The following is a 121,896-nucleotide window of genomic DNA, read 5'->3' on the forward strand; positions in this document are numbered from 1 at the left end:
AACATTAGTTATGATGTTCACAAACATTTCAGAAATGGTAATGCTCCAAATGTAGCACATCATGCAATTAAATTTACTTCCTACAAATATTCATTATATATTTTAGTGAACAAGTAAATCTATCTTTTTTTAAAAACACATGGGAAGAAGAGAATTAATCATTTATCAAATTTATCAAATTAGTCCCAAATGTTCAAAATTTATGAGCAGGCGTATCTATATCAAAGCCAGCGTGTACAGTATATTCTGTCAGATTAAATACATCACAGGGTTGGAGACACATCATACGGTACATACACCCTACAGTTTCCTCTAATACTGTCTAGGAGTGATGAATTGGATATTCTCTTATCTGTTATGCTTGGTCCTCTATTTCATCATGGGTATCATGTCGCTTCTTGTCAAGGATGAAAGGTGTCTTTGAAATAGAAGATACTTGAGGAAAAAACAGGGGTTGATGAGGATAATCGTGATGTTGATGTAACTGTTGGTGAGAATAAAGAAGGAAGGGGTGATGTTGGTGAGAATAGTGAAGGTGAATAAAGAAGGAAGGGGTGATGTTGGTGAGAATGGTGATGTTGATGTAACTGTTGGTGAGAATAAAGAAGGAAGGGGTGATGTTTGTGAGAATAGTGATGTTGATGTAACTGTTGGTGAGAATAAAGAAGGAAGGGGTGATGTTGGTGAGAATAGTGATGTTGATGTAACTGTTGGTGAGAATAAAGAAGGAAGGGGTGATGTTGGTGAGAATAGTGATGTTGATGTAACTGTTGGTTAGAATGGTGAAGAAAGTCATGATGTAAAATTGATGAGATTAGAATGAAGAATTGATGTGAGAATGATGAAGTATGTCATGATGTATGAATGATGAAATATGTCATGATGTGAGAATGATGAAGTATGTCATGATGTGAGAATGATGAAGTATGTCATGGTGTGAGAATGATGAAACATGTCATGATGTGAGAATGATGAAATATGTCATGATGTACGAATGATGAAGTATGTCATGATGTGAGAATGATGAAACATGTCATGATGTGAGAATGATGAAGTATGTCATGATGTGAGAATGATGAAGTATGTCATGATGTGAGAATGATGAAGTATGTCATGATTTTAGAATGATGAAAAATGTCATGAGGTGAGAATGATGAAGAAAGTCATGATGTGAGAATGATGAAGTATGTCATGATGTGAGAACGATGAAGTATGTCATGATGTGAGAATGATGAAGTATGTCATGATGTGAGAATGAAGAAATATGTCATGATGTGAGAATGATGAAATATGTCATGGTGTGAGAATGATGAAGTAAGTCATGGTGTGAGAATGATGAAGTAAGTCATGATGTGAGAATAATGAAGTATGTCATGATGTGAGAATGATGAAGTATGTCATGATGTGAGAATGATGAAGTATGTCATGATTTGAGAATGAAGAAATATGTCATGATGTGAGAATGATGAAATATGTCATGGTGTGAGAATGATGAAGTAAGTCATGGTGTGAGAATGATGAAGTAAGTCATGATGTGAGAATGATGAAATATGTCATGATGTGAGAATGATGAAATATGTCATGATTTGAGAATGATGAAGTAAGTCATGGTGTGAGAATGATGAAGTATATCATGATGTGAGAGTGATGAAATATGTCATGATGTGAGAATGATGAAAAATGTCATGATTTGAGAATGATGAAGTAAGTCATGGTGTAAGAATATTGAAGTAAATCATGGTGTGAGATTGATGAAGTAAGTCATGGAATGAAAATGATGAAGTAAATCATGATGAGAGAATGATGAAGAAAGTCATGATGTGAGAATGTTGAAGTTATAGTAGACGTACAATCTGTTATTTATAAGCATTAAACATTCACTAGTCAATTTATTGGTTCCACGTCATAAATTGACAAATACGACACCATGTGACCATTATACTTGTTTACAAGCTTAGGAATACTCTGTCATGATCATATAATTACATAACAGGACTCATCTAACGAGGGGGTTGGTTCTGCTCCATTCAAATCCGCAGTGAACCATGCAGGCAATACAAAATACATTTCAAAGCATGTTCTAAGTCAACCTATCTCAAGAGGTTCACTGCGGTTTCTTGTTACATCATCAATATCATATCTAAACATATATACTTATCTAAGCATTAATATCTATTGTACCAAATGACCCACAGTAAGTACTTCCTCTATGAAATAAACAAGTTATCCCGCGCCACTCCATAACCATGTTGATTGCATAAATGACTCAAAAACCTTCCCTTTACATCCAGTGTCAAATGATGACTGTTTATGATATTAAAATGACTTGTCTCTTGCTAATAGCAAGGTGTGAGGACTGCCATGTGCCTGTGTTGTAACAGTGAGTCACAGACTGCCATCAATAGTCAAACAATAACATCTGTATTTGTCCAACATTATACACCCACGGGTGACACTGACTTTACTACCCGAGCAGAGATAATTGGCATTTGTCATGGGCTGTAGACAATATGCTGGCTACCTAAAGTACGAAAACGTCAATGACTATGTTTACATTATGGATACGTACTCACTGACATAGTACTGAATGGTTTCATATGAAATATTATACACTGGTGCTGCAGTAATCTTACATTGTACAAGGAACTGTGTGCAGCACCATCCTTTCCCTTTAGTTTGGTGCTAATCACTGAAGAGCTTGTGTGGTCAATTAAGTACATGTTCGGCTCAACACATCTTGATTTCCACCAATTTTTTTGTTAACCGAGTGAGTGAGTGAGTGAGTGAGTGAGTGAGTGAGCGAGCGAATGGGCTTCACACATTGTACCCACAAAAGCATGTGGTGGGTGGGTGTTTGGGTTTGAGTTTGAGTGGGTGTTTGGGTTTGAATGAGTGAGTGAGTGAGTGAGTGAGTGTAGTTTTATGCCACTTTTAGCAATAATCCAGCAATATCATGGCAGGCGGACACCAGAAATGGACTTCACACATTGTACCCACAAAAGTTTGTAAATAACATTGCACATGACAACTCAAGTTAAAAAATTACTGAGTTTCACACCTTGTACACTTGGTTTGTTCTATTTGTTATCACAGAAAATTCATAGGATAGCATGAAGCTCATAAAGACCACCAGATTTACACTAGGATTAAGATTTTGACAGGCAGTCTGTGAATAATGTAGCAGGTGCATCTCACCAGGAAAGTCACAATGACCAAGCTAACATAAAATGTCTTTCAAATTTATAGTGACATCAGTGATACAATTCAACCATTGTCATTTGACTGAAATAGTTTAGCAAGTGAACATATTCTCAAAGAATGGATTGTACTAGATCTTTTTTATATCGCTTTCAGATGTATTGCAAATACATGTATACCAGAAACTGAACAGTCAATTAATTTACTGCAAGTAGAAATTATACCGAGGGCATTGTGGTAAGAAACAAGGCTGTGTCTACTGGGCTAAATATTGACTCAGGTGAGGTGAAATTGGGTTTAACGTCGTACTTGAGAATATTTCGCTGTATGTGTATGTGCGGCTGCTTGTACTAGCCCAGACTGAAGCTGGTTTTTTTTTAGTGCTAGCCCACTGAGATACCATGCTGCAGTGAAGCATGAATACCCCGCTCAGACACATTATGCTGACTCCGAGCCGACCAGTCCCTGATGTACCCATTAATGCCGAGTGCCAGGCAGGGACCAACAAGTACCATATTTAAACGTCTTTTGGTATGACGCGGTCAGGGATCGAACCCGCGACCTTCTACTCTCCGTGCGGACACTCTAATCACTACACCATGCAGGCGGTCGTAATTTAATATTGAAAATATGTCAGCATGTGTTCATAATAGTAGTTTATCACAAATTTGATGATAACTGTACCTACAAGATGTTGCTCTGGCAGAATGCTGGTAAAATCCTTATATGTAGCAATGTTTTTTCAGCTAAAATTCATTAACATTTATTAAATTAATTGAAACAGCAGACGCTCTAACCACTACACCACGGAGGCGGTCAAATATTGAATCAAAAGAATGGGAGTGAATGAGTATAGTTTTACGTTGCTTTTAGCAATATTCCAGAAATATCACGACTGGGGACACCAGAAATGGGCTTCACACATTGTACCCATGAAAGAATGAAACACCCGCCAATGACTAAAAGGACATCTTTCAGGGCTGAACACTTCTGTGAGTATGGTTTACCGCTTTTCACAATATTACAGCAATATCACAGCAAAGGACACTAGAAACAGGCTTCATACATCACATCCATGTGGGGAATCGAACCCAGGTCTTCAGCATGACAAGCTAACACACTGTCTGAATTATTCTGGAAGTATGCGAATATGTTATTGCTGGCACTGAAAACAGTCTGGTGAATGCTAATGTGTACTGGTTTGATATAATATTATGTATTCTGAGTTGTTGGGTTTAGCAGTGATTTTAACAGTACTCCATGTATACATATTGCGTATTTGCTTAAAGTCATCGAAAAGCCTGAAGTAATGGTGGTCTCAGATGTGTATCACTTTGGTGAAACCCACGATCACTGTCTGGTACACACACACCATGTAACATAATCTGGGTGACGCAGGATTCAAACCTTCAGTCAAATAATTCTGGCATGCTCAAAGGACTGACTGACTGAATTTGGTTTTACGCTGCTTTTAGCAATATTCCAGCAACATCACGGTGGGGGACACCAGAAATGGGCTTCACACATTCTGCCCATGTGGGGATTCGAACCCGGGTCTTCGGCGTGACGAGCCAACGCTTTAACCACTAAGCTACCCCACCGCCCCCATGCTCAAAGGAAGTAACACTGCATGATAAACTGTGGTGCTGTAGCCAGTTGGGCCATCTGGGCCACAAATAGGCATCGGGAAAATAACTATTATAAAACATCCTATTCTTCAGTTATTTACTTTGTTTATACTGTAATTTATTAATTTCACTTTCATCGTTCTATGACCTTTTTTCCTACAACCACCTGAAATACACATATTATGAGTTGCTGCTTAGACAAACACATATTCATGATTTATACAACTTTCTGTTAGAAACAGTAAAACATAAAATACATGTATGACTGATGAGTCATAGGTTTATTCATTTAGAGAATAAAACATGTAACTAATACAAACAAATGAGTCAAATAATTTATGCAAAGAAATCATATTGCAATAGTTGAATCATTAATGATTCAGATTCCACTAACCCCATTCTTGCAATGATTCATGCACAGAATGACAAAAGATTTGACTATCATGTAAATATACCTATTGGCAAGCTGAGAGATGCATAGAATATTCAACTCAGAATTCCATGATGCAAGAAATCAATCATTACTTTGACAAAATGTGCATGACATATTGTTGCAACTGATTAGTTATTGATCAGGAATGGAAAAAAAAATTAACAAAAGTAAATACTTGATGTAATATTCATCGTTCCTTTCTATATTCTTAAGCTTTCACGAAATGAACGTTTCTTCCAGTTATTACCACAGCCCGTCCTACGTCATGTTTGTCAATTTGGAAAAAATCTTTTCAGTTCGGCGTTCTTTGTAAGGCGAATCTATTTCATTTTTAATGAAATGGATTACTTGACACACGACATAAACATGAGTCCAACCTACTCCGTATTCTGTAATCAATGATGCATATCAAATACGCCTACCCTTCCAAGGTGAAATACCCAATGAAATAAGCGTGTGACATTGTTAGAAACAAATTATATGGACTGTAAGTAGCAAGGGGGTCACGTTTGTCCTACATTCAACACTCAATTACAGGGCTGGTTCAACCAAAATGCGCACTTAATGAACTTCATTTGAGACAGCGAAGACGTATCAAGTCTTATAATTATGACCACCCCGCACATAGGGAATGAAATGGTACAGTGTACATACATATTTCCTATTGTTGAAATTACATAGATATTTCGTCTGTTTGAAAAGCAATGCTTGTAATTGCCGTGTTGAAATACTGTTCCCCTGTAGGGAGACGTGCGCTGGCACTGATCTGTTGAATATATCTTGACATTTTTGCACGTTTAAGTGAGAACGTTGTCTAGACTAACAGCAATGAATGACTATGAAATGTGTCACTTTGACAAGTATACATTTTAATGGTCAGACGATATCAGTCATTGCAGTGTTAATTTAAGATCATGTCAAATCTCAAAAATGCACGCATGAACTTCAGACAGCGCTGTGAGCGATGTTATAACGCTGAGAGCATCAGTGTGTGGACTCATTATGAATGCCCATCATTATCATCATTAGTGGTAGTGATAGTAGTAGTGGGTGAGTGAGCGAGTTTAGTTTTACGCCACTTTTAGCAATATTCCAGCAATATCATGACTAGGGACACCAGAAACGGGCTTCACACATTGTAGGGAATTGAACAGGATTACCCATGTAGGGAATCGAACCCGGGTTTTTGGCGTGACGAGCAAACTCTTTAACCACTACGCTACCCCATCACCCCAGTAGTAGTGGTAGTAGTAGTAGTAGTGGTAGTGGTAGCAGTGGTAGTGGTGGTAGTAGTAGTAGTAGTGGCAGTAGCAGTAGCAGTAGTAGTAGTAGTAGTGGCAGTAGCAGTAGTGGTAGTAGTAGTGGTAGTGGCAGCAGCAGTAGTAGCAGTAGTAGTAGTAGTAGCAGTAGTAGTAGTGGTAGTAGTGGTACCAGTGGCAGTAGCAGCAGCAGCAGTAGCAGTAGTAGCAGCAGTAGCAGCAGCAGTAGCAGTGGCAGTAGTAGTAGCAGGTAGTAGTAGTAGCAGTAGTAGTAGCAGTGGCAGTAGCAGCAGTAGTAGTAGTAGTAGTGGTGGTAGTAGTAGTAGTAGTAGTAGTAGTAGCAGTAGCAGTAGTAGTAGTAGTAGTGGCAGTAGCAGTAGTAGTAGTAGTAGTGGTGGTAGTGTTAGTAGTAGTAGTAGTGGTAGTAGTAGTAGTGGTAGTAGTAGTAGTAGTAGTAGTAGTGGTAGTAGCAGTAGTAGTAGTAGTAGTAGTAGTAGTAGTAGTAGTAGTAGTAGTAGTGGTAGTAGTAGTAGTAGTAGTAGTAGTAGCAGTAGTAGTAGTAGCAGTAGTAGTAGTGGTAGTAGTAGTACTGGTAGTGGTAGTAGTATTAGTAGTAGCAGCAGCAGCAGGGATGATGTTGTTTTGCTAAGTACAAGATGACTAAATAATATCAACTGAGTTTTATCAAAGTCTGATGAATTTGATTGATATACAAGTACTAACAGGTCTGTCATTGTTTATACCCAAGATGGAGCTCTGAACGGATTCATTCTATTGGGGTATAATGGACAGTAATCCTGACAGACTCTTTAAGATGATAGAAGAAAAATACACTCAGATAAATAATACCATTAACAATAATATCACAATTTATCACAGGTATACCATTTCACTTCATAGCATCAGAATGCAAAAAATCCTTTTCAAAGTTCAAAGTTCTCCTCTAGGAGTATTTTAGTCTCAGCCCCCTATTACACACAATCACACTATTTACAACAATATTTTTATTATGTTTTATTTGATTCCTAATGTTTACTTAGATGTCCATAAAGTCAACTTAGAAACCCCAAATGCATCAAAATCAATTTCAAGCATTAGTCATTGCAGATGAACGAAAACAGGAAATTGTCATTTATCCGTCAATAAATAGAACATGCTTCAAAAAGCAGTATGGAGAATTATCACGAGGTGCGAGTTGTACCAAAAACCCGACACACACGACACCATTCTTCCTCTCCCATGTAGGTAGATTAAAGATCTACAATAGCACAAGGAGGATTGGCTCAGCCTACTAGAGAGTAGGTACTTCAAACCCTATGATGAAACCTTAGAGGTTAATGGTCCTAGCCTTGGGTGTATTCAAAACAGCCATCTGCTGTACTGGGATAAGACATCAGACTTAGTAAGCAGTTTTCTTCTTTTGAAATACAGACAGATGGGCTTGTGTCGCTGGCATAAATTTGTGAAACTTTATGGGAGGATATTTATCTTGTTGAATGATTTTGTAATAAAAGTGCTTTATTAAATTGGATAAAGATGATAAAAAGTAGATTCTATCATCCTCATCATGAAGCTAATGTTAATTTAAGTCACATTTCTTATAGGTGAAAGAGGAAGTTAAACATGTAATATAAGATGACATTGTGATAAATTCTTTTTAGTCATGGAAATACTGTTGAGGTAGATGTGGTAGTTAGTGACTACCATGCCCTCCTAAACAGGGGCTGACAAGGTCGAGGTCACAACTCTCACCATCAGAGGGTATGTCACATCAAAGGGGACCTGATATACCTGTACAGGTGGTAAACGAGGAATGGAAGGTGCAGTGTGTTTGTATGCAGGTGTCAGTCTGCCTTCCTGTGTGTGTGACAGACAGATGACACACCCGCCTGACGTCAAGCATCCATGTCTTCTTCTTAATTATCAGGCGGTGGGGTAGCCTAGTGGTTAAAGCGTTTGCTTGTCATGCCAAAGACATGGGTCTTGTCAGGGGTTTGATTCCCCACATGGGTACAATGCGTGAAGCCCATTTCTGGTGTCCCCCATCGTGATGTTGCTGGAATATTGCTCAAAGCAACGTAAAACCCAACTCACTCACTCACTCCTAATTATCGAACTCTTCATAAATGTGCCTACTACTAAAACAAAACCATCCATTTAATACAATCCCTAACCTGTAGAGATTTCTAGGAAGAATAGAAGTACCCAACAGTTTTGTTGGATGGACTGAATAGTCCTACTAAGTGTTCATGATATGAAACACTATATACTGGTCTGGAATTACATTTTTATATTGTTGGTAGCTTACTACAACAAACAAACATGCACTAACATAAACACCATACTTTTAAACCTAAAACCGCAGCAGCAGCAAATATGATACACTTTATAGAACAAACTTTATGGATAACAACAGACTATCTGTATCGTGAGTGCAACATTTCAATACAGACTATCTGTATCGTGAGTGCGACGTTTCAATACAGACTATCTGTGTCGTGAGTGCGACGTTTCAATACAGCCTACCTGTATCGTGAGTTCTGAGTGCGACATTTCTATACAGACTATCTGTATCGTGAGTGCGACGTTTCAATACAGACTATCTGTATCGTGAGTGCGACATTTCAATACAGACTATCTGCATCGTGAGTGTGACCTTTCAATACAGACTATCTGTATCGTGAGTGCGACGTTTCTATACAGACTATCTGTATCGTGAGTGTGACCTTTCAATACAGACTATCTGTATCGTGAGTGCGACGTTTCTATACAGACTATCTGTATCGTGAGTGCGACGTTTCTATACAGACTATCTGTATCGTGAGTGTGACCTTTCAATACAGACTATCTGTATCGTGAGTGCGACGTTTCTGTACAGACTATCTGTATCGTGAGTGCGACGTTTCTATACAGACTATCTGTATCGTGAGTGTGACCTTTCAATACAGACTATCTGTATCGTGAGTGCAACGTTTCTATACAGACTATCTGTATCGTGAGTGTGACCTTTCAATACAGACTATCTGTATCGTGAGTGCGACCTTTCAATATAGACTATCTGTATCGTGAGTGCGACGTTTCTGTACAGACTATCTGTATTGTGAGTGCGATGTTTCTATACAGACTATCTGTATCGTGAGTGTGACCTTTCAATACAGACTATCTGTATCGTGAGTGCGACGTTTCAATACAGACTATCTGTATCGTGTGTGAAACCTTTCAATACAGACTATCTGTATCGTGAGTGTGACCTTTCAATACAGACTATCTGTATCGTGAGTGTGACCTTTCAATACAGACTATCTGTATCGTGAGTGTGACCTTTCAATACAGACTACCTGTATCGTGAGTGTGAGCTTTCAATACAGACTATCTGTATCATGAGTGCGACGTTTCTATACAGACTATCTGTATCATGAGTGCGACGTTTCTATACAGACTATCTGTATCATGAGTGCGACCTTTCAATACAGACTATCTGTATCGTGAGTGCGACGTTTCTATACAGACTATCTGTATCATGAGTGTGACCTTTCAATACAGACTATCTGTATCGTGAGTGCAACCTTTCAATACAGACTATCTGTATCGTGAGTACGACGTTTCAATACAGACTATCTGTATCGTGAGTGCGACGTTTCAATACAGACTATCTGTATCGTGAGTGCGACGTTTCAATACAGACTATCTGTATCGTGAGTGCGACGTTTCTATACAGACTATCTGTATCATGAGTGAGACCTTTCAATACAGACTATTTGTATAGTGAGTGTGACCTTTCAATACAGACTATCTGTATCGTGAGTGCGACGTTTCAATACAGACTATCTGTATCATGAGTGCGACATTTCAATACAGACTATCTGTATCGTGAGTGCGACGTTTCTATACAGACTATCTGTATCATGAGTGCGACCTTTCAATACAGACTATCTGTATCGTGAGTGCGACGTTTTTATACAGACTATCTGTATCGAAACGTCACACTCACGAATAAGAGAAGTTGTTATCCATAAAGTTTGTTCTATATCATACTTCTCAACTTCTAAAATGCCATTCAAAGAAGTTATGATACACTTGTGTTATCTACTGTTTTTACTAAAGAATAATCAAACCTAGATGTTATTTCTGACAGTCAGCAATCGGAGAACCAACAATATATCCTTCAAATTGATCTTTCATTCTTTCTTGGATGATTTGCAAACTAATATACTGGACAAAAGTAGTTAGGGACATATGTAAATTTTGAAGTTATGAATAATGATGTATTTATTCATTGGCACATTGATAAAATATCAATCATAAATAAACCAATATCCCTGACTTATTTTGTCCAGTATAGAGTGCCTATTTCAAGGAGTGTGAGTGTTTTTCTTGGCCCAGAGAACAAAATGTCCTTCTTTTTATGTCATTGTTTACATACTTACAATAATAAAAGCGACTATGAAAAATGTTTCCACATGAAACTACCTAAACATATGATGAAATGGTGTGGCCTGCAACAGTCCCACTTCAATAGATGATTCCTTCCCCCAGATGACACACTCAGTATCAGATTGTAGCCCTAAGAGATGTCAGACCCTATGAAAATATCCTACACAATTACCATCCCAGATCTTACAGCTACACAAACTTACAACGTCATCCTGTGATAGAAAGTCTGTCACAGAATGAGTGACACTAAAGAAGTGGCATACTCCCAACTATGAACCCAGGATTCCTGACAAATATGTACAAATCCACAGTATCCCGAACCGACTGTCACTGCCCCAGGTGTTACCTCAAAGTTAATCGGGTGCAACTGGGTGAAAAGCCTGACCTCGTATGAGACACCCACTCCTGTTACAACTGTTGTCCCTACCAGGCACAGGCTGAAATATACATGAAATAGACGTGAAATACACCTCTTGATTTTCTCCAAGATTTCGGTGATAACAGAGGGCATGTGACTCAACTGAGGACTTGATAATAGACTCACACGTAGGTGTAATTAGCGAAAGATCACCTTGCTGTGATTGCTGTAGCTGATTGTCAAGTTGCTGTCATTCAGGGGGGATTGTTTTTTTAAAAGAACAGTAGTAATCTGTGTGATTATCGTAATGGAAATCAGTGTGTCATTCTACACATGAATGGAGGCGAAAACTTTCATTCTTATCTGTGAGAATTGGTTTTTGTGACTTGATGAGAGTACATTTGATATCTTAGTTCAAACTGACAGGGAATGAGAAAAATGTTTCAAAATGAGCGTTATTTCAGATATCATCATCAAGACTGCCTGGCTCATATGCTGACATTCTTAGCTTGTTGGAAATGTTTTGACGTAAGGGCACATTCCAACCAAATTTGTCTCAGTTATTTATGCATTGCAACATTTAAAAATTGGTTGTTTTAGACAAATACAGTTATCAGAATGTAAATGATAACATGTGTGAATGAAATGTCACATTTCCTTAGGCTGTCACAAATCAAAACTTGTGAAGTAATGAAAATATATATTGCAACATTTAAAAATTAGTTCTTATTTTAGGCCAATAGAGTTTACATTACATAAATGATAACATGAGTGAATGTAATGTAGACTGTCACAATACATGTGTGAATGAAGTGTCACGTTGTGTCACAATACAAAAACCTGTGAAATAATTAAAATAAATGTCACATAAATGGTTTTAAATGTTTAACATCGTTGTAAGGTGTATTTCTTTGTTGTCATTATGGACTGAAATAATGTGGCTCCATACAAACCTGGGCTCATCATTTTTACTTCTAACAGCTGAGAACAAACACATCCCTGTTTTCATACCTCAGAAATCAGCTGTTAAAACCATCAACATAAAGTGCAGCAAATTTTAGAGATAAAATCCAGTTTGTCAAATGAGAACAATTTCAGTTAATTATTAAAATACATCTCAAACATACACTTTAGACAGTAAGTACCTCTTTGCTGAAACAGTTTGAACCTTGGAGTAATTGTATGAAGCATGTACTTTTACTATTGCAAAACAATGCATACACAAATCTATACAAAGTCAAAAGCTTGTTATAAATGACTACATGATTGATTTGATGACACCTGTCATGCTACAAAAGTTTGCTAATTTTTTAACAGTACTGGATCTCATAACTACGTTTATTACAACTAACCCTTGACAAGTGACAAGGTATGCAACAAACAATTTAGTGTCTTGTGCAGCAAATGAGATTGCACCTGGCGTGTGCAAGGCTGCACTTACTGCCTGTATACTGGCAAACTTTTCGTCTCCACTCATGTGTGGGAAAGTTTTTTCAGCTATTACAATATCGCTCTATGCACTGAAGGAACCTGTGTGATGGGGATCTGAGCTTCTGCAGCCCAAATGCGGCCAGTTTGTACTGCTGCACACTTCAACACCAGGGATCATGTGGTTTTCCATCAAGTGTTTCAATTTTTAGTTTCTTTACTATATTTTAAGTATTTTGTTATCAAGATGTTTGAGCATTACTCATCCAGAGCAAGGTCTTGGCAAAGTTTTCCTTTCTACACTGTCTATCATGAAATGTGAGATAGGATTGCAAGGCTGAGAACTGTATGGATGAAGATATTACAGTATTTACCCTTCTAAATGCCCATAATGCTTTATACTCATGAGACCGCCTCCATGGTGTAGTGGTTAGAGTGTCTGCCCGGAGAGCGCAAGGTCGTGGGTTTGATCCCCGACCGTGTCATACCAAAAGACGTTAAAATATGGTACTTGTTGGTCCCTGCCTGGCGTTCGGCATTAATGGGTACAACAAGGACTGGTCGTCTCGGAGTCAGCATAATGTGTCTGAGTGGGGTATTCATGCATCACTGCGGCATGGTGTCTCAGTGGGCTAGCACTATAAAACCAGCTTAAGTCTGGGCTAGTACAAGCAGCCGCACATACACATACACACGCATGCACATGTGAGCGAAATATTCTCAAGCACGAGGTAAAACCCAATTTCACCTCACCTCACCTCATACTCATGATGATCTGAGTTTGAAATGGTCTTCAGCAACCCATGGTTGTTGTGGTCTTCAGCAACCCATGGTTGTTGTAAGTGCTAAGGACATGGGGTTGTCAGACTTACAGATTTGGTTGCATGTCATCATATACAAATTGCATAGATGGATTCTCATGCTGTTAATCACTGGATTGTCTGGTCCAGACCAGGGCCTCGTTCCTCAGATCATAGGCCTCATTCATAAGTATGGGAGCGATTGTCTCATACAAGCTGAGGACTGTCACCCAGGGGTATGTTTCACAAAAGTATGGGAGATCTCGTTATGATTGTCTTAGGTACCTACTATACTCGTAACATAGGAGTACGAATGCTACCAGAAAAGTTACGAGAGAGGTAGTTTACAGACCACCAGGTTGTTTACAGACCACTATATAGCTGGAAATCTGCTGAGTGCAGCATTAAACAACAAACATATTAGATGGAACAGATTGATTTTCCACAGATTTCCATCATATAGCTGAAGCAACCCATATACATGTTAAAGCAACAAACACACAGAAGATAATAATTGTATGGGTATTCATTGAGTGAGTGAGTGAGTGAGTTTAGTTTTACGCTGCACTCAGCAATATTCCAGCTATATGGAGGTCTGTAAATAATCGAGTCTGGACCAGACAATCAAGTGATCAACAGCATGAGCATCGATCTGCACAATTGGGAACCGATGACATGTGTCAACCGAGCCAAGAAACCTGACCAAGTGATCCCGGAAGCCTGGCCACTGACTGACTGACTGAGTTTAGTTTTAGCGCTTTAGCAATATTCCAGCAAGCATGGGGACACCAAAATGGGCATCACACACATTGTGCCCATGTAATCGAACCCGTGTCCCAGACCTTCGCTTTAACCATTCGCTATTCATTGACGAAAATGGTTTCCAGCAAATTCACGGATGCATTGTTATGCTCGTTGTGACTGGTGACTAATGGTGTGTGACTGAGTGTGTGACACAGACCAGTGCTCCTGGTATCAACCACTAAATATATCTTGCCCTGGACTCATCATGTCCAGATTTCCGCTTCATGGATGAATTCACTGGTTGCCGCATTCAACAACACCAAACCCCAACAGGAGATATCAATACTGTTGTTATAAAGGGGCGGTGGGGTACCCGAGTGGTTCAATCATTCATAGTCACGCCAAAGACCTGGGTTTGATTCCCCACTGGGTACACTGTGTGAAGCCCATTTCTGATGATCCCTGCTGTGATATTACTGGAATAATGCTAAAAGCAGAATAAAACCATACTCGCTCACTCACACTGTTGAAATATTGTTCAAAGATAATTCAACACAACTCATTCACCATCTCAATCTACCAAGATTAACATGCAATATTAACCACCACAGACTAATCAAATTATAAAATATGTAACATGCAACTATAATTTGGGAATGCATTATTTTTTCAGGAGGGACCCTTTAAATAAGACTCACCACAAGAATGCAGTGAATTGATAGCAATGTTCCCTTTTGCTAAGTGTGAATCACCGGTTACCAGGATAGTCATGTTAACTACATACATACAGCCTTCACATGTGGAGGGGGATGGGTAAAGGGGGGAATCTGGTTCAGGACTGTGGGAACCACACCACAGTGAATCATCAACACCACAGAAATTCTTCCAGATACTGAGGAAATTTCTATATTTACTGTATTGAACAGATGCTAAGTGCTAAGGAAGGCAATGTCGGTTTCCAAATGGTTGGTGCTCGATGTTAGAGTATACTGTCAGTTTGGTAAATAATACAGGATACTGTATTAAATAGGAATATGAAATACAACTGAAATGATAAGAGTTTGTTTAATGTTCATGCTGTGAAATATATAAGTTTAATGAATTTTTAATTCATTTGGAAAAACAAAATATTCGTTCTTTCATCTTTAAATGGAAACGCTGCAAACTGGAATCAATTTGATAAAACATAAGATTAATTTAAAAAAACAAACCCAAAGTAATAAACCAACACAATATTACAATACAAATTCTTAAGATAAGATATTAATTACATAACACTCAAAAGGAAAAAAAGTGACTTTTTTAAGGTATGGAAACAATAAGTAAATTGTGGTAATGTTGTAAATTCAAGAACTTGTATATGAATTTATTGGTATGGTAACAGATATTTGAAGTTGCTTATTCCATATTGTTTCACATTACAAAGTGTACCTAATTTGTTAAAATGACAGGTTTATTTAGAAGATTTCTTTCTTGATCACAAGACAGAGGAGCTGTTATAACTCTATAGTACTGACATTGTCTAGGTGTTTACCATCCTAAGATTGTGAAAACTTTAAATGTGGAACATTATTTTTTTAATGTTCCAAGGCCAGGTCGTAATTTGATAAAGATTGCCTGTGGTGAGAGATAGACTTCTCAATGCTTCCTGGCACAAATCTACCCTTTCGTACAGGTCACATAGTACACAATTGCATCTTGTTCGGAGAAGGTTGAATAAAGTACCATACTTCATTTATTGTTTGCACTTATCACCACAAGTGACCAGCAATGTTCATGAAAACATATTTTGATAATCATTAAGATCCAGAAATAACATACAATGTCAAATATTTGGACTTGACTGAACAACAGAAGTAGCAGTGTTTTTTAAAACATGATTTGTGATTCAGGAATACATGTGTCTTGACTTCATGTATAACCATGTTATTAAAGAAACCACAAACCAAATGTCTGCAGTTGAGCGTTGAGAAATGGCTGATATTATTAAACCTTTTATTTCACCATGCTCCTATACCTATTGGGGCGGTGGGGTAGTCTAGTGGTTAAAGCGTTGGCTCGTCACACCGAAGACCCGGGTTCGATTCCCCACATGGGTACAATGTGTGAATCCTATTTCTGGTGTCCCCCGCCGCGATATTGCTGGAATATTGCTAAAAGCGGCGTAAAACTAAACTCAGTCAGTCAGCCTATACCTATCAGTGAAAGTGATAATGAAGACTTTCAATGATAGCATTGTACTGAATCGGAGTACAACTGCCCTTAAATACTGGCTAAATAAGCCACATGTGTTTTCCTAAGATTCAAAGTCACAACCTACAGTTTATACCAGACTGAGATTTAAACTCAAAAGTAGTGCTACCCAACTTTTATTGATATTAGAAGCTGAAGATTTGTTTAATGTCAGTTTGCAGACACAAATGTAGTTATTCACTACTCAAACTGTCACTATATCAGTCATTAGAGGCATATCGCAATAGAGCCATTGCAGAATACCCCTTTTACACAAGAAAATAGGCGCATGTGATTGACTTGAATGGTTTAAAGTTTTTACTTTGAATTGAAATATGAAGCTGGCTTGTGATCAACAGCATGATGGTGGCATATTCAACATTAGGTTAATGTAATGGTAATTTACACTCTAATTCACCTCATTACTGCAAATAGAACCTGTACGGGTCAGGATGATATGGTCATAATGACCTGGTAAATATGCTTTATGCATTGAAAATATCACAACTGATATCAACAGCCAATTGGATGTTTGCATTACTTTCCTCAACTCAATTCTGAAAGTGTCCATATGTATAATAGGTCTAAATTGATTTATGAAGTTCGTGTTGTGCAAACTGATCTTGTGACAATACAAACAGTTGGCTCACCAAGATGAGTATATTTTATCCATTATCATCAATATTCATGAAATGAAACTGGAGAGATTACGTGAATGTTTCTTGACAATAATTGATAAATAATTCATGCAGCTTTTCTCGAAAACTACAAGTAAATTGATTATATTTGTTCAGACAGGAAGTGGGTCTGGAACATGCCCATTTCAATTTGGCTTTTCTTTATTTCAAATCAAGAGGAATTAATGAGTTGGGTTCAAGAGTTTGTTGCCCCCATTGGACACAAATGGGTTTAAGCCAGCATGAAGATATGTCTCCGTCTGGTCTATGAGACGTTCACAATTATGAACTTGTATTTATGTAAATAGTAATGCCCAAAATAGAGGCCTGGATCAATTATGGTTCTCTAAGTAATTATCATACTGTGTTTAGAAATTGTAATCTTTAAGATATGTTACATTTGCAGTAACCTGTGACGATCCGGGTAAGAATTAATCTTCAGCAACCCATGTTTGTCATGTGAGGCAACTAACGGGATCGGGTGGTCAGGCTCGCTGACTTGATTGACACACGTCATCATATCCCAACTGTGTAGATTGATGCTCCTGCTGTTGATGACTGGATTGCCTCGTCCAGACTTGATTATTTACAGATAGCTGGAATATTGCTGAGTGCGGTGTTAAACAACAAACAAATCATTTGCAGTAATCATCAAAGGCACTTCATGCAGTATCCTTGACATAATACTGCCGTGTAGATTGCATTTTGTAATGGGTCTTGTGTACAAATGATTCAACAATGTGAGATCTGATATACATGGTTCAGTTCATCCTAGGATTAGAAAGTAAGTGAGCGAGTTGGGTTCAACACCTTCAGACACTATATCAGTTACAAGGTGTTTTGTCCACTAAGTGTGGTTGTAATGTGATGCAGTATATAAATGTTTACTAGTGAGTGAGTGAGTTTAGTTTTACGCCGCACTCAGCAATATTCCAGCTATGTGGCAGAGGTCTGTAAATAATCAAGTCTGGACCAGACAATCCAGTGATCAACAGCATGAGCATCGATCTGCACAATTGGGAACTGATGACATGTGTCAACCAAGTCAGCGAGCCTGTCCACCCGATCCCGTTAGTCGCCTCTTACGACAAGCATGGGTTACTGAAGGCTCATTCTAACCCGGACCTTCATGGGTCCTCTGTTATTCACAGAATATTGTCACATCGCTGGAATACTGCTCGGTTTGGTGTTACCAACAAACCCACAGATCACAGACAGGCAAATACTGCTGGATCATCCCAACAAGAACTAAGCGATGACAATGATGATAATAAAGACAAAATCCACATTGCTGGTGAGAGTGATAAAAATCAAGACCGAAAAAGAAAAATCACAATTTTCAAGATAATGATGATAGAGATGATGATTACAGTGATAATGTGATTCAGGAAGCCAGTAAAGTGAGAATTAGATTTGTAAAGATAACAGCGGTGACAAGATCTGTGATGAAAGTGAAGATGACTATAAGAGTGATGACTGAAAAGATACATTTGTGATAAGGGCGGTAAAACAACCCAAATGGTTTTGAACCATCCCATGACGTACCTAGTACTGACTATAATGATGAACTGATAATGACAACACCAATGCGTGTTCTTCTCATGCATGTCATCATGATGATAGGGATTATGTTGAAAACAATCACTGTCACTACTACATCAGTAACTTCACCAACTCCATCACTTCCATCTTCATCATTACTGACATTAAATTAAAGGACCTCCTTTCCCTATTTGTCATCCATAAACCTTGAAATTTCCATAAATCCTCATCTAAGGGCCTTCTCTCAAGAGACAAGAGTTATAGCACTGCTAATCCCAGTATCGATCAGTCATCACAACACACTGGTATCTGAAAGCCTGTTAATCCTTGGGGTTGCGTTCAACATGAAATGGACGTGTCTCAGGTGTGTCTGGCGTTCATTACTACAAGCCACTCAGGTGTAAATATCAAAATGAATTACTTTGCAGACGGATCAGTTTCCATTCTAATGATGTGGAACTCTGGAGCTAATGGAGAATAATGCTCTAGATTTCTGTCTATGGCTTTAAATACTCCTATTATTGCCAATTATTGTCCATATACTGACTTTTTAGGAGCAGATTACAAGAAAGACATAAAATGTTAGATGATATTGTTGTAAAGGGATGTGTTACAAAAGGTTTTGTATTGAACATCTTTGTTTCAAATTATTTGCAAAGGCAAAAAGATAACTTAAAATTAAATCCACTCTTGAAGTTTCATACAACTGCATCTCTTGGCTTGCCAATATGTTTTAATTAAGTGCCAAATTCTACTTAATTACTAATTCTTTGGTGACATGTAGACTCCACCCAAGTTCAATACAAAGAGGAAGTTATGCACTGATCTCTTGAAACGCTTGAATGAAAATACTTTGTATGCCTTTACTAAAACCTCCATTCTTTTCAGCTTATTTATTTAATTTTCCATTCACATATCCTTTCAATATTTCTATTCACCAATAACACACTACATTTACCTGATCGAAATGTTCTAATGGTCATTTCATGGTTATTCAAGCGTTGACTTTAAGTCATCTAAATTCAAATGCTTTAATGGACCTGCCAATTTATGTTTTCAGAAAGTATTCTTGGTGAGGATTAGTTACTCCAGAATGCTTGATTTGACTACACAACCAAAAACACTTGGCATGTCAATATTGTGTCAGTTACTGCCTACTGAACTGAACACACTGTGAGTGAGTGAGTGAATGAGTGTATCTGTGTTGTAAAATGTCTGAAAATGAATATGACAAGCAGTACAAACTTGAACCTGAGTTTGTTTTTAACATGTTTCTGATATTTTCCAAAAGAGTGAGTGCATACTGTTTTATCTAGAAGCCAGGGCCTAGATTTTCGAAGCTCTCTTAGTGCTAAGATAGTCATAAGTGCCATTCATTAACATTAACTTCAAAAATCTAGGCTCAGGTTATTAGCTATTTGGTGTTAAACAATATTCACTCACACACTTGGACATGTAGATATTTACATCTGGATCAGGTTAAGAGCATGACAGATGATCTTCATTATCAGGGTACAGCAGGGTATGATGACATACCATCAACCAAGTTCACACCATAACAAATGATCTTCATAACAGATGATTTTCATTATATTCAACCAAGTTCACACCATAACAAATCTTCATTATCAGGGTACGGCAACACATGATATACCACCAACAAGGTTCCACACCATAACAAATGATCTTCATTATCAGGGTATGATGACATGCCATCAACCAAGTTCCACACCATAACAAATGATCTTCATTATCAGGGTATGATGACATGCCATCAACCAGGTTCCACACCATAACAAATGATCTTCATTATCAGGGTATGATGACATGCCATCAAACAGGTTCCACACCATAACAAATGATCTTCATTATCAGGGTATGGTGACACACCATTAAACACTGGCCCTGAATGAGTGAGTGAGTGAGTGAGACGAATTATTTAAATTAAAGAATTCATTCTGTTACACTGAAACCTGAATAAACTGATACTCAACAAAATCAACGACCTGACAATTATTTGAATAAGTCGCATCTAAATGTCATATTTTCTTGTGGATTTACCTAAAATAATGAGTGAACTAAAACTGCCTTCATGGATTTCTACAATTTGCCAGAATTTGAATTTGAAAATACATAAAAATAAATGTATTACATCAATTCATATCACGTGACCTTTTGTTTTGAATAGACAAATATTTACAATTGAATTTTCCTAAATTTCTGTAAAAGCACATGAACAGATGTTATCTGCGTTATCACATAAATTTCCAAGCTGTCCAGCTGTATATAACCGTGAATGTTAAGGATGTCGTTCCATGACCTCACTCTTCTGATGGGAAGATAAGCAGCTGAGTCCATGAATCGTGCTTTTCAGGTATCAAAATCAAGTTAAACAATCACTTCAGCAATCTCATAAAAGACAATCACTCACATCTAATGATACCTAACACATTTTCTAACATCATAAACTGCCATCTACTATGGCTAACAACTACAAGTGCATACGAGGGGTTATTTACCACTCTAAGGTCTTATACCATGGTAATCGTTATGTAAGCAGACATGTATCTATTTATGGTGGTTATTAAACAATAGGACATCCTGGCAGAGAAACAGGTGTTATTCACTGGCAACAGCTGCTTAAGAAGTTTGCATATTCTAATCTTTCTGCATGACAAGATTATGGTAAAACCCATCTTCATTGCAGCTGATAGGAACAGATTGCAAACATGTGTGTCAATGAGTACATAAATGGTGTTGATGACATTGTCATTCTTCCATTACAAACAAACAGGATGTTCGCAAGAATCTGACATTCCTGTCACATTTCTTCTAAATCTGACCATAAGTGACCTGATGATGATGATGAATACACATTGCCATGACAGGTTTCCCTCACATGACTGGATATACTGACTTAATTGAGAATGTGTAGGACCATTACTAACTACTAACAATTCATAAACTGACTGACTGACTGACTGAGTTTGGTTTTATGCCGCTTTTAGCAATATTCCAGCAACATCACGGCGGGGGACACCAGAAATGGGCTTCACACATTGTACCCATGTGGGGATTCGAACCCGGGTCTTCGGCTTGACGAGCCAACGCTTTAACCATTAGGCTACCCCACCGCCCTGATACATAATACATATGTTCATGATATAGTGAGAGTCACAAAATAGACTCTTATGGTTACAGAAAGCATCATTATTTTTATTTTAAATCATAAAATCCTATCTTTTTTCATCCTTCAATTTAACAATACTTTGTACCAAACAAAAAATGTTTCCCCTTTTAAAAAATAATCTGAAAAGTGTTATTTTCAACAAGAAAACAGAAACAAATTGAAGGATCAGACCAAATTATTTTAAATCTTTCCCCAAAGACTAGAATCTAGGACTGAAACAGATTGGGAATGAACTCTGATTTCAGACATAACTGTTGATGATACAAGGTCGATGTGTAAATATTTCAGTCAGCCTTTATGATGTACAAAAGTTATAGCCTACCACCTATTCCACAGCTGTTGCTGGGTGTAGCTTTATTCAATACTGTCATTTTAGTGTGAAACAAACATCCTCAAAGCTGCTGCATATCCTTGAAGAGTGTGTATCTGCCACATTTATTTCACCTGAGAGTTATTTTACCTTACACATGTGTCTACAAAAGTATGTGACAGGTTTTCGGAAAGGCTGTTTCAATGGGCATTGATAACTTTATCTGATGGGACAGATTTTGTTTGATTTACAGTTGTGTTCTGTCAGGTATTGATTGCTGGCATTACAATGTAACATATATGGCACAGTATCGTGATTTTCCATGTAATATTCAAATAATGACATATATAATAAATGGTATATTCAGATTTCACTTAGTCTATACTTTTGATGAGGGCAGCATTCATTAACTGTCAAGGAAAACAAAGTACACACTTGAAAATTTAATTTGACGAAAGAAATTACAAATTTATCAAAATATTACCAATTTGAAAACAGTTGAAGAAACACTGCACACATAAAGTCCCCAAAACACAACGATGACACCTGTAAATCACCATCAAATAACTATCTTGTTTTTCTTTCATTTTTATCCATCATCAAAAATGGGCATATACCAATACTTTCTTCCACCTGACAATATATATTTGTGATATCATTTGTATTGTGCAGATATTGACTCAGTTAAAGAATGTTCTTCAATGTCAAATATTCCAGCAATATCTCAGTGTCTTGTATGTAATATACTCTGTATCAGCAAACGGGAGGCAGAGAGCTTGAGCACCAGCCCAGGAGGCATCATGACATGTAATGTCACCCACTGAAACCACCTGCTCCCCATTTGTTGATTCTTTCAGGCATGATGTACTGGAGCCCATTTTGCATGAGAATCCCCTCTGAATTATTCTTGGTATGAGATTACATACTGATAGTGTTTATCTGGAACAGAGGACCGCCTCAGTAGTCTAATGGATAGACCTGCCCAGAGAGTGAAGGTTGGTGGTTTGATTGGTACCTCAGTGGCAAGCTCTATAAAACCAGCATTAGGCTGGAATTGTACAAACAGCCATTTTCACAGGTGCATGCAGTGAGTTAGTCTGTCTCAGAGTCCCTGAACCGCGCTCTTTTCCTTAATGCCAAGCTCTCTCTGCAGTACTAAAGCCCTAAATAAAGCAAGTCTAGATTTCCTCAGGTTCAGAATCTCTGGTCTCCCTGGGTCTCCTTTTCAATTTAAATAGGCTTGTTTGTTACTATCAAAATTATATATATTCAGAGACTAAGCATTAGTCTAGCAGTGAGTAAGTGAGTTGGGTTTTACAATGCTTTTAGCAATATTCCAGCAATATCACGGAGGGGGACACCAGAAATGGGCTTCACGCATTGTACCAAGTGGGAATCGAAGCTGGGCCTTCGGCATGACAAGTGAACGCTTTAACCAATGGGCTACCCCACCGCCCCACAAGTCCATGTCACATTACGGCAGTAATCTTGAACACAACCCTTAACACTATTTCACCATGGTGGTCTACTGCAAATAATAATGTATTAGAAAACATGACTGGCTGATCATAAATGAAACTCCATGTGCTAAACCATATATTCCATGAGTATCCATGATGCCTTATTACTCGACCGTGGAAGATACTGCAGTGTAATATTTTTACGGCAATATTACACTAGTGTAATACCGCTAGATATATGATGTCATAATGGTTACAGTTATGACATCACAATGTTAATGCCTCTGTCGCAACGGTATTAGATCTTGCTTGACTCGCGGAAAGCTGAGAGTCATCACACTGTAGGCAGTTTCTATCAATTTATGCCGGAGAGTAATAAACAGAATACGAAACTCACTTCTGTGAGCTTTCACTCGTTTGATACCAAATCCATAACTCTTTCAATAAAATTGGTATTACACAGAAGGTCGTTTAGTATCTTCTATATATCCAACAGTGCAGGGAGCCGATCCACAAAGCGTTCGTAATGCTACGACATGTCGTAACTCTATAGTTTATCACAGGCTTACGAATGTCGTAAGGCTACGAACGCTTTGTGGATCGGGACCCTGGTGTCTTATCAGCACTTAAACAACTTAATGACACCATATGGGCAGTCTGATGAGTCGACATGCAATGTCAGCAGTCTGACAACTCACTTGTTAAACAACCATACAACCATGGAGAAGCGCTTCAATGTTTTCACAAAGTCACTATATTACCTTAAGAACAGATACCCAAAATTGACTACACAAACCGTACAAATGATGGGAACTGAACCAAAGCCTAGATTCTTAATGATCAGTTAATGAATAAAGACACCAGGTTATACCACTGAAACTACAGATATTTCACAAGTAGAGTATGATTGGTGAAACAAAGTGTTTCTTGGCTGCAAGACCATATCAGCATGTCAAGGGTTTATCATGGGCAGACTCAACATGTTGGGGAGACTAACAACTCGTCTCTGAAATGAACACATATTTTACAGAAAAAAAGCTCATAGTTAAAAAAAAATAAATTAAAAAAATAATGAAAAAGAAGCCCTGAGACTTTCTTCATTTGCTGAAGCTTGGAAATCTAGACTTGTCACATTTTTAGACCTGCGTGGGCTTTCTTGGATATATTTGCTTCAGGGTCTGTACGACAGACTACATGTTAGGGGACATCATGGACACATCTTCTTAACACATTCACGGTTGATAAAATATAATTTTTGTATTAGTAGAACTGGAGAGATGAAGATTCAGATTACATTTGCAAGAGTCTTCTGTGGCAAATATTACACGTACAATATTACGATCTATATCGATGGCATGGACAGTGGGAGAGTATAGACTGGACCATGCTGCATCTAGCAATGTCTTCAGTCACTTTTGTTGAACAGACCCCAAATGAATTTAAGAAATCGACATTTTGAAGGAAACAGTCATTAGCACAAACTTTGATCTTAAAATATGAGACACCTGAATAGATACATAATCTATATGACACAAAAACACCCATTTTCAAATTTGATTTTATGAAAACAGGAAATATTGGCCGTATAAAGTTTGGAACATACCTGCAAAGATGTATCCTGTTTGGGTAAGTTTATAGCAATGGAACAATTAGTGTGTTGATTTAAGCAAAACAGAATTTCAAAAAGGCCTGGTACACTCCCAAGAAATTAATTGGAAGCACTAAATTTTATAAAGATATAAAAAATATTAATTCAGCGTTAATTCAAATGAACACAACATCAAGTGGCCAAACACATAAAATATTTGCTATTTTTCATGTCTAGGAACGCTTTTCAAATATTTGGCCTGGTGTCTATTGTCAAGCATAAAGGGCATGCCTCATTTTCCCCTATACATGGCCACCTCCTAAAAAGTCATAAATAACATTTGTCCAACTGATCAAATTCAAACACATCTGCGGCTCTCCAGGCAACGAAATATGAACCAATATCTCACAGACAACACACCTGAACAGGTGATGGGATAAGGGAGGTAACTCTTCCAGAGCACCTGTATGCAGACATACGCGTGGGTCTGACGGGGGCAAAGCGGCACGCGCCACCTGTCTGGAAGGAATGCACAGGTGACAGGGCTTTTGAAAGACACACTGAGAACTTAAGTGTTGCATGATATTTGAATAGGATCTTAAAGTGACGCTGCCTTATCGCGTATGATTTTGTCGATAGCTAGTTCATGATTTGATACATATCAAAATTTTCAGATAGCTTTAGCATTTATGTTTTTGTTGTTTAAGTGTATGATATGATGAGTAACATGTTTAATCCGGATCATTTCACATGCATGTTAATTACAGATGACTCCATGCATCGTTTAATACAACAGTATAGAAAACTATTAGCATGGTATTCTGCATCCACAAAACGTGATGCTACATTCACTAAGGGGCAAAGGAAAGTATACAGACTTATTTTTTATGAAACTGAAAGCTCTGTTGTTATATTTGTTAACTTAACCGTCACTAATTCCAGCAATAGTTTCAATAAATGTACTCTGTAGCTGGATAGTTTATTTCACAAAATAAAACTGGTTTAGTGAATACTCATGTGCGAAATGAACGTACAACCTTACCATATGAGAAATGGTGTAAATTTGGTCGAAAAAAGAGAGATTAATTTTCAAAGATAAGATGTCTTAGGTACCTATCTGCAGTTGTGAAATATTATTTAATTTTTTTTGTATGTTTTAAATGATATTATGTTTAAAAAGGAAAACACTGTAGAAGTATGTTTGGAGTGCTAAGTGCCAGTATTATTCATATTTGGGATATGATATTGCTAACTTTAGACATTTTAAATTGACATTAAACATATAAAAGGAAATGAGTATAGTTTCTTTGCCCCTCAGTTTATTTACCTGCTTATCAAATAATTACAAAAATTAAAGGCATAGAATTATGTGCTTGGTCGATTTCAGACATGTTATTTAAGGATACCATCTGTCTTTTAATTAATTGTATTTGATATGTTGGATAAATGCTAAATGCTAATATGAAACAAATGAATATTCAGTTACAACCATGGAATATCAACACGTGAAGCCATATTTTGCATGAGATCACATTCAACAACCCAGTCTCACATGCAAATTATGAAGAAAGAGAAACTGAAATACGCTGATGCTCTTCAGCGACAAAACATGTTCTTGATCCATTTTACACTGTTACTGACCAAAACCGGATACCTTATATTGGGTAAATAATATCATCGGACTGTTAAGCTCAGCAACTGCAGTAATATCAAGACCCTGACCTTGACCAAAACATGTCCATTACAATAATGAGAGATAATTTACGATCTGATGCCTGACCAATGTTTACACTATTGATTCTTCCAGACCAATCAACAGATTGACCGTTGTATGACACCAGAGTGACCGGCACGGCCCGATACATGAATGTTAACTGAAAACAACTCACCTATTTACTAACATTTAATAACAGCCTGATTCGTTTGAGTTGAATGTAACTTATTGGCTCACGTCCTGCCTTTCAGATAACATTAGTTCATGCTCAAATTGCATATTTCAAGGTCACTGCATTTGGCGACGTGAACAATCACTAGTAATTTCATGACCTTGTATTGTATGGTTAATCTATGATAATTATTGGAATATTGACAGTCCTTGGTGAGCTTCCTGGTTCAGCTTGTCTAAAAATACTGATCACCAGAACATATAGTATTTCAGTAAACAGAAAGCAGTCATCCTTCATGAACTTTAATATACCTATTTATATAATATTATTATTATATTAGACAAAAGGGATTTCGGTAATGTGTTTTCTGATGTTTTTTTAGGTCATATTTATGTCCAAATCTCACTTGACAACTTCTTAAAGTGAAGCAGTTTTTAAATATTTTTATTCTTTTTCTTTCCTTTTTTCTTGAAAACAGCTGAATATTATACATGCTGTGAGTAGAGAACATAAATATGAAATAATTACTTTGGAATTGCAGACTAGAATCAATTAAAACAATATGAACTGATGACATTTTCCTTCCTCTACTGATGTAAACAATTGCCATTATTCAAGAGCTGGAATGATGTCATTAAACTTGATTTACATGACGTAACAAATATTTATTCTATTTAATGTTGATGACAGCATCTTACATGACTTCAGTACCAGTGTACTCATCCTCATATTTATGTAGCATGCAGTAAATTCCTCTGAGTTTCTGTTGGCATGTTTATGTAAACAGTTATTATCTGAAGCAAATTACTGATTGGCTAACCAACTGTGCAGTAATTGCTTTTACCAGTTTGTCAGTCTGTAATGATGAATACTCAATCAACTCCCTGGAGAGACTGTCCTTGATGGTCAGACAAGATGAACGTCATGGGACCAGATACCGTATATTACCGGGTACATATGTAAAGTAAACAACATTGTGTCTTGGTTTAGACTGACTGACTGAGTTTGGTTTTACGCCGCTTTTAGTAATATTCCAGCAACATCACGGCGGTCTTGGTTTAGAAACAATAACTTTCATATAGAATGAGACCTGGTGCTATCATCGATCTGTTCGTATTATTTTACACTGCTGTTTTGATATTTACTTCCAATGGAATCCCGCCATATAGCTGGAATATTGCGGAGTGCGGCGTAAAACTAAACTCACTCACTCACTCCAATGAAATCTGTTTTGTTGGATAATTGAGACTGGTTGTTTTCATTGGAGTTGGGAGTTTTAGATGATGTATTCATTGTTTAGCATGAATGAAAATAATGATTTATGATCATTTAGCTTGATGTTACAGGAAAGAGTAATGGTAAAGAACCAACAAGGTTCATATTCTGTTAATATAGTAGTTTCAGAACATCAGCACCAAACAATACCTGCCAACACATTCCTTAGGACATGAAAGGCAAAATTACCAGCATTATTATATTATTATTATAATCTATTTATATAGCGCCGCGTTCCAGCTAGTCTCACTGATGCAAAGTATACATGAATAAATCACTGAAAAGGTAGGACATTACATACAGAAGACAGATGTTAAGGCCTACATTTTATAATGTGTCATAGGGAATATTTTTCTAAAAACACATTTTCATGTAATACCTCAAAATATTGTTATTTATATGTTATGTTTTATGGCAAATTGAAGGGTAACATTGTTTCCCCATTTGAAGTTGAAGGTTATCTAATTGTTCCCTGTAGAATTCAGGGGAAAATTGTTATTTAGAATGTTAGGTGAGTGGATGTAAAGCAATTAATAAAAAAAATACACAATTTGGAAGACTGTAGACAGAGTGTGGTGGCTTAGGGAAGGGCTTGTATGTGACCCTATGACATGACTGGCTATCTAACACTGACTGATTGGCTTGCTGGAGATTTAAAGAGTGCTTCCAGCTAATGATTTTTTCACACTCCGTAACTGATGCCTGGTTGATGGTGTTGCATTGCAAATGTTGTTAAACACTTTGACAATGTAACAGCTGAACTACTGACAATGTTGTTTTTAGCAAATGACAGTGAAATTAATTGAAACTGATACAAAATTCACAGAACAGTGTTATGGGACTGGTTATCAGATAGTAATTATAGCCAGACAGTTCATAGTATAGCTGGTACGTGAATGAAATATTAGACATTTGTCTTACACCTTGCTCAGTCAGTTAGTACACATCCGGTATCATCACTGTTTTTTCATGTGCATGAGTGAGTGAGTGAGTGAATGAGTGAGTGAGTGAGTGAATGTGGTTTTACGCCACTTTTAGCAGTATTCCAGCAATATCAAGGCGGGGGACACCAGAACAGTGCTTCACACATTGTACCCATGAAGGAAATGGAACCCGGGTCTTCAGCATTACAGGCCAAAGCTTTAACCACAAGGCTACCCCACCACCCCATCATGTGTATGAGAAATAGTGTTAAGGAGTTAATTTTTCAACTATGTTGTACATGAGGCTGAGGAATGATACTACAACGTAGTGACAGGTTTGCTAAAGTAGACATAGAAATGCAGTTGCCTCCTCACTCTGTACTTGGTGCTAAATTGGTTCAGCCAGAAGCACTTGTAAAATCTTCAAACATCACCATAACAATCTGTCTTTTTTCCAATATAATGTTGATACCCTTATTGTTGACTGTCAAGCATTGGCATGTTAGGTGTGTGAAAGATGAGATGAGGTACGTGTATATGTGTGAGTCTGCTTGCACTTGTATGGATTAATTACCTCTTCCATTGAGACACAAAGGTGCACATTATCACAGATACCTCACATAGACACAGAAAATTGACTCCAAGCTGACCAGTCACTGTTTTATGATTTTATGCCAAGCATTATGCCAAGCACCAGGGACACGACAAGTACCATATTTGTATCTTGTGTCTTTTAATGTCTTTGGTATGACATTTCCAAGGATCAAACCATCAGCCTTCCCTTCTCAATCATACTGATTGACTGACTGAGTTTGGTTTTACGCTGCTTTTAGCAATATTCCAGCAATATCACGGCGGGGAACACCAGAAATGGGCTTCACACATTGTACCCATGTGGGGATTCGAACCCGGGTCTTCGGCGTGACGAGCCAACGCTTTAACCACTAGGCTACCCCACCGCCCCCCTTCTCAATCTTAACAGATGAGCCATTCACTACATTATGCAAGGTGATCTATAGTATAATTATTTTAATACCATAGCACTGTACATCTGTAATTCTTATATATCACAACAATCTACTGTTTTAGGTTCAACATACCCCCGAAAACAGTCATATAACCTCAATAGATTGACTATTCCGCTGAAATGATTAACTGGAATTTCTCTCTCCTTGCATCACTACTAAATGAGATAAAAACACATCACACCTAGCAGTTTATCACCTGATGTACATAACACCTTTCACATTACATGGATAGGGCAGAGTGAAAGAAAATTGTGTTGAAAACTTGTGATGGCTTTCTATGAAAAAGCAAAAGATTGTAGATTCCCTAAAGAAATAATGAATACAAACTCATTAATTTTCAATTTTCTTTATCTTCATAAATATGCTGTATGTGTTGTTACTGTTTAATCTGGTAATCAGACCACAGCAGTTGTCAAACCAAGCTGAAAGTGTTAACTCAGCCTCCATGACAGCTATAGGGTTAATTCTCTAAAGTTGCATCAAAACAGGTCTTTTTTTAGAATTACTGGACATGATACAGTCAACAAGCCCTAAATGTCTTGGCTATTCCACAATGACTAGTAAATGCTTATCAATTTGTCACCATTGGTTGTGTAGTGGGCATAGGGTATTGCAAATAAGGACTATGTACATTTTGGATGTCCTGGTGTTTACCCTGTGAACTGTCCAAATTGGGAGGTTCAGGCAGCTGCTGCAGGCCTTTCAACCCCATCGCATAATGGCCGTCTATTCAGGGCCAAGATAGTGCGATTTTTTGACAGTCAAATAATTTACCTTGGTGACAATTGGTGTATTTGCTCCAAGCTCTCAGTCGCGTGACTGGGTCGGTCGGCAGCACGCTTTCAATGAAAAAGTGGAAAGCATGAAGCGAGACACTGCTAACATCTGGTTAAGTTCACACAGCCAACTAGGAAAACTTCAACTCAGCTTTGGTCATATTTCAAGCAGCATGATTTCGGTATTCGTATCAATCTTGTTGCTGCTTGCTTACATGACTTTATAAAAATACCTGCTTTGAATGCAGTTGCATTTTATAATCTGTTATATTTTAAAAATGGATAACTAATGCAGTGAAATTTATTCATATGTCACCTTTTTCGAAAAACATAATCATCTTCAAACTAAAAATGAAATAATAAAACAAATTTAAAATTTGTTTTGTGCAAATGGACTATTAGTTGCAGTAGAATGCGGAAGTGGGATAGTCCATGTATGTTTACTTTGTAAAGAGGTGAGGTGAGGTGAAATGGGGTTTAATGTCATACTTAAGAATGTTTCCTACATATGACTTCATATGTATGTGTATGTGCGGCTGCTTTTACTAGCCCAGACTTAAGCTGGTTTTATTGTGATAGCTCACTGAGATACCATGCCGCAGCTAAGCACGAATACCCCACTCAGACACATCATACTGACTCTGAGCCGACCAGTCCTTGTTGTACCCATTAATGCTGAGCGCCAGGCAGGGACCAACAAGTACCATGTTTTAACATCTTTTGGTATGACGCTGCCGGGGATCGAACCCACGACCTTCTGCTCGGCGGACGCTCTAACCACTACACCAACTGTGTAAAGAAGAAAGAGGATGTTTGGCTACAACTTATTGAAGAAATACGATGCAATATGGAGGAGTGGGGTGGCTTTAACACCACTTTGAACAGTATTTCAGGTATAAGACTCCATGCCAGCTGAATCAGGAAGTAAGGAGATGACATGAAAGCTTCACACATCACAAAGCTTCAGTTTACATGAAAAATTAAATTACCTGTTCCAATGCTCAAAATGCAACCTACAAAAACACTTTATTAGTATGTTTACATCTGAATTTAAAACTTCATTTCAAACTATAGCAGATGTTTATAAGCCCTCCCGAGATACATTCAGTGGCAAGTCATCTCTCAAATGCAGGTTTCAAATTTCTATAAAGCCTTCCAACAATAAGCACTGTATCTTTCAGAAAACTGAAATTATTTTCAAATTAGCAATCCAGCTCACACAGCAAGGAAAGCCAAGCGTCATACAGAGACTAAATTTGTTAGTCGTGGAGGGCTAACAATAGAAGCGACTGAGTATTATAATAGAAAGCGTCACTTCTATAAATAGGGCCCTGCTTCAATGGTCACCATACGCATAAAGGACTATCAAAGCCCCACTTTATTTGAAATTGACATAAAAGCAAATCAATAACGCCCTTATCAATTTTGGGATGAAATTCAAAAGACTATTTTCTATAGATTATTCTTTTGTAAAGTTGCAAGGATATAATCTTCACTTTGGGAATATTTACTCATATTGATTGACAGCTTTCAGTCTTGTACGTAGCTTACAGTATGTGTTATGTCTTAATGCGAAATCTGTGGTACTTTGTATCAAGCAAGTGGTTTTGCATAACAATAGGCTAGAATGATTTATGAGATCTGTTTGGAACAAAACTGCACATAATGGCAATAAATGGTTTCATGGACAATATTTGTTTCATGACATTGATTATAAATTTTTCTTGAGTTGACAGGTTGATGTGATGATATATCTACAATTTATTTGTGTTTGTCTACCAAAAGAGGATAACGCAAAATCTATTGCATGTCACAGATAATCAATTTCATACCATTAGTGTGATTGCACAACAGATGGTGTACAAAATATTGAAAGGTACATTTGCAAATAGATTAATATTTATTGATCAGAGCAGTTAATTAAATCAATTCACTCTTATTTCTATACCAAAGAATATTTCAAAATTGTTAAATTAAAATATACCTGTATAAAGATTAGTGGATCATATCATATTTTAAGAATTAGACAGTTTGTTGTAGGTTACATAATCAATGGTTAACAACATTAAATTTTGTTTATGAAATACAGGCTTTTCATCCGAGTTCATATTTTCAGTGATCGAAATGTAGTGTTGAGCTGACATCAAACAAGAAACATGATATTCACCACTGCTAATGACATATCACTCATGATACAAAATTTACAACAGAAAATGTCATTTGTTAACATCTGTCATTCTATAAAGATAGTTTTTTCACTTTTTTTTGTTTCATACCCAAATAGGAACTGAAAGCAATATTTGTAGAAGGCATATTGATTTTAATTCCCATTTGTGCAGAAATTATTGATGTCAACCCACAATTGTATATTATTTATTGATCTTAAATTCACAGACAACCTACAAAACATAGTTTCAAGCACTCAAGTGACAAATGAGTAAGCTAACAGATGGGAGTTTTCCACTGAATGTGCCGAAATAAAAACACACTCTCATAAACGCACTGGCCTTCATGGGTAGGAACCCTACCCAAACTAATAGCACGTGGCAGATGGGACGAGAATTTAAATAATTGATAGCCGAGAAGAAAAGCCAGTATGACCTCAAACAGTTTGGTAAAGCCTGATAGCATTTAATCAATACTGGGAGGACGTGACGTGCAATTTTAATGAAAAATATCTAATTTCCAACAGAAGGATATGTGCAATAAACTATGTTTTTCTGATATTTGTGGGCTTTTTCAGTTTGTTTTAAAGTACTTGTTTTACATATTGATTTTGTACCAAGCAGAAGTAATTGGTGTAACAACTCCCAGAAAGTCAGTAACAATCTGCCTTCTGTTACTACAATTAAGACCTTGGCATGATAGTTATTGCAGAATGATTGTCTATCTAGATAATTTATTGACTGATTTTTTATATGTTTTCTTTGTTATATAATTCAACTCTTCATATTTGCAGCTAAATGACATGGTCTGACCAGATAATTTGGTGATTGACATCATGAGCACTGATCTACACAACCGGGATATACTGACATGGATCTCTCATGTCAGCAAGCCTGACCATGGGTTCCTGCAAGTCACCTCTTCTAGCAAGAATGTTTTGTTGAATACCAATTTCTAAACTGCATCTTCATGGGTCAAGCTTGACTCTTACTAACACACAGGAGGAAATAAATTATTGATGAACATGAAAACATGGCAAACTGAAGCTGTTTGCCTGTCTAAAATGTTTTTAAAAGGGCAAATAAAAGGAGTGAGTGAGTGAGTTTGGTTTTACGCCGCCGCTTTTAGCAATATTCCAGCAATATCACGGCAGGGGACACCACAAATGGGCTTCACACATTGTACCCATGTGGGGAATTGAAGTCAGGTCTTCGGCGTGACGAGCGGACGCTTTAACCACTAGGCTACCCCACCGCCCCACAAATAAAAGGAAAATGAGAATGGTGACATTTACTGTTATGACAGGTCTCCTTTTAATTTCATACCAATCTATAGAAGGGCCTCTCTGACCTACCTGAAACACAAACATCCACTTCCCCCAGCCACCAAACACAGAATCTACCTATCAATATTTCTAATAACAAAATTAACATATCATTCAATTACATTCATTCGTACCACATGAATACCATAGAATAATTTGAATAACTAACATTATGATTCAATTTAAATACAGAATGACTTTTATATTTTGCTATCACCCGTGGAGTTCAATGGCAAGTTTACAGAAGCATGAAAGTCATGGTTGAATAAATTTAATTAATATTAATGATTTAAAGTGTAGTTTTCAGCTGTCAAGGGTATTTTGTGTTGTGCTGAAGGAACAAAGACATGTGGTTGGTATATTTATCTATGTACATATCGGTCACACTTTGTAATAGCCATCTGAAATATCTTATCAGTGTGTCAAGCTTCTGTAATTAGTGAATTATTAATCTAAGTAACAGCCCTGTTATGTACATAGGATTAAATCTGACAGGTGTCAGGAAATGCTTAGATTGACATGGATGGTATGCATTTTGTTGACAGTAACCAATATTTAAATATTCATGAGACAAATGGATAGTAAATCCTCCTTGTGACAGGCAATGTGTTTATCAAATGAACAACAATGCAGGACAAACACAATCCTGCATACATCAGTGTCATTACAACGTTGACACTTTGTTGGTCAAAACCTAGTGACTGCATGCATCCATGTAACATTTCAGGTCATATTATGTCAACTGATTTTGATGTGAGTCTAATAAATGATGAGTACACAATGCCATTTAGAAAGCGGTTAATGTAACATATGTTGTATTTGGGATTACACTTTCTTAGTAAAGTAGAGATTCTAGTACTTTGTTGGGTTGAGTCCCATCCGGGATTCGAACCCACACCCTCAGAGTCAGGCACCAGTTTCTTTTAAATTAGTCTTCAAATCTTGTTGTTTTGATGACACTGAAGCCCCCTCTGAAGTTATTGAGTGGGTGATCAAATGTATGTCTCAATAAATTGTCATGTCATAATAACTTGTATCTGCTTTAAAGAACCTGTTATTTTAGTAGCTTATTAAACCATTTCTGGAACTTGGAACTTTTACATTGACTTACATCCAGTGAAATCTACCAAAACTTGTAACCAAATCCTATTTATACACAATGATGCTAAAGCATATTTTCATTGCGTTTGTTCATACAGGAGATGTATATAAGTTGTCTGTGAAATTTGCTAAATGTAATACCATACAATTTCATCAGTAAAGGCCCCTGTATCTTAACCTACTGTAATGTATATAGAGACATAAATATGTTGGACATAAGATGAGAACTGAAACAACTTATCTGTCCATCTGGCTTCATCTAAATCATTCCAAGCTGCCCATTTGAATCCAATAGGGATTGAGTGAGTGAGTGAGTGAATGACTATGCTTGAGGATCAAACCTGGGTTTTCAGTGTGACAAGCTGACGCTTTAACCATTAGGCTACATGGTCAGAACAGCGCCCCATTTCACAAAAGTGAGTGAGTGAGTTTAGTCTTACACCGCACTCAGCAATATTCCAGCTATATGGCGACGGTCTGTAAATAATCGAGTCTGGACCAGACAATCCAGTGATCAACAGCATGAGCATCGATCTGCGCAACTGGATTTCACAAAAGTAATCTTAGTGCTGAATAATTGTAATTACTATACATGTATTTTAACACAGACTTACAATGATCATAGGGCTAAGATCACTTTGTGAACAAGGCCATGGTCATACACAGCAAGAAGATGTCTTTTATGTTAGAGATAAAAGTGCATGTGGAAATCTGAAAATCTCAAATAAACTAAAACTGTAGAAGAAATGTTTTGCCTAATTAAACCTTATTGCCTGATATTGTTTTTCATGGAGGCCTCAAAACAACATGAAAAGAAGATTCAAATATTCAAGTTATGTCCAGAAATCAGAAGGAACCAGGATTTAAATAGCTCAACATTAATAAACTTGTTCGTCTCATTTTATAAACTGATCGCAGGTTATATATACACAGTTGTGATTGACAAAAATGATAAAAACCCTTGCTACTTTTTCCTAGTTTTAATAAACATTTTAAGAATATCAAAAACACATTTTCAGACAATAAAATGAACTTGTAAAAACTCTCCCACAGTACTCGGCTTTAAGACTTGATGTCTTGACCAGGTCATCAGAAAAGATGTGAATTTCCGTGAGAACTAACAACATGTGTGACATAGTGTCATCTAACCACCATCCCTTTTGATCCTGCCACCTAATTTGACACATTATCCAAACTCTTCAAATTTGCATCATGTGTGCGCATCAATAATTAACGATGGGAACAGTGGATGCGGAGGCTCCCAGACTGCAGGGGAAACAATATTCCAACACAATCGATCACGAATGACATGAAAGGAATTTTTAATAAGGAATATCTGATTTTATTCTTGTAAATCATTGTCCAGATTATTTGCTGAAGGGAATAAGGTATTGGTTTGATTATAGGGCTCCTTGGCACTTCTGAGTAGGCAAAATTAAGGGATCAATAATTCAGTAAAATCACATGGCTCAGCCGCATAGGTTTCATTCGACTCATGACATTTTAATTGCACTGGATTTCAAAAGAAATAAAATGTAACTGCAAATAGATGTCCATGTCTTCCATAACCCAAATTGGAAAATCTGTAATTTCAATTTAACTTATATATGCGTGAATGGGTGAGTGAGAATGCCCATTTAGACAGTATTCCAGCCTTATCATGACATGTGAGTTCAACATGAGAGGAAAGCCTGAAGCAATGCATGTCTCAGATGTTAATAACATTGGTGAAGACCCACGCCATTTGGGGTGACTATCAAGGGGAAACAACTATTGCGGTAGCGATTGACTATTGTGACCAACTATTGCGATAGAGATAGTCTATTGCAACATACTATAGCGGTAGCGACTGTCTATTGTGACCAACTATTGCGATAGAGATAGTCTATTGCAACATACTATAGCGGTAGCGACTGTCTATTGTGACCAACTATTGCGATAGAGATAGTCTATTGCAACATACTATAGCGGTAGCGACTGTCTATTGTGACCAACTATTGCGATAGCGATAGTCTATTGCAACATACTATTGCGGTAGCGACTGTCTATTGCGACCAACTATTGTGATAGCGATAGTCTATTGCAACATACTATTGCGGAGGTGATTTTCTAGTGTGACCAACTATTGCGATAGCGATAGTCTATTGCAACATACTATAGCGGTAGCGACTGTCTATTGTGACCAACTATTGCGATAGCGATAGTCTATTGCAACATACTATTGCGGTAGCGATTGTCTATTGCGACCAACTAGTGTGATAGCGATAGTCTATTGCAACATACTATTGTGGTAGCGATTGTCTATTGCGACCAACTATTGTGATAGCGATAGTCTATTGCAACATACTATTGTGGTAGCGATTGTCTATTGTGACCAACTATTGTGATAGCGATAGTCAATTGCGACCAACTATTGCAATACTATTGCAATAAATGTTTTCTCTCCTTGACTTGTCTCATTTGAAGTCATTTCCCAAATGAATGTAGAATTTATATGAAATAAAAACAAGTTGAAGTAGTTTCAGTCTCTTTTGATAATTGACAAGTAACTTGAAACCCAGATCAAGTAAACAGGTAACAGGGGTGGATAACTGAAATCAAAGTGAAGAATCTGGTACTTCCTGTATTTTGCACTGCGCATTTATCAATGGAAGTCAATTACTAAACTATTGATAGTCACACATACTATCGATGCATCAATAGTTTTTGGTTTCTGCCATTGATTAATTGCTATCTGAGACTCAACAATTGCAATCCATCGATAGTTCGATGCATTGTTACAGCCCTAATCGCCATACATATGGTGTTGACACATCTGTGAACATAATGAGGGTGACCTGGATTTAGAACCCACAATCAGAAGTTTCCAGCATGAGTTATCACCCTTACATGACTGGGCCACCCATGCCCCAACTTTGCAGAATACCAAAGCTTCTGAGGTTGATGATGATAGTATTGAAAATTATCACAATATATATACATTGATATGTTATCATGGTTAAGGTATATAGAACACCAATTTTCACCTAAAATATATTTTAAAACAGAAAATTATGCTACAGATTCTTATTATATTGAATTTCTCAAACTAATTCCACATGGGATAATACATAAATGAATGCATGTTTCTAAACAATAAACCTGACTGAGTTCCTAATGCAAGTCAGAGGATGCCAGCTTGACAAATGTAATTACTCACATTTCGCTGAATCCGTATTGAATACATATAACATAAGTGGCATGAATCGTAATGAATGTTTGGCTTCGGTCATAGCAACCTTTGTAATCCTGTCTTTGTGCTACGGTATTTTCATGATGAATTATGCATTTTCTAAACAATACCCATCACTCATGTTTATAATAAACAATAACAGGCATATAAATTTTGCATATAGTTTTGAATTCTAGGCTGCATTTTATGAACAAGAATAAACTATATTAAAGAATTTATTACTGGCATATGAACAGTGAAACAATATCTGATGTTTAAACTGTTTCATGAAATATTCAGAGAGAATGACTATTTTATTATGGAACTATATAGCACAGGAAATTATACCTTTTCAAAAAAGTATATTTTATTTTATCATTTGGGTATATCATAACAACAAATGCAGAATGGTTATTACAACTGCCCAGATTCCTGGTTTCTAAACATGAAACAAGAGACCTGCATTACAATATTAGTAGCAGAGTTCAGTATTTTAATAGTTTGACATGATTTAGAAAATATTAATAATTCTTATACATTTATATTGAATGATGTAACATTGTTTTTCAAGAAATATTGATAAAATACAAAAATGAAAATTGATTATTACATACTAAAATGTAACTGAAGGTTTTACGGTGTCTATGATCAACATACAGCTTTTGAAATGAAAACTTAGATCTCCATAAACACTACATTTGACAAATATCCCCCATGTAACAGAAGTATACATGAGTAAATCTTCAAATCTGGTTTCTAAAAATGTTTTTGGGGTTGCAAAATGATGCAGGATTCAGACCCAAAAATGATTCTTAGTCAATCACAAAGAAATGAAACAATATTCATGATGTCAATGTAATATTTCATGATGATGAAGAACACATACATCCAATCCAGGAAGACAGAATTGCTTGACAAAGCAATAATGACCAGCCTCGAATACCTCCAGGTAAAGGAATATATAAAAACTATTTTCAGCTCATTGGCACAATTTACTCTTTTGGCAAGAGTGACTATTTGCTGGATGACATCAATTCCTGAAGAGCTACTCCCAGTTGGATCTTACATTTGTCTGTGATACTTTGGACGAACACAACAATCTCCACTGGCTGTACTCCTTAGGATAATGTAATAAAGAATACATCTTTCCGATTTGGCAGCACTAGACTAATAGTACTGTTGTTTCACTTCCATCATGACGATATGGACACAATGCAGCTGAGGAACATTCTGTGCTATGCTGATGGGGAACTTTCCAATCCTTTTTGGTTTTCATCTATGAACATTACAACACACACTGAATGATTAGTTTGAACTTGTTCCTTATCAATCTCACACAGTAGAAATCTCAGTTCCTCATCAAGCATTTGGAATGAACTCTCACATCAGATTCAGTAATTGCCAAAATGCTACACTCAATGAGAACACACTATCTTGATATGCTGGGGCTTCTCCAAAGATTCAATTTTACAGCAGTTGGTAAGCATCAACATGCATTTGCTGCAATCATACAGGTACAAACACAATCTCTTTAACCACACAAAGACAGCTGCTGCCTTGAAATCAATGGCATCAAGAACAACACCATATAAACTACACATCAAATGTGCTTGTATGAGGAAAACATGCATTTGTGAAGCTAATCCACTTTCTGCACTTAATCCTCTTGTGACCTGTTCTTCAGGTGCCTGATTACACATTTGAAATCTCTGTTTATTGGATTCATGTTTCACTTCCTTTCTGCTTCTGGATCATCAAGCATGTTTTGCCCAATTACACATGTTATCATCCATCTTGTCTTTGATTTTGTAGGAAATAAAACATCTTAAATTGAAATACAATTGTCCATGATGATGGTGTTATGATCCTTCAAGGCGACAATAAAACTGCTCTCACTTTACATAAGAATTTGAATCAATAGCACATCCTGTAGGACATTACCTGTGATTACTGTGACTGCTTCCAACAAACTGCACGGATATCCTAGTAAAAGGACTCACAGTATTTTCGGGAATACATCACAATACAAAATTTCCATTTGCAACTTGCAACACAGGTTCCTCTAAAGTATATAGCGCCTCCAAATATGAAATACACGCTCCCCAGATGGTGAAACCGCCGCCCTTGCACAACGAAATCTGCATTAGTGCTGAAATTTCCTCTGTCAGCGCTTTCTGTTGAAATCAATATGTGCGTTGTCGTTCAATGTATGTAGGTGAGTATATCATACTACATACATACACACAGCCAATGTAAGTACTCTGCTTGTCAAAATGAGTTATTACATTCTGTGCAATACGTGAATTATTACGTTCTGTGCAATAAGTGTCAGTCTGTCCTGCATCGATATCATATTCCACTGCAATGTACTGCTGATATCCTCGACAAGGAGAGATAGGAATATCCAGTGGTCATTTGCACACATTGTACTGCTGATATCCTCGACAAGAGAGATAAGAATATCCAGTGGTCATTTGCACACAATGTACTGCTGATATCCTCGAGAAGAGAGATAGGAATATCCAGTGGTCATTTGCACACATTTGTGCAGACACGCATGTTGCTGTGAAGCGTCATTTTATCAATGGTAGCAATGCTAGCACACCATCTTATCCATTCAATGTTCTATGAGAATGTTTCTTCAACTTCAGGGTACAAGGACAAGTGCATGAAAGAGTAACTATTTTGTACCTGTAACATGGTATTCCTAACACATCATCTGACACCAGTGCTCTTTAGGTAGGATCCTAATCATTAAACAGCAGTACGGAAGATCCTTTCTTTTTAAGTTGTGATAAACATGCCAGACATGACAGGCTGATGTGCAGAATCTCTGTCTACTTCTTCACCATCCAATCCTTCATCAAATATTGTTTCTGAAAGAGAGAACAACAGTATTATAATTCATTATCTTATGGTTGGTTGAATCAAATTAGTCAAAATCAAAATGGATACACTAAGACAAGGGATCGGAAGTTCTTGTCAGCCTGACTGGACGGTATTACAGTCATCAAAGTAACCATGCATGCTTAGTTTGTGCTTGTCACAGCGGAGAGTCAAATTATTATAACATTTTAAGCATTTTCATTTACTTGCTGAAACAGAACCACAATTTTCTCAAATCTGAACGTTTTAATGTACCATCATATAGTTCCAGTCAAGCAACATAGCTTGACCTTCATCAAGACAACTTTTTAAAAAATGATTACCCTAGTCTTAGAGTTTAACCGTAACTGGAAAAATAACCACTGTGCTGTATGATACAACTACAACAGAAAATTTCAGCTATCTTTGACATCAATAAACTTGACATTTGATATTGTCGGATTGACAAAAACAAAACAACACATATAGTTCCGCAGAGGTAACCATGATCCAGAAACTGACCATCTGCACCAGACAGCCCAGTTATCCACACCACTGGGATTAGATTGGGTGTCCCCAAGACCTACTGACTGTTCCATTGTGTCACACCTTTCACTAATAGCATGGGCTGCTGGAGACCTATTCTAGTCATGGAAAAACTGGTAGGTTTAAGGTTTGAGGTTCACTGTTGTCCTGTGCTTGTGGTAAAAATGGTGACAAGAGTTTCAGGAGGAATACCAATGATCAGATTTGACCTAGTTGATTGTACATGATGAACCTTGATGGCATTGATGGTTTGCCTGCTCCGTGCCTAACTACCTGCACAATTGATTCTCGTTTTTTACTTCAATATAATCACTTATACCAACACCTTAAATCAAGACAATTGTCTGGATTAATAATGGGGCATATAATGGCATTCTTGTTTCGATATACCTCCTCAAGAAAGATGTCTGGAAGGTAGGTTCTCCCTATCCTTGCTCCAAGGATGTACTGTGTGCTGGGCCCATGCATGTATAGTAATTCTAACCTTTAAAGAGGCAAGTCTAGATAATTGAGTGAGTGAGTTTAGGTTTATGCCGCACTCAGCAATATTCCAGCTATATGGTGGCAGGGTCTGTAAATAACCAAGTCCGGACCAGACAATCCAGTGATCAACAGCATGAGCATTGATCTACGCAATTGAGAACCGATGACATGTGTCAACCAAGTCAGCGAGCCTGACCACCAGATCCTGTTAGTCGCCTCTTACGACAAGCATGGGTTACTAAAGATCAATTCTAACCCATACCTTCACGTGTCAAGTCCAGATAAGCAGAAGTCTAAGGACCCAAGTCTGTTATTACTATTTTTTGACAAATTATCATTTAAACTATTAATTATTACCTTAGAGACTTGTGCACGTCTCGGTTCTCCCTATCATGTGGCTGTAGGTGAGTTAGTGAGTAAGTTAGTTTTTATGCTGCTTCAAATGATATTATTGATTACAGCTTTCCAGTACACCTAAGGGATGCTACTCTGTATAGCACAATGTAGCGGGCTAGACAACTGGACCACCCATGCCTTCAGGATTATACAGTATCAGATACAAGAAACTTATAACTGATAACACATCTTATTGAAACTAATCTTATCAATTAAACATGCTATGGATGATTTGGTCTACATTCTTAACAAGGCTGCCAAATGAAATCTGCATGTTTCCATCAAACGATTATGTAAATGACTATAAGATAAATATCATAGTCATGCTTTCTTAAACAACATTTTTATCTTACCAAGTAAAAGATCAAAGGTTTCATTTCACATCTTAAAAAGTATTTAAACAAATAAAAGCAATTACCTCAAGACAAATTTCATAACTTCATTATCCTGCAATAATATATTTTACTTTTAATACAGAGTAATAATGTGATATTCCTGTTATTCCATAGTACATACTAATGGACACTTGAGTTATTGCTTAACTCTATATATTCCATCATGTATACATGTTACATTGATTATATTTACCTACTTTTTAAGTAAATGACTGAACGTAATTCACCACCATAGATGTATTTTCCCTACATATTACAGTTAATACTTAGAAGGTTCCATTTCACCCTTATCCTGTATTAATATATGCCTGTCAGTGGATTCTGAAACACTAAACCTACGCCATCTGATTAGATTGACACCTGCAAATACACCATAATTATTAAGATTTTATATGTCTATTTGATATCACCTTGTATTTTTCCTATCGGTACTGCAGTGAACAGCATGCTAAGGGCAAAACAAAACTTAACAGTCCTTGAAATGAACAATGTATTTCTCCTACACATTCCACATGTACAGAGACATGAAAACATGTCAGCATCAATATTTGATAACATCTCCCAACAATGCATTTCCATCATACAGGGGGATATATTCTTTTATTACACAGTTCAATGCAAGCTGTTACAACCAACAGCTGTTTACTGTTGAAAATAACTATCAGATATTGTTTCATGCATATCCCCTGTGTTATGGTGTTGGCGAGATGAAATATAATATCAATATTTTATAGCTACTTATTGCACAGGATGTATTCCACACCATGCCGTTGGATGCAATAAAGTTTTTCATTGAGTAATGGTTTTATTATGCTAATGTTCCAATCACATTTCCTAAAACTTCTCTCTCTGTTCTTCAGTTGAATAACTGCAAAATGTTTCATCTACATAATGCAAGGAGTAGCAATCAATATGTGTATCAATTATTTATGTAGGAGCCCTCTAAAGTATAACAGATATCAAACTCTAAAAATATAGGTTATCTTGTAATTTATTCTGCAGAACTTCATGCATGACAGGAAATTCTGTGATAGTGATGATAAAGGTAAAGTTTGAATTGCTGTTTCAGATATGGGATATCAACTGTGAATAATTCACACAAGGCCACTCAGTGCTTGAGTGTTTGAGTGAGTGAGTGAGTGAGTGAGTGAGTGAGTGAGTGAGTTGTGTTTTATGCTGCTTTTAGTAATATTCCACCAATACCATAGCAGGGGACACCAGAAATGGGCTTCACATGTACCCATGTGGGGAATCAAACCTGGGTCTTCGGCATGACGAGTGAACGCTTTCACCACTAGGCTACACCACTGCCCCACTCAGTACTTGAAGTTCAACATCATCATATTTTGTAATACAGTTCAAATGTCAAGATTGGTCACATGTTAGTATATTAACAACGGATGATCAACTAATGCCTGACCATAAGTGGAAATAGTAAAAGAATACATTTATAGCATTCAATTTCCACTGGGTAAATAATAACAGATAAAATGAAAAAATTTTCAGATATTTTGTTCATAATTTTCTGTGCCATTTCAGTCAGATCCAAATCGTCTTGAAGCAGTTCTGGTGGACCAAATTCAGAGCACTGAACCTGTCAAAAATAGGATTAATTCCAGCTTTTGTTGTATACATAATGCCCTATTTTGGATGATTCTTACCTGCATTACCTAACATTTGAAAATCTGCATTGACAGGACACCAGCTACATGAAGAGCACTAACAATGAGTGAGTGAGTTGGGTTTTACGCCGCTTTTAGCAATATTCCAGCAATATCACGACGGGGGACACCAGAAATGGGCTTCACACATTGTACCCATGTAGGGAATAGAACCCGGGTCTTCGGCGTGACAAGCAAACGCTTTAACCACTAGGCTAGCCCCACCGCCCCAGCACCAATAGATACCAACAGACATCCTTAAGGTCACGGTTACAGGTCGTTCCATTGCATTGTCTTCACCATAAAATAACAGTATAATATCAACCATTAGATGTGGACAATCAGCGCCAAATAATTTGACATTCAGTCAGTTTAATGGTTCATACATTCTACAAACATCCAAATTATAGAGCAATTGCTACATGAGTCTTATCCCATTGACTGAATTTTGAAATTAAATATGATGAACGTATAGACTTATTATATGCAGACATTTACAATCAGTAAACATCAGACTGGATTTCAAACCTTGATACATTGATAAATAATGAAGATCTGTTGATTTTGATGTTCTTGATGCTTACACTATCAACCACTTGATATGTTCTTGAATATTTATAGGGTGTCTCTCACTCAGACTGACTGACTGACTGACTGAGTATGGTTTTACGCTGCTTTTAGCAATATTCCAGCAATATTACGGCGGGGGACACCAGAAAATTGGCTTTACACATTTGTCTCTCAGACCTAATATTAGAAATACTGAGTCCATGTCAGCTAAGAATGATTTGGCAGTACCTTAAAGTAAGCATTTTGTAGATGTATCTATTCAAATAACATATCATACATTTCCAGGATTAAATATCAGTACAAAAATGTTTTGACTCAATCTTTCAAGGCAATCTTGATGCTATCAGAAAACAAGATTAGTACTAAAAACGCTTTTACTAAAAAAATGATGATTAATTTATGATGACAAAATCTTGAACAGATTTTACAGAGTTTCCTATACCAGAAACAAACAAATTTTTGTTAGCCTTGCAATTTCCCATAAAACCTTTTGAAAACTATTTCTGCAAGCTGTTCCATGAATTAAATTTGTTCAGACAGACATATATCCCCTTCTTGCAACCAGATATTTCATTTGAAAGTATACCCCAGGAAGCTAACAAAGCTCCAAGTCTACAACATATGGCCCCATCACAATAGAGTATGGAAACTTTCTTTTCTGTTTTTCAGCTTTCCTCAACAGCTGGTGTTATCAATGCACAACCGGGTAGATTTTGAATTTCATGGGCTTATTGAACAGATATAGGTCAGCAGTCTTACAACAGGGAAATTTGTATTTAAGTGCTTCATGTCGACAGCATTCGGCAACATTTCACTCACTCCATAATTTCAAACTTATTACGAATTTCAAACTTATTACGAATTTAGACTGGAGTAGATTGAACAAGAGACTTTTACATTATTTCAAGTTCCTGTCACATGACTAAGTGCATTTGTGATTGCCAATAGTGCTTACTAATCACCCAAAAAGTCTTCAAACAAAATGTTCACCAAAAGTTGCACTACTTGCAAAATGTTTACAAGGAAACCTATTAATGAAACGATACTATCTTAATGCTGAAAAAAGAAGTCTAGTAAAATATACTTGTGATACAACTCCGCTGCTCGATAAACAACTTCTCTGTTTTTCCTGTTACAGCTATTAGCTCTTCCAGACATATGTAATTCAAATTGATCCAGTTTGACATAACTTTTGATGAGTGAAATTTAAAACCCTTGCCAAAGCACCACTAATGATTTTCCTGGATGACAAAAAAAACAAGCGAGCAGCATAAATATGGGTAAATGCCCTAAAAAGCTTCCTGGCAAAAAAAGTATATAATTTTGCCCTCATTTTCTATGTTCTCCCAGCTGAGTGTTTTAGCTTAGTATCAATTACAGCCCAGACTTTGGTAAATTTGACAAGCTGCTTTAAAAGCTGTCTCGGCAGATGGCCTTGTAAATTGCTGTGTTTTCAATGAATGGTCCCTGTAGGGGCTCGTGAATTCAACCAATCAGGGTTCAATGCAAAGCTGGAAGCTACCAGGACAAATTCAGCTGTTCTAACACATACACTCTTGTCAATTTTCAAATTATCCCGATTTTTTTTCTTAAAGGAAAAAAACATTCAACAAAATTTGGGTTATATCATGCCCGGATGTTATTTTTCCATGAAAAGTGTCCATATGTAGTACGTTTGAAAGTTTACTTTGAGAAAATTAAATTTTGTTTCCATAAAATTTGGAAGAAGAAGAAAAAGAAGAAGAAATATAGAATAAATACATCTATAGAAAAACATAAAACTATTTCCCATGCTAATTGCACTCATTCTCAAATTATACCACACAACACATACAGCAAAATGCATCTAACTTTGATCATGGTATTTTTACAATTTAGTAAGATAGATACATTTTCTGTAATCATTTTTGTGACTAACATGCACAAATGGTAACTGAAACACTACAAAAACAGATATCGTGACTAAAAAAAAAAAGGATCAATAGGCTATTCAGCTTTCATTTGTCATGACAAAATTTTATCTCTGTTAGACAAAAAATATCAAAACTGTTGAGAAGGAAAAACTCTGTGTCACACGCTGTAATGCAAACGAGCTGAACTCTCTGAAAACGATGAGATTATGTTTCCCATTCATTTTCCTCAAATGACAGGGCCCAATCTTCAGTGTTCTAATTTTCTATGGAGCCAAACCACTTTTCTTCTCTTCCAATAATTACGCATCAATCAATTAAAGGATGAAACGTGAAAAACAATGTGAATGACGCTACAGTACTGTTAAAGGCTTTGGCATATAATAAACATCATCGGCCAGCTATGCAACTGTGATCTTTAGAAATATGAAGATGAAAAAATATTTGGGAGGGGCTTATATGATTATAACCAGCAGATGAAGTCATTACCAGATTACCTTCATTGATTGAGGACAAGGCCTCTATCAGATGAAAGGAATTCAATATTGAAATGTCCAGTCTCAAATAAACCAAACTGGTTTTGTAAGAAGAAAGGTTCTCTGAAATTATTTCACAAAGATTAAAAAATTAATTTGCATTCTTTTACCAGAAAGATATGGTAGGATTTATTTTTAAGATATGACACTACAAATGAATTGTGGATAATATTATCGCAAATGAGCTTTGTTACAAATACTATTGACATTTTTCAAGAGAAAGAAAACTATCCATCTTCAGATACCTCATCAAACTTGTCTTAAACATCTGACAAATTTCTAACATTACTGTAAGTGAGTGAGTGAGTGAGTGAGTGAGTGAGTGAGTGAAGTGAGTGAGTGAGTGAGTGAGTGAGTGAGTGAGTGAGTGAGTGAGTGAGTGAGTGAGTGAGTGAGTGAGTGAGTGAGTGAGTGAGTGAGTGAGTGAGTGAGTGAGTATGGTTTTACGCTGCTTTTAGCAATAATCCAGCAATATCTAGCGGGGGAACCAAAAATGGGTTCCACACATTGTACCCATGTGGGGAATCGAAACTGAGTCTTCGGCGTGATGAGTGCGAACGCTTTAACCACTGGGCTACCCCACCGCCCCAACATTACTCTGAGTTAAATACACGTTTGTATACATCACTGTGAACTGACACACTGCCCAATAGCAATTGGAAACATATTACAGAAGGATGAGATGCCAGATAAACTACTCAAAAACAGTTAAAGAACAGCTGATTACATATAGTAATATGAAAGGGGGCGGTGGGGTAGCCTAGTGGTTAAAGCGTTGGCTCGTCACGCCAAAGACACGGGTTCGATTCCCCACATGGGCACAATGTGTTAAGCCCATTTCTGGTGTCCCCCGCCGTGATATTGCTGGAATATTGCTAAAAGCGGCGTAAAACTAAACTCAGTCAGTCAGTCAGTAATATGAAAGAATTGGGTGTGAATTCCTTTGAGTAGTGTACAAGTGCCAACTCTGAAACAAATGGGCCTCATATCTGATCCACTGTATGGAAAGAAACATGTACTACACAACAGTAATGCATAAACTACTCCTTTCATTTTCTTACCACAAAACTCTCACATACAAATATTGAGAAAGTAGAATAGTGATCTTCATGCCAATAAATCTTAACTACACATACAGTTTTCATTATGCTAACTGTTCCATTTACCGACAGGCAGGACCCACCATGAGGACACTAATATTTGAAATAGGCAAATGAAAATAGAAATAGACCAACAGCATCCAGGCAATAAAGACAGTGAACACTGTTATTTGGTAGTATCAAGTAATGCTGCCTGTTTCTGTGGCAATGATGGGGATTGATGGACTGTTAGGCTCAGTGTTACTTTGCATTCACTATATGTGTACAATGGGAGGTAACTCCTGCTTTTACTTCAAGTTCATTTACATCAATTCTAGTTGAGACGAGTTTTACGTCGCATCGCCATTATTTCAGCAATGTAGTGAAGACCAAGTCTGCATACATAAAAGTACAAAGCTTAAATGAGTTTGGTTTTTAAAAACATTTATTTTTGGAGAAGAAACTGTCCTCAAATTCTGCAGACACGTTAAAGCCAGTATGAAAATATGATTGTATCTGAACCATATCCTATTTGCAAAACATTTCTTTCCATTTTTTTCAAAAGTAACACTAGTATTAATTTACGATAAAAGAATATAAATACCTCTGATGCCACACTTTTCAGCAAAAATGTAAGTACAGAAAGAGATATGAATATTGTTTTTAACCTACATCAGGCATGATATGCCATCCAAACTGTTAATACAAATTTACCTAATATGATCCTTCCTTTATGCTTCATTCCAAATTGATTCCTGTGTCATGGCTTTATCGTACAGCAAAAATACATGCATTTTTAAGTAATTACCACATTCCTGGAGTGTAAAACAGTCATTTGAATACCCATTTGCTTAGAAAGAAAGTTAGGTTTACATTAACAAAATGCCACAGAGGGCCATAATTCACTTTTATCATGGCAGTCATTTTCAGTTGTTTGAAATACCTTTTTGCAATTGTCATGACTTATAGATGTTAAGTTAATGTTATCTACACAAACTCACTTACAACAGTCATGATAGTTCATATTTTGCAGTGGTACTCCCAAAAAATCAAGGAAAGATATAATGTACATTGATTTTACAGGGAAATAAAAATGCGTAGCGTTCGGTTTTAAATAGAAAATTTTAAGCTATCATAATTTTGTTATATACCTTTGATTTTCAACACAGTAAGTTTATCTCCATTCTACCATAACCACATTATAAAAAAAATACATACTGTGATGGAAAATCAGAGGTATATAACGTGATTATATACCTCTGACTGACTTTGATTAACCAATCACAATCCAGTATTTACTGAAGTCATGGTAGAATGTATGTCAAATATAGTAGATATATGTCTATCATGAACCACAATGCTGGTAGTCAGATGTCATTATGAGACAGTGTTACTCATAAGAGGAATATATGAACTTTAAACATTAATGAAAGGCATTGTTAAATCCAATCTGATTGTGCAGTGAGCAGATTGTTCAACAGTTCATATACCATGTTCAGCTCTGAGCCAGCACATCTTGAGGCAAAGTAAACCAAAACAGCATCAAAAGGCATGCCATTCCACATAAGATTTAATGGTTCAGAATATAAATGCAAACTAGACAATGAAGTTCTGAATGCACTTAGGCATGGTTTGTTTGTGTTGTTATTGTTTGTGATATGCCCACTGTATCAGTCAACATCAGGGGTGGAAATAACCCATTGCCCGACGCCCGAGTCCAGTGTTTTTTTTCTGTTGGGCATGCAAATTTGTATATCACACTGTACCGGTGTCCAGTTGACTTTCCAATATTAATTATGTTGTTTATTTAAAAAATCAGCAAGAAAATGGCCGGTATAGTGGAAAACTTATCAGGGCAAGTGATTTTACATGTGACACTGTACCGGAGTACACTAGCAATTTTAAAGTTATTTCCACCCCTGAACATGTGACAATAAGCATTGAGAAAATGTCCAGAACACAGCTGATGTTGTCTTGGGGATCATGTCAATATAATATAATTGCAGAAAATAGGGAATGCCAATAAAGCCAGCAAATGTTAAGTAAAACAAAACTGGGAATATAATATACCTTGCCAAATGAATTATAGAGGAACAAAGTTCTTAAGATAAATGAATACTTGAAAATAATGCCAATTATTTCATCTTCTGAGATGTCCCCCCAAATATCATACACATGTACCGGAATATTGCATAAATAGACATTGCACTGTACATGCTTCCGCTGAATACATCATGTGATGAGGGGATGAGATTGTAAGCATGTGCTTAAGAAATTCAGGCAGAAACATCTATTAGATGCAGCTAATTTCAATTCAAAGAACATACCCAAATTACAATTACAGCTCAGAGGTACCTCTTATATGAACAGGAAATATGAGTATCTGACAATTATATTTTTTATGGAAATATGAATATATGTATCAAACTAATTTAACACTATTCATTAAGGACATACCATTTAGGTTTTTTTCATGAATGATCTGTGAAGTTTTGTAATAATCAAAGGAAACAGCATTAACAGCAGAACACTTGGCATAATAACAAGTATGTATATCACCAACCCATACCTGTTTGTAGTTTGCAGAAAACTATACATAAAAAAATTATATGAACAAAACTTTTCCTCCTTTGTAATCAATCCAAAATTCAGATTTCTTTCACCTCCTCCACGTTGAGGTAGGTGGGGTAGCCTAGTGGTCAAAGTATTCACTTATCACGCCGAATACCCAGGTTCAACTCCCCACATGGGTACAATGTGTGAAGCCTAGTTCTGGTGTCCCCCTACTGTGATATTGCTGGAATATTGCTAAAAGCAGGGTAAAGCTAAACTCACTCACTCCTTCACTTTGGCATATTGGCTCAAGCAATCTGTCATATACAAAAGGGGCGGTGGGGTAGCCTAATGGTTAAAGCGTTGGCTTGTCACGCCGAAGACCGGGGTTCGAATCCCCACATGGGTACAATGTGTGAAGCCCATTTCTGGTGTCCCCCGCTGTGATGTTGCTGGAATATTTCTAAAAGCGGCGTAAAACCAAACTCAGTCAGTCATATACAAGAAAACGATTGGCTTGGTCTGCAGGGAAACTATGGCCTGCTTAAACACCTGTAACCTGGGCTGAATGATAATGATTCTACTGTATAGTCTTGCATTTAAACATTTTGTTTGGATCAAGGTGGTGATGAATCTGAAGTTGAGTGAGTGAGTGAGTGAGTGAGTGTAGTTTTATGCCGTTTTTAGCAATATTCCAGCAATATCACAGTGGGGGACACCAGAAATGGGCTTCATACACAATCTGAAGTTTATGTTAATGTAATGAGAATATAAGGAAGACAAGGATACACAAGTCAATTATGCATCAGATTAGAATATATATGGGGATGTCCATATTGTGATATCTGCTTCTTTGTTATGGTAACTAAACAATCAATTTCAGTATAATTATGACATCATGTCTAGCTCATAGGAGTCACTGTTGAAAATCTTCAAAATTACAGAAAGTAATTTTGAAAATATGAAAAATACTTTTCTTCCCCGTTTAAAGCTGGCTTTCAGGAATTAAACCTCAACTGCTAGTGTGCATGTACTTATGTACTTGTTCCATCTGTAAATGCAATGTTTTTCAGGATAATTCTTAAAGTAGTTTGACATGTCTCATAAAAATAACATACTCTAGACTGGCACTGAGCCATGGCTACATCTTACAATCAAATTACACTGTCTGATAATAACACTCATTTACATTTTTTACATAACTTCTGTCTATCCAACTGGAATTCTTGAGACTGTATAAGTGGCACAAATATTGATTGCGCAGGCACTAAAGATTAGGAAGGCTCTTCCTTTAGCCTCCCCCAGTGCATGTCTTGTTTCTCATTTCTACCAGCATGACTTACCGATCTGTGAATCATAGTCATGGAATAAAGACATTTCTTCATTGAGTGCCATAAAGACATGACCAGAATTCAGCCAAAGATGTAATACTCAGATCACTTTTCAAAGACTCTCAGACATAGTGAAGGATGGGTAACTAAAAATGTTGGTATGACATTTTGTCTGATATTTTAGAAGAAGGAAGTCATCTGATATCATATTTCTGTACTTACATTTTAAAAAGGTAGAAAGCAATGAGAGCTGCCTCATTTGTTTGGTTTGACTGAAACCATGAAATATATTTCCAATTCATAACATGACTGATCGATTAATATGTAAGCATACAGAACTGATGCTTGTGTTATATTTAGTGTCGATCTTTAAGTGCAAATTAATAAATTACATTTATACAGAGTCCACTGGAAATCTTATTCTATTAAATCATAAACATTCCTTTTTAACAAACATGTTCAAGATGTTTTGTGCCAGTTTTATAAACAGTGATAGCATAAAGCATGGCAAAGCTGGTTATCAAAGCTGTGACATAAAAGAAAAAAGATGCACAGCTACATTCAAATTATTCTCAAAGAAAAGTCCACTGGCAGTCATATTCAATTATCATTACTTGCAAGCATTCTCTTTCTACAATTCATATTAACAGTTCTACAATTCAAGAAGTCATCATAGAAAAAAGTTGCAGTTTTAGACAATGGACTGAACATAAATCAAATCATTAAAACTAGTCACAGACATAAACAAAATGTAGGTGCACTAGTTATCATTTTAACCTTTTTATTTGTAAAAAGTAGAACACTCCAGCCATGATGCCAAGCTCAGAATCCCTTCCAGGGGATGTTATGAATGAAGGTGACTTCCCAGCTGAACAAATCATCAACATCTACATTCTTGCACTGTCAAAAGAAATGGAGACTGGTCTGGTTGACAGTTAGCATCTCTCCCCAGCCAGACTTCCTTGTCTCTGAAACACATACCCCTCGGTTCCCCCCAGCACCACCCCTCCCGTCTACAGCTGGCCTATATCTACAGCTAATTCAAAACACACTCCTCCCTACTTATCCTCTTACTTATACCAGGGCCTGTAACTACAGACAAACTTTGAGGCTAGATAGGAGAGGTGAACATGGATTTTTTTTAAAATTTAAATTTTAAAATTGGACGTCTTTAAATGAATGAAAGATTTTCATTTTGCATTAACCGTATTCACATGTTCCGATTTGATGAACTGCCAACGTAGGCAAAACAGCTAAGATGTATGGACATAATGCATTTTAATTTTGACATTAGAACATAAATCTGTGCATTTTGCTGGCGGACATTTGCAGGGAAATGAAAATTGGTTTATCAACTGTATTCATCTTGCTCAATATTCCCATACCAAAGACAACATTACAAAACAAGTTCAGTTTAATTCAAAGTTAAGCACAAAACATCCTCAAATAAAACCACAACTATTCTGAATGCACGATTGTGAGATGTCCGTCTCTGTAGACTGTGACTGATCTTGCATGAAATATTCAGGTTCCTCCAAAATACAGGTCTATTCACACTTTTTGCAACAGTACATAGCTACTACGGTCATTGAATTCTGGTCGCCGGGGCTGAAATTCGTCCTATAAAGTTAGCCACACTAAGAATTACTTGCATTGGTTCCAGATTCATCAAGATAATTATCTGTCACTCCTTCTTCAAAATAAAAGGGCGGTGGGGTAGCCTAGTGGTTAAAGCGTTGGCTCGTCACGCCGAAGACCCGGGTTCGATTCCCCACATGGGCACAATGTGTTAAGCCCATTTCTGGTGTCCCCCGCCGTGATATTGCTGGAATATTGCTAAAAGCGGCGTAAAACCAAACTCAGTCAGTCAGTCTTCAAAATAAGAAGTAAAACTCTACAATCTTGGCTTTCTTTCCTCATTAAGATGGCACACCATGAAACAGCTTAAATATACTTTTGCAAAAGAAATGGAAGACCACCCACTTTGTTCAAATTACCAAAGTTAATCTGTCATGAATGAACATCAGATTCTTCATGTTAATACAGTTAATCTGATGTGGGGGCGGTTGGCTAGCCTAGTGGTTAAAGCGTTTGCTCGTCACACCAAAGGCCCAGGTTCGATTCCCCACATGGGTACAATGTGTGAAGTCCATTTCTGGTGTTCGCCCGACGTGATATTGCTGGAATATTGCTAAAAGTGGAGTAAAACCCAACTCACTCACTTACTCACTAATCTGTTGTGCCTTAACTGGGAGACCTTCAATCTTCTTTGAGTGGTACATAGCAACAGTAAGCTACCTTACTATGTGAATACAATGAGATTCCAGCTCATTCCTTGGACACATTACCCCATCTCAAATGATGAAGGAATTCAACTGCCACAATCGCCATGTTCAATTATGTAACAGAGCATGTTACCTTACACTCCTTATCTGTTACCAATTAATGATCAGCACAGCACATGTGCCTGACAGAAAACCAGGAAGTCAGGGGTCACCATGCAGGTCAGAGTTCACAGGTCAAACCTCTCCAGACAAGATTGGTATACAAACAGGGCAGAATCTGGCACCCAAAGCAAGCTGGGGAAACATCTGTCAAACTTGGTCTCATCAGCTTTTGAATTTTGAAGGAAATTCACAAGTTTGAGACTTTGGTGGTGGATATAACATCAAACATATCTTTCAGCATGTTGTAGCATTCCACTCCCTGGCTGTGCGGAAACTGTCAAACTTCACATATATGTAGCGAGCATGCACGCTTTGATTGGACAGATAAGACACAGGAACATTGCTTTTTATTTATACCAAGGTTTACTTTAGGCTCATTTTTTTATAGGATGAGGCGGAAATATAACTTTAACTGCTTATCCCCAACTAATGGGTTTATTCCATTAAAACGTTTTTCATTCTCGTATGTGTTTAAACAAGGGACGCAGGTGAGCTCATTCATTATCAGGCAGTTACTACTGGTAATATATTAGACAACCTGAGTAATGCTTATGATGTCACATGAAATGAAAGAAAAGATATCAACCATTAAAATTGCTAATGAATGGGCTGGTCGGGATGTTATTACAGAATAACAGTCTATCCCCTAACAGAACATATGATCTGTGCTGTATCATGTAGTAATGACTTTTGAAATATCATTGTTGGCTTTTAACATTAACAAGTAATAGACCATGCACGTAGATTTCATTGTGTGCTCCTTCAAAACATTTTGAGAAGCAGTTTACTTGAGAATTGTACAAAAATAGTCATTAATTTACAACTTGGGTTTTTAAATAAAAATGGCAGTGGAGATGTCTCAAAAGACAGTTTTTTCTCCTTTAGAAAGTGCTCACATAACAGCTGACAATGAGAAAAACAAACCAGCATGTAACTAGATATGTTGAAAACTTTCCAGTTTGATGCCTGGAACAAATTAGGAAAAGACTAGTCCTTTGACATATATTAGACAGCCAAATAGGAAGAGAGTTCAATCCCCTTGAGATACTTGAGTGTATCGGAAGAGAATGTGAACTATTTAACAGTCTCTTCTGATTGTGAAATACAAGATGATAAGATATTACATACATTGATAAAGTGCAACTTAATATTTAATGTGAAACTTTCCTCTTCATGAATTGCACCATCATGGAATATTATGATCCAAAGTTCCTGTAATCAGATACCATATGAGTTCTGTGGGTACTGCAGCCATCTGATTTTTAGCTAAACAGAAAACTTGAAACCAGCAATATCACCCATGTGTATCAGGTTTAAAGTTAGAAAAAATGTTGCATGATATATTTTAATATGAAATGTTGTAAACATATCAGACTGAGTTACATACTTATATATATAATCCAATACTATGACAAAATGCACTTAATGCATAAAACAATGAATCCCATTATGCGTTTAGGTAGGCTAATGAGATGAGCACCAAAAACTACAATTTATACTTGACTTATACCACAAATCCAACAGTTATGACATACTTATACCATAAAACTACTCTACTCTAACTGATATGAGTAACATAATAACTAACATATACCACAAGATTCCTGCTTGCAACTGACATATACCACAAGACTAATGCTTGCAACTGACTTATACCACAAGACTAATGCTTGCAACTGACTTATACCACAAGACTAATTCTTGCAACTGACTTATACCACAAGACTAATGCTTGCAACTGACTTATACCACAAAACTAAGGCTTACAACTGACAAGTGCCACAAGCCTAATGCTTGCAACTGACATATACCACAAGACTAATGCTTGCAACTGACATGTGCCACAAGACTAACGCTTGCAACTGACATGTGCCACAAGACTAAGGCTTACAACTGACATGTGCCACAAGACTAACGCTTGCAACCGACGTATACCACAAGACTAACGCTTGCAACTGACGTGTGCGACAAGACTAACGCTTGCAACTGACGTGTGCCACAAGACTAAGGTCTTACAACTGACGTGTGCCACAAGACTAACACTTGCAACTGATGTATACCACAAGACTAAGGCTTATAACTGACGTATACCACAAGACTAACGCTTGCAACTGACGTGTGCGACAAGACTAACGATTGCAACTGACGTGTGCCACAAGACTAAGGTCTTACAACTGACGTGTGCCACAAGACTAACACTTGCAACTGATGTATACCACAAGACTAAGGCTTATAACTGACGTGTGCCACAAGACTAACGCTTGCAACTGATGTATACCACAAGACTAAGGCTTGCAACTGACGTGTGCCACAAGACTAACACTTGCAACTGATGTATACCACAAGACTAACACTTGCAACTGATGTATACCACAAGACTAAGGCTTGCAACTGACGTGTGCCACAAGACTAACGCTTGCAATTGACATGTGCCACAAGACTAAGGCTTACAACTTATGTATACCACAAGACTAAGGCTTATAACTGACATATTCCACTAGATTAAGGCTTTCAACCAAGTATACCACAAGACTAAGGCTTACAACCAAGTATACTACAAGACTAAGGCACACAACTCTACTGACACACAAAACTATATTGCGGACAACTGGGCTTACCCCAGCAGAATACACTCTATAACGTAATTTGCAATAAAAAATACTAACAAACGAGGATGCATTCTTGTCATTAGGTGAGTGAGTGAATTTGGTATTAATGCTGCCTAAATACTATTTTAGTGGTATCGCAGTATGTATGCTTAATTTGTGAAGTAAGATGATAGTAATGCAGTCCTTTGACATTAATATCTTTGGTAAACAAGCTAGGGTTTAGTGCTGACATGGATCGTTACCAGAGTGAAAAGGGGATTCATCTTCTAAAGGCCATGTATACTGAGAGTGCACAACTCATCTAATATCCCATAAAACCTCATGCACTCTCAATATGAAGGAACTACATATAGTGTTTACCAGCGAAACAGGAACAACTTGACCACAACCAATACACATAAGGAGAATTCTTTACTGTCAATAGGCAGAGCTCTACTACTGAGAGTGCTTGTAGTCCTAACTACATTATCAGCAGCTAACAGCTTGGGAGCTGAGAGCACATGTCCCACAGCGCTGATGAGGTGGTCTGCAGGCGTGTGCTGGAGGGCTTGATATGGGGCACTGCCTGTGCAGTGATAACTGCAATTATACAACATGTCTGGTACACACACTTGCACTATTGGAGTAGGTCTACAGTATAAGAGAGCCTAGCCATGAGAACAACAGCTTAACTTTTATTTATTGGCAATTCAAAACTGTGAATATTATATTAATACAAGATCCTGGTCAGTAGTACAAGAGGTTTACTTTGGTTCTACTTAAAGCCTATACACCCTAAGGAGTACTTAGCTTTACCAAAACAATTTTTTAAATATTGACCCATGTGGTCTGTAAGTCCTTGAGGCATAGAAGGGTCAATAAACTTTAAGATTTTTTTACAGGGTAAAACTACCTATTACTTGGATGCAACTTAGGATGTGACATTTTCATCGTCTATTTTATATTTCAAGAAATATCTGCACTGATTTCAATTTGAACTGCTTCATTTGAACATCAATAAACTAAATGAGAATTAGTTTTGACAACAGCTGCATCCTGGAAAAGGTTCTTAGTGCCCCAATGATAATAAGATTTAATTTTTATGAAAATCAAACAAAAGCGTTCTTTAATCTCTGGATGTAATATTTAACAAAGCTGCAAAAGGAGTGAACACCCAAGCATTAAGGTTGTTAGTATTGATGTATGGCTCAAATACACGCTGTCACTCAAGTAATGATGTAATTATGCAATCAGTGATCTCAGTGCTATCAAAGTTACAGACAGTAACGTAATTACTCGAACTAGGATGCAAGAAGGGAGCTGCATTCATGCATTACATTGCATTAGCTATGGCAGATTCTCACAGTTAAGTCTAGCTGTGATATTTCCCACTTGGGCTGACAGACTCATAATGCACTATCAAGAGTTTAAAACATGTCATGTCAGAATTAATTTACTAACATCTTCAGAGAGTACTAATCTCTTAAGATGAAAATCCTTAAATGTGGAACCATCATTTTATTTTCCTTTCACAGTCCTGTCAACAGTGAAGAGATGCATGCTTTATCGGACAAACAGACGAGCAGGGTTTTGATTTAGCAAATCAATGTGCGTAAACAAATACAGTTTTGGTTAAGGGTTTTATCAATAACGCCACAGAGACTGCATTGAGTCACAGATGGAGGAAGGATAATCCGAGCGTGTTGATTATCTCCTCGGACAGCAGAATAGGAGGAGTCTTTGAACTACGATGTGCCTCAGGCAAATGTGTTATAATTGGAGATAAATTCTATCTGGGCTGTTCGTAGTCATCTCCTGGGCAGCTGGAGTCACTCAGAAAGAGAGGAGGTCAACCCATTGTTGTTGCTATTGATTAATAGGATCACAGATGTGAAATCATATCACCATAGAAAAATAGAAAGTTTGATGTCATGTAGATGTATTGATTGAATTCAATGCAATCTTAGAGCTGTTACATCTTGCATTATTTGAATGCAATTTTTATCACGGTTACATCTTGCATTATTGACACAGTGACAATGCAGTCTGTTTACAATTTGATAAGTAATTTGGATTTGATTATTTCCTGAGCTCCGGGGATTTGCACTAATAAACCAAAAGTAGTCATAGACTTTGAAAAGAATATATTATGGAAATCTAAATCAGATATTATTCATTTTAGGCAAGAAACAGTTAATGTCAAGTCAAAACTGATTATCCAAAATTCGGAGCTGTTGTCTTCATTAACATTCTTGTAAATTCATAAGTTCACCTTGAGAATATGGTAAAACCAAAGCCAATAAAGACTTGAATGAAAATGTAACCATGGCAGACTTCAGCAATGTTTTTCATAATGATAGAAGATTTGAGAATGATGTGATCAGTCAAAGGGAGATAACTCATCATATTCCATTTGCTTTCACTGCCTGATGCATTAACAGCTGAAGCATGAGTTCAAATCCCTTTACACAGTTTTGAAAATGTTTTTACTCTTTTTAGCTACTAAATCTCCTCAATAAAATTGTGAATTTTATTTACAGAAAAATGCTTAAACACATCAGGGATTTATCTAGGATTCCAAACTAAGTGACTTTTGGCTGAGAAATTGAGAAAAAATAAACTAGCATATTGTTCAAAATTGACCTCTTAACTTCAAAGTTCTGACGAACTGGAACACTTTGTATTACAAAATTTCTGCACTTGGTTTGGTAAATATTTTCCAGGAAGAACCTGCCTGCTTTTACCAAGCTGGAAAATATATCAGAAGGAAATATATCCTGTTTAAAGAATTAAGTATAGTTTCATATTTTTTTCAAATGAAAGATCAGCACTGTAACATATTTGCACACAAACAATTTAAAAAATAACAGGAATATGATTGGGCAGAGACTTTGTGTCTTTGTGTCTGTCACAAAGCCAGAATGGTTGCACTTGGGTATATTTTATGTATGCTTCATCCTACACCCATTGACTTTGTAAGTACATTTCTGTGTGGTTGTGTAGAACAGTTGCTAAAGGCATCAAAATACAACAGTACATATACTACTACACATAGATAACATTTGAGAATGACTTTTTGATATATTTATAAGGTTTGAGTGTGATAAATTACAATAGTGAACCCTTAAAATCATGCATCGCATCAACAAGACTAAAGGAGTTACCTCCCTTACACCACAGTTGTCAAATGTTAGCAGGCTCATGCTGCTGCAAATGATGTTGACATGTTTCTTTAATTTTTTCCACCCATCCACATTACCTGCAAAGTCAAACTGTTATGTATCTAAATTGTGGATTTAGTTATTTGAGGGAAGGCCTGAACGTTCATTTAACAAGAAATAAGTCCAGTTACCTCTAAAGATGACTAATGACCCACGCAAATGGAAAGTTGAAAATAGTTTACATAAGTGATGTCTCCAATCAGAGTTTGCTAATCTTTAATGACATTCATTGGTGGAACATGACTTGAAGTGAAAATGTTTCAAACTGATGTTTTATACACGTTCTGTAGGACCAACAAACAGGTTTACCTTAGCTGAGAAAGTAGTATGAAGCTTTTGTGAAGCATTCGAATAATTATAAAAAATAACAGCTTAGGATTAAAAAACTTAAACTTTTTATGGAACTGGTACAGGTTCATTAACTCAAGAAATATTTCATCAAACCTGTTAATATGCCTTTTTACTTCTATTTCTGTTTTCCAAATGTATCTGTGTAACCTGTAAATTAGTTTTTAAGAAATACTTCTAGTCTTTAGTCTGACAGATATAATAAAATAAGTTCAAATGTATTACCAAGCAGCTACTTCTTTTTCTATAACTCAGGTATGTAATGTGTAAAAGCAATTTACATTTGACAGCAATCATAACTTTTACAATACAGGAATAAAAATTTCCCATGACTGCCAGCAACCAGAATTTCCAAAATGACTATATGTTCATGTATAGCTGGTAACCAAAAATGTCAGACATTATTAGACAGGTAAAACACAAGACTTAATGATTACACCTGCATTATTACTGGATGTAAATGATTATATACCAACCTACGGTAATAGAACATTGAACCTGCAATTGTCACCACTTTTCCCCCCTCTTGGAACAAACCCTACCCATAACCAATCTTGTAAACTTCATATCATCAAAAGTGTTTCTTCAACTTGGGGAACATTCTTGGATTTTGTTTGACTAAAATTACAATCAAAACTTTTTCTTAGTTTAGAAGCTTCAAGATCTTAGTCAAGATTCAGACAGTTCTTCGATAAACATCTTCGCTCAATGAGACTTTACAGCTCTTAGACCACACATTTTACAAACAGGATGATAAAATTAAATAGGCTATAAAAGTCTCCCATGAGTGAAATATAAGATACAAAAAAATCAAACATGCCTTGTAAATGTCAACTCTACAGTTTTTCCTGGGTTTGCTTAGAGACCAATCAGTCACAACTCTGTAGCAGATATTGCCAAATGGGAAAGACAACTGTTTCAATTCATGTTGTTGTATACTGATGTAGTGATTATTAGTGTTGTTCTGATGATCGAAAAACATCGAAAATCGATCGAAGAAGGATAAAAAATGATTATCAATTGTAAAAAAAATATTGTTGATAAATCGGAATTTTGTTGTTTTTGTATAACACCCTTGGATTAAGTATACTAACCATTTAATTTGATGAATATTCACGAATATGGTAAAATTTGAACCACTTTTATTGTTTAATTACAATTCCAGTGTCTTACTTGCATGTGTGCATTTCATTGCATGGCAGTATTAATTAGAGAAAAACATTAATTAGAAAAAAACCTGGGGAAAAACCCTTAAAATTGGTGATTACATTAAAAATGATATATTTCGATTATAATCGATAATCGTTCACAACAAGTCCTCTGATAATCGATAGTGGATTTGGTTTCCGATTCCCAACACCAGTGATTATTAAAGTTAGGCCTCTGTAGACTTGTGACTTGTATGGCACAAATAATTACTCCATTATATAGAAGAGTCTTTAATACTTGGTTTTACATTAGTGCAGTATAATGTTAATAAGTACAGTGTTAATCGACCACTGAATTCATGAAAAAACGTCACTTTTGAACAGAACATTTTCCAGTTTACCTGCCAAGGGCACACAGTATCGAACATGTGAGGCACCCATGAACCCCCAACTGCCAACACAAAGTCTGCCTGGTGCCAAGAATCATTGAAGCAGTCATAAAATACTTTTGAGCAAGCTGCTGGAGCGCATGTGAATTCCTGACATCTCAACCTGAGAACCATCATGTCTACAACTCACATGCTATAATTGTCACTTATGATGATTTTACACCCTATAGTGACAGACAAAATGGTGTGTAATGATAGCAGTTATAAATGAGCTGGCATATGTTGCTGAACATGTGTACATTATTAACAAGAATAGAGCCAAAGTAAGTTATATCATGTCAGGTTTTGTACAGTTCTGTGAACAGAATGCCATATTTTCTTGTATGGAACAGTTCACTTTGTGTACATTATATATGTAATTTTTGGAATGAAGAAGGAAATATTACTAGTTATGGTGTCTTTAGTGTTTAGTTTATTCAGAGAGGCATCGAATATGTGAAATATGAGTGATGGAAAATCTACGATGATGGTTACTGATGATATACGGTCTCGTATTTAACAAGTAACAACCATCTTGAATATTTACAGATGGTATATTGGCTCTTATAGGGTCAGTTATTCTTCTCTCTGAGTGGTCAAGTTCACTTTGTGGCATAATATATTGAATTATTCTGACCAGACCACATTTTAGGGCATGTTATCTAACCCTCAATCTAGGTTCCTTCTTAGGTAATAAATAGGTAAGGGTTTGACGTTGAATTCAAGATTACTGGAAATGTGTGTGGGGCTGTCTTCACTATTGCTGAGATACCATGCCACAGTTTAACATGAATATCCAACACAGACAGTCACTGTATACAGACGCCCCTTGTACTTATATCCCCCTTCAGGCAGGATAAAAATATATATCATCTTTTAATGTCTTTTGATACGACAAGGATATAACCTCTACCTTGTGCTTTACGGGCTGATGCTCTATCCAGTTGACCACCAAGGCAGGTGGTAAGAAGTACTAATAATCACCCCAGACAAATAATGACAAAGTAGGAAGACAATGAGAAGCAGACCAATAGAAATCCATGGTTTACTCAAGCTATAAAATGTGAAACCCAACACCTCACCCTAATCCCCAGCCCCTTTATGAGCTAACAAAGGTAAGCTTTGTGCTAAAAGGTGAGTTGAAATGTGGTTTTCATGACACTGTTCAACAATGTATCATGCAACAAACTGCATGAAGAATTTACACAATGAATGAACCCTTTCAAAGTTCCTTGATCTTTCCACAGAAGGTTATCACATGATATATCCTACTGCAGTTGGGACACATTGGCTGCCCAGTTATCTAATGTGCCTGTACATTGGCTGGACCAATTATGTGATTTGAGGTTTAAATTTTTGCATTTACTCTCGTCATTCTTCTATTATTCCTGTATTCATGGGCTTCACAATAAGTGGACAATATCTGAAATACAGACCAAATGGGTGTTTAACCAATCTCATTATAACAAATCCCCTCAGTTTTGTCTCTGAAGTAGTAAAAGATATGCATGTAAGACGACAGTAAATTGCTAAACTGGTTAAGAATTACCTGTGCAAGAGATCACATTATACTGGAAATCATTTGGTTTGTGGCTATTTATCCAAATGCAGGGATAGAAATACTATTTTTTCTAAGTGTGCCTTAGGGCACCAGACAAATATTTTAGGTGTGCCTTTCAGAAACTGAGTATGCCCACATGTTTTTAGAATAAATAACAATGATGATGATCATTTGAAATTTATTGTTAAATAAAGAAATGGGTTTATGAGCATTCAGATATGTATGGTATTATTCAATTTGGAAAAAAATAATTGTTTGGGGGATTAAATGACTAAATGTGAGTTATGTCTCTAAATAAAATTAGGAGTGTCGAAAGGGCACCGAGAACATCTTTTATCCGTGCCATTTCAATATTTACCGTGCCATGGCACACTAATATATGGGGTATTTCGAACCCTGAAATGGTACTGTTGATATTTTAATCAAGAACATAAACATTATGACTTTTCCCTTTAGTTTGTGGGGTATTGTTTATAAATAGAAGTCATTAAGTAACAAACATTTGTTCTCCCAAATCACCACTAACAACATATCGATGTTACCAATCACCACAATATTTCCCCTCTGTAAGTTCCGGATGTCTGTTTGATTGAACTTAAACTAAAACAGGTTTCTTTCTTTCTTGTGTGCTGTTACACTTAATGCCAAGTTTTGTCCTTTCATTAACTGACTTTTTATGTTTAATATTACAATGAAACAAAACCTGAACAACTAACATATTGTCATTCTTGGATTGTTTGATGACAATCATGATATCAGTCATGATAATATCTGAATGAACAGATTACAGATAAAAAGTAATATTGAATGTTTTGTGTGTTGAATACCATGGACCGACTACAACATATTCAGTGACTCTTACTCAGACTGAGGTGTAAGAGTAGAATTTCATAGCCAGCTTTATTTATTTATCCTCTACTCTACTCTTTCACAAACCACAATCGTATGGTTTGTCATTCAGCTTTTTATAATCATCATACTTTTTACAATGTAGACATATGCATAAAGTATGTTTACATAGGGTAATTCAAATAATACGATTTCTCTATTTTTGATGAACTATTCAGCTTCTTGGTGATGACTACATCAAAACATTTTCAAGACATCTTAACAAATGAATATGGCATCTTAAACTCTTTACACAATGAACTTAAATAAAAACAACAATACCAACTATAACAACTCTAAATGCCTAAAAGACAACAATACCTAAATCTACTTTTCATATCTGGCTTTTCATATTAAAAATATCTTCTTAACTTTTGTTAGCTAAACACTTTTAAAAACTATGTAAAGCTAACAAAGAAGAATGAGTTCCTTAAGTGGCATTTACAAGCTGGTATGATGAAGTGGAACACTTTTAATGGATAGACAACGTCTTTCTTGCAGTAGTAGTTGCGACGTTTTGGTGTAGATCCTAACATCATTTGCTTGATTACGGTGTTAGGATCTACACCGAAACGTCGCAACTACTACTGCAGCAAAGAAGTTGTCTATCCATAAAAAGTGTTCCTCTTCAAGAAGAATGAGGACTATTTTTATGCATATACAACTTCTTTATTCTGAATAGGCGACGTTTCGACATAGATTCTAATGTTGTTGTCAAGCAAGTAGTATGTAAAACTAATGGATGACTTTACCTATGCTGTCCTCATTTTGATACCCATGTCATTAACAAGCTACTTTTTGTGTAAACATTTTTGGACAGTTGTGATAGTAAGTTGTGATCTTTTCTTCTTGAGCAAGCAGTACTCATATATTTTGGACGTCACAATTTAGGTTTGATAACATGCAGTTTTAGATAAACAAACTATCATATTAAGGTATAAATCTTCAAAAAGTACTCTGTGTACTTACAATTTCTTAATATGATCTTATCTTTCACCTAGAAAATACCTGACAATATTATTAAGTTGGATCTTTTCAGTATTTGTACATTTCTTCTTGTGCAGTTAGTACCCATATATTTTGGACTTCACAATTTGGGTTAGACAACCTGCAGAATAAGACATATTTAATTGTATCAGGGTATAATTCTATCAGGAAATACACAACATTAACAATACAAGACCAAACCAATATAATATGGTTCTTTTCTCTGTTTGTATTTCATCAATTAAACAAAAAGCTGATCTTATCATTGGCATGAAAGGTTTATAACAATTTGGATTAATCATGTGTTGATTATTGTTCTTGGTATGCAATCAGATCATTCGAACTGTCTTCTCTTAACACTGTACATACCATTTAGTATGGAGTTAACCAAATGCAAATTTAGGGGAAATACAAAATACAAGCAGAATCCTAGTCACTGTAAACAAACGGCGACAATCCTGTTGAAATAAAGATTTGTTATATCTTATGTTTCCGTTTTCAGAATATTTAAAATATTTCTCTTGGTTTTTATACAAAGATACATGATAATGATATCTATTTCTAACAGGTTCACCTCAAATTTACTGCCATTCACAACTGGGCATAAATATAAATTTTATATTTACATGGACATACAAAGTATTTACAAGAAATAAATTGTGCAAAATATCATTTGTATATTTCCTAATAAAAATAAAGGAGAGAATTCAAGTTTGTTACACTTTTTTAGAGCAACACACAGCAATATATCTGAGTCTATTATTACACTTCACATTTCAGGATGAATGATTTTTTCTTGATTTAAAGCACAAGCTTTGTCATTCCTTACACAATACGGAAAACATTCGTACATGCATGATACTAAATATTAAATGAGACAACCAAATGTTCTCACTTCCATTATTTTTACCAATAATGAGTTAAATGGTATTCAGGTATATCAGGTACGGGCATATTTAGGATGTTCTAAAAATGCTTCTATATATACAAAGCTGTTTTCATAAATGTTGTATAATATCCTAAATATCGTGAAAAGGTTATAGAATCACCTTCAGGATGGATTAAATTGTGTGATACTCTCAGTATGCAAGCAAGGAATTAATGTTTTACAATCTCTCGTCAGTTCACTCACTTTTTGTATTTGTAATATAAGTCGGTGGCCTAATTACAGAAATAAAGTAATCCGAACTAATCTCTATTCAGCATGTTCAGAGTCCCGAAACATTCAAAGGAAATTTAAACATTACCAGCTGTTTTAAATATAGTATTCTTGTCATTTTAATTTTGGCTAAATTTTACTTCAATTGCCACGGCTGAAGGGGTGATATAAATCCAACTAGGGTCCATGCAGGTAGCAAAAGTACTGTAAGTCCCCATGATCCCTAGTTTGGTGATCTACCTTCAGTTGTTGGCGATCTATAGCCAGTTTTTATATTGTCTTGTCCAAATAGTCCAATATTAGTTTTAAGTTTCCACACTAGTTTTAGTTGTAATTGTGATATTCTAGTTGTTTTACTGTCCTTCGTAGTTTTTAAAATATACATCTATTCCATTTCAATGTCACATGTTCTCGTCACGATATGGCTGAAATATTGCCGATGTGACGTTAAATAATAACTCACTCACTCACTCAGCATGTTCAGAGTGTACACGATAAATATGTTGTTCATCACAAAGGTTTAAAATACAACAAACCATTACAATCTGAAGTTGATCGTTGTGAAAGTCATGCTATAAATGTGAAAACTCTCATTAAGATGATAAATAACACGTTGTAACTGTGTTACAAAGGAGGTAGACATCAAATAATTATACCAAATTTCTATTAGCTTGTATATAAATACAAAACAAAATATAAATTTGACAAGCTTTGATGATTGTAATCCTTCCAATTAGTAGATTAGAAATATCCATTAAAGGAAATTTACCTTAGCTGCTTAAACAATGTGTATATATATTATGAGACTAAAATAAATAAACAAACAAGTACTCTATTATCTCAGAGTATACCGGGACTTAAGGTCGGACTAAATATAACTGTCTGTAGTACTGATTTTATCTGTGAAAATGATATAATTTTGCAGCAATGAAATATTAGAAAAGCCACAATTCTTAAAGTGTTCACATGAATCACAGATTTTCACAGCTTATCCATTTTCATAAATTTTGTTTTTCTTTAGAAATACATGTACAGACAAACTTTATGGATAAACAACTTCTTTATTCGGTATAGGCGACGTTTCGATACAGGTTCATACTTGCTTTATCACGATACAAGAATCTGTATTAAAGTGACGCACCTACCGAATAAAGAAGTTGTTTATTCATAAAGTTTATCTGTATATTACTCTCCATCTTCTAAACAATGCCACTTAAAGAAGTTTAGAAATACAGTTTGGATTTCCCCTTAATAGAACATTCCTTAATATGCTTTGATAGTAATAAGATGCAAATATATAAAATACATATTTTTCTCCTGTGTATAAACATATCAATTAATTTGTTAACTGCTTCTCTGTTGTCCTTTCTCATTCCGGAGTGCAAGATCTAAGAAATTAATGTGCAAACTTTGCATGACATACAGATATGAGAAAAGGTATGAAAACTGACTCGCTGGTACAAAATTGTGTTGTAACAATAACATGCTATAAAATTCAAATTACAACTGAAGTATAATGATAGCAGCTTCATTTGTAACCTTTATTGAGTTCATGCTGACATGGTATTGAATGGTTTCTCTATTATACAATTGTTTTTCCAGCATATTTAAGAGTACAAATATACCATATGTACTAATTCCATGTTCTGTTCTAACAGAAACCATTGATGAATCCATGATTACAATTTCAACAAAATTCATTGACATTTTTGTTGAAAGTACTTGAAACCATCAAGCATGGTTCTTTTGCAAGGGTAAGTGGAGTTAAAAGCTATAGATCAAGATCAAGATGAAATCTATTTTATTTTCCTTCATTCTTTTATCAGAAAGGTAACATACAAAATGTTAGTTGAACACAAATGTAAACACTGTTCGTTATTTTTGCTGTTGTGTTTTTTATGAGAGGCAATAATGTTCCATTGTCAGCATTATATATATTACTGTAATACTTAAATCATATATTCAACAAATGATTTAACAGTAAGACTTAAGTGAAGATTACAATTTTCATTCCAGAAATTTCAAAAAGATTAACTATTCACAGGAATATTATTTAGTGTTTTTGTTAAAATTAAATTAACTGTGATCATTATTGAGTCTATACGTATGTGGGATAAGCAAAGGAAGCCTAAACACTTATATATTTTGTTCAAGAAATTTAGTGATTAGACTTTCTTCATAGACATAATAAATGCATTAACCCACACCCTAACTTTATCATTACATAATTGGTCAATACTGAAAAATTGTAATAAAAATGTACACGATAAAAACTTCCAGCGAAGGTACAAAGCACAGGGGATGGCAACTGATGTGATATCAACTTGAGGGATCTTAAGCCCTATGTTTGGATGTCAAAGGCCAAGAAAGAGCTTCTCTGCTAACCACAGCCCTGGTCTTTGTTGTTGCTAAGAGGTCTCCCATCTTTGACACGTTCATAATATGTTGATACACCTACAGTATTCCTAACATAATACAATGATTCCACTGATCTACTTCTGACAAGCAATGCTTTCATGTAGAAGAGATGGCTAACTAAATGTGTCATGAATAAATAATGCCCAGCATAAAAGGTCAGAAACTTGTATATCATCTAGGCTTCAATGAACACAAGCAACAGCACATCACATTGTTTGTTCTGTATTGCAGGAACACAGGGTACTGTTACATTGTAATTACTGGGGAAGGGTGAGGGCTGTCTGCCTATTACTGCATTCCAAGGGTTGAAGAACCTTTCAGGTGAGTAGCAACAGTGTTACCTATTGTAGCAGAGATAACAAGGGGATATTCAATACACTTCCCCTTGAGGTTGTATACTGCTTGTTATACACCACTTGTCATTAATTGCTACCTACAGGTAAGAGGCATTAGCAACTGATAGGGGTTGTGTATTAGTTCATTAGTGATTTATGCAATGAGTTGTAAAATACAAGGGTTGTAAATGTCCCTTGCACTTAAAGAGTAATTGCACACACGTGGAGACTACCTGGATTGTTAACACTCAGTAAATTGGTACTATATGAATTATGTATATTGAATAATGTAAGGGTTTTAAGTGTCTCTGTCACAAAGAATGCATACATACCAAAAAGGAAATACACTTATATGGCAGTTATCTTTTATGCATTGAGAAATATCTCATACTTCACAATGTAATTGGTCCAGATAAATTGACCCATCACCTGTCTATAATTTTTAATCAAATTCTGCCAACTGACAAAGATATAGAGTGTAGATATGTTAAAGTGTACTCTGTACTGCTTGGTAATATGAACAATACAAAATGATATTCTTAACACATAATTTTACTTTGAAATATAGACACTTATAGAGAGAGGTTCTCTTGTATACAGTTAAATTTTCAAAGAATCACGGACAAAAAATGACACATCACTAAAGATCATCTGTGAGTGTCACTGCATGGTGTTCTCAGTAGGATCTAACTTTACAAACTTTACCATCAATCTGCAATGGGAACATATATAATCTTACACTTTCCCTTCCTCATGTTCTCTATTCTAAATGTCCAAATCATTAACATAATTAATATTAATATTTTTCCCTTCGAACTGTATACATACTAAATAATATTCTTCTGTAAAAAAGCTATATTACTAACCAACAGAATAAATATTCTCATCTTTGTTCTTTGCAACATTGTAAGAAAATGGAGGAACACCAAAAGAAGTTATGACAACATATTTTCCTTATTTTATCTGTAAACTATTTATATTTCACACAAATGCAAGTTCTTACAATTATCTTGAAAGAATCCAGACTGCTTGTATTATGTAATCTATACACCTGCGATTCCTTTGTTTAATACATTATTTTCTTGCATTATATTAAATGCACTGTTAAAGATAAAATAATCTTATTTTACTTCCCAATATATCACACACACATATCTCAATTAAATGCACTCACTGTCATTTCCACAAAGAGCTTTGTTTCATTCGGAGCCAAAATTCCCAGACAAAAAACAAGTTTCCCGCCCAAAGCACACGCGACTTTTTTGTTTCCATTCATAGAAACTGAGAAAGAAAACAATTAAATCGATATTCACAGCACATTTTCAAGAAACCGGACCATAAACATATATTCGACAACCATCAGAATTAATTCCCATTCATAAGAATTAGATTAAACTTGAGTTAAAGATAATATTGCATATATTATTCTGGATCAGGCGGAACGAAGACAATGGGCGGTGCCTTCGCCATGTACAATAATGCCTAATCGTTGTGAAAAAAGGTTGCAATATACCCCATACAAGGACATGTGAATCGACTGGCCGTCCTGATAAATGCATGTGTTCTATGAAGTTGATATACTTACCAGAAAATGCGAATATCCTCCTAATTATACCGGTAATCCAGAGGCGTTATTATGCACATGTTGCTCCATTTTGTCGTCTGCTGTTGTAAACAATGGTCATTGTCAAGCGCGCGCAGCACGTGCGTTGGCGCTGCATGCGTAATTGACAGGGCATCCCTTGTCAATATGTAATCCGTATTAAGTTCGTTTCTTGAGTTAAGAAGGCTTGAATACACATATATATCCACGGAAGTAAAACATTACGTCACATTAACTCACTTGATCACATAATATGGCACAAATTCCGATACATCACTGAAACGCCCATCAACACCCGGAAGTGAAAACTTTTCTTGGGCTTCATCACTGAAACTGCGTACATTTCATTGTAAAACTTTTTGAAAAGTTTTAACCGATCCCTTTTTGATACTTAGAGCATACCTGGTGTGTATTTATGCTAATTATGAAAGCAAACAACACTCTTTCAAGTAAACAAACTCCAAATCGAACAGTGTCCAAAAACATGGTTCCTCTTGAAATAAGGTAAAATCCAATACTTCAATGAAATCCTTTGAAAGATCCACTCCTTAGGTGAAAAGGTTCCTCAAACTGTGATAATTAGCACCTGAGAGGAAATCTAATCACGTTTACCTGTAGTCCATGCGTGGAGTGTCCCACGTGCAAGGCCACGGTGATTGACAGGAATCTAGTAGTAAAGTCGTAGTAAGGTGAACAAAGGGAACTCCAAATATAGACACACAACTCTCTCCCGCCATTCCTTTGTCCTCCCACGACTAGGTCACTTCAAGTTAACAGAACGTTTTGATTGGCTGTGCTATAAACGGAAATAACCCCTGACATTACGGGAAGTTAAAGTGCGACACGTCTGCATCAGGGATTTGCCGTTGTGTATAATCACACCTGCTTGTGTATTTCGTCTAAATAATCAAGTTTAGGAACCATCAAATTTACAAACAGGTACAGTATATGTCGTGCAAACAGTTAACAGAAGTAAACTGCATTAATTGCTTAGACATGCTGAACGAAATCAAACGAATGGGCAGCATCCTTGTTTCTACTGCACCGGCATAAATGTAATGTAAGCAATAGTTTAGTACTAATTAAACGTGTATATAATAATTTTCAATGGACCGATTATAGTTCAGTTTTAAGCATGCAGAAAATAAAAGTAAACTTAAAATTGTTTAAGTTGTCGTCAATGTCATAGCCGACGTGTACTTGCCACGAGGATAAGAAAGTGTCCCAGACTATTTCAAAAGTTTCACATTCACCATTAAAAGGTGAATTTCATAAGATTATATTTGGTCTGTGTGCTGTTTTGTGATTCAACTAGTAGCCCCTGAACCAAGAATGAAATTAAGGGACATGCATGTTTTCTTTAAATGGAAAGTCAATATGGTAACCACTAAACAGAGTTCCCATTTTGAAGTGATATTTCAGGGTGGATCCTCTACTTGAAGTGAAACCTGCAGAGCTGGGTTATCATTCACCACATTGACACTATATGCCGTCCCAGGGTCTCACACCATGTAACTAAATCAAGGATGAGAGACAGTACTCTGTATTAGAACAAATCTTCATCAGGATAACATACTATTCTGTCTTAACAAGCTACTTGATTTCCACATGCATTGGATCTGTATATATGGTTTGTGCAAACAGCACTGTTAACTTTCTACAGAACACCAGACCTGTTGTCTTTACATTTGTATTAACAGCTCAGTGGGCACAGTTAAATAGAGTGTATTGTTTGGAGTACATTATTGTGATATCATTGGACAAGTGAACCACATGGCAAATGCCCATTGGATCAGAGCTTTTGACTCTAATATATATCTGAAATATAAAATAGTTGTGTTAAAACCAATTTCATTCAACATGATTGTTGTTGCAGTGGGTTTGGTGAGGTGAGGTGATGTTTCATCTCACACAAATGTGTGAAGCCCATTTCTGGTGTCCCCCGCAGTGATATTGCTGGATTATTGTTAAAAGTAGCGTAAAACCCAACTCACTCACTCATCTCTCACAAAAACAAAATAAGCAGACCATGTTGCCTTTTCCTTCACTTTCATTGACCATAAAATAATTAGGGATTCAGATTCAGGATTTTCTTTCAGTTCTCAGGTAATTACAAGTTACATTTGCCAAGCAAATTCTTTACTGAACCGACCCCGTGAAGATCCGGGGTAGAATAGGTCTTCAGCAACCCAGGCTTGCCACAAAAGGCGACTATGCTTGTCGTAAGAGGCGACTAACGGGATCGGGTGGTCTGGCTCGCTGACTTGGTTGACACATGTCATCGGTTCCCAATTGTGTAGATCGATGCTCATGCTGTTGATCACTAGATTGTCTGGTCCAGACTCGATTATTTACAGACCGCCGCCATATAGCTGGAATATTGCTGAGTGCGGCGTAAAACTAAACTCACTCACTCTCTCACTTTACTGAACCTTGGAAGTGTTAGTGTTGGTGTGTTTATTCCCGTACCAAACCATGCCAGTGAGTCCTGTTATCTAAGGCATCACAATTCACTGTCCAGAGTTTTGTCACTTGGGCACATGCAAACCTCTGATCGTTGCCCCAGTCATGTTTCCGCTTTTATCAGCACCCTTTGTGTGCTGGAGGGTTTCACAAAAGTGCTAAACCCCCTGTATCACTGAAGAATGAGGACACTTTTTATGGACATACAGTGTCACTTGCTTGACAACAACATGAGAATCTATTTCTCTATACAGAATAAAGAAGTTCTGTATCCATAAAAAATGTCCTCATTCTCATCTCAACTTCTACAATGCCGATCAAAGAAGCCCTGTTTCACTGCAAGCTGTGCACAATGATGTAACTTTAATATTGTTAAAAGGGGTGTTAAAACCAACTGACTCACACAAGTTGTTTCTCCCAATTAACTAAGTCAAAATGCTAAACTACATGAGCAAACAAAACATATCAACAGGGATAGGTAAATCCACTACTCCTAGTACTCTGCTAATATGATTACCAAATATCCAGAGATACTGGCATCAGTTCAAAATGAGCATCTGCATGATTGGCCAATGGTGTCAACCCCAGACAACAAATACAAAATAATAAATTGTTGAATTCTTCTGCAGGATGATTACTGACGTCCAGCTGGCCATCTTTGCCAATGCCCTAGGAGTGTCTCTGTTCCTCCTAGTGGTTCTGTATCACTATGTGTCGGTCAACAACACAAAGAAATCAGAGTAGTTAAAACATGAGGTAAGTTGGAAAAGGAGAAGAGGTGAGGTGAGGTGAAATTGGGTTTAACGTCGTGCTTGAGAATATTTCGCTCATATGATGACGTGCATGTGTGTGTATGTGCGGCTGCTTGTGCTAGCCCAGATTGAAGCTGTTTTTATAGTGCTAGCCCACTGAAATACCATGCTGCAGTGAAGCATGAATACCCCACTCAGACACATTATACTGACTCCGAGCCGACCAGTCCTTGTACCCATTAATGCCGAGGGCTAGGCAGGGACCAATAAGTACCATATTTTAACGTCTTTTGACATGACACAGCCCGGGGATCGAACCCGCGACCTTCCGCTCTCGAAAAGGAGAAGAGTCTTTCAGACAGTATTCAGTCGTACAATTATGGGGAAGCAGGATGTGCTAAGTGGTGAAATCCCCAACCCCAAACCAGCTGCGGTTTGTAATTAGCACACATTACTGATTATCTCTTTTAAAACAATGTTGATGAGTACAATGTGTGAATCCCATTGCTGGTGTTCCTAGTTGTGATATTGCAGGAATATTGTATAAATGCTGTGTAAAACCATACTCGATCACTAACAATGTTGATGTCTAAATCCAAATATACTACTAAAAATCAGTTAGTTATATGTCAGAGCAAGATTCATTGCAATATTAATATGAACCAATCAGGTAGTCCTTACTTGTTTTGAGTAGTACATTTAATTATCATTGTTGCTATGAATGTTTCCAGTCTAAGAATGTGTTTTATGACTTTTGGTGACATTTTTTTTCAGATCCTGAAATCAACACATCGGTTGTCAATCATGTCTCATCGGACATCATCCAGTCATTCCTGAATATGCAAACGAAATTGGATCTACAAGTTACGGATAGTATCAAGATGGAGGGCATACTCGCAACATCATTTCATTTGATGTCACACTTTGTTCGGACAGGATTTATTGTATATAATAATATGTAAATCTGTTTCTTTTGTGTGAAGATGTGTTAGTCTATTAAACCATCTTTGCCTTAGGATTGTGTTGTTTTTCTATGCAACAGTTAAAGAAGGATAAATGAACAGATAAATATGTGGTTGACGCAGGACTTGTCAGGATTGTGCTGAGCATTCATTTGGAATGCCTTGAAAAATAGCCTGATGTTACGTCAATGAACCACCTTACAGACCGTCGAAATATTGCTGGAATATTGCTGAGTGCAGCGTAAAACTAAACTCACCCACTCAATGAACCACCTATTAAGGTTTTATACTGTGAATGAGTGATGAGGTGGTAGTGATAGAAGATATTCTCAATATTTTTTATTTTCCTGACAATGTCAAAGGTTAACCTTGCAATTTACTACTAGAATAAACATGCCTCACAGTAAATTACCAACAACCATTTCGCTATTTATTTTGATGGTTAAAGACAGATTCATTTGATTAGCACATAAAATTTCAAATTTTACTTATTTTCCAAAAATCGCCAGCATATTGATGTCAGCATCAAATAATTGTACAACCCAAACCCTGCAACGCATGGGGACAGGGGAGTGGGGATGGGGTCATTTTCACTGCCTGTCTGAGAAGAAGGTGAAATATGAAATCTTGAATAAAACTTTTGCTCCACTTGTGGACTTCTTGCTATGGAAATGTAAGGCAATGTGGCCACACACCCCATTTGTGTAAAGGTTTGAACACTAGCCTTAAAGGAATTTTAAAATATTACCACTCACTTGACAACTAAAGGTTCTTGTACCATGGGTGTTCATCATTTGTGACATCATTTCCAAGAAGTGTTCACTTTGCCTCATCCTGTATTTTCACAGCTGTTCCTTCAAGTGCTGCCACTCATTCTCTAACACAGTAACTTCTATTGATATTTATTTTAGGATTGAGTGATGTTATAGAAAATATATATTGATTTCCACATAGACAAACTCTGTCTGGACCTCTAAATATGAATGCATGAAATATACATACTTTCTTCAAATAACTGGACATGCAACATCTGTTTTATTTGGGATTACACCAGTGTAGGAAAGATGTAGAAAATCTAGCCTGTCCACAGGACTGGCTGGTCAAATTTTTTTACCAGTCCTGCCAAAATCTAGCCTGTCCTCCAAATATAAATAAAACATAAAAATATTCAAAAAGGTTATTATCATTATATATATGTCATTGGTTTGCTAAAACTGACCTGACATGAGGACGGACTAGATTTATTTTTAACCCGTCCTCCACAAAATTCACCCGTCTCGGACGTTGGGACGGGCTATCTTTCCTACACTGATTACACCCCTTTTCCATAAAATGGTCTTCTCTGTAGTGAGGGTTCCGAATCATGGCTGGGACTCAATATTAAAAGTATTAGAATCTGTACTTTTAAGAGAAAGTGTCATCAAAATAAAATGTATAAGGGATCTAGAGTTCCATTTTGTGGAAACAGTGGGTGAGATCCATAACTGTGCTGGAGATTAGGTGCTTAACTCGGATTGAGATTTCAATTCACGGGTGGGACTCAACCATACGAAAGTACTAGAATTTGTAAGAATGTGTAATCCCTAATATAATGTTACATTTGACCACTTTCTAAATGGCATAGTGTATTCATAACTGGACATGCAGAACTATACTGAACAGCAAAAGAAACGCAAGTTTCGAAAAAATGAAATCTCATGAAGGTAAAGCGTTCATGTTTATGGAACGTTCATGGTAAAGTGACGTAATGATCCAAGATGAGATGATGTCATGCAATTTGACGTCGATACGAAACATTCCTGAAACAGACCAACAGTGCAGCAAAACCATAATTTTAGCATGTGCATCGATGGTTATGGATGAAAAGCATGCATTTCCCTCAGAGGTATCCTTTATAAAGGTTAGTGTCAAAAAACAGTTCAGTATTGACGCTAGGAGGTGTACTGGCCACACAAATGATGCCTAGACTAACGACTGAGCAGAGGGGAATGGCCATTGGAAAGATACACGGAGGTAGCACTGCAACCGCTGTAGCTAGACAATTGGGCTGTTATCTTACCACCATTACACGACTTGCTCAACGTCATCAGCAAAGCGGGTTGCTGCTGATCGTCCCCGTACCGGATGGCAACGAGTGACAACTCATGCACAAGATCGGTTCATCCGGGTCACTCATCTAAGGAACCGAACTCAAGCAGCAACAGTAACAGCAGCCATGTTGCACGGCCTTTGTGCAAGCTCAAGGTGGATATATGCGCTACTAAAGAGATTGTCACTTTTCGCGTTCGGGGTATCTCCATTTGACGGACTGTGATCAATTTGAACTTATTGCAATTCAATGTCAACAGCAACTTTTAGCTGTTACATTGACAGTGTTTTCTATAGAATAAATGATTAGACATAATTTGGGTTGTCTTCTATTCAAAAACTTGACAAAAAGCCAGACTTGCATTTCTTTTGCAGTTCAGTATATGATTTGATCTGCTCTAAGTGAACGTCTTTCTAATTTCCACATCTGTCAGTATCAACAAGAAACAAAGTTACAATGGGCATGTAATTTATTTACAAATATATCAGGAAATGTACAAGCACTTCATAGTATAGCACACTCCGTGACAGACTTGACACCTTCACAAGATCTATGGAACTGAGATATATGCACTCATTTCATATAATGTTCTACAATGCCAACACATTCACAGTGTCCGTCACAGTTTTGTCAAAGTTCTTTATCTTTGTAAATGTGAAGCCGTTTTAATGTTCACAAAATGAAACAGATTTCCCACAATTTCTGTCATGACAATATCCATGCACCAGCAAACAAGTTCAACTTCTTGGAACCTTCATCGTATATCCAGAGTTGATATCAGCATGAAGTCCATCAGTATGGCTAATGCTACTTTGCACAGAGCTCCTGATGTCTCTCAAGCGTTGTGGATTAAACTGAAGTGAAACTGACCATATCTGTATCCACTGATGGGTGAGAGCTCCAGTGCTCAATAAGTCAACAAGAAACCATACACACATTTGCTGACAGGAAATACCTGTACGGTTAGTTTGATATTCAGTGGTGAAAGACGATGCCTGTCGACATCTACCAGGAAAGAGCCCCTCGTTAAACACAACATCCCCTGTAATAGTGAGAGTGATTCTGAAGCTGACACAGTCTGTGGTTCCATGAAAGACGTACAGCTTAGGCTAGTGACACTCCGGCAGCCTGGAGGTACTGCTGAAGAAAGTTCTGGGCTTCAGGCTGGAGACCACTGCTGATCATGTTGGATATCTGTAACAGTGATAGGACATTGTGTGAGTGAGTGAGTATGGTTTTACACTGCTTTTAGCAATATTTCAGCAACATCATGATGGGTGACACCAGAAATGGGCTTCACAAATTGTAACCTTGTGGGGAATCGAACCCGAGTCTTCGGCATGACGAGAAAACGCTTTAACCTCTAGGCTACCACACTGCCTCGATAGGATATTGAAGATAGACAGGTTCATACAGGGAATGCTTACATTCAAGACATTTTTATTTGGGTACTTAGCCTAGCAAAATTGTTTTTAAATCCACCATTAGTCTTAAGGAAAGCAATTTGAAAATTACAAATGTTTCTAACAAGATCTGTTTTTACATCAATAATTAAAATAAATCAAGTCAGCCATGCATTTCAATACTTTTATGAATCTGTACAAGTTGAGGGCATTTTAAGATATTTTGATGATTTTCAAGGGCTATAAATTTTGGAACTGGAAGTAAAGCATTTCAAGAAGGGCTGAAGAGTTGAGGCCATTTCAAGGCTCTATGAACCTTGGTAACATCAGTATATCTAGACAGCTCAATTCCTCTGCCTGCCTGAAGAAGAAAGTTTGACACCCTTCCGTTTGGGACTCTTAAGACAGAAAGTCTAAAGCCTCCGAGTATGTCAATATGATGGTCATATGCACTTTTAGTTTCACTACATCATTTTGGGTTGAGAAGACATGACCACTGTAAGACAACCTTGAAACAGAGTCCAAAGAATACAGCTTCAATGACCTTTAACATTCTGAAAGGAAAAACACAAGTCATACTCTGTCTCATGTCACTATCTGGACTTCTGGTTTAGTCACCTACAAATAAAGCTTAAATAATACTTGATTACTTGACCCACATTAAATCTTTGCACAGTTAAGGTGGACAGAAACCTTTCTTATAGCTGTGACAGAGATGCCAACCTAATGAAGCTAATGAAAGAGGAGTCATGCCAGGCTGGAAGCCATCCCCGAGAACTGAAGGCTCCGCCATTTTGTTTCACTGACAATATGACATGCATTCACGTGACATGACACTTTGTGCAACTTAGTCGTCAATAACACATAATATACACAACCGAGACCCAATAGATCACACGGTAAGCTTTCGAATGCTTTTACCGGTGTTGACGCAAATAAATCACCGGTAACTTACGAAATCGTACAGCATAAACAAAATTTCAGATTTTGTTACTAAAAAGATCGGAACTTTAAAAAATTGGAGGGCAGATGTTGTAGTTGCAAATCGGAGTAACTCCGCCAATATCGGAATGGTTGGCATCTCTGCTGTGACCTAGTAACTCATGGTCTTTTGAAAAACAAAGGGTGGTGGTCAAATTGTGACAACAGCATATACAGGGGCATTTCTTTTTTTTACAAGGGGATGCCCCCTACTAGATTAGAAACGAAAAGAAAAATCAAACAAATACTGGTTAAGCAATCCTCTCTACACTATGTCTAATCAATGTATCAACCAACATACTTTATGATATTATTCAAGTGATGTGGATCATGCTTCCAGTCACAGGCCCACTTGTACAAAGCTATCTGTGTGCTGAAACTGAAGTCTATATTAGAGTATGGAGTTAGGATTGTCGTAGCACGAAGATCACATTGTGCAAGTGGGTCTTCTGTAGTGTACCTACCATGCCAGGGTTAGACGCACTGAGCTGCTGCAGGTGCTGAGCCAGGAACTTCTTGGGGTCGGGGATGCTGTCCCCCAAGGGGTCATGCTCCTTCTTACCGGCAAATGCCAGTTGGGAGTATGCTGTCTGATAACCTGCAACCACAAATCTTTATTTTGACCTGATGAAACATAAAAGCCCCAAGCCCAAATAAATCTGAAATAATATTAATTTCAATTTCCAATATTTCAATGGCACTTAACAAAAAATACAAATGGCCTAAATGAGCTTCCTCGAGATGAAAAATACAGAATGCCTAAATTGGTTTCTTTGGTTCTAAATGTATTTCACCATGTTTAATGACAATTAAGCTGAGAACATTAGAGGGCAAGGGGTCCAGGAGACCTTACCTGCAACATCCTCAATTTCAATGAAGTGTTCATCATCTGGGACTGAGTCATCTTCCGGCAACTCAAACAGACCAACCAGAGCTTGTAGCAACTTGGGCCTATAATATGAACAAAGTAAAATTAATACCCATACCTGTCTTGAACTTGGTGAGTTGGGTTTAATGCCACACTGAACACCTTTACAGTTATGACACAACGAGTTAGCTTTATGTGGGAGGAGTGAGTGAGTGATATGCCGCTTTTAGCAATATTCGAGCAATATCATGGCAGGGGACTCCAGATATGGGCTTCACACATTGTACCCATGTGGGTAATCGAACCTGGGTCTTCGGTGTGATGAGCGGACATTTTAACCATGAGGCTACTCCACCGTCCCCTATGTGGGAGGAATAACTGAAGTTGAGCATTTCAGGCAATACAGCAGCCTCATGCCAGGTTTTGATACCAATACATCTGCACAACACTAAATGCTGCAGTACTCACTAGTGGTGGTCCGATTAATTGAAATAATCGAAGATTGGTCGTAGTGACTAAACGACCAAGCAATCGATCATAATTTCTCATAATCGAACACGAACAATTCTGGAACACTTGCTTTCATTAACAATATTTTTCACATGGTTGGTTTTGTCTGTTACATTTCATAAGCACTGCAATCTCGTTTCAAGTCATGATTGAATTTACCTTAAAGATTCCAAGAAATTTATGTTCCCAACATACCAGTCATCCTTTAAAGATGTGAAATTTTGCCCCAAAACCCCTAAAAGAACTACGTTTTTTCCCTTATTTTTATGTGCATTAACAAATTTCATAAATGACGCTAACCAATTATTTTCGATGATTGATCGGTAGTAATGAAGCAATCATCAATTATGAGATCTGAACCAATTCCCAACACTAGTACTCACCATAACGGGAGGTACTCCCCTTGCAGCATGGATGGAACCTCACTCAGTATCTTGGTGACTCCCACGGCACAGATCCTCTTTTCTGTGTGCCCAGAGATCTTCTGGAGATCCTGAAGAAAGAGCTTCTCCAAAACCATTCCGAACATCCTTGAATAGAAAAGATGCTAAGTAAAGACAGAATACTGTTAGTCATTGCATGACCATAATCCATTTGTTCTCGGCTTTATTATATTCTACTGAACGTCATTTCTTGGTCACAGTAGAACAGTTTATTAATAACTAACATATATACCCGATCAAATGTTTAATCTTGTTAATTTGTGCAAATATCTTTGCTCTGGTGGGTAATTAAGGCTACTTATGAGACACTGAATTTCATGCTGCACAGGCGTGCTCTGAGCACATACAACATAATGGATGGCCACTTGCTAAGTCCAAATGTGGATAACAAACTACAACAACAAACTAAAATTAGTGGACCCTTTGAGTCCGTTATAACCATAGTTTTGCATGTTCGCTTCACAATGTCACTGAGGTCCAATGCATTAAACAAGTAAGAACAAGTGTTTGCCAATAACATGGCAATGTCCCCCGCTGCTAAAGAATGGAATATTCATAACATATTTACTACTTTTTATTTTTTTGCTCACATACAAGATGCCTGAAATCACTGGTGTCTGCATAATCACCCAATGTAGGCTGTTGACATAATTGAAGACATTGGGTGCAATGTTTGAGATATCGTGTTTACATAAGTTTGAAAAGTGGTCAAAGTGTCGTGGTGACCTTAATCCCCCAATGTAGGCTGTCACTAAATTTGAAGACATTTGATACAACAGTTCATGAGATATCGCGTTAACAAGAATCGGGGACGTACGTACGTACGGACGCCGCTGAATACATTGTGCCCCGTTCCGCATTGCAGCGGGGGGACAATAAAGTCATTTTTCCATGTCAAACCAGTTAGTGAATACAGGACTTCCTACTTACTTTGTCTGAATGCTGTCCACCATCTCGACTAATGACTGGGCAGAGAACTTGAAGGAGTAGAGGGAGAAGAACACAAGGAGACCTGCAACACAACACATCTGTGTCCACTACGTACAAATACAAACAAACAGACAGGACAGTGGAGGGAGAAGAACACGAGGAGACCTGGCTAGCTATTCTCGAAACGTTCGCAGCCCTACCAACTCCTTAAGCCAATTCTTAACACATTGGCTACGATAAAAGTTTAGAATTCTTAGGGCTACAAACATTTAGAGAATAAGGATTCTGCAACATAGCACCTCTGTGTCAGCTTCATACAAATACCAACAAGTGTTTGCCACCAATATGGCAATGCCCACACCGCTAAAGAAGAATGAAATATTTATAACATATTTACTAGTTTATACTTTTTGGTCACAAACAAGATGCCTGACATAACTGGTGTCTGCACAATCACCCAATGTAGGCTGTCAACATAACTGAAGACATTTGGTGCCATGTTTTATGAGACACCCCGTTTACATAAGCTTGAAAAGTGGTCAAAGTGTCGTGGCGACCTTGAACATACGGTCAAGGTCACCCAAATCACCTGGTGTCTGCGTAATCCCCCAATGTAGGCTGTCACCAAATTTGAACACATTGGGTACAACAGTTCATTAGATATCGCCTTAACAAGAATCGGGACGTACAGATGCTGCTGAATACATAGTCCCCCGTTCTGTGTTGCGTTCTGTGTTGCGGCGGGTGACAACAAAGGGACAGGACATCCCATTCATATTTCACATCAATACCACAGGAATGTCTTCATGATTGAGTACGGTTTCAAGACGCTTTTAGCAATATCATAGCAATATCACGGCGGGGAACACCAGAAATGGGCCTCACACATTATGCCCATGTTGGGAATGAACCCGGGTCTTTGGTATGATGAGCGAACACTACCCCACCACCCCATGTCTTCATGAATAAAAGCAACATTTGATACATTTCAAGAAGTTATGACTAACTATTGTCAGTACACTGAACTGATTTACCGTATATGACCGTCTATAAGCCGAATTTTGAGGACCATAAAAAGCAGTCTGTAGAAGGGGGTCGTCTTATCCATGGGGTCGTCTTATAGACAGTCATATACGGTATAAACACATGTGGCATTTCTTGTTTTTTTTGTGTAACCATGATTTCAGAAGTCCTCTCAGTTTATATCTGGTCTTACTTGAATGAGAGAAACATATGTAATATGTTAAGTCAGCTTTACTCAGTTCAAGCTTGTAGCAAAATCGAAGATTTGAGAACTGGTTCAAAATAATAGGCCTCCAATGCTACAAGTCATGAGGACTACAATCAGATTTTTAAGCCATGGTATAATTGAGTAGTCTTACACAAACATGGTTTTTAAGTTGGATAGGAAGAATATCAAAACTGATTCTTACTTTTGATATATTTGGTCGTCTTGGAGCTTGTGAGTCTCTGAAACAGCAGGATGAACACCTGCTTGATGTACTGATTCACCAGGTCCCTGGAACCAATGTAGTTGCTATTTTTAGACAAAGCTGTGCAAGAACTTATGGGGAAGATCTTCCATGATCTCGGATTTGGGGTGAACTTTAATGATGCATAGTATGACATAGACCTTCACTTGGATTACACTCCCTCATGAATCAAGAATGTCACAAGATCCAACTTCAATCCCAGCATACTTTAACATCTGATAAATATATGTGTAATGATATGGTGGGGTTGTAATATGACATGCATCCTGATAATATGGGTGGGATATAATTCATATCCTGATACAGCACTTATATGTTCTAAGTTAATGTTCTTTCCTTTTGCAGGTGCATCAAAACCCCCTAAAGCATAACCCTTTTTACACCCTATGTTTGGCCAATATGGCTAGTCAATGGGTTTTGAATGGAGGAATCAGCCCAGGTGATAAGAATATGGAGTTACTTCCCTTAGTGTGTTGTCGGCTCAGCAAGCATTCCCATGACAATGTCTTCCAACCAAGGTGAATATGTACAATTCGATGTTTGATATGGGATACAAACTGTCTCACAAAAACACAACTAAGTATTGTATATATAAAGATACACTACTGCTGTATCGTGACAACACTTTCGATGGCTGAATCACTTCACATTGCATGTTGTGTTGTGTCAAAATCATTGGGATGATTATGTCCTGATAAAAGTAAGTCACAGAATTCTCTGCTTTTTCTTTTTCAAAACAAATAAGAGAAACTGAAAATACACCCGTGAAGGTCTGGGTTAGAATACTGATGTTCAGTAACCCATGCTTGTCGTAAGAGGCGACTAACGGGATCGGGTGGTCAGGCTCGCTGACTTGGTTGACACACGTCATCGGTTCCCAATTGCGCAGATCGATACTCATGCTGTTGATCACTGGATTGTCAGGTCCAGACTCAATTATTTACAGACCGCCGCCATATAGCTGGAATAGTGTGGCGTAAAACTAAACTCACTCACTCACTCAACTGAAAATATCTGAGACCCAAATACTTACGATGGCATAAACTCTATGATTGCATTCACAAGGTAAAATCCTTGGTGGTCGTTTGTCTTGGATGCAATTAGTTTCTGGAATATACCTAAAAGACCGTTCTGGAAGAAAATAATGGACCTGGATGAGACATTGTTGGAAAATCGTGAATGATGTAGAATAGTAACCTCATCACATTTCATTCCAAATGTGAAAGAAAGTTCCATTTAGGTAAAAATGACAGGGATTTTCCATTAATTCAAGAATATAGCAACGAAGTCCACTTAAGCATGTTGGATAACCTAACACAACAGAAATTTACTGATATCAACATTTTTCAGTTTAATATAAAACATCACTGTATATGTTCCTTTAAAGGTAACTTGCAACTGATGACAGCAAAGTTACAGTTTAATGAATTACAAACTTTTTCTGATCATTTATTCATGATAATCCAAACCTTACCTCAACATTCTGGTCATGTAAGATGAGATCAATCAATCATGAACTAATTTTACATTAACAGACTCATCAGTTTAATGCAATCGATAAAGTTAGGAGATTGTCACATCATCATAAAACCAGATATTTGTTACACATTATCTGGGAAATCTATGCAGTATTTGCAAACCTAGAGAGAAAGTTGTCTAAGGCACAGCCTTATGCTGTTCAAAGCTGCGTAACTTGGGCATGCCAGAAACCAATAGTTATAGTTCAAATTTCAGTTTAATTTTCTTTGTCAGCACCATTACATACCCAAGCTCATGGGTTTCGTCAAACAGTAAGCTGATATCATTACTGTTGTTAAGAGTGAATGAGTGAGTGAGTTTGGTTTTACGCCGCTTTTAGCAATATTCCAGCAATATCACGGCGGGGGACATCAGAAATGAGCTTCACACATTGTACCCATGTGGGGAATTGAACCTGGGTCTTCGACGTGACGAGAGAACGCTTTAACCATGAGGCTACCCCACTGCCCCACTGTTGTTAACAGCAGTATCTGAACCAAGTGCCTCACTCTATCTTGCGATGAACAACAGATGACGGATCACATTCAAGATACTCAAAGTCTAGTAAGAACTACTAGAACCTTACAAAGGAACAGGCACATTACCGTGTGGCCCGCATGAAGACTTACGTCAACAAGATGGGCAGAACAATACCCAAATCTTATGACTACGCCGATATCACTCACCAATTATTCGTCAACTAAGACCAGCATTCAACATATTCAGAGTCTTGTAAGAACTACGTACCAGTTTTTCGGGTTCAATCTGTTTGGCTGCCTTCTCTATAAACACCTGGAGGAGACGGACAAGAGGAGGGATGTTCCCCGGACGTTCCCAAAGGACGGGGGTGAGGAGGAAGGGGAACAGCTGCATGTAAGTGTCGGGAACACCGTCATGATGTAGGTCAATCAACAGGGACAGGATTTGGAACACGTAAGGCATGAATTCTGAAATGAAAATGAAATATCCCTCAAGTCATCATTGAGAATGGCTTTGAATTTCCTGTAGCAATATTCTAAAAATAACACAAGTGACACCACATTTGGATCAACACTAATCCATCTCTTGTCACATACTGGAAAATATTTCATCTAGCTGGTTGCATAAATCTGTTTTACATTCACTTCAGGTTTGGTTGTGTAAGGTGTTTTCATTCTCATACACAATACATGTACTTCTTAATACATACAGATAGACATTAAATGTCATGAATCCCCAAAACGAAGCAGGCTTGAGACATTAACCACATTACATTCAGTGTCGATAGCAGCCTCAAAAATTCATCCTAATAAATGAGCCTAAGCCAACCAAGTTTTACTGAGGACAAGTAAAAATGTAATTTTCTGACTAAAATTCTGACTAAAATTGATATTTTATACTTTATACTAATTATGCTTGTCTCCTTCCTCTTGCAAATGATAGTGGAACACTTGAAATCCCTTGAAGTTCCCTTTAAAAAAGCGGACGTAAAATCACTCACCCAAGAGTAGCGTCCCTTTCCTCCCTTTGGTGCCCAAATGGTAGCATGATTGGCCATATTTGTCACTCTCTCCGTATTTGTAAGCCCGACACGCCGATTTACAGGGAAATCCAGAGTGCCATAAGAGGGGAGGTTGGGAGGGCTAACCTCATGAGTCAGGATAAGTATAAAATATCAATTTTAGTCAGAAAATTACATATTTTCCCTTATCCTGACTCATGCTAATTATGCTTGCAGAATCCGTCGGAAACGGTGGTGGGTCAAGCCACGTTCTGGATTCACTGGTTGTAGATTTACGTCCTGTATTATCACCCTTGGGAACTTATAACGGCACTGTTGAAGATTCTTTTAACTTCTCTCTGATGAGTCTGGGGGGACCACAATTTGTCAGATTTCTTCTAAAACTTCTCCTGACATTTTCGTGTGGATTTTAGATATACTAATATTCCATTAGTTATCTATTGCAACTCCATCTCTTGATGCGCGCATCAAGTGGAGATGCGACCCTTCTTCATGTATGAGTATGTCCTATACAAGTACAGGGTCTATCACTCATGCTAGTCTGTCCTAGACGTGTGCATGGACTTTAACCATTTGCTCTCCAGAGCGTTGGTTTTCACAAGTCACGTGATAAAAAGGGTGAGATTTTCTCAGCGCCTTTATGGAACCGTTAGTTGTTGTGCTACAACAAGTGGCCCAAACTGGTGAATGCCTGAGACGTCTTTGGTGGCAATGTCTCTGAGGTAGTGGTTGGCAAACACCGTGTTCGATCTCCAAAAGCAGCCCTCCATTATAGTTGTAATCGAGCAGTTTCCATGCAGAGCAAGTGTTGACGCCAGGGCTCTGACTTCATGTGGATTGGAGGCTCGTGGAGGCTCAAGTCCTGCTGCTTTATAGGCCCTTAGTATAACGGCTCTCATCCAGATCGATATCGTTGTCCGAGAGACTTCCGTGGGCATCTCAGTGGATAAGGGGATGAATAGGCGCTTGAATTTTCGTCTCCTTATTTTGTCCTTTGTAGGTAGACTTTTAGTGCTCTGACAGGGCATAAGGATAGATCCTGTGTATCCTGTGGCCCAAGGACTGTAGAGAGTGCTGGGATGTGGAACTGTCTGTCAGGCTGGCCGGGCAGTTGGTTCTTGGCAATGAAATCCCATCTCAGTCCTAGATGTACGATGTCACGATGTGATGATTCAAATCGTGTTCGTTCGAAGTCCAGAGCATGTATTTCTGACATCCGTGCTGCTGTTGCTAGGGCGATCAGAAACAGCGTTTTCTGAGTCAGTAGTTCAAAGGATGTCCGTTCTAGAGGCTCGTAGGCATCACTGGTGAGATGTTGTAGAACTATGTTGAGATCCCAGGCAGGAGCCTTGAATTTCTTTTGTTGGTCTTCCAACTTGAACGAGCATAGTAGTGCCAGTATCTCTGGTACTTTGGTCAGCTTGACACCCGTCTTCATGGTGATAACTGTGCTGAGAGCAGCCAAGTACGTTGAGAGTGTTGAACCTTTTAAGTGTCTCGTCTGTCGCAGATGACACAGGTATTCCGCCACTTGAGGATGGGTTGCTTTTACTGCTGTAAAGCCTTTCCTCGTTGCATATTGTTCAAATCTCTGCCACTTGTCTTTGTACAAGTTGCGAGTTGATCTGCGTAGAGCTAGTGTTACTGCTTTCGCTGCTCTGGCGGAGTACCCTCTAGTCTTCAGGCAAGCTTTGATATGCTCCACGTGTGTAGCTGGAACAATGCCGGATTCCCGTGAGCTTGCTTGGTGTGTGGATGGACGAGCAGGTTCGACCACTCTGGTAGTTTCAGGGTTGGACTTCCAAGTTCTTGTATGAGGACGGGAAACCATACCCTCGCTGGCCAATAGGGCGTGACCAAAATCAGTTGCAGCGTTGTTATCTGTTTGATTTTCTGTATTGCTTGTAGCAGTAGTGCTGGAGGTAGAAACGCATAAGCGTTTAGTCCTTCACATGAGATGCTTAAAGCGTCTGTTGCCCATGCCTGAGGATCTGGAATCGAAGAGACGAATGTTGGTAGTTGCTTGTTAAACTTGTTGCAAAAAGGTCTACCAGTGGAGATCCTATTGTCTGTATGACAAACTGGAACGCTTCTGGGTATAACATCCACTCTGTCGGTGATGGTTGTAGTGGACGAGATAGGGTGTCTGCTATGACATTCTTTGCTCCTGGAATGTGGCCTGCCTTCATGTAGATGTTCAGGTCGTCGACGATGCTGAACAGGAGAAAGCTGAGTTGTAGCAGACTTATTGATCTTGTTGATCCTTGTTGATGTAGAATGCCACTGTGGAGTTGTCCGTGTGGACCATGAGTCTTGTGTTCTTTAGTACGCTAGACCAGTGTTGTAAAGCGTTGATCACTGCTTTCATCTCCAACAAGTTGATGTGCAGACTCTGATCCTGACTCGACCACTTCCCTGCTGCCACTTTGTTGTCGAGGTGGGCACCCCATCCTTGTAGCGATGCATCTACGTAGAGATGAGTGTTGCAAACCGGCTCTGACAAAAAGGTTCCCCCGCAAACACTCGACTTCCGAGTCCACCATAGGAGGTATGGTTTCAGGCTGCCCGGTAGTATCAGCGGATCCAGACTGTCGAGATGGGCGTTCACAAATATTTGTAGTGGGCGCAGCTGTAGTCTCCCTCTGCGAGTCATGTCTTGAGCTGAGGTGCGTAGACCAAGCATGCTTTGCCAAGCACGTAGTGTCAATGGAGAGAGCATTGCTTGAGATATCATATGTTGTAAATTGACCCAACGATCCTCTGGGGCGACTGTGTGATTCTGTGGTGTGATGAGCAATATTCCCAGCAAATGAAGATCCTGTTTTGGTTCCAACTCCGATTAGGAGATTACTAGCCATCTACTGCAATCATGTCCTACGTTGTAGGTACGTGGATCTAGGTGTCCTTGCCATGTCCGACATGGAAGTGGAGAGATGATCGATTCTGGAATCATGGCTTGAAGCTTGTCTCATCAATCGTCCGGTAATATGTAATGAAGATGTTGTCACCAGAATCTGAACATTGTGCAGTGATGATGCATAATACGTCGTCTCTAGGTCAGCAAAAATCTATGATGTACTGGGACTGCCATCGATGTGAAGTCTATTTATAGCCGACCGGCTGCCGCGAGCAGAAACTGTCTCACGCTTGTCGCTGCAAGTCCCCAGACAACCAATATTAAATCTGCTGACAGGGGAAGTCTTCTATGACCCGTGAAGATAGTCGAACCACGCTGAACCCTGCTAACTGGGCTGTAAATGGAGCCCCTTCCCACGTTGAAAGAGTTGTTTACAACTGTAGACGACTTCCTGGCACGTTACTGTGACTGTGATGTCACCGGTGTTGCAGGAAAATGATCCTTGTAGAATCTTGTGCAGTCGTTGATTTCTTCGTCAACACTCGGCTTGTGCCGGAGTTACACGAGTGAACACGTGTCTTGATGGCTGAGTGGAAGCGCGCGAAAACTTCGCCGCGTAGTACCGATGTAAGCAGACTGTTCCCTGTCTGTTGTGACTGTATTCTTCAACTTTATAATCTTTACTGCAGTCGTCATCTTATACAGATGTTCTGTAAAGTTGACCGTAACCGATGTCTCGCTGAGGAACTGGGACAATGCTGTTAACTGTCCCTTTGATATCTTGTAAGCCCATGTGATGAAATTTCATCTTCAGTGTTTCATCGGATGTTATCTGACATCGTTACTTCAGGTGTGTGTCTCTTCCTTCAGCCACGCGTTGATCCAACATAGCCAACATCTAGTTGTAGTGTCCAGTTGTGTTATCTTCTTATCTTGAATATCTATTACAGGATTTACTGATGATCTTGTAATCTCAAACCCTGATGTTTATCAAGAAGGGCTCTGTATGATGAAGGGGAAATCTGCTATCGTTGAACGGCGGGACATGCTGACTCTGATTATAATCCTCCCTGTGAGTGCCTGCGCGCAGGTTGATGAAGGTCCAAGTTGGAAGATCCGTATCTGCGCACTCTGTAGAATCCTGGAGAACGACTGGATCTACTTCTGTGTTAGAATCCTTCCTGCTGAGACACTGAAAGCTGCGTGGAGGCTCCATCGTGTACTGCTAACGCTAAACTGGCGTTCGTTCGTTCTGCTGATACTTCTGATGGTAAAGATCTTCGCAAACGTAACCGTTCGTGCAGGCCTTCATCCGAGAGATCTTATAAAGCTAATATTCCTTCGCGCAGTTCGACTGTCATCGGAGGGGTCTGCTATGCTGAGCTGACGTTAGTAGAGTTCTCCAGACTTCTAACTTCAGACAGTGAAGTTAGACATTTCCCTATCTGAAGATCCATAATGACGTGAGTCTCTGTATGTAGAGCTGCGTGCAGGTAAACGGACCTGGTGTGACCATGTATTCCTCCTGGAGTCTTGAGATATCTTTCTAAGCCTTCACGAAGGCTGATTGACGTAATCTGCCCTCTCTCTATGGGATGATCTGTATGAAGAGCTTCGCGCAGGCGTGCGATCCCGATGCGATCATGAATCCTTCCTGGAGGTTTGAGATATTTCTCTTGGCCTTCGCGAAGGTGGATTCTCTGGACGTAGCTTCCCCTCTGTAGGAGTGCTTTCGCGCAGGCTCTTGATGGGCGTCAGAGTCCGATGGAGATGCCGACTCATATCTGCGACGTCTGTAGGGTTTGGGAGAATGCCTCGATTCCTTCCTGCTTGGAGATTCCTTAGCAGCACTCTCTGGGGCGTCTACTTCAGATGGGGAAGATCGTCATGTCCGTGAGCCTTCGCGCAGGCTTCCCTCTTCATCCAGATGTGTTGGGGAGACTGTAGAGCCTTCACGCAGGCTAGTAGACGTTGTAGCGGTCTTCATAGCAGCCTTCACCTGAGCGAAGCGACGTTCCATCATCGACATCATCTGGTCTGTAAACTGTTGCATGAACAGTCGGGTTCCAGATTGTCTGAAGAGACTGCTGCAGTGATGATGCATCTGATACTGAAGAGACATCATCTAAGGTCGCTGCACTCGTGAAGAGTTGACGCTGCTGCTATCTCTGGTACCCGATGTCTGCGTTGATAGCAGGTCTTCTGTCAATGTCTGCGCTGATACCAATGCCGATGTAGCTGTAGAAGCAGGCTTTGTCTTCTTACTGTCGATGGTGACTTCAGGTATGAGGATGGGTAGATCATAATAAACATCTGCTTCTTCCGGAGGAACAATCTTGGCTGAGAAAGACCTCGTCTTCTGTGTAGAGCTAATCTAGACTTCGTTGAAGTCTTCATGGTAGTAGCCTTCTTCTTCTGCGAAGATGAAGATTTGGCCTTCTTCATCTGCGATGAGGTCAGCTCAGTAGACGATGATCTCTTATGGCCTCCGGCGTTCATCCCTGGTACATCGACCTGCTCCTGAGAAACGCTTAGCAATTCACTAGAATTATGAATATCTGCAGCAGTGGTTAACACACGGTTATCAGCGCAATCACTCGATTTAGACATGACTTGTGAATATCTACGTACCCAGTCCTTAGCATGTCTATGGATGGAAAAAAGGTAATTAGTAAATTCAACAGAGGTTAAATTTACACAAAACTTACAGCGAGAGCTGAAAGAACATGAAATAGTGCAATTAGGACATAATAAATGAGGGTCAGCCGCAGACACTCCGTACCTACAACGTATACAAATTTTCATGAAATGTAAACATGAAGAAAACACATGTCAAACATCGGAAAATTTAAATCAAATTTCCAACCGTAATGTAGAATATAATCCTAAAAAACGTATACAGCAATAATTTTGATGTAAGGTCCGAAAATATAAAAGGATATGTGCTGTATAGGGACCCAGGTGCTCTCACAACCGTCCTCAAGGGCGAAGGAGGAGAGAGTGACAAATATGGCCGATCATGTGACCATTTGGGCGCCAAAGGGAGGAAAGGGACGCTACTCTTGGGTGAGTGATTTTACGTCCGCTTTTTTAAAGGGAACTTCTAGGGATTTCAAGCGTTCCCCTATCATACGCAAGAGGAAGGAGACAAGCATAATTAGCATTAGTCAGGATAAGGAAAAATTTCCATTTATGGTAGTATCAATGGTCTAGAATAATTTCCTAGCAATAATTCTGAACCTATCTTTCATGCATCAAATTTTTTCAAAACTGACTGAAAACATATGTACACATGATAAGGTAGTCTTCCAATGGTAAAATTCAAATAACATATTTCCTTGGACATTTATTTTAATTATGGCCTCAACCAAATTCTGTTTGTATGTGACTCATGTTCTCACCTTGAATATCTTGCTGCAGGATCTCAGTGAAATGAGGAAACAGAGAGTCCTCGAAACTGTTGATGGCCCGTCGGCTGATGCTTACACGTGGTCTTGATGGCCACACACAGGGACTCAAACAGGTAGTGGTTGAAGTGGGGCTTGCTGGGGTTCTGGGGGATCAAGGTTTCGGATCAATACCAGTGTGGGCGTGACAACAGATTGAGGTCTATATGTATTGCAATGTTGTCCTTGTTCCAGTGGCAAGCTCGATATTCATTGTTAACACTGACAGTATCTAGATTGCAGATTTGTGTTTACGAGGTGACTGTGTAGTGCCATGTTCATGAGACATTTCACCACATTCAAGACATGACAGGGGTGGAAATAACTTTAAAATTGCTAGTGTACTCCGGTACAGTGGCAAATGTAAAATCACTTGCCCTGATAAGTTTTCCACTATACCGGCTGTCTTCTTGTTGATTATTAAATACACAACATAATTAATGTTGGAAAGTCAACTGGACACCGGTACAACGTGATGTCAAGAAAAAAACACTGGACTCGGACGTCGGGCAATGGGTTATTTCCACCCTTGCATGACTTTGGTGAATTAAGTTGAATTTACCTCAACGTTCCCTAAGTGTAATAATCCATGAATTCATTCACCATGGTAGTAGATAACCTACTGCGTATTCAAGGTTGAAAACATACAATGTCGGCTGCACCTGGTATCAGATGAAGCATTTCTGAAGGGTTACCTTGCAGACCAGAGTTAGTTTATTCTTCAGGCTCTTCAGCACATCTTGAATAATAGGGATGATGTGTTCTTGCAGCAGAGACATCGTCCTCATGATTGCTGTAAAACAAGGGAACCAAATATTTAAATATTATTATAGTTGGAGTACTATGCAAGGATAATATATATAGGTGAACATGTTCTTCATTACATATTATGAGAAATGTTTCAGTGTAGGTTGTAACATTTTCTCTCCTTATTGTAATAAAGAATTTGTTCATCCAGGTATCTTATCCTTACTTAAATTCCTCAGAATGACTCAGTGAGTGAGTGAGTGGGTTTAGTTTATGTTGCACTCAGCAATATTCCAGCTATATGGCAGCGGTAAATAATCGAATCTGGACCAGACAATCCAGTGATCAACAGCGAGAGCATCTATCTACGCAATTGGGATACGATGTCACGTGTCAACCAAGTCAGCGAACCTGACCACCCGATCCCATTTGTTACCTCTTACAAAAGATCAATTCTAATCTGGATCTTCACGGGTTGAGAATAATTCATGTCAGATTTTACAACAGTAGTAGATGAGTGATCCTTATTTAAACACCCCACTTCCCCCTTCAGCCACATGTTACAGCTATATAAAAGTGGCATGTAAGTAATAGAGATCAGACCAGACAATCCAGTGACTGAATTATCCTTGTGTATGACGTTGCATGCTGTTCAGGTACACAATCAAACCAGGCACCAAGTCTGCCCTTGATGGGCTCGTACAACTCTTTAAATGAGTTGTATGGAGTAGTGGTGTTCTGATTAATTGAAATAATCGAAGATTGGTGGCAGTGACCAAACGACCAAGCAATCGATCACATTTTCTCATTATCGAACATAAACGATTTTGGAACTACTGTTTTAGTCTTAAAATACTTGACAATGGAACATATAGTGGAAGTGTCAGGGCCTAAAAACATGTTTAATTCTTAGAAAACTCACTTTACTAACTGAAAAGCCATGACTGAATATTTCTTAAAGACTCCGGGAAGTTTTTGTTCATGATATATTAGTCTTCACTTAAATGTAGCAAGTTGCATTATGTTATTCATATCTGCAATAACAACCTGGATAGGAAAATCTGAAAAATGATGCTAACCAATTTTTTTCGATGATTGTTCGTTGGTAATGAATCAATCATCAATTGTGAGATTTCAACCAATTCCCAACACTAGTATGGAGTCACTCATGGACTATTCCTTTAGATGCATCTATAATAAACAAGACTCTTCTTTCATCTTTTGGGGGAACACAGCCTAGGAAGTTTCCACTACAGTTTGGGAGAATGAAGAAACAAGGTGTCTATACCCGCATTGTCTTACCTTTCATGATGTATTCATTCTCGACAGATCCCGGCATCTCCATGGCAGCAAACAGACCAGGGAGCATGGTACTTGCCTGGGTCTGAACATCAGCCACTGTGATACTGTAATGAGAGAACATTACTCATTGGCTCCAGCATACTTCACCAGTATAAAGCAGAGAGCATAAACCAACATGTAATTTTCTAAATAAAATTGATATTTTATACTTATCCTGACTCATGCTCTTTTGCTTGTCTTCTTCTTCTTGCGAACATAGTGGAACACTTGTATCTCCTATTGAAGCTCCCTTCAATAACGAATAGACGTAAAATCACTCCTACCAAGAGTTATCCCTCCAGCCTTATATGCGGGAAACTGTGGCGCCACCGTGCCCACATGCCTCACTCTCTCCTGATTATGAGCCCGACACTTGAATTTACAGGGAAATCCAAAGTGTCTAGTGGGGAGGCTGGGTGGGCTTATCTCATGAGTCAGGATAAGTATAAAATATCAATTTTATTCAGAAAATTACATATTTTTCCTTATCCTGACTCATGCTCTTTTGCTTGTAGAATCCAATGGAAAAGGTGGTGGGAAAAGCACTTTAGGATTTCTTTAGTGAATTTTACGTCATTATATACCCCCCTACGAGAACTTCGTAATGGCACTGTATTTACTGGTAAACTCTGCTGCTGTTGCGACCCTGACCTTCCAGCTGCCTTTAAATGGGGGGACCACAATAGTTAACTTTTTGGTCCTTTCTCTGTTAACATTTTATGTGGATTTTGCAACTCTATCTCTTGATGCAAGCATCAAGTGGAGAAGCGACCCATTCCGGTACAAGTATCCTTACAAGTATTGGGTCATATCACTTATGCTAGTTGTTAGACGAGCATTGTGATTTAAGCAGAACTCCTCTGAGTGTAAGCTTAGTAAGTCATGCGATACAAAGGGCGAGACTCCGTCTCAGCGCCTTAGTGGGACTGTCAATTGTTGTGTTACAATAAGTGGGCGGAAATGGTGAATGTAACAGCCGTCCTCAGGGGCGATATTCTTCAAATGATGGTTGGAAACCACCATGTCCCATTTCCAGAAGCAGCCCTCCATTATCGTCCTGATAGAGCGATTCCCAAGTATAGAGAGCGTTGCGTTAGAGCTCTCACTTCATGTGGGTTGGAGGCTCTTGGAGGATCCAGTCCTGCTGCTTTGTAGGCCCGTAGGATGACAGTTCTGATCCAGCTTGATATCTTAGTGCGGATGACCTTCGTCTGTGCCGCTGTTGATATCGAGACGAAAAGACACTTGACTTTCCGTCTCATGTACCTGGAACGTTGTAGGTAAACTTTCCATGCTCGTTCTGGGCACAAGGATAAGACCTGCGTATCCTGTGGGCCAAGTGCTGATGATAGTGTTGGGACGTGGAACTGTCTGTCTGGATGACCTGACAGTAGATTCTTTGCTATGAAGTCCCATCTCAGTCCCATATGCACGATATTTGATTTGTATCAAATCGTGTTCTCTCAAATCCAGAACATGTATTTCCGACTTCCTTGCTGCTGTTACTAAGGTTATCAGGAACAGCGCCTTCTGCGTCAAGAACTCTTATGATGTTCTCTGTAATAGTTCGTAGATGTCACTAGTGAGATGTCGTAGAACAACGCTGAGGTCCCATACCAGAGTTTTAAATCGCTGATGTTGGTCCTCCAATTAAAAGGGCGTAGTAAGGCCAGTAACTCTGGTACTTTTGTCAGTTGCACTCTTCCTCATGACGATAACTGATCTCAATGCCGCTAGGTATGTTGAGAGTGTTGACCCTTTTAACCGCTTCCTTTGTCTAGGTGACAAATGTAGTCCGCCACTTGAGGATGTGTCACTTTCATGGCTGTGAAGCCGATCCTCGAAACGTATCTTTTGTCTCGAAGCGTCACTACTTGTCGTCAGAAAAGTTATGTGAAGACTTGCGTAAAGCTAGTGTGACTGCTTTCGCTGCTCTGACGAAATATCCTCTCTTGATCAAACATGCTTGATACTGTCCATACGTGCAGCCGGAACACCTCCGGGTTGCCGTGCGCCTGCTTTGTGTGAGGATGTACTAGTAGATTCGTACACTCTGGTAGTTGCAGTAGAGACAGACCTAGGTCCTGTTTGAGAATAGGAATTCATATTCTCGCTGTTCAAAAGGCGTGCCCCAAATAGTTGAGGGTCTCATGCCTGACTGATTTCTGCAATACCCTAGGTAATAGAGCTGGTGGAGAAACACGTAAGTGTTTAGTCCTAGGCAGGAGATGCTTCGCATGTCCGTTTCCCCTGTCCGTGGATCTGGTATTGGTGAGATGAATGTTATCAGTTGACCCTTGTTGAGAAGAGTTCTCTTAAAGGTTCAACCATCTCTTATATGATCTGTTTGAAGATCTCTGAATGTAGCATCCAGTCTGTTGAGAATGGATGCGTTGGACAGGATAGTGTATCTGCTAACACATTCTTGGTTCTTGGAATGTGGCATACTCTGCTGTAGACAGTCAGGTTGACTGTTATGCTGATCAACTGAAAGCAGAGGTCCAGAAAGTTCGCCAACTTTGTTGATCCTTCTGTGGATGTAGACCGTCACTGTGGAGGTGACTGTGTGCACCGTTAGATGAGCATTTTATAAAAAAGCTGATCCGGTGGAGTATGGCGTTTATCGCTGCTTTCATTTCCAGCATATGGAAGTGCAGATCGTCTCTGCTATGGTCCATATCCCAGCTGACACATTGTTGACAAGGTGTGCTCCCACTCTAGGAGAGATGCGTCCCCATAGAGACGCGTCTTGTACTGCGACCCCGCTAATTAGGTGCGTCTGCAACCCTCCTCGCACGGAGTTCACCATATATAGATATGGGTTATAACCTGTCCGGATCGTCCGGTTGTACATTCATGAAGACCAGTAGTGGGCGTAGTTGTAATTCTCTCTGCATGTCATGTCTTGTGCTGACGTGCGAAAAACCAACAGATTCCGCTACTTCGTAGTAAAAACGGAGAGAGTAGTGCTTGAGATACAAGAACTTGTATATATATCCTATGATCTTGACACCCTTACCGTGTCTGTAAGGAAATAAAGCGATGGCCGACTCTGTGATTGCCATCGTTGAGAACTCTATGATGACAGGGGGGGTCTCTAACCCCATGAAGGCAGCCAAATCACGAAGGTCCAGTCTAACTGGACTGTAATGGAGGCGTTGCTCGCTCGCTGACATGTTGTCACTTGTAACCCATTTCTTGATCTGTGAACTACGTCCGACTTCTGCGCAGGGCGTTGTCCCTCGTGGTCCAATCAAAACAAAGCATTTTGATTCTTTAGGCTAGCCGCGCTGCGATGTCACCGGTGTAGCAGGAAAAGGATCCTTGTAGAATCTAGTGCCGTCGTTGATATCTGATCAATCGTCGGTCTTGTCCGTAGCTTTCCGAAGTTACACGAGTGACCACGTGTGTCGAGGGTTAAATGGTAAACGCGCGAATATTTCGGCGTGTAATATCGATGCTGGGTAGTCTGTTTTCCTGGTTACTGTGACTCTTACTTCAGTTTTGAAGATAATGCCGTCTTCCTTATACATAGGCTCAATTGAACTTTCACGTTGTCAGCTTGTAGACTGCATACATCAATGAAGCGTCGTAATTGTAGAATTAATGCTGAACTTGTTATAAAATTTTACTCAGGGAATCGACGACGAGTATGTAATTTCCCAGCTGTAGCAAGGCTGCTGTTGAACTCCGCCAGTGAGAATGTCTGCAGATCTGTACGAAGGTGAAGATCTCTATAAGGCCATGAATCTTCTAATGTAGATATATCAATCTATGTGAATCCCGTCCTGGATTCCGTCTGAAGATCCGAGCTAGTGATGAAATCTGACAAGAGTACCTCTCTTGTACTGTATGACTTATCTTCAGTCTGTGTACCGACAAAGATCTTTTTCCTTCTAGGATGACGCTACTTCGTGTCCTAGTTGAGTAACCTCGACGATCTGTGCAGTGATCTGCGTGGTGGTCGGTTTGGTGTGACTGTATGGCGCCTTGCATGTAGATAATCGTCTCGTAGTCCGGGATTGCCTACCTGGCAATATATACGGAAATGGTGATTCCCGTGATGATCTGCGAAGCGTCGTTGATGCCCTTGATGTAGGTAGTCGGCCTGAAGATCCTTTATTAGGCTCTTCATCTGTTGACCGTCTCTGAAGATAGCGCCGTCCTTCGCGCAAGTTAAGTAATGCGACGTCTCTGCCTTGTGGATGGCCTGTGCGAATGCCTTCGCGCAGGCTCGGTGATGACATATAGTGTTCTGTTGAGAATGTAAGTACTGCTGCGTTTCTGCGTTGTAGATGGCCTGCGCGAATGCCTTCGCGCAGGCTTGTAGACGGCATGTGGCGTACAGTAGAGAGACGAAGTACTGCGATGTCTCTGCTTCGCTGGAAACCTGTGTGGGGATCTGCGTGGAAGTCGGCGAGGAGATCGACGTGGTAAATAGCCCGACGAACTGTGCCTGTAGGGTGACCTGTAGGTACGCGAAGGTCCTGGTGAATTCCTCAACGATCTATGGGACGAAGATGCTTGTATACTGTAGCTGACGTCCTTCGCGAAGGGCTTCGCGAAGGCTCATCTGAGTCCGCACTTGGGGAGTGGCGACTGTTGCTTCGCGAACGCCTTCGCGAACACTGGTGGTCCGATTCTGTATCCAGGGATGGAAGAATTCTCCTTCGCTAATTCTGTATCTGGGGGGATGGCGACTGGTCCTTCGCGAAGCTTCATCCGAGACCGCATCTGGGGAGTGACGTCTTGTCCTTCGCGAAGCTTCATCTGAGTCCGGGGATGGCGATTCCTCCTTCTCGACTGCTGATCGTTCGTGTCCGGCGCAGGGGATGGTTGAGTCGACCTTCGCAAAGGCTGGCCTGTAGTGTAGATCTGCTGCCAGATGTCACGTTGATGGAGGGTCCCTCAGAGACGACGTCTGCGTTGGAACCTTCGCGAAGGCTCGGGACCTCGTTGTGGGCTGTGATTCCTTCTCCAGGCCGTAACGCTGTTCATCTCCTGCATAAAGTCCCCCCGGTTTGAAGGTCTGCGGTGGTAGTAGCGCTGCCCTTTCTGCGTTGATAGCGATGTGGCCCACAGGACGCTCATCTGTTGTCATCGTAGATACCTCGGGTACCGTGGAGATCTGCGCTGAAGTCACCGTAGCTGACTGGTCGTTACTTGTGATGAACCTCTGGGAAGATGATCGGTTGATCATCGGAGAGTCCCTGTACCGTCAACGGAACAATCTCGGCAGAGAAAGTCTTTGTAGTCTGCGCAGACATCCCCGTAGAGTTGTCGTCATCTAAGGGGTGTGTAGCCTTCTCTGGGTAGAGGATGGCGTCTATACATTGTCTGCGATGATTGTAGAGCTGCCCTCTCTGCGTTGATAGCGATATGGTCCGGAGATCGCTCATTTGTCGCCCTCGGACTGCGTGCTGTATCTCTGGGATGATCAGCAGTGGCTTATCAAGAAGCCCTCTCACTGGCATCAGGATGAGGCTTCATTCTGCGTAGAGGATGGCGTCTTCTACGTCTGCGTTGAGGGGTTGTCCGATGTAGAAGCCAACGTCTTCGAAGTAAGGCGGACAACATCCCACGCCTATCCTCCGAGGACACCTCCGGCAGCTCACTTGATGGTAGTAAGTCGTCTAACCGCAGTAGACAGCTCATGAGGGACTCAGCCAGTTTACCCATGACTTGGAAGTCACCTGGATAGTTGATAGTACGTCTAAGTACGGAGAAAAATTATATATTAATTTGAATTTCAATTAAAAGCTGATAAAGATTACAGCTATAGCTGGAAGTACATATTGTTGTGCAGCTAGGGCACAATCAACGTGGGTCTGCAGCAGCGAACCTAAACCAACAACGAAAATTGGTTATCATGAAATGTAAACAACTGAACAAATACGGATAATACCGTGAATAAACAGTGCTAAATACGATTAAATATCCAACCATATTGTAGTAGGATACTAACTAAACCTCTATAAAAGTAGAATAGAGGAGAATAACTAATTAATTAAAGGATATAGTGCCGTATAGGAGACACAGGTGCTCTCACAACCTGCCCACAGGGCGAAGAAGGAGAGAGTGAGGCATGTGGGCACGGTGGCGCCACAGTTTCCCGCGTAAAACGGCTGGAGGGATAACTCTTGGTAGGAGCGATTTTACATCTATTCTATATTGAAGGGGAGCTTCAATAGGAGATACAAGTGTTCCACTATGTTCGCAAGAAGAAGAAGACAAGCAAAAGAGCATGAGTCAGGATAAGGAAAAATAACATACTTCATATATCCTGAATCATTTGCAGGGTAACATTTGACCTGAAAATATTCAGATTTCTTGGTAGGTCTATATGAATACTCTTGACGTCAGTGAGAGAGTTGGATCTGATGCCACCTTCAAGAATATTTAACCACATCATGTTAGCTTTGAGATTCTTGACTGACTGACTGACTGAGTTTGGTTTTACGCAGCTTTTAGCAATATTCCAGCAATATCACGGCGCGGGGGGACACCAGAAATGGGCTTCACACATTGTACCCATGTGGGGATTCGAACCCGGATCTTCGGCGTGACGAGCGAACGCTCTAACCACTAGGCTACCCCACCGCCCCTTTGAGATTCTTGCATTCCTCGCCAGGGATTTCTACGATTGGCAGTTGTCGAATAACAACTCACCCTGCAGCTCCGCCAGCAACCCGCACCATCAGCAGCCTCTCTATGGTGTGAGCTGCGTAGGTGTGGACGACGACGCTGGAAGCCTGCAGGTAGCGGGTCAGGTGGGACAGACTGGACACCAGGGCTTCCCTCGGCAGCTGGGGGAGAGAGGGGAACAAGCAGTGTGTCAGACAAGCACTGTATCACTGGTCAAAGGCCTTTGGTATATGCTTATTAAGATGGGTATATCAAAACCATTGGCATGCTCAATGAATAAGTAAAGCAAAGATGGCTAATTAAGCCCCCAAACCTCACCCTTAAGAGGTGAGGTGAGGTGAGGTGAGGTGAGGTGAGGTGAAATTGCGTTTTACGTCGTGCTTGAGAATATTTCGCTCATATGACGATGTGCATGCGTGTGTATGTGTATGTGCGGCTGCTTGTACTAGCCCAGACTTAAGCTGGTTTTATAGTGCTAGCCCACTGAGATACCATGCCGCAGAGAAGCATGAATACCCCACTCAGACACAATATACTGACTCCGAGCCGACCAATCCTTGTTGTACCCATTAATGCCGAGCGCTAGGCAGGGACCAACAAGTACCATATTTTAACGTCTTTTGGTCACCCTTAGAAGCAACCATATGGATGAAATAGTATATTTCAGTGAAACCAGCAAGATTTTATATTCAGGGGATGTTGGGTCTGGAGACCTTAATTTGGAACAACACTCGTCAATGACTCGATAGAAACATTCACTCACCTGACTACGAAAAACCATTAAATATTTGATCGCGTCAGCTTTTAGAATTGGCATTTCATTCACTGAAAGAAAAAAGGTTTCTTGATTAGTAAATTGTGTTCAAGACAAGTTCATTCAAGACGGATCCTCCACCACAGCCAAAAGGAAAGGTCAGCCTGCATCCAGTTCTAATTCTATAATAAAGTGAACGAGTATTATTGGTATATGGAGAATCACATGTGAACGTCTTCTGACAAATATATCAACAATCTTAGATCCAAAGTCCAAAAATCATATGAAAGTCGGAGACTCCTAAGTTAGCTTTTTACTGTCAATGACAAGGGTTGATACATTTGATATTTAAAAGCACCAGGGCCCTTATTCTCGAAACGTTCGTAGCCAATGTGTTAAGAATGGGCTTAAGAAGTTCGTAGGGCTACGAACGTTTCGAGAATAGCTAGCCAGGTCTTTATTCTATTTATCAATCAAAATAATTGTTCACGTTATTTCAGTTTGTAAGCCAGTTTGGGGCAGTATATAAGCTCTGTTCATCATGTTACCCCTTATCTTCTTCGAATCTACCTATGCCATCAATTTTGAAAAAGCGGTTTTCTTTTCAAGTCTGACAAGTTGAGCTCATGTACGCATCTGATGTAGAAATAACTGCTTGATAATGGTGCTTATTTCCCATCACCTGAGGTTAAAGGTAACACATTTGGCCGGGAAAATAATATTCATGTACACCTGAAAGTCCATGCAATAATTAACTAAACTCAGCAAGTTACTTCAGGAAATTATAAAAGCTGCACTTAAAGACATAAGAGAGAAAGCTAAATCGAGATTGTATGTGCTCGTTCCACAAAGCTATGCAACTCTACTAAATCATTCCAGGATTTGTCACTACAACTTACAATTTTCAGAATGGATGTCGGGGAGTATTTGGTTTTGAAAGAACTCTGTCATGTTGACCAAACCACTTGTCTGTGTTACTCCTTGCTGAAAACAGGAAAAACAGTGTTAAAGTGTGTCCCGATTCAACCTTCTTACAATGTCATGGTTTAACCTTCAGGTTCAAGTGAGTCAGTTTAGTTTTACGCCGCTTCCGCTTTTAGCAATATTCCAGCAATATCACGACAGGGGACATCAGAAATGGGCTTAACACATTGTACCCATGTGGTGAATCGAGGCCAGGTCTTCGGTGTTACAAGTGAACACTTTAACCACTAAGCTACCCCACCACCCCAGCGCTAGTGAGCTGGCTGTGCCTCTTTGAACTGCATCCATCCGGCATTTCAGCAGGCCTCAGATGTTTTACCAGGTTGGTGAAACCAACAAGCATGGGCATGGTAAACTAGGATTCAAACCATGATCAGGGTTCCCTCATTTTTGTGTAAAAAGAAAAAAAAAGAAGAAGATAAAAAAAAAGAAGAAGAAGAAAAAGAAAAAGAAAGAGAAAAAAAGAAGAAAAGAAAAAGAAAAAGAAAAAAGAAAGAAAAAGAAAAAGAAAAAAAAAAAGAAAAAGAAAAGAAAAGAAAAAGAAAAAAAAAGAAAAAGAGAAAAGAAGAAAGAAAGAAAAGAAAGAAAAAAAAAAAAAGAGAAAAAGAAAAAGAAAAAAAAGAGAAAAAGAAAAAGAAGAGAAAAAGAAGAAAAAGAAAAAGAAGAAGAGAAAAAGAAAAGAAAAGAAAAGATAAGAAAATCAATGATTTCTCCAGACATAACAACATCATATGTCCTAGGGTATTTTTATACCTTTAAACATATATTTCTGTCTGAAACATCTGGTTTAAGCAACAACCAGTCTTTGTTGAAGTATGTTTTCGCTGCCATTCTGAACTATCTCTGAAAGGTAATTAAGTTCTGACACCTGTCAGTATAGAATAACTGCAGGTTTGTTTTTCTCATATGCACATACCCAACTTTTGTACATGCATATGAGAAACCCTTAACTGCAAAAGGTGCAGTTCTTCCGGCTCTGGAGGCAAGAGTGGCAAAGCCCTTTTAACCATCAAACATTGAATACATCTTACTGTTTAGAATTTTAGTACCACACATATTTTAGCAAGTATTCACATACATATATGCAAACTCATCTAGATACACATGTTGATGGCTGCCATAGCCCTTGTAGTACTGTTAAAACACAGAGTTTTGTTAGATAAAACACCCCAAGATCATTCCATAATTTTTTCCAATGATTTCATCCTGTTTTTTCCAATTCCATTATTTTTCCAAGAGTGGAAAATGGGGTGTGTTTTTGTGGGAACCTTGATGATCATAGGTTACTCAAGGGACACAACTCTGCACAGTTTCTGAGGAGACTGGTCCATCTGTGCCCCAGGTCACCGAAGAACAAGCACATCAGGTGAAACTCCATAGCTCTACACAGAAATCAAACTTTCTCAAGATCTTAACTGATTAATTATCAAGCATTGAAATGTGTGTGCAACTACTATATCATTTGCAATTCAGTTCAGCTGTGTTATATTATAGAGTTCATGGAGTTTATGTAATGAAAATTGAAAATTCATCAGGTCAGCGTACCTTTTGTGTTTGACCTTTAGAGGCTAGAGATGTGACAAGATAAATGGCAGCATCTTTGTTCTTCCAATTGGCAGTTGGATTTTTTCTGTATTCCTGGAAAAGAGTGAATGTTGCAGCTGACAACCCTGAATAATACATTAAACAGGTACTCAAAATGAGTAAAGAAACCTGATTTCTTAAAATATTTCTATAGTGAACCTGTTATGGGCGGTTATGAAAGACATGAGTTGGGTGTTTTAACTCTTTAGTAGAATATTTCAAGCGAAATATCCTAGTTTGGACACAACTGATTTCAGACTTACTGCTGGTAATGTCATACTACTACTACTACTACTACTACTACTACTACTACTACTACTACTACTACTACTACTACTACTACTACTACTACTACTACTAGTCCATATATCAAGCGAATTGCTCCATGTACAATGCATGCTCGAAGTGCCCAAACAATCTGATTACTATTACCCGGAAAATCCAAGCTGCCGGTTAGACGCTAGAGGTTTATAGTAACACGACTTTATCCCACCGGGTACCCATTTTCTGCTGGGTGAACAGAGGCAATTTTGAACAAACTCTCTTGCCAAAGGTGAGACCACATGTATCACATGTGCTTCACTGTGGGGCAGGACTGAAGTCCTAGAAACTCTCAGGAGTCAAGCTGCCAAACACGGTTCCCAATCCAAGGACTCCCCGCTCCCAATGTTGCTTAACTTCACCTGATTAGTGACCTGAGCTCTAATGTCATACTACTCAACATTTGATAAGAACAATCAGATATGTAAAACAATCTTACTTAGATGTATGACAAAGACACAAATTATCTTCCTACACCAACATTTTCACATCCATTTCTCACCTCAAGCAAACCACTGACGTAGGTAGAAAAGTTATGTATCACAGGACCTTCAAAGGATTTACTTAAGGCTTGGACCAAATCACAGGCTGATCTCCTCCTGGTGTCAACATCTGAAACAGAGATAGTTGATCACACGCTATACAGGGAGCGAGTATGTTTTATGCTGCTTTTGGCAATGTTCCAGCAATATCGCCAAAAATGGGTTCACACATTCTACTACTTAATTTCTACCCTTGTAGGGAATCAAACATTAGTCTTTGGTGTGAAAAGCGCAGCTTCAACAATTTGGCTAACCCACTGCCACCAGGAAGAGGGCAGAACACAATACTCTCAGTCCCTTGTAGTCAGCCCTAGTGTTTTTTGGCCGTGTTGGGGAGATCGATTCTGCATACGTGACTGGCCTTAGATTACAGCCAACTATCAGGCGAGGATTATGAAGCGAATATTGAATTAAACAGTTACCAATATTAAAGCTGGTTTACTATTGTGTTGGGAATTGGTTAAAATCACATATTGATTGGTTTATTACAACCGATCAAGCATCGAAAATAATTGGTTAGCGTCATTTATGAAATTTTCCTGGTTATTTTTGTTAATACACAAAAACATAAAGGAAAAACATGTAGTTCTTTGGGGTGCTTTTTTGCAAATTGCACATCTTTGAAGGATGACTAGTATGTTAGGAATATAAATTTCTTGGGGTCTTTAAGATAAATTCATTTGTGACTTGGAACGAACTTGTAGTGCTCATAATATGTAACAGACAAAACCAACCATGTGAAAAATATTGTTAATACAAAAAAGTGTTCCAGAATCGTTTGTGTTCGATTATGAGAAAACATGACCGATTGCTTGGTCGTTTAGTCACTGCGACCAGTCTTTGATTATTTGAATTAATCGGACCACCACTAGTTTAATAGTTCGAGCCAAATGAGCTATGATACTGCAGGTTAACATGGCTACCCCATTCAAGCACAGTATAGTGACTCGGAGCTGACCAGTCCTATGTTTCATCCCCTTAAAGTAGAGCACAAGGTGTGGAAGAAAAAAGTACCATCCTTTTTCACATTTTTTAGTTTGACCACTGACCTTTTGCTCCTAAATGATAGCTTAAGTCAATGTTTTTTCATGCTCATAAATCCTCTCCATACTCAACAACATCATCAGTGTGACAACCGACACCTCTGTCGCCATATAAACACTGACTGACTGAGTTTGGTTTTACGCCGCTTTTAGCAATATTCCAGCAACATCACGGCGGGGGACACCGGAAATGGGCTTCACACATTGTACCCATGTGGGGATTTGAACCCGGGTCTTCGGCGTGACGATCCAACGCTTTAACCACTAGGCTACCCCACCGCCCCTCGCCATATAAACACACATCTTGTACAACAAATATGATGTGGAGAGAGGAACTACTTGCACCCTGGAGTTCTTGGAAGTTAAACAATAATACAGAACATAGCATGTGGTAAAGAGCCATCAAAAGTACTTCACTGATCATTGTACAGCACATGTGCACATATCACGTTTGCCTAGCAGCCATTGTTCCTGTATTTTGTCATTTGTGACGTCATTAAACAATTGAATGTGACGTCAATGAACAGGGCCGTCACACTTGTTTACCATGATTTACTGCACAAATGCACATGAATAAAATGGATAATCGCTCGGGCAATACAAAATTTCACACTCATTTCATGTAAATCGTATGACACACTTGTTCATGTAATAATCTCTTTTCATTTATTTGTAAGATGTAGAAAAAGTTGAAAGCAAGAGGAATATTTTATTTATTATTATAGAATATTTACATAGCATACATATCCACGCAACTAGTATATGCTCAAGGCGCTTCAGTAACCAGCACCACTTCGACACTGTTTAGAGTAATAACCTTCATAAACCTACCAGAACCCTCAATATCTCGTCTGATGTATTCTTCTGGGTTGTCTTCAAATAGCTCTTCATCAGCAGCTATAAAAAAGAATGGTAAGTCATCAGTTTGGCAAACTGATGTACATTCTTCCAACAATACAACCAATAAGGAACAGAATTTATTGGATGTCAACTGCTTTATTGTGAGGAACACAATGTTCTGAAGAATATACTCTACCATTAGGTGAATGAATACAATGAGGTAGAGAGCATATAATGTACATGTAACAACTCAGTGAGTGAATGAGTTTAGTTTTACACCACACTCAGCAATATTCCAGCTACATGGCGTAAATAATTGAGCCTGGACCAGATAATCCAGTGATCAACAGCATGAGCATCGATCTAGGCAATTGGGATACGATGTCAGGTGTCAACTAAGCCAGCGAGGTTGACCACCCGATCCCGTTAGTCGCCTCTTACGACAAGCATGGGTTACTGAAGATCAATTCTACCCCGGATCTTACAACTAAAGTGAGTGAGTGAGTGAGTTTAATTTTACGCCGCACTCAACAATATTTCAGCTGTATGGCGGCTAGTGTTGGGTATCAAAAAAAACCAAAGCCACTATTGATTATTACTATTGAGGACTTGTGGTGAATGATTACCGACTATCGACTTTGTCATGTAATCACCAATTGTAAGGGTTTTTCCCCAGGTTTTTTCTAATTAATGTGTTTTTATAACTAATACTGCCATGCAATGAAATGCATGCATGCAAGAAAGACACTGGAATTGTAATTAAACAATAAAAGTGGTTAAAATTTTACAATGCGCATCGCTTTACGCTGTTGACCCAGGTTTGTTCGTGAATATTCAAGGGTGTTATACAAGAACAACAAAATTCCGATTAATCAAAAATTATTTTTTTTACAATCGATAATCATATTTAATCCTTTTTTCGATCAATTTTCGAATTTTTCCGATCATCGGAACACCACTAATGGCGGCGGTTAACAACATAAGTAAAAAGCAGGGGCATAGCTACCATTATGACAAAAAAGCCCGAGCTTACACATGATTATTGCTCAAATAGTTGGACAAGCCCTCAATACTATCTAAATATAAGGCTTTGCAACCTATCGGGCTTACACGAAAAGATCGGCTTGCTACGCGCCTGATAAGACAACACACATGAAGGCTTAACAAGTGAGTCAACAGTTAACCAATAATTATTTGGCAGCACTAAGAAACATCAGTAAGAAGTATAAATTGCCATTAGCACAAGAAATAGTCTACCTCGCAGCTGGATATTGGGTACAATGACCTTCTCACAGATTTGTGCCAAAGTAGCAGGATCTTCAAACAGACTCTTGTAGGATGGTCTCTCGGCCACTGACGCTAAGAACTGAATGGCATTGCTCACCAGCTGAAACACAGGAAATAAACACAATGCTATTTATTTAATGCTACACTTCACATATGATTTTGATGTGGTGGAATGGATCAAACATGTGAGGAGATTGAATGTGGTTTAATGACCCTTTTCGTAAAACGTTTGTACAAAGAGATACTTATGAATGATAATCGTGATAATGATAAAGTATTTCTGTGACTTTTTATCACATCTGGTCATGAACCAGTGCAAGACTTAAAGAAATTTCAAGAAATGCTTGACCAACACCTATGCCTATGCTCAATTACAAATCTTTGTTTGCTGTTCAGGGACAAACTCACAAATATTGTAGCTAGGTACATTCTATATGGCGACGGTCAACAATAATCGAGTCTGAGCCAGACAATCCAGTGATCAACATAAGTCTTTCAATAACCACCATCAACAGGGGATATAATACATTCTAGCACGACATTGTGTGATACTTGATTCTGATTGGCTGAGAGTTCATCAAAACCGTACTTAAATGGCAGTTTAAGACCGCTAATTAAAGTGACCGATTCACCGCATATGAATACATTGAACTCGTTGACCCTATTGTTTGTAAACAAACATGTCGGACAACTGCGATTTTTACCTTGGCAGCATCTTTGATGTTTTTGAAGTAAAAAGCGAAAGGTTTCGAAGTAGAATTTCTTGACACTAATCCCAGTGAAGACACTACGAAGCTGGAAAATCCTCAGCAGTGCAAAAGCCACAGCATTCAAAACCGGATCTAGATCTAGCGGGCATGACGTCGACAACACACGTCCTAACCTGACCGCTTACGTCCCGTCAGTAGCGCCCAGTCCTTCCACTTCCATTGTCAACGTATCCCACACAAAACGTGGAATGTCAGGCCTTTTACAAATTGGGAATAGTAGCGTGGTTATCAACAATTATTAAAAATGTCCGTGAATATAAAGTTAGCGGCGACTAAACTTATCAAGTTCAGGGCTTGAATTGGGAAGAGTCGACTGTCATACAGCAGGCAAAATCAAATAATTGTACTTGCGCACAGTATAAACTGTATTTCTTTTTTTTTATGCATGCTACTTGTTACAAATACAAGCATACTGGTTCCTGAAATAAAGCATTTATGTTGTTGAAAATGTCGAATTTTGTTCATTACACAACCTGTCCCTCAACGGGACGATTCAAAGCGATTTCCAGGAAAAGGTCACCTTCACGCCTTGTGTTCTTGCGTGCCAAAAAGATCGTTTTTAAACGCTTATGAGTCGTGCTAGAATGAAGATAAAGCTACTCTGTTTTCAATTTTTCGGTCCTTTATAGATGATTCAAGACCGCTAAATGTTTAAATATAAACCTCACGCTGTCGCATTCGGTTTTCAAATTACATTTAGAGGTCCTAAATCAACAATAAAGGACTGAAAAATTGAAAACAGAGTAGCTTTATCTTTAAATATTGTACAAGTTCAGCGTTGGGATACTGACCAGATCATACTTGACCTGCTGACCAGTTGTGACCAGAAGTCCCCATGTAGAGGTGACAAACTGTGGAAGATGGGGGGAGAACTCCTCATCGTACTTCTGGGCGTACAGCGCCACGTTGTCACAGACCTGGGATTTGATCTGCTCCAAGAGACCCGCCTCCTCCTCATCCTGCAGTCACAGGTTTGTTACATAACGTTTACAGGGTTGTTACATATCGTTTACAGGGTTGTTACATATAACTGTTACAGGGTTGTTACATATCGTTTACAGGGTTGTTACATACCGTTACAGGGTTGTTACATATCATTTACAGGGTTGCTACATATCATTTACAGGGTTGTTACATATCGTTACAGGGTTGTTACATACCGTTACAGGGTTGTTACATATCGTTGTTACATACTGTACACAGCCTGGTTACATACTGTACACAGCCTGGTTACAGCTCATTATGTTTCATTGTTACAATGAGTGAGTGAGTATTGTTTTATGCCACTTTTAGCAATATTACGGCGGGGGACACCAGAAATGGGCTTCACACATTGCACCCATGTGGGGAATCGAACCCGGGCCTTCGGCGTGAACAAATGAATGCTTTAACCACTAGGCTACCCCACTGCCCACTGCCCTCACTGTTACAGGCTTTTTAGTGATGTTACACATGTTATACACTTCTTGCACATTGAATACAGCATGTTACAGCTCATTGTCATGCTTTATTGTTAGTGTTGGTGCTGTAACACTCTACAGTGTTACACTTACAGTACTGGTACATACTGTAGATAGTTTTGCTAAGGGTCACTGTTACAGCTTTAGTCTGAATCTTAAATTTCTACCAAATCATTGTTAATGCGTTTCTTTAATGCACATCATGTTTTGCGTTGGTTAAATGCTGATCTTGTTTTCAAGGAAGGAGACAGATGCTCACCTCTGTCTGCAGCAGCTTGTTGTCTGCACTCAGGAGGGTCAAGAAGTGGGTCATCCAGGGTCCCATGTTGTCCTCAAAGTGTTCAGGCAAGTCCTACAGCAAACATCCCATATCAATAGCGAGTGAGTGAGTGAGTTGAGTTTAATGCCGCGTTATCCAGCAATATCATGGCTGGGGACACCAGAAATAGGTTTCACGCATTGTACCTATGTGGGGAATTGAACCTGGGCCTTCGGCGTGACGAACAAATGTGTTAACCACAAGGCTACCCCATCGCCCCCACCCATCATTAAGCATTCATTTGAGTGGCATGTTAATATGTTGGAGAATAACATAAGGATAAATCTTTATGGAAGTACAACTTCTATATTTGGATGATGCCATGTTTCGATACAGATTCTTGTATCGTTGTCAAGCAAGTATACTCAAGATACATGCTTGATAATGACCATCCAATCCTGATAATTGCCTCTTATGAAAAGCATGAACTGCTTTCCCCCTAGGGAGTTACCCTGATAACTCACCTGGAAGTTGAGGCTGTAGAAGATCTTGCAGATGAGGAGGATGGAGCTGAAGATGACCTTGAGAGCAGATGGGTCAGAGGCATGAGTCTTGGCTAGCTCCATGGTTACCTGAGTAGGAGTGAGTGAATTTAGTTTTACGCCTCTTTTAGCCATATTCCATCAATATCACGACAGGGAATACCAGAAATGGGCTTCACACACTCTGCCAATATGGTGAATCGAACAGCGTGTCGAGACAGCGCGCTTTAACCACTGGGCTACCCCATCGCCCTACCTGAGTAGCAACAAATGGGAGACTTTACTCCTTGTCCAAAACATGTGGGATAAAAGTACCCCTTGTTGAAACACAATTGATATCTCAACAATAGAGTTGTGATACCATAGTTCTTCTTTAAATCAAGAATTATTCCATTTTAAATAATTATTATCCGTTCCCATATCCTTTAGGGTGCCCAGTACAAGGGAATTATGAGTCCATCGTTTCAGCTATCAAGTTTTCACTTACATTAAAGAGATCTGTAAATGGGGCTGCAAAATTCTCCAACACAAATTTAATCTCTGTCCACAGCTCCTGAGATTTGAATTCATGGCGATATCTGAAAAGTGGCATAAAAATATCATACAACACATTAACTTTCATAAGTTTTAATAAGTTCATCCATTCAATTGTTACACACAGGGCTCCAGATAAGGGTCGTATCGGCGTATGTACCGATAAAAAATATGCATGATACGGTAGGAAATAATTTAGAAAAAGTAGCAGATATGCACCACGACCATGGTGTACGGTCTTAGAATTATTTACAGACATATTTTACTGAAAAAGTATTGTTTGATTGTTTATTGACCTGTTTACACAAGAGTAGCAATTTTGTGGTGCATACATGAAACGAAACACAAGACTACTGATACGCCATTAAATTGCATTTAGTACTCTAAATGTACTCTTAAGTTTTTTCCGTACTACTGTATTGAAAAAATAAGGAGTACAGACTCCTCATGTTGAAAAGTTATCTGGAGCCCTGTACACATCTGCAGATATGCATCTGTTATATGTCTTTTCTTCAGCTCTGTTAAACTAGTGTTATGCGTTTTAGTGCCAATATGTGGCGTTTGGATCTGGACACTGTCATGAGACATTGTTGGCTATCAAACAGTTGAACTGATTGGTCAAATTATCTACATGCTGTTGAAATGCAGTTGTCCATGGCTAGGCATTTAGAAAAAGTTACAAGACAACATCCAGTTTCACCTTTTGAAGAGAGAGTGTGCAGTTCGAAGAACTCCATTGATGACATGGAAGTCCCCGGTCTGGAACTTGCTGACCATCTCCGTGATGAGGTCTGGCCACTTGTCAGGAAAGTCCTCTCTCCCAATGATACTGATGGCATCACTCAGCTGAAAGTCGTCAAGACAAAATACTCACAAACAAGAACGCAATACATGGACACAACAGTGTAGTCTGCAACCTTCCTCACTGTCTTCTATAAGACATTTATAAGCCTCATAACATACACAAAGGCAGGGCTCGATTTAAGAGACGTTTACCTACTTGCACCAGGTGCAACCTGAGATAAAAACCTAGTTGCACCAGACAAATTCCAGTAGCACTGCTTTTTTTTAAAATATGTAAAGAAAGAAATGTGCTATTGAATTAGTTAAAGTTTAGAAGAAAAATTAGCTGACATAGTTATATGCTGTTCATATAATGTTAGACTTAGTGTTGATTTCTTTCTAAAAAATTAACTTGCAGCTGGTGCAACTAAGACTAATAACTAGGCTGCACTTTGTAATATTGGGCTGCACCAGTGACAAGTAACAAAGCACTAAATCGAGCCCTGAAAGGTTACAATAGGGACGTCTAGTGCATACAAAAACTACAGTAAAGTGACTGTCCATATTTCCTTATGTATATTTAAATGTTTTTAAATGACAAAAGCAGTGTAGAAGGGTAAAATAATTGCCTAGCAACTAATGTTTTTTTATATGCTTTTATTGATATCTTAAATAAGCTTATTCACAAGAGCTTGATCTCATAAAAACAATTTACCGGTAACTTGTGTACGATTTTGATCAACATTACCTCGAGGAGGCTTGTTTTGTACAGTAAATACAGGTACGAAATGGCACATGAGTGATTGAGTTTAGGTTTACGCCGCACTCAGCAATATTCCAGCTATATGGCGGCGGTCTGTAAATAATCGAGTCTGGATCATATAATCCAGTGATCAACAGCATGAGCATTGATCTGCCGACTGGGAACCGATGACATGTGTCAACCAAGTCAGCGAGCCTGACCACCCGATCCCGTTAGTCGCTTCTTACGACAAGCATAGTCGCCTTTTGTGGCAAGCATGGGTTGCTGAAGACCTATTCTACCCTGGATCTTCACGGGTCAAATGGCTCATGAATATTCAAGAGTGAAATTTGGTCGGTCAAACATAACAGTACTGATTTACATGTACAAAGGAACAAATCTGTGCAGATTTAAAAGGATACATGATGCAAATTTATCCGTTAAGCCAATAGCATCACTGAATCATAATCATCTCAAAGTCCCTATGTGGTAAGTTTTAGGTTAAAAACCAAAGCAACTGGCTTTGGTCTATCATCGACATATTAGCATCAAAGCTTTGGCAGTTAAAGATGACTGACTGCGTATGGTTTTACGCTGCTTTTTTCAATATTCCAGCAATATCCCGACTGGGAACACCATAATGGACTTCACACATTGTACCCATGTGGGAATCGAACCCGGGTCTTCGACTGCCCCCAGTTAAAGATGAGTTCTCACCTGTTTTTGGATCTGTTCTGGGCTCTTGAGCATGAGGCCTACAATATGCTGCTTGATGGCACTTCTATCACCAGTGTGGACCTTGTCACCAGCCTCATCAGTCTGACAATACATGATAGAATTGGTACTGCTATATTCACATAACAGAGAGTGAGTGAGTGGAAGTGGGGGTGGAGAGAAGGGAGTGTTGGATGGGTGTCTGTAAGTGGAGGAGAGTAGTGAATGAGCAAGTGTATAAGTGAGAGTGTAAGAATCTGTGTGGGTATGTGTGTGTGTGTGTGTGTGAGTATGATTTTAAGCCACTTTTAGAAATATTCCAGCAAAATATCATGGCAGGGGACACAACAAATGAGCTTCACACATTGTACCCATGTGGGGAATCGAACCCGGGCCTTCGGTGTGATGAACACTAACCACTGGGCTACCCCAGTGAGTGTGGATGAATGAACGAAACTGAGTGAGTATTGATCACAGATTTTACTCCATTACAGTCAGTAGATTCAATACTTACAATTCTCCAGTTCCTCTTGATGTAGTTTTTGAACGTGACTGCCGAGCTGACTCTGACAACCGGCTCAACTTCGGCCTTGTCCATCAGATGAAGCAGCAATAGTGGATAGTTCTCGTTCACCTCCACAGACTCCAGAAACTTCTCAGCTGTCACAGAGAGAGAAGATACACTGCTTTGATTACTACTATCTTTTCACAACCCTTATGAGATGATTACCCATCTGTGTAGAAGGCAAAAAATTGGCATACCATGAGATATCACGTTTCAACCAAAATTGTCACTTAAGGTAATATTTAGATCAATATATTTAATACAGTCTTCTATTTCAGTCACGCACCCAAAGTCAAAGTCTATAGTCCGTCAACTGAACTTTTGGCACCCTGTTTTTCACAATTTATCTTTTAACCAAAAATGCCTTCAAAATGTTTTTAGGCATAAGCTCTTTATATCTTATGACCTATCTAAGGTTTAAATTTCATAATTTTATGTCAATTATTTAAGCTTCTTCTTAAGAAGCCATCTCATAAAAATATGAAAAATAGAAGTAGTTATACAAGGGAGTAAAATGATACGATGGAACAGCAAACAACATGGTGTGACACGCGTGCATCATGTTTACATTGTTACGCCTGCAAGAAAATCTAAAGGGACTTTATAATCATCACAAATCCATTTTAAACAAGTAGATTTATTGAAGTCTTTAAATACTGGTTGCTCAATCTCTTGTATCAAGATCCAAATTTGAGCAACAGCTTGCATATGGTATGCTTTGATACATTGATGTCATGGTCTTCTTTTGAACAATATTTTCTTCAGTTTGCTTGACGATATGGACTCACTGGATCGATTTAACCAACGCATGACGTCCCTCACAACCCTTCTATCGAATTTATCAATCTATCTCTTATTTGCATGTTTTGAGGCGGTCCCCAATTTAAGTGTCATGTCGTCGTCAGTCTCTGACATAGTGTCATGGGAGATAACTCTTTGCTATGTTCTTTTGCAGATCTTGGTGGCATTAAGTGTCTTTTGGAGAAACACTCAATTGAAAAAAAGAGGGGTTTTTTTCCGCTTTGCCTTGCGCCTGAAAAGGTTGTAAACTCTTTTGATGATTTACCGTTCATCTTTGTACAACATCGTTTCTACCACAACCTGTGTGTTGACGATCTTTGACATCACTTAAGCGTGCTAACGTAAATACCCCTGCATGTACATATCACGCTGACACACATTTTACAATTCTTTTGGCTTTTCCATCACGTGCATTAACCCCTCGTAAAACTCTCCACAGTTTACAACTATTATATGACAGGTTTAAAGGCAAAATCTTTAATAATCGTTTTAGAATTACAAAAGATCGATATCATGTTAGGTCACGGTATACAATTACCATATGAACAGAGTAGCATTATAAAATATTTAGGAGTTTAATGTAAATTGTGAAAAACAGGGTGCCAAAAGTTAAGTTGACGGACTATAGTGAGTGATTTTAAATCCCTGAATGGAGGAAAGACATATATGTCACTTTGAAGTCGAGGAAAATACAAACAACATACAAATACATGAACACTTCAGCTTTGAATTCTGTGGGACATTTCATGTTTCTTGATACCATACACCATCATATTATGAAAAACAAAAGTGCTGAAATGGAACTTTCAAAATACTGTACATTGTATATACTCTCGATTCACAGTGTTATTAGGTGTACGTTTTGAATAATAAAAAATAGGACAATTACTGAATTTCAAAAATAGTATATTAGAGACCACTGATATCTGTTTTTTATCAAATCACAAATTGTAATTCTAAAACATTCCTGATAAACCTGGAGTCAGTTGGCATATTTTGGAAAAAACACAACTATGAACGTGGAAGTGAGCTTTCTGCCATAGTGGATAGTGTTTACAAAACCACATTTTGTGAAGGCCGGTCATGTGGCACCTATTAGATCACATATACTTCACCTTCAGTTGTGACAAATTACAAACATTTTAGAACAAAACAAGTGTTTGCCACTGATATGGCAATGTCCCCTGCCGCTAAAGAATGGAATATCTATTTTTACTACTTTATATTTTTGGGTCACATAAAAGATGCCTGAAATGACTGGTGTCTGCATAATCACCCAATGTAGGCTGTCAACACACTTGAAAACATTGGGTGCAATGTTCATGAGATATCGCGTTTAAATAAGTTTGAAAAAGCGGTCAAAGTGTCGTGGTGACCTTGAAGGTAAGGTCAAGGTCACCCAAATAAAGCAGTGTCTGCGTAATCCCCCAATGTAGGCTGTCACCAAATTTGAAGACTTTGGGTACAACAGTCCATGAGATGTCACGTTAACAAGAGTTTGAAAAGTGGTCAAAGTGTCGTGGTGACCTTGAAAATGAGGGCAAGGTCACCCAAATCGACTGGTGTCTGCGTAATCCCCCAATGTAGGCTGTCACCAAATTTGAAGACTTTGGGTACAACAGTCCATGAGATGTCACGTTAACAAGAGTTTGAAAAGTGGTCAAAGTGTCGTGGTGACCTTGAAAATGAGGGCAAGGTCACCCAAATCGACTGGTGTCTGCGTAATCCCCCAATGTAGGCTGTCACCAAATTTGAAGACTTTGGGTACAACAGTCCATGAGATGTCACGTTAACAAGAGTTTGAAAAGTGATCAAAGTGTCGTGGTGACCTTGAAAATGAGGGCAAGGTCACCCAAATCGACTGGTGTCTGCGTAATCCCCCAATGTAGGCTGTCACCAAATTTGAAGACTTTGGGTACAACAGTCCATGAGATGTCACGTTAACAAGAGTTTGAAAAGTGGTCAAAGTGTCGTGGTGACCTTGAAAATGAGGGCAAGGTCACCCAAATCGACTGGTGTCTGCGTAATCCCCCAATGTAGTCTGTCACCAAATTTGAAGACATTGGATACAAGAGTTTTAACAAGAATCGGGATGTACAGACGCCACTGAATACATAGTCCCCCGTTCCGACTTGTGGCGGGGAGACAATAACAAATGCCCTTTCTCACGAATACTGGGTGTCGAGATGAAACTCAACAAAATATATTATGTTTGAAAATGAACTGTGTGCTCAGAAGAAATATTTGAAATGTAAACAAAGAAAAATACACATTTTACACTATGTAGCATGTTCTCAAATTTTGAAAGATCCATTTGTCTATTTGTTGCATACATTGACTCATATGTTTGGAATATGCATGGTGGGAGTTTTGTAGCCAGAAGCAGGAAATTGAAATACCTAAAATACTTAATTAAACCTGGACTCATAGTTTGTAGCTATTCCTGCATGAACGAGACAAAAATGTTGAACATGCTCACACTTTCTGTCTGTATTATTTAATTCCAATTTGTAACAAAACTGAAACAGTGAACACATGTTCAGAATGATTGACCATAGTCCTCCCAGCCTACAAGTCAATGAGTGAGTGAGTTTAGTTTTACGCCCCTTTTAACAATATTCCAACACCATGACTTGGGGTCAATAGAAATGGGTTTCACACACTGTAACCACATTGGGAATAGAACTCGGGTTTTCGGCATGATGCAAACACTTTAACCACTTTGCTACCACACTGCCAACAAGTCAATAAGGACCTCTGGCTTTGAAATTTTACTTGTCCTCACTTACATCAGTTCAGAAGTGTTGCGCTACCGGATAAGCAAGACTTTCAAAGACATGGTCTCACACAATCATCTCCTTGATAACTCACCTTGTTTTCTGATATCCATCTCTGGCTGACAGTGTTTGCTGGAGGTACCCAGCCAGGGCCAACATGTTGCTGTCAGTGATCTCCATACTGCAACAACAGGAACACATACCTGTACAAGTACCTTTTTCAAAAGCAACAAGGTGTTTTAATCAAGGTGTTACTGTGCCTGACTTGCCAGACTCGTGAAAGTAAAGTGCCTGTCAAAATTTAAAGGTCACAAGTAACAAAAAAATCAAACATAATTAAAACACAATTATCACTTATTCATAACATATAATATACATTGCTGATTATGAAAAACATATAAACAAAATTATAAGCGTACAATCACAAATCAAAAGTGCAATATTTTGTACTTGGGTTTATTTCCCTAGAAACGAAGCAGCTGGGATACCGAGTGTGCACTCAAGTGTAACAGCTGGTTCATTTGCAGATGCCCCCACAGCTCATTGTATGTGTATATATAGAGATGATGGGTTTTGTAAATACATGCTCATTTTTTGTGTATAACAGTGCAATCAACAGACATCATAACAATGACATGTCTATATCACAGTTAGAAATTCTGTCAACGCTAAATAATGACATTGCTTTTAAGTATCGAACTGAGAAAGTGACTCGGTAAGAAGAACGTGTGGTGAAATAGACAAATGAAATTAATAAACAGTTAAATCGGTAATCTACTGTCATAACAATTAAAAATCTCGCGCCTGTGAAATATCAATAAAACATTAGAAACATAGCTCACACCAAAGCCTTCACCGAAGTATTCATCACCAGCGAAGGTTTTCCGTCTTGAAATGTCGAACGCCTCACTGGTTGGCACATAGCTGAGTAGATCTAGATCCTAACAAGGTTCTTTTATGTAATGAGTAGATTATTTACTATTTGTTTTGATTAGACTACTCCTGCTCACGACCTTATAATCCAGACAACCCACTTCCAAGTTGTGCGAACCTATTTCACTGCGCATGTGATATGAGCGCAGCCCAGCTGTTGAAACCACTTTTTCCCCCAAGCGCTTGGGGAAAATTAGTGAATCGTTTGAACTCCAATTTCGCGTGTGTTTTTTCATCGCGTTATTTATCAACTTTAGAAGTTAATTTGCATTTTTTTATGATGTG

At 38.3% G+C, this 121,896-nt stretch overlaps 1 protein-coding gene and 2 long non-coding RNA genes across 3 annotated transcripts; 1 reads left to right on the forward strand and 2 right to left on the reverse strand.

The window, feature by feature from the left end:
* Window positions 1-39,318: 39,318 nt before the first annotated feature.
* On the reverse strand, window positions 39,319-73,157 carry LOC124275442. Its single transcript, XR_006898291.1, has 2 exons — window positions 72,410-73,157; window positions 39,319-41,847 (listed from the first exon to the last, which is right to left on the reverse strand). It is a non-coding gene; the product is annotated as an uncharacterized LOC124275442 (long non-coding RNA).
* Window positions 73,158-73,208: 51 nt separating this feature from the next.
* LOC124275441 lies at window positions 73,209-75,635 on the forward strand. The gene is made up of 2 exons (XR_006898290.1): window positions 73,209-73,366; window positions 75,520-75,635. It is a non-coding gene; the product is annotated as an uncharacterized LOC124275441 (long non-coding RNA).
* A 3,509-nt stretch (window positions 75,636-79,144) lies between these two features.
* LOC124275443 (exportin-2-like) lies at window positions 79,145-120,859 on the reverse strand. The gene is given in 28 exon segments (XM_046711008.1): window positions 79,145-79,887; window positions 81,542-81,675; window positions 81,931-82,028; window positions 82,839-82,985; window positions 83,829-83,910; window positions 85,262-85,347; window positions 86,355-86,452; window positions 87,587-87,786; window positions 94,599-94,665; window positions 94,667-94,750; window positions 95,339-95,436; window positions 96,693-96,796; window positions 103,401-103,537; window positions 104,140-104,201; window positions 105,030-105,114; window positions 106,660-106,752; window positions 107,522-107,631; window positions 109,436-109,501; window positions 110,702-110,831; window positions 112,293-112,460; window positions 113,221-113,313; window positions 113,745-113,852; window positions 114,250-114,340; window positions 114,997-115,142; window positions 116,539-116,640; window positions 117,050-117,195; window positions 120,773-120,797; window positions 120,799-120,859. Coding segments are annotated over 28 exon segments (2,910 nt in total). The 5' UTR covers window position 120,859; the 3' UTR covers window positions 79,145-79,797.
* Window positions 120,860-121,896: the final 1,037 nt, after the last annotated feature.

The sequence above is a fragment of the Haliotis rubra genome, unplaced genomic scaffold, assembly GCF_003918875.1.
Source record: "Haliotis rubra isolate DU_JTF1 unplaced genomic scaffold, ASM391887v1 Scf2, whole genome shotgun sequence".
Lineage (NCBI taxonomy): Eukaryota > Metazoa > Mollusca > Gastropoda > Lepetellida > Haliotidae > Haliotis > Haliotis rubra.